We start from the raw sequence: 144179 nt of genomic DNA, 5'->3' as shown, positions 1-144179 counted from the left end.
TTCCTTGTGGCATGCTTAGTTTACATTAATACTAAACGCCACTTGTCTTTTGTAGGCAGATGGTGTAGTTAGGTCTATGTCCACGAACTAGCCACATTCCAATATGTTAAAAATAATCTGAACAGGGAAAATCTGGTAGTGTTGCCTTATTGTTGCTAGTTTCTACAGAGAAAGGGAAAGTTTCTCTTACTTATTTTTACAAGACACTGAGGTTTATGTTAAGATGTTTGGATTGAAGGAAGCTGAACATGATTTCTCATTGCTTTCTTACAAGAAATACTATGTATCCTCAACTCCTACTGAGTTAAAAAAAATCTTATTGTTTCTATAGCCTACCAAGGCTTACCTTCTTTTGGGGGTGTCATTTTCTGCTGATTATCCACTAACCATTACATTTTCCATTGGTAATTGTAAATCAGATGCTAGAGTTAAATGGTTATGATCAGCCACTATATTTTAAAGATATATAGGTAAATAAAAGTCTTGCTAAATATCTTCAGTAAAGTGTTGGCAAGGAAAGTTACACTCCTGAAATGAAGCAGTTTGCCTTTCAACGTACTGTCAAAATCACTTGGCTAGACAACAGATAAACAAAACCTTCCCAGATGTGCTTTGATGTTACATTTTAATGTTAAGATGACTTTTGTGTTGCTTTCTGAGTGTAATATTCATTCTATGTCAAGGAACAAGGTGCCTTATTACTCAAGTATAAATCTGGATTAATTTAAGGCTGCAGATAACCGAAGAAAATAATTATAAGAGTGAAACTGTAATTTAAATATCATGTCAATGCCCAGTAGGATGTAAAGTAAATGTTGGCTGAATGAGGGCAAAGAACTAGAGGGTTTGGCCCAACATGCATAGAAAAGGGATGGGATTTTTTTTTTAAATTTACTAATTAAAATTGTTTTATTTTCTCGTTTAAATATCCCTCTGCAACATCCCACACCAAACACAACAGTTTTGCAATAAGGCACAGAAAGAGAAAGACACAAGGGCTATGATCAAAACTGAAATTGATCAATCAGTTTCACAAGTGAAAGTGGAGGGGAGAACAATATAAAGCAAACAGCAAGAGTGGTGAAAAAAATCAGTTTTTTAAACAGGTTGTCAGAAGCTTTAAACACCCACTTACGCATCCGAGTAGCACACACACACACAAATACATTCCTATGTGCATTGCCAAATAATTTTCTTCAATATTCTATTTTAATCTTGATGTTAGTGGCTGTAGACAAGCAACTTATATCTGCGCAGTGAATCGTCTGCCTGAAGATTGTGCACTGCATTGCTACACTATCAAAAATAACTTTGAACAACATTTATCTTAAAGCCAGAGGCAAGCTTAGCACCCAAAGGAATTGAAGCCAGAAATGATTAGTGTGAAATGCAAATTGCAGGAGTGGAACCAAGACCCTGTTTGTATGACTGGTCCCTATAATGTGAAAAAATATGATGGAGCATTTGTCCTGTTATGAATGTTTTTGAAGTTCATTGGATAGAGCTAACTATAGAATCTAAAGGAACAGCAACTAAATATTTGGTCAAGTAACATTTCCTGTTCCATTTTTTATTTTAAACCGAGTTTGTTGTTGATAAATAGAGAAATAGAGAAGAGAGATTTAGAGAAAAGTACATTCATTTATTTTGTATTACATAAAAAAGCACACCAGAAAATTCAGTTACAGAAAAATAAAAATAAGGACAAGTATTTATTTTACCTACTCTGTAAATAAATTGTTTCTTTTTGACAAATCATTTAATCTTCAAACAATCATCCCCTCTTTCACTTCATGGAAGAGTCTACATCAGAGCCATTTTACAGCCATAAAAAGTGTCTAATGTTTTCTCTTGAGTCCTAAAATCATGACAAGCTTTTAATTAACCACTGTTTGTTGGAAATTTGTGAAGCCATTATGCCACAGTATAAGGTCGCACATTTTTTCAAGACTTGAGTGTGGTCTAATTAATTGAGATCACATGCAGCCCGTTAATTAACTTTAACATGATAATCATACAGCCAGAAATCCTGCTTGGTTAGCTCTTTATGCACCTAGGGGCAAATCATGCATCCACTGAAGATGCTACATTGCTACATTAATTAGAACATCACTATGTTGGAAGATGTGATATTCATGGGTTAATTTGGCAGAAGCTGCATAATAAGAGCGCACTCGTTTTTAAGTGAATTTAGCACCCATTAAAAATTAAATTGGCAATAATAGAAAGTTAATGGGTCACCCTTGTCATCATATCAGGTACAAGACAAGGTCAGTTTAGTCTTCTCTATAGCCCCATCCTAGGTCTTCAGTATCTGCCTGGAGTGTGAGAAGGTGACAATGTATATAAGGTGCAAAGTGTTGTAGCTATGCTGGTCTCAGGATGTAAGAGAAATAAGGTGAGTGAAGTAATATCTTTTATTGGACCAATGTCTGTTAGTGAGAGAAACAAGCTTTCACGCTTACATCAAGCTCCTCTTCACGTTTGACAAAGCCTGAGGGTGCGTTTACACTGCACCGTTATTTCGAGAGAACTAGCGTTATTTTGAAATACAGTAATTCCTCATTTAACACTATAGATATATTTCAGAAAATGATCGTGTTAAGTGAAAACGTGTTATGCGGGGTCAATTTTCTCATTGAAAATAATGGGAAAGGTGGGGTTTGCGTTTCAAGCGGTGGAGTCTGTTGGGACATAAGGTTGGGGGAGAAAGGGGACTGGATTACAGCAGGGAGGGGAAGGGAAGGAGAGGGGAGGGGGATTGGGTTGGGTGTATGCCCCTGTGACGGGTCTGCTGGGACCCACACTGCATCCGGCGAGGGGGGTTTGCCGGGGAACGGCGCGGCGAGCAGCGAACCCTCCGTCACTTTGCAGGGAGGTGTGGGAAGCCCCGCGCAGCCGCCGGTGACAGGTCGGCTGGGGAAATCCAGCCACCGGCCTGCAAGTGGGGGCGGAGGAGGGGGGCAAGGCATCTGGTGAGGGGGAGTCAGCGGGGAACGGCGCGGCAAGCAGCGAACCCTCTGCCGCTTTGCAGGGAGGCAGGGGAAGCCACGCACAGCTGCTGGCAATGGGTCATCTGGGAAAATCGTGTTATTCCGGGGACAGTCGTGTAATTCAAAAAACGTTCCCTACAAAAAAAATGGTGCTATTGCGAAAAAGTGGGCACCTGTTAAATGAGGAATTACTGTAACAATGTGACGGTCTACACAGCCATTCCGTTATTTCAAAATAATTTTGGAATAACGGATGGCTTATTCCGAAATCTGTAAACCACAATTTTGAGGATTCCCTGCTGTGTAGACGTGCTATTTTGAAATAAGTTATTTCAAAATAACTATTCCAGAATAGCTTATTTTGAAATAGCTATGCAGTGTAGATGTATCTTGCGTTTGCTTCCCAAACGTGTAGAGAAGCGCTGTGTAAGCTCAAAAGCTTTCTCTCCCCTTCCCCCCCCCCCACCGAAGTTGGTCCAATAAAAAAATATGACCTAGTTCCTTTAATGAGTGAGTCCTTCATTGCTTAATCTCCCTGCTGAAATGGATAACTTCAGTGTGAACAGCTGCTGTTTGCGACCATCAGCCTGGTCAAATAATAGCCACTGTCCCCTGAATAGCAGTACATTGGACAAACGTCTCAGACACTTCACCAAAGAATCAATGCACACGAAACAGATATTAGACAGGATCACAAAGAAAAAACAGTTTCTTGCCATTTGAACCAGAAAGGGCATTGTCTCAAGGACTTAACTACCTGCATCTTGCTTCAAAGACATTTTAACACCAGACTTGAAAGAGAATCCTCTGAACTGTCATTCATGCTTAAATTTGACACTTTACACCTAGGTCTCAACAAAGACGCTAATTATCTTACCCATTACAGAGATAGCTTCCCCAATTATCAGCTCTAATATCATTAGCTCACAGACATTTACCTCCCCCTCCCTCATCCCCCCCCTGTTCTGAAATTTGATTTGTCCTTTTCATATGTGTTCTTTTTTTGATTGTATCCTTTGGTATATATGGTCATGCCAATTTTTTTCCACTGTTTGATCTGAGGAAGTGGGTCTGGCCCACGAAAGCTCATCACCTAATAAACCATCTTGTTAGTCTTTAAAGTGTTGCATAGTCCTGTTTTTTGTTTCAGCTAGACCAGACTAACACGGCTACATTTCTATCACTATTCCCCTATCATGTGATTTGAATAAGTCATAAAAGCTGGTTCTCTCATATAAAAGTTTCAATATTCCAGTTCTGCTCTCAAACATTGGTGATGATGCATGGGGACCAGTCGGCCATAACATCTAGGGCAGGGATTTTACCCAGTCACATAGATTTTTATTCCGGAATGGATCATTATGATCATCTACTCTGACCTCTATGTACCAAAGGCCAGAAAACATCACCCAGTAATTCCTAGGTATAGAGAAAGCCATTCCAGCATGGCTGTGCATGCAAGGCCACGTCACATTTTAAGAGCCAGAGGAGGCACAGTGGCATCCCCATCTGATACCAGACAAAACTATGGGCAGTTTTGTTCCTGTACCAAATGACCTTTCAAAAAGGGCAAGGCAAACATTTCTACTTCCCTTTCCTGACTTTCCACTGCCTCTTCTTTCTCTCCCTGCTCCAATACACCCCATCATAAGTGGTTTTGTCCCATTATCAGTAATGTTCCATCAAAATGTATCCATCCATGTGCAGAATAAATGTTGGTGTGTGAACCGAGGCATGTGTAGAGGTGCACCACCAGTAGAAACCCATCTGGCTGTGGGCACTCTGCTAATAAGTTGGGCAGCATTTGAATTTCTCCTGGATGGCTACCCAAGCACTCAGGGAACACTGGTTACCAGTACCTTTCAAAAAGAGGACTGTCTGGTTTAATCATGAAGAAGTGGCTGCCTAAATTGAGATCAAGCTTTTTTTTGGGAGGGGGGGGGGGGAAGATATCTACTTTTGTTTTCATGACATAAAGTGACAGAAATGCACCACACCTGTGGGAAGTTGTTCCGATGATTAATTACATTTCAAGAAAGATGTAGAGAAATTCGAGAAGATCAAGAGAAGAGCAGCAAAAATGATTGAAGGTCTAGAAAATATGAGCGATGAGGCAAGGCTGAATGAATTGGGCTTGTTTAGTTTGGAAAAGAGCAGACAGAGGGGACGTGATAGTGGTTTTCAGGTATCTAAAAAGGTGTCACAGGGTTGGGGGGGGGGGGAATTGTTCTCCTTGGCCTCTGAAGATAGGAGAAGAAGCAATGGGCTTAAACTGTAGCAAGGGAGGTTTAGGTTGGACATGAGGGAAAAACTTCCTAACTGTCAGGGTGGTTAAACACTGGACTAAATTTCCTAGAGAGGTTGTGGAATTTCCATCACTGGAGATATTTAAGAGCAGGTTAGACAGACATCTATCAGGGATGATCTTGATAGTGCTTGGTCCTGCCATGAGTGCTGGGGCCTGGATTTGATGATCTCCTGAGGTCCCTTCCAGTTCTAGTGTTCTATGACTCCTTTGAGTCTGTCTGTTAAAAATTAATAATTTATATCTAACCTGATGTTATTTGGCATCAGCTTTCAGCCTTTGGGTCTTGTTCTGCTTTATCTGCTAGATTAATGAGTCTTCTATTGGCAATCTTCTCCCCAACATGTACACACTTGAAGGGCGTGATCAAGTCGCCACTTACATGTCTACTGCATGAGCAAAGTAGATTGTGCTTCTTTACTATCCCAAAATGGCAAGTTTTCCAGGCACCAAATTAACCTTTTGGCTCTTTTCTGAACCCATTTTAGTTTGTCAACATTTTGAAGTGGAGACCCTAGAACTAGACAAAGTATTTTCTACTATCAGTTCCACCAATTATAAAGATATCACTACTTCCCTACTCCAACCTGATATTTTCCTGCATAAACAGCCAAGCTTATCCCTCTTAGCTACAGCATTGCTCTGGGAATTCACATTCAAATGGATATCTACCATCACCCCTAAATCCTTTTCAGCAAGACCACTTTCAGGATATAATCCCCTAACCTTTAATTATGACCTACATTCTTTTTCTCCCCTCATGTATGACCTTGTTTGCTACATTAACATTCGTGTTGTTCAAAATGAGCCCAACTTAACTGAGCGTTCTGTAGAAAGAACATGAGCTTTTCATTATTTTCCACTCCACCCAATTATCGTCATTTGCCAATTCTATCAGTAAATCTTTAATAAAGATATTAACTAGCATGGGGACAGGAACAGATCCCTGTGGGAGTAGAAGCTCCCTTTCTAGATGATGATTCACCAGTACAATTTACCTTTGGAGAGCTTTCACGTAGGCAGTTTTAAATGAATGTAATATGTCCTCTATTGATTTTGTATTGTGATCATTTTTAAAATCAGAATGCATTACAGAACTCTACATATGTTTTGTCAACACAGTGACTTCAAATTCAGCAGACTTCCGAGGTGCAATAAGCATTTGTACTGTCAGTTTAGCAGGTAGCAATCTTCTCTGAGCAATGAGGGAATCAATATCTTCATTTGGTTCTGGATATGTTATCCTTCCAACGAGATTAAAAACCTGAAGTCCTTCCCAACTGCATATGATCATTAAAGACAGGCCTGGGGACCAGAGTTACAAGGGGACCCGAGGCTCCTAGCCACTGCCACTACAGTAGCAGCAGCGATGGTGCCCCGAGCTCGGGACCTTTAAATCACCATCAGAGTGCCATGCAGTGTGCTCCAGGTAGCTGTTAGGGCTGTCTGGGGAGGCGGGGACCTGGAAGGGAGTGCTCCAAGCCATGCTGGAGAGTGGCACACCATGTTCTGGAGGCACTGAGGGCTGGCTGCCCCCAACCACACCCCTTCTGCCTGAGACCCCGCCCCTTCCGAGAGCACAGGGCTGCCCCACCCCTCCCCCACCCGCCTACCCACCCACCCACCCACCCACCCACACACACACACACACACACAATGCTTAGGGGCCAGTGAGGTTGTCTTCTGTCCTGATTAAATATCTCAGGTCAGTTTTTCCTAAGAGTAGTGGTGTTAGCCATCAACTCGTGCCATCTGCCCCTCCACAGTTTTACAGCTAGTCATGCCTGGATTCAGTAGCTGGTCCATTTATTATTTATAAACATTGAAAAATTGCTCTGTACACACATACAGGGAAGAGGAAAGGGAGGGAAAGATAAAATACTGCATCGTGCCACTGGAAGTAACATACATCTCTGTACAAGGTATTCTCAGCCCTCATCTAATGTAAGGGGAGTTAGGGCAAAGTTTCCTTCAACCTGATGTTGGGGGGGGGGGGGGGAGAGGAGAAGAGAGGAAAATGGTTTGCTTCAGTTGGCAGAGGAGGATCAGGAACAACTAGGGCTTAATTACCACATTACACATAAGTGAACCTAGGTAACAAACTTTTACTGTTTATCTTACAAGCAGTAGAGTCCTTCAGTATCTCACTTTCTCCTGGGCTCCTAAATGCAGATCAGGGCAGGCATTTCTATTTCCCTTTTCTGAGCTCTCACTGCTTCTTCTATCACTTCTCAAATGAGCCTTCCTTTAATCTCTTCCCTCTCTATTTATATACCCTTCCTACGTAGTTTGTATTACATACATCTCAATTCCTCCTCTAAGTCCTGCCAAAAAACAAAACAAAAAAGCTAACCGAACAACAAAACACTACTCAACGGCATGTTTCCTCCATAAGGCTAGCAAAATAAAAGAAAGATGGAGTTTCTAGGCCAAGGCATTTTGGTGGTGAGCAGGATGAGATGTGCCAATAAAATCAGGTATGTTTTTCAAAGTTATAAATAGGAAACATCAAAAACCACCACCAAATCACTACAACTGGTATCTCTTTTCAGAGATTTCCTAATCATCTGGGCTGTGTCTAGACTGGCAAGTTTTTCCACAAAAGCAGCTGCTTTTGTGGAAAAATTTGTCAGCTGTCTACACTGGCCGCTTGAATTTCCGCAAGAACACTGACAATATCATGTAAGAAATCAGTGCTTCTTGCAGAAATACTATGCTGCTCCCGTTCGGGCAAAAGTCCTTTTGCGCGCCAGTGTAGACAGCTCAGATTTGTTTTGCGCAAAAGCGCGTCTAGATTGGCACGGACACTTTTCCGCAAAAAGTGCTTTTGCAGAAAAGCATCCATGCCAATCTAGACGCTCTTTTCCACAAATGCTTTTAACGGAAAACTTTTCCATTAAAAGCATTTGTGGAAAATCATGCCAGTCTAGACATAGCCCTGGAGTTCTGGAGATCTGTCTTGAATTGAGATGCCTCAGGTGAAATTTCAAGGGATTGGTTTCTCCTGAAGGACATGAAGAGTTAGCTGGGAAAATTGTAACTTAACTAGAATGTGGATTAACCACCATTCCAAAAATCCACATATGTGGTTATCGCTAACCTAGCAGAGCTAAAATGGGAAATGCTTTACTTGTTCTCCGTCATCTGCAAAATTGGAGCACCTAAAAACCAAAAAGGATGTATGATTATAGCTGCCACAGGACATCAATAAATTATACAGACACCTTCATTTGACATATTCCCTTCACATGGCGTATGCCTGTGTAGACACTGTCCTGGACATAGCAATGTGGGTAGTTAAATGTTTGCAACAGTGAAGGAATGACTACTGAATAATTATGTGGCCTAAGCAAATGAATTTCTTTCACATACCCATGCATGCTTTCAGAGGCATTAATATTTGTATCTAATAAAGGCTATTACTAACACTTGGCTACACTACAATTGTACTGAACTAGAAGTTAATTTTCCACAAACAAGTAATGAGTCAAGATACTTCCAAACTTAATATATTTACACAAATATTGTCTCCAGAGTAATACCTCACAAATGGACTATTAGTACACTCAGCCCAAACATACACATACATTACACACACACACGGGCCAACTCTCTGCCTTACTAGCTTTGGCTGTACATGGAGGAGGCCTGTATGTTCTGGAGAGAGGTTGAGGCTGCAATAGACTCAATAACTCTCCAAGCCAACCATTGGCAACAGAGCTCCTCTACAGTCACAAGTTCAGGCTCAAGGGCACAATGGTGCTCTAGTCAATCTATCCCAGTTTCTCTATAACGGAGCATAGAGGTGGTTTGGCATGTGGAGCTGTCAGTACTTGTCTCTTTGCCAGGACTAAGCCAATGCACTTCCATGAAGTATAATTAGAGACAGTTGGAAAATTTTTAACCAAACTTTTTTTTTGTCAGAAAATTACATTTAATTAATAAACTTTTCACTGGAAAGGATTGGTCCAGGTGGCTATTTCTGATAAAAAAAACTGGAGGGCAAGAAAGATGTGGGAAACCCAGATTCAGTTTTCTGATTCTTCCATATCATAGAGGAGAGAGATCTTTCTCTCTCTCGCTTTCTAAAAATGAATGGACAGTTCTCAGTTGCACCTCAATGCAGAATGGAAAAAAGTTTTGAAATCACGAATTGTTACCAAATGGAAAAAGCGTTTCACACTCTGCACTAGCTCTAGTCCGTGACACGTGTATCTGGGACTCAGACATACCACATCCTGCTCTGCATCTGGCCCTCTGTGTCTGGGAGGAGCAGACGGTTTTGCCTCATTGTGCAGAAATTAGTCCTAATGAAGGGTGTGTCTAGACTATACCTCTCTGTCGACAGAGGTATGTAGATTAGGCACATCAAAATTGCTAATGAAGCAAGGATTTAAATATCCCATGCTTCATTAGCATAAACGCAGTCGCTACTTTTTTTTCAAAACAGCTTTTTTGAAAAAACAGCAGTCTAGACGTGGATCTGTTGAAAATAAACTCTTTTTCTACAGATCCTGTAAACCTCATTTTTTGAGGAATACAGGATCTGTTGAAAAAGGGTTTATTTTCAACAGATCTTCCTCTAGACTGCAGTTTTTTTTCAAAAAAGTTCCATTTAAAAAAAAAGCGGCAGCCATGTTTATGCTAATGAAGCGTGGGATATTTAAATCCCTGCTTCATTAGCAATTTCGATGTGCTTGACTTGCATCCCTCTGTCGACAGAGGGATGCAGTCTAGACATAGCCGAAGAGTTTAACTGGCACTATTAAATTCAGCTCATATTTGCCCCAGCCTCCTTCATCCTCAGTCACAAACATTGCTTAAACAAATATATGTTGCTGGAAACAATGACAATGCACTGTGTGCAATAAGCAGTGCTGGCCCGAGCCATTCACACACCCCGGGAGCGCCGCGCTACCCTGTCAGCCGACGGTCAGGGCAGTGTGTGCGTGTGTGTTACACCCAAGTCTTCAACTGCTGAGACACAGAGTCTCGTTGCAGCGGGCAGCCTAGGAGGCTGGAGGGCACCCTGAAAAGTAGTTTAACGTCCGTGACTTTACTGCTAGGACCGAGGTCCCGTCGCAGAGGGTAGCCAAACAGGCTAACAGACGCCCCAGTGTGTACAGGAAGAGCTTATTACGCTTCAGATTTTAGCTGCTAGAATTTCATAATTCCTTCGCAGCGGGCAGCCTCGGGGAGACTGAGAAGCGCCCCAACTGAATTTTGCCACCTGGGTGTGACACAAATTCAAACGCCCAAGCTCTTCCTATACTATGTGTGTACTATACGCCTAAGACTTTAACTGCTGAGACCGGGGGTCCCTTGCAGTGGGCAACCTGGAAGAGGTTGAAAGGCGCCCCAATAAGTGTACAGGGAGAGCTTATTACGCTTCAGATTTCAGCTGCTAGAATTTCATAATTCCTTCGCAGCGGGCAGCCTCGGGGAGACTGAGAAGCGCCCCAACTGAATTTTGCCACCTGGGTGTGACACAAATTCAAACGCCCAAGCTCTCCCTATATCTGTCCCTTTATGACCGGCTGAAGTTCTTTTGTTTGTGTTCGGTTCGGGTACAGCAGCACGGGTTCAAGTCAGAAGCTTGACACGCACTGGCTTATTTATAGGAGAAAGAAAGAGAAAAGAAATAAAGAAACTTGGTTCAGTGTATATAGATATATATATTTTATAAGTGAATGAGGGCACCCCACTTGTTCCCAAAGTTTATAGCAAAATCACCTTACCAAAGGTGATTTACAATAGAAATGAAGCAGTTTGACTTTAAGAAAACTATAATAAAGTAACTAACTTACAACAGAGAGACAATTAGAGTGTACACATAAAGAAAACACATTGCAGGTACAATTCTCACCCCTGCGTTCCAGACTTGGCGTGGCCAGCGTCTTTCTCTCAATCCCTCGGGAAGAAGTAGGGCGAGGTTGGGCGTCCCACGGACCTCGGGAGACAATCAATACCTGCCAGCAGGTGTAGGTGATTGGAGCTCAAATTGGGTGGGCAACTCAACCCTCTTTATACCCCTTGGGTCACATGGGCTTCTTCCTGGTCTCAAGTGGCCAATCAGGAAAAATGGCTTTGAATGCCAAGTTTCCCACGAAGGGTGCAAAGCATAATTCACACCTGGGAAGATGCAGACAATGGGCACCTCTGGTATGTGATGGGCGAAGATTCCTCTCCCGAGACAGTGCAGGCGTGTCAATTACTGATACTAGCCATCACGGCGACGGGAGGCCTCCCAGTCGTCAGCTAGCCCATTTACTGTCTGGTTTCTGTTTATGGTAGAATAAGGGACAGGCACCACACCTGCGTTCCCAGGGCATCAAAGGCTGACTGCCTTTCTCTTGCTCTCTGGGGGGGGGGGGGGGAACAAGATGGGGTTTTGTGTCTGGCTACATACCCTCAGGAGTGAGACACATGCGCAGCCCTGCCCCTGGGCGCACGGCGCATGTGCAGCCCCGTCCCCCGGGCACGTGGAGCATGCGCGGTGCCGCCCCTGCCCGGCCCAGCATCCCCGTGCAACACCTCCTACAATGGGACACCCCGGGCGGTAACCCGGTTGGCCCATACCTTGGGCTGACTCTGGCAATGAGTTTGGAGCCTTTTTTCCTGTAGTGATGCAAAAGCACCCAAGTACCTAGGTAAAAATTCAGAGATTAAGCTCCCATGAGCCTCAATGCTGTCTTCCTTATTTTTCTGATGATTAAAGAGATGAGCCATGACCTGTACAGGTCATCTGGAGGGAAATGAATGACATACTTGTCAGCACAAACAATCAAAATATGGACCAAAAATGTAGGGATTTTTTACAATAAAGAAATAATTTAATGTAACACCAACAGCTTTAGCTCACATTAAGCTCATAGCCTAAGAGGTTATTATAAAGCTATATCTCCTGTTGAAAAAGAAAGACAGGAAAGCCAATTTAAACCTGCAGGTTTGGAAATTTAAAGTCAGCAACAGTTCAGATTACATGCCACATTTAGGAAAAAATCCTTAATTCTATTTTAAAGGCTCATTTTCCACAAATGGTTGAGCCGTTTGAGTTAAAGTGAATAAATACCTAATGAGCCATTAAAGTCTGTAAAACTGTATGCCCTGCAGGCACTAGTACCTGGATTCAGCCAATTATAGTTCCGTAAGATAAGACGAAGACATCAGGTTGTTATTGGAAAATATAAAGGTTGAAGACACTGTTAATAAGTCACCATAGGATGTGATAAAATTGTTTAAACTGTTGGAAAACTCTCAATGTGGTTTTGCGAGACATATTTTTACAGGTTTTTGACGGTTTTTTCTTTCTTGAAAGAGATAGAGAGTCTACATTTCCTTCTGAGCGACCTGAGTGTCACATACCAAAATATTACATTAACACCAACATGTGATTTGTGTCTACATTTCCATGTTTTTAGCACATACTCCAGGGGTTATGAAATATTAATGGTAGCATTTCCTCAACATTCCCAGACATTCTCTCCGAGGCAGAGGGGGGGAAAAATAAAGAAAATGCCAGGAAATATTTTTAAAATCAAAAGACACGGTATAGACAGAAGGTGGGGAGAAGAGCTATAAACAGTGAGAGCTATATTTTCCATTGAGCAGTACAAATCTTCAAGAAATTCTTCAGGCATTGCACCTGTGTGTGCATGCTCAACACTATCCCAAATTCTAAAACGCTGCCTTTTTAGGATTAGGATTTTTGAATATAGTTTGTTGATCTGTAATTTTATGTAAACAGTGCCAAACACATAGGATTTGCTCCTGTAAAAGTCAAAGAAATAATTAGAAATACAAGCAAAAACTCTCTATACATATATTATGGCTACGTCTACACTGGCATGATTTTCCGAAAATGCTTTTAACGGAAAAGTTTTCCGTTAAAAGCATTTTCAGAAAAGCACGTCTAGATTGGCAGGATACTTTTCCACAAAAAAGCACTTTTTGCGGAAAAGCGTCCGTGGACAATCTAGACGCGGTTTTGCGCAAAAAAGCCCCAATCGCCATTTTTGCAATAGGGGCTTTTTTGCAGAAAACAGTACTGTGCTGTTTACACTGGCCCTCTTGAGCAAATGATTTGCGCAAGAGGGCTTTTGCCCGAACGGGAGCAGCACGGTATTTCTGCAAGAACACTGACGATCTTACATGAGATCGTCAGTGTTCTTGCGGAAATTCAAACAGCCAGTATAGACAGTTGGCAAGTTTTTCCGCAAAATCATCTGATTTTGCAGAAAAACTTGCCAGTCTAGATGCAGCCTGTGGCTACGTCTAGACTGGCATGATTTTCCGGAAATGCTTTTAACAGAAAAGTTTTCCGTTAAAAGCATTTTCAGAAAAGCGCGTCTAGATTGGCAGGACACTTTTCCGCAAAAGCACTTTTTGAGGAAAAGTGCCTGTGGCCAATCTAGATGCACTTTTCCGCAAAAAAGCCCCAATCGCCATTTTCGCGATCAGGGCTTTTTTGCGGAAAACAAATCTCAGCTGTCTACACTGGCCCTTTTGCGCAAAAGGACTGTTGCTCGAATGGGAGCAGCATAGTATTTCCACAAAAACACTGACCATTTTACATGAGATCGTCAGTGCTTCTGCGGAAATTCAAGTGACTAGTGTAGACAGCTGGCAAGTTATTCCGGAAAAGCAGCCGCTTTTCCAGAAAAAGTGGCCAGTCTAGACACAGCCATATGCTCTGATTCTGGAAAATTGTACACTCCTGCTTAACTTTCATCCTTCATTATCCACTTCAAACAAACACCTTCCGGCTTTCTCCCACACCGCCTTTCAGTTGGGAAGAGTGAAACTCACCATGAAAATCTGCAAAAATAGTTCATGATCCTTTTCCAAACCCCTCTTAAAACTCTCCTCTGCTGCGAAATCTACAAAATTATTGACAACAGTTAGGCTGCTGACAGTGTGCTGGGATCACTTCTCATCACGCTGAACAATATTGTCTCGTTGTTTCTGTGTGTTCCCCCATCTCTTTGTATCCACTTGTTGTCTTTTGTGCTTTACTTAAACTTTAAGCTGCCAGGGAGCATCTTTTTATTCTGTGTTTATACAGTGCCTGGCATAAGGGGTTCTTGTCCATGACAAGGGGTCTGGGTGCCATGGAAATACTAATTAATTAGTAATGAGCACTGTGTCATGGGTGCAGTCAATGGTACTCACAGAGCCTGAATTAAGTCCCTGTGGAAATCTTTGTGTATGCAATTTGCAACCTGAAGCTGAGCCACTCCAGCATCTACACTGCAGGAGGCCAATGGGACCACACGTTTCTGTCGGCTTCCTCTACTCCTCACAGAATGAGTACAGGACACTGGCGGGGGCTGCTCTCAGCGTTCGATTTAGGGGTCTAAACTAGACTCACTAAATCGAATGCTAGCAGCTTTAGCATTCTAAATCTTCGACTTCTGGAGAGTCGATCTCTGTAGTGTAGACATGCCCCATAGCTGGCCACCTCTTTCAAGCCTTGCAATGGCCACCAAGAAAAGCACCTCAGCTTCTTTATTATTTGCTCTCTTATAATTTGAGAATTGGAGATTAAAGACAATCTAGGCCTGGCTACCACCTAAAGAAATATTTTGCCTCACTTTTTAATAGGAGTAATGAGGAACTTGAGAAAGGTATCAGGGTGGCTAATGGGAACAAGGATATGGAATTAGAAAATACCACATCCCAGGTGGAAGTCCAACTGAGCTTAATGGGACCAAATCAAGGTCCTGTATACTCTCTGTCCAAGAAGAATAGAGGAACTAGCACATGAAATTGCCTGCCCCAAAACAAAGATTTTTAATTAATCCGTAAATTCAGGAGGTGGTACACACTAATTGAAGAATTATAGTACCTATATTTAAGAAAGGAAACAAAGTGATCGGGGAAACCACAGACCCTTTAGTTGTTCTCAGTTGTCTGCAAAAGCTTAGAAGAAATGTTGAAAGAGAAAGTAATTTAGGGCACAGAGGTAAACAGTAACTAGGATAAAATAGAACATGGTTTTACAAAAGAAAGATCATGCCCGACCAACCTGATCGCTTTCTTTGGATTTTCAAAACAAAAGAAATGGAATAGATCTAAACTATGTGGATTTCAGTAAGGCACTTGATATAGTTCTGCACAGGATCATCATTACAAGTTGAACCTCTCTAGTCTGGCAACATCCGTGGTCCAGCATGATTAAAGTTAGCCACAAGTCCACTTATCATGGGCGTGGCCAAGTTTCTTGCAGTCCCATAAAGTTTGTTTACAGCCACCAGTCCTGGCTCTCAGTGTTCTATGCTGTTACTCAGCTCTAATTTATCCCAAATGTCTTCTAAAAGCCCAGTAAGCAGTGGAAGTGTTGGTAATGCTGCTAGAAATACTGACCTCCCATGGTTTGGGAAGTTATCTTTTCATAGACATAAAATTAAGGAACCATGTCCTCAGCTTGTGTAAGTCACCAAAACCAAAGTCAATTCAATGAAGCTAAGTCTATTGTTAGCTGAAGAGATGACCCAAGGATCTTCAAATACAATGCTCTGGTGAAAATCTCTGTGCATCGAATTATTTGTCCTTGTTTTCAAGGTGTAACATATAATCTTATTTTATGTTTGCCCACTCATGATTTGCTTATAGTTTCTTATTTATTCCTGTAAGAGGTTAATATCTTAGAACTTAACTCATTACTTGTGAAATACCAGTGTAAGCAGGGGCTAAACTACTGCTTGCAATCAGCCAGCTAAAAGAAGAGAGCAGCCCTAGGTGTGGGTATGCTCACTCGAATTGTTTAGCCCTGAAAGATAATTAACTGTTGATATGTAAATACAGTTCATGCCTGGAAGGGGAAGGAATCCCGGGTGTGGGTATGTAAATCCAATTCAGCCAGGGCTGAGAGAGGATCAGTTGTTAGAATGAAATGTGATGTATTGTAACTAATTTGGCTGTTGTGGGGTCACAAACGATGCTACCCCTATATGTAGGAAATGTAAAATATGACACCAGTGCTTGCAGGAGAGACACCATCATTGTAAGAGATCTGAGATAAACAAGCCTCCCCCTTCCAGAGCTGAGTGAACTGAGTTGGGGGGAAAGGGGCTTGAGCCAGCCTGCTTCATGCCTGCCAGGTATGAGCTGTAAGTCTGCTTCAACCTGCCTCTTCTCCCCCCTCACCCTTGTTCTAAGGATAGACCTAAAGCAGACTCCATCAGGAGTCTTTTTGCGGTTCCAGTGGAAACTGGAATCTTTTGCCAGCCTAGGTGGTGGCTAAAGAGTCGAAATCACTAAGAGCTGAAATCACTGGTTTGGCCTGGAGCCAGACCCTTTGTGGCCAGCAGAGTGACTGGCGGGAACAACCGGTGGGTGGCCATTAGGAGCAGCAGCAGGGGGCACACAGATGGCATCCCATCAGGCTCTATGAGAGAAGTCATCAGGCTGATGTGTCTGGGTCCACACTGACTGGATAGAGCTGTAAGTGGAGCATCTGAAGTGGGGTACAGAGAAAGTTTGAGTATGTGAATGGGACTCTTCCACTTCTGGACTGGTGACCCTGAGAGCCAAGGGACATCGCACAATCCATTTGAGCTGGGATGGTTACTCGTGGGTTGCTTATGAACTCTGGTGATGGTATTTTCCCAACCTAATGCCATGAGACTTCTCTCTCTCTCTTTCATTAAAAGTTCTTTTTTATGCTCAGACTCTGTGCTCGTGAGTGGGGAAGCATTGCCTCTCAGAGGCGCCCAGGGGTGTGTGAATTTCCCAGGCTACTGGGTGGGGCTCGAGCCGGTTGTGTGTGAGATGGATGAAAAAGAACCCCTAAATATTGAACCCAGCTCCGGCTGCTGCCGGCACTACCTGGCAGAAGGGTTACACCAGCAAACCAGTATAGCAATGTAAACTCCAGCCCATCATCAGAATGCTCTTCATGTCCCATCAGTATGTTCCCAATTATCTATTTTTTAATCCTACATGCTGGAACTTTCGGGATTCACTTCTGTATGTGCAACTTCCAACATACTGGCAAGCCAGGAGCTTGTCAGATAGAGACTTTGGGGGAAAAGTCATGATCTTAATATTCGTTAGGATATTTTGTTATTGATTCAAATTTCCCAATTTTCCATCTGAATGTATCATGACTGAGCTCCTGACATCACAATAGTTTTGTTCACAAGACTCCAATCCTCCCCCTAACAGCAACGTGTGAGTAATGAGTTTGTTGTAAACACCGAAAGAGAAGGAAAGTGGGGAAACCAGCAGCTGAAGGGACGGGAAAAAAAATCAAATGTAGACGCCAACACTACAAAAAGATACATTCCAAACTAGTGTGATCACAAATGGGAAAATATAAATAAGCTAAAACTTGAGAATTTGGAATACATTCAAATTACTTTTGCATGAGCCCTGTTGTGTTGTGTATTAAAGATCGCTCAGAGCAGCAAATTAAATAGTCAGAGTACTGTAGATAATGGAGCACTGATATCTTAATGGCACTTGTAGTCATGACTAGGCAATGCAATCTCCTTTTTTATTATGGGAGATTATTTTCTTGTTTCTTGATTATATTTCCCAGTTAGCTATTTGCCTTTATTTACTGTTACTGTTATATATTATAAGGATGATGCTAGCTACAGGCCAGGAACATAATTTAAAACCTGCTTTAAACAGCTGTGTACTCGTTGGTATAAAACATATGGTTTTATAAGTCTGAAAACGATTATATGTGTGCTAAACTATTAGCAAGGCAATAGCCAAAATATAGATCAAATGTAGCAATGTACATCGGTGACATGTGTAACTTTTTAGAAGACAATTATGAATTTTTTTTGTAATTTTGAAGAGAGATTACTGATAGCTGAAACCCAGGGAAACCAAGGAGAAATAACTTACTTTTTTAAAAGCAACCATTCTTTGTTTACATTGCCAATAGAACAAGTGGCTTTTAATATCAATACAGTAAAATGCATGTTTAATACTCACTGAGAAAAGAAAGAAAATCACTCCACAGCTGTGAAAAGAAATTTAAAAATAGAAGGATTATAAAACACAATAGTGAGCATATACAATGTCAATGCTATATATTATGTTTGCATTATCATGTACTGCTGGTTGAAATCTGTTCTGCAAGAAATGACAGGTGGGAGGAAATTATATTTTCAGTTGTAGATGGAAACACCACAAGAAATGCAATTGACCGGACTCATCAAATACTGTGGCGCAGATGAAGACCTCAAATCCCAGTATCCAAGGAGTGGCACCATTTCATTGCTGGACAAAATCTCAAAATGTTCTCAATTTCAAGTACAATAAGGCAGAGTTTTAAGAAATGTGATAGAGTCAGGTCAGATGGATACAAAAGAGTGATGGAAGGGAGGTATATTAGCCTCAGACTGAGCAAATCTGTGTTCCCAGGGTAAACGGGCTGAGCCTAGTCCAGAACCAGTGAAAACTTGCCAAAATCAATCAATCAGGGCAATAAAGCACCTGGAGCTAATAAGTGGGCTTACAGAGTCAAGTGATCCAAGGCTAGTTAGAACACCTGGGGCCAATTAGAGAACCAGTTGAGACTGGTTATAAAATGAGCTTCTCTGGAGTTAGTGTGTGAGGAGCTGAGAGGATGGAGGGAGTGCTACAGAGAGTCCAGGAGGAGCAAACACCAGTGGAGTCCAGTAGGATGAGCCTAAGAGAAGGAAGGTGTGAGGAAGTAGCCCTGGGATTTTGTAACTGTCTTGCAGCTGGTGCTGTAAAGTTTTATAGGGAGCTGCTATTACAAGACCCTGGAGTAGAGGGTAGGCCTGGGTTCCCCTTCAACATCCACTTCCCCATTTCCACTTGGGGAAAAGACTGGCTAGGGTAAAGAAAGGGGTCTACCCAGCCCTGTATCACTTTGGGGTCCACTGAGACTGTGGAATTTGGTTTCCCTCTATAACTCATGCTGGCCAATGATGAGAGTAGCCCAACAAACAGCAAGCTGTTTCCCTATGTGTGGTGCCTAAATTGAGGACTGCTGTGAGCCTCTGAGGCAAGTCATCCCCCTGAAAGTGCAGGATCCACTGGGTTTGGGTAGGAGCTTTGTTACAGAAGTGAATTATCCAGTCTGGACTACCATATTCAAAACCCTTTGATTTTTGGAGAAATCCACTTCTGAATAGGGATGTAAGGGATTAGTCGACTAGTCGACTATCTGATACGCAAAGCTTATCAGATAGTCAACACACTAATTGGCTAGTCGCTTCCTCCCCCTTGTTGCCACTATCACAAAGAGGGAGCAAGGGTGAAGAACATGATGGAGTGCTGGGGGCTCCAGCTCTGTGGGAGGGGGCAGGGATGCAGCGGTGGTGTTCCAACTTTGAAATGTACAAGAGTCCCTTCTGGGATTCCCCGCTGGCCCCAGGCTCCTTGTGGTGCTTTCACTTTGAAACGTACAAGAGCCCCAGCGGGAACTCTTGTACATTTCAAAGTTGGCATGCCACATGGAGCCCAGGGCCAGCGGGGAGTTCAAAAGCAGAATGTGCCTGTCCTTGTTCACTAATCGAATAGTCAATGGAAATTCCATTGACTATTCGACTAGTTAATTTATCAAAATTTAACATCTCTACTTCTGAAACTTAGCTCTATCCTGCATTATGTTTGTCCCTTCATAGTTTTCAGATAATAGTTGATAAGTGTTTTGCATTTACACAGAATCCTTCATTTCCAGATCTCTGAGAATCAGAATAGAAATACAATCCAGGATGCACAGTTTCTCCCTCCAGTTCATGCCACTAGAGGATTGAGTTCAATGGTCCTGACTCTCCCCCTTGCTCTGTGACTATATTTCTGCCCACAGTGATACAGCTCTGCTGGTGCCATTTTGCCAGAGGAGGCACACAAGCTGCTAATGTGTGTAAAAAAGATATCAAAAAGTGAACCTGCAACGACATCACAGGGAAAAAAACCAGCTCTTCAATTATTTGCCATATAAATCAAGAATTACACCTGTCTTCGAGTTCATTACCTTTGTGGAGCTAGCAGTTGTATATATTCAACAACCTGAAGGAGCAGGCAAAAAGAACCTTAGAGAATGATTATGGACATATATTGCTTCGATCTAAACCGACACTGACATGAACTTTTAAACAAAGCACAGTGGAAATGCCATAAACATATTGAATGGGAAGGATCTACAGGAAGTAATAGGAAAAACTTGTGACTGTAGCTTTCTTAAATAACTCTGAAGCAAAGAAGGCGCAGGTGGAACTGCTGTATAAATGCCATTTAGCCTTTCAATTTAATAAAGGAATGTATGGTTCAATTGTTGCTGTGGTGATTCATGTAACAATAATAATAAATTAGTAATAATTCCAAGTGACCTCTGGTAAACTCTTCGCATACAAAGAGACATGGGAAGTTGGGAAAGCTTCCACTTGGGAAGGCAGTAACTTCCCAGCCAAGGCCCCGCCCTCTTCCCAGCCCAGACCCCACCCCCTTCCCACTGTCTCCCTGCGCATCCTGTGTCCCTGCTCACTGACTGCTTGTCCCCTTTCAGTCAAATCTCTGAATCCGAACAAATTATTTTTGAAGAAAACTCTCCGCTTTTCTGCAATTTCTTTCTCAACAAAACAGAGCATGTTTTGTACCATGTGCCAGACATGCAGAAGGTACCTAATTAACAGCACTAAATTTGGGAATAAGAAATCAGTCACAGGTTTATTAAACATCCTCATAGATGACATGCAGGCAGCTTGCAAATGTTCCAAACTCCTCTCATTGATCCTGGGGGACGCAGAATGGCAAGCCCCAGTTAAAGCTAATTGAGAAATCTCTGTTCTTTCTTCATGCAATTAAACAAGGTGTCAGGCCTCACCCTCAGCCGGCATTTGCCCCCTGAGAGGAAGAAGATGACTAGAATCAGGCTGCAAAAGCTGCCACCCCACTTTCAACTTCTTCATACAAACAAGTGAGGGTTTCTTATGTTCATTGTTTCAACAGCAGTAAGCACTTCAGACAATAAATAAGAATCGACAAGGGACATGGCCGTAAAATACAGGCTGGCTGCTACTTTAACCCATTCAGCTCACAGATCCAAGAAGATAAAATGTCCCGCTGAGGCATCATGATGGTGATAGCTTTATAATCAGACTGGTAGACCCAATATCCCCAGGGGTGAAGGAACCAAATCACCAGCCCTGTTCTTACCAGGCAAACGTAATCTCCCAACCACTGAAAGACGTTTGACTGAAGATATCTGAGACCTATCCTATCAAAAACTTCTCTCTTCCTTGCCTCCACATCCCTCCTCCCTCTGCCCCCATTTTCTTCCCTCAACAGCCCCCACACTGCTCAAGCTCACTGCCCTCCCCAACCACGAGTTTCCCCTGCCCTGAACATCACAGAATTTGAACAAGTAAAACCAAACAAACAAACAAATTGGCCTGGTTCAGGCCACTGCTTACCTGAAGGAAAGCTCTGAAGGGCTCCTCTGCCCATGTGGAGAGGGATCCATTCCTCTTGGCCATGTATTGTTCTGCCCTGTTCCACTTAGCAGGCCAGCACAGGGTACCTGCTGCCATAAATGATCCAGCCTCCCTTCAGCTCTCACACTGCATAAGACTGGCTGGCCTACCTGCAGTTTTGTCTAGCCCTTTGAAAAGTGGTGATGGGGGCAGCCAGGTGAAGCCCTGTTCTCATTGCCCCTGACTCTTCTGGCAAATTGTCCCAGCATCACCCTATGGGAGGAGGAGTCATCCCATAAAGTCCCAAACTGAAATTCTCCTGCAATCCAGGAGCAGTGGCGACTGCTTGAATAATGCAGAAAGATTTTGAAACTGTAAAAAACACTTTGCAAAATATCAGAGAGGTAGCCGTGTTAGTCTGAATCTGCAAGAACAAGAAGTCCTGTGGCACCTTATAGACTAACAGATTCTTGCATGCATCTGATGAAGTGGGTCTGTGCCCATGAACGCTTATGCTCCCATAAATCTGATAGTCTATAAGATGCCTCAGGACTTTGCAAAATTGCACCTCTCAGCTCTTTCCATCTGATGACATCAAAATACCTCACTAAAACCAATGAATGTACACAAAGTCCTGTGAGCCCGACCAGTAGTATTTTTATCCCTTTTTTCGGAAGGAGAAACTGAGCAATGGGATATTTAAGTTCCTTATCCTCTGTTGTTTTTTTTAATCAGTGGAAAAACTCTCCGTGAGACCAAGCCTTAAAGGATGGGTCCAATATCGAGGGGAGGTGGGGCTTGGGGTGGGGTCCAGGTGCTGAGGAAGTGGGACTTCATAAGAGAGGGGGTCCAGGTGCAGCTTACTAGGGCTCAGTGGGCTGGGGAACTTGTTGGATGAGTCCAGGTTTAGAGGAGCAGGGCTTGTCAGGGAGGGGGTTAGATGGGCCTGTTTTACCAGGGAGCTGGTGCTGAGGGGACACTGCAAACTCCTCCCCCTCTTCTTTCTTTCTTTCTCCATCCGCCTCATTCTTTTCCCACAGCCTCTTCCCCCTACCTCCTCACCCCACTTTTCATTCCCCTCACTCCCTATTCCTTCCCCATGGCCTCACCCCCCACTTCTCTCATTTCCATCCACTCCCACCCAACTCCACTGCAGGGCACAGAAAACAGGAGGCCTGTGGGAAGAGGGCAAGAAGGGGAGGAATTGGGCAGCTATCTCTTCAGGGCTTATTGGGCTAGGCAACTCCCCCACCGCTCCACACACTAGCAAGGGGAGGGGGGAGGACTATGGGGAGCCCATGTGGTGAGAGGACAAGGGGAGAAGAGCCAGCAGCAGGCTCAGTAGCAACTGGGCTGGGAAAGTGAAACCAAACCTACACTCACTCCAGACACAAGCAAAAGGGAAGCCAAGGGAGCAGCAAGAGTGCAAAGGAGGGGAGTGGGGGGCATAAGGAGGAAGCCCACCCTGGATGGGGTGAGGGGCCAAGCAGGGAGAACCCATGTGACTGTGATTGGAGCCTTATGTCTGGGCCATGCAGGTTCAGGGGCAGGCTGCTGAGGAGGCTCCTGCTTCTCTGCCTTCCCAGCCGCTCTGGAACCTGCCTGAATCCCACAGCAACCCCACATGGCCATTGGAGGCAGGGAGAGAAAGGGCAGGACCAGCACAGCCCCAGCTTTGGAGATAGTCTGTGCCTCAGTGTGCCTTACAGACCAGACGCCCATGCAACTAGGAACTTTGGTTTATAGGTTTTCTTTGTAATGCTTCTACTTTAGGAATAAAGGTGCTAGAAAGAGTTGTGTGTGGTAATTTTTAGCTGTTGGGAGTGCACTCTTCACAGGCCTCGAAGAGAGAGCAAAGTACAGACACTGGTGGTTAGCAAACCAGCCTGCCTGAGGGTATCACAATGTAGGGAGCAGTACCGTTATAAAACCCCAAGTCAGAACAAGCAGACAGAGGTTCCTTGTCCAGAGACAGGTGATGACTAGCGACCTGACTGGTGCAATCGAGAGGGAGGGAGATCTGGCATGAGGCACAGAAAGTATAATGCCAAGATTTTGAGACGTAGCCATTGATTTGCAGGAGGAGGGGTTCAGCTTGTGAGACAATGAGCTTAATTTTTAGAGGAGCTGAGAACTTGCAGCTCTCACTACAGATGCTGAAGTTGCAGGCACCGATACTCCATCAAACAGTGTCCCTACTTGGCAACCTGAAACCTCAAACCAGTAGCCACTTTTGAAACCTCAGAACTACTTGAGGGTCACATAAGACAGTGGAGGAGACTCAAACCCCAAATCCCATTTCCCAGCTCTTATTAGACAAATTTTGGTTCCTAATATTCTAGAAGGAACTGAAAGGACCAGTAGGTAAAAGCACAACTACAGAAGGAGAAAAAGTAATAGGTTTCAAATAAGTTAAATGTGGCAACCAGAACTAAAAACAACAACAGACAATTTGTTATATACTATGGGCTCTGCAAAATAGTGTTACCTATTACTCCTTATTATTGCACTGGGAAAGAAATGCATTTTGAAGACAAGAAAATGAAGTTAGCAATGATTTTTCACTCATGAACGCTTCTCCAGGGATGAGCTATAAAGGGAAAAAAATGCAGCCTGAAAAAGAAGAGGTAGAAAGCAAGGATTATCTAACTTTATATGTTTACTGAGAGAGACACGGCTATGTCTACACTGCTTTTGGGACCGAACCCCACCTAAGGTGGATAGATTCAATGTAGCAGGGCTCATGCTAGTGCTCTAAAAATAGTTGTATAGACAGGGCTTTGAAGATGCAGCTTAGGCCCTGAAGCATATGGAGAGGGATGAGCTGTGTTCTGTCTTTGAAGAAAAACTTTGTAATGTTGTTAGTTTTGTGATGTGGTTTCTCTTGCAGGAAGCTGTGACAATAGTAAAAGAGTTTGCTTTCTGCTTAAAGTCTCTGTCTAGAGACACTTGGTTGGAGGTTCAGTGGTTTGAACATTGGTCTCCTAAGCCCAGCGTTGTGAGTTCAATCCTTGAACAGGCCATTTAGGGATCTGGGGCAAATCTATTAGGGATGGTGTTTGGTCCTGGCAGAGGACTGCACTTGATGACCTTTCAAGGTCCCTTCCAGCTCTATGAGATAGGTATATCTCTATATGTTATTAATTCTTGGGGAACAAGAACTGAACATGGGTGTTTGGGCTGACTATTGATAAGAGTGGGGAGGAGAATTGCCTATGTGCTGTTTTTGACCACCTCTGTTCCAGGACTGCTGTAAATAAAACAAGTTACCAGAAGATGATACCCAGACACAATGTTACTGATTTTTTTTTCCAATAGCAAACTGAGCTGGATGGCTTTCAGCTGCAGAGAAGGACAATACTATACAGACACACAAAGCCTATCACATATTATCCAAATAAACATGAATATGGAATGCAGAGGAATATAAAAAAAAACCCTACGTTCATTAAAGGGGGAGGGGATATCTTAGAGTGACGAAGATGTGCAACTACACTAAGAACAGAGGGAATTTAGAAGTGCGAATGGGAAAGGAAAAAGGTTACAAAAAGGTTAGAAAGACAAAGGGGGTGAGGCAATGTCTTTTACTGAACCAACTCCTTTTGAAGACCGAGAGAAGCTTTTGAGGTTGCACAGAATTCTTCTGCGGGTATGTCTACACTACAAGATGAAATCGAATTAAGCTGTGAGAAGTACAATTTTACAAAGTGTTTTTTTACAGTTTCAAAATCTTTCTGCATTATTCATGCAGTCGCCACTGCTCCTGGATTGCAGGAGAATTTCAGTTTGGGACTTTATGGGATGACTCCTCCTCCCATGGGGTGATGCTGGGACAATTTGCCAGACGAGGCAGGGGCAGTGAGAGCAAGGCTCCACCTAGCTGCCCCCATCACCACTTTTCAAAGGGCTAGACAAAAATGCAGGTAGGCCAGCCAGCCTTATGCAGTGTGTGTGCTGCAGGGAGGCTGGATCATTTATGGCAGCAGGTACCATGTGCTGGCCTGCTAAGTGGAACAGGGCAGAAGAATACATGGCCAAGAGGAATGGATCCCCCTCCACATGGGCAGAGGAGCTCTTCAGAGCTTTCCCTCAGGTAAGCAGTGGCCTGAGCCAGGCCAATTTGTTTGTTTGTACCTAACTCAGCTTTTGGCACTGTCTTCACTGCAGGAAGTCGAAGGAAGAACACTTTTCCTTCGTCTTCCCTTACTCCTCAGGGAAGCAGAGTTACCGGCATCAGCCACAGGGGCCCGTTCATTTCAAATTAGCCAATTCAAACTCTGGAAGTGAATGAAGCTTTGATCCTCCTCTGTAGGTAGATGTACCCTTAAACAGCCCAGAAATGTACCAGAGAAGGTGAGGAAAAACCAAGTGTGGGGGTGGAGCAATCAAAGGTAAAAGTAAATGAACGGATTCACTTAATCATAAGATTCATGTGGTTTAGTCAGTTAGAAAGGCATCAGGTAACTAGTGAAGTAAAGGTCAGCAGACAAGACCACAGAAGGTGCACGAGGCAAAATCTCTGAGATGGGAAGGAAGATAAGCCTAAAATAAGGTTGTCATTGTGTCTTGGAAGCTAGAGGGATGTCTACTGTTAAGTGCCAGCTTTTCAGTGTGTATATGTCTAGCGCCATAAGGGAGAAGAGCTAATGCATTTCAGAGACATTGGCATGAATACAGCATATTTCCTCTGGTTCCACACTCCGCGTATTTCAAAAAGCTCTTTACAAGGCGCCACATGGACCTTCAGAATATGGCTGGCATACCTGTGGGGGGAGGGGAGGGCAGCTCTGAAGTAATAATGATTTACAAGCTCTAACCCAAGCTTGGTCATTAGGACTTGTCCGTGTGTCTGACAGTAGCCTGGATGCTGAAGCTCTCCCTTTTTCCTCCAAAGCTCTAATTTACACCTGTGGATACGTCTAAACTACATCCCTCTGCCGACAGAGGGATGTAAATTAGATGTATCGAAAGTGCAAATGAAGCCGGGATTTAAATATCCTGTGCTTTATTTGCATTATGGTGGGCGCCGCTTTTTTTCGAAACAGGGCTTTTCGAAAAAAACCCAGCAGTTTAGAAGGGGCATTTTCGACAGAAATGCCCCATTTCGAAAGATCCTGTACTCTTCGCAATATCCTGTACTCCTCATTTTTTGAGTACAGGATCTTTCGAAGCGGGGCATTTCTGTTGAAAATGCCCCTTCTAAACTGCCGGGTTTTTTCAAAAAGCCCCGTTTCGAAAAAAAGCATCAGCTTCCATTATGCAAATGAAGCACCGGATATTTAAATCCCAGCTTCATTTTCACTTTCGATGCGTCTAATTTACATCCCTCTGCCGACACAGGGGTGTAGTTTAGACGTAACCTGTGTGTACTTGGTGTAACCGGTTCCTCAGAGAATTACAACATATCCTATGAGCCTAATACATAGGGCCGGCCCACAACATTTTGGCACCTGAGGCGGGGAGCTGAAATGACACCCCCATTTTTCTTCTGCCTGCCTGTTATGTCTCTTGTGTCCTCCTTCCTCCAGCACAGCACCCCACCATCTCTGTGCATCTAGAGCAGAGAGAATACAGACGCACCAGCAGCAGACACAATTTTCTACACTCTGGGACATAGTGGCGCTTCCCCCCTCTAACCCCCCACGCACACACACAGTCTGGCACCTGAGGCGGCTGCCTCAGATCACCTCATAGTAAGGCCAGCCCTGCTAATACAGGACTCCAATGACATCAGTATGGACAGGCCCATGAGCACACAAACGTCCTGACTTGGGGTTCATGGTGGAGTGGTGCTGCCTAGGGAAAGGAGAACCAGCAGGGCTGCATGGCAAGGCAGCTATCCAAGAAAGTTGACTCCAGCTTCATTTCCCGTCCTCTCCGATGCAAGGGAATTAAAGCCCCAATTTACCAAGCAGGTGCCTGCCTTTAAGCACAGCAGTAGAGCTAGACACTCACAAATCTTTCTGCGAGGTAGCCAGTAGTTCAGGAACATTTTTAAAAGTGGGAGGATGAGCCCCTTACCGCTGTCTAGCCCCATCCTCAGCTGAGGCCGGGAGCAAAGCCCCAACATGCAGGACCAACAGTCAGGACCATGGACATGGGTCTGGCAGCAGAGCCACTCACAATATAGGGCTCAAACCAGGATCCCAGTACACGGGGCTCACAGCAGAGCCCCTGGTGCATGGGGCGGCAGCCAGGAACCTAGATGCTAAGCTGGGAGCTTGGGGACTGTTCTAACGCTTCCCTCCCGCCCGAAAGCCCTAGTTCCCATGTCTATGATTGTAACCTATAGTTTGAGAATTCCAGGCCCCATTATGGAGTTTTTAGTTCCATTTATCCTCTGTTTGGGGGAACAGGATTTTAGCATGATATTATCATCCTGTGTAATTAGTGATCTTATGTGGGAAGCAAGACACACACACTGGGGATAGCCTTCCATAGTAGAAGCAAATAAACAAGCAAGAGAGGGAAATAAAGTGTAGCAAAGGTGATGTATAAAGTATACCCTATTACCTTATATTAATGGATTCCATGATTGAATAATATCATTATCCCTTCTGGCTCACGTTAATATGCTGGTTAAATCCCATAAGTAAATTAAAAAGAATTTGCTTTCTCTACAGCGAAAACAAACATGAACATGTGGCGTACACATTTATCTACAGATGGGTATAAACTTAACTCCACATCAGCAGAGACAGAAGCAGAAAGGGGACACACTTGGATTAGAGTGAACATGTGAGAGGAAATCTGTGATTACAGAGAAAGGAGGGTGTGAAAGCTGAAGGTTTCTTTTATGTTTTCTTGCTAGGCAATCATAGAATACTAGAACTGGAAGGGTCCAGTCCCCTGCATTCATGACATCAGTATGGACAGGCCCATGCCTACAGGAGTACACAAACGTTCTGACTTGGGGTTCATGGTGGAGTGGTGCTGCCTAGGAAAAGGAGAACCAGCAGGGCTGCATGGCAAGGCAGCAATCCAAGAAGGGTCCAGTACCCTGCATTCATGGCAGGATCATGTATTATCTATTCTAGACCATCCAGGAGAGGTGTTTGTCTAACCTGCTCTTAAAAATCTCCAATTATGGAGATTCCACAACCTCCCATGGCAATTTATTCCAGTGCTTAACCACCTGCACAGTTACAACATTTTTCCTAATGTCCAACCGAAACCTCCCTTGCTGCAATTTAAATTCATTGCTTCTTGTCCTAACTTCAGAGGTCAAGAAGAACAATTTATCCCCCTCCTTCTTGTAACATCCTTTTAGGTACTTGAAATCTGCTATCGAGTCATGCCTAGCTCATGGTCCCTTTTGAAGCATTTAGAACACATTCATTTCCCTCAGAATAAAATCCCTGGCTAGTTAGTTAAGCATTGCAAGAAAAACAATCCAATATCTACTAATATGTCAACATGTTTGGCTAATGATCAGGCTAGATCTTCAACTGGTATCAATTGGCAGAGCTCTGTAGACACCAATGACTGTTCACCAATTTGCAGGGAGAATCTATCATGATCCTTCTTGCTATAGGTTATATTTTGATAAAACAGGGCCTATTACATTCTTTTACCCTTTCTTCATAATGTAGACGCGCTTTTTCCGGAAATACTTATAACAGAAAACTGTTCTGTTTTAAGCATTTCAGGAAAAGGGTGCCAGTGTAGACGTAGCCATGCTGTTAACAGTGCAAAGGACAGCTTCAACAGGGCCAATTTGATTTTTCCCTCCAAACACCATTCAACACTCATTCCAGTTTGTTTCTGAGCAAATTCTACTTGTGGCAGCAATACCTCTAAATTGAGTAATTTGTAGTTAAAACAAATGCTTTGATTAAATGAAAAAAAAGGGGGGAGGACATTTCTCAAAGAAGCTCCTTGTTCATCATATGTAAACATTTGTAGCCTGCCAAGCTTTATCTGTCCTATCCTATCCTGTTTTTTCTTGATACAGCATAAGTTAAACAAGTTCTTGCTTTTCCTCATAAACCACCAGCCAACACGAATAGCTATTCCTACCCCCATTACTGTTGCTTTTACTTTGAATAGCAAATGTTTTTAAGGTCTCTTTGCTATTTCTTGAGGCTTCTGCCAATCCCACCTGGTTGAATAAAAGCTCAAGAACAAGAGCTCAAACCCCAGAGGAGAAAAAGCCAGACATCACTAAAAGTATGAATCATGATTTCCTTATTTATGAAAGTGTAACTATCCCCGGAGGCTGATTACACAGAGAAGCTAATTTCCCAGAAAATGACATTTTGTACCATTACATTGAAAGAATTTAATATGTAAAGTACTACATAAAACAATTATCTAAATCTGGGTAGAAAAAGTAGCAATTTAATACATTACTGTGCACAGCAGAAAATTGCAGGTATTAAGAAAGACGAAGGGCTACCATAGAGACTGTGGGGCTCTTTAACAAGCGGTGCCTATATGATCACATCTGCTGAGATAGCTCAATAAAGAGTTACAAGGTGGTCCTTGCTTCCATACTAAAACCATGATGCTTCAGCAGTGAAATTTTGCCTCATCTCAAAACCAGCAATTTGTAGAAGGCACATGGATAGCTGATGAATAAAAATAGCCTGTTTATAATTTAGGTTGGAGCTTGGATAGGCTAGATTCAGACTTGTATTGTACTGTTGAATGCAGTACCCAGAACACAGCAACATTTCCATTGTTTGCCTGAAAGGAATTTTGAAGGGGTTCTGTGTAATTATTTTTCTAAGCCACTTGAATTAGAATTTGTTTTGTCAATCTCCCACCAGCACCCTCAAATGCTTGCATGTAAGCATGACAGAATTTTTTTTATAATAATTTTGGCAGATAATATCCATGTTTCTTTTATTCATTTTTTTCCTATTATGGGTTTAAGCATTTTACTGAGGGTGGGGACTGGACAAGAATTAGTTAATGACAATGGACAATGAGATTCAAAGAGTTAAATTTTTGGAGCTGTTCAAACGTAAAGTGTTGAAATACACCAAGTAAATATCCCTAAATCAAACTCTAATGAGTTCTCAAGCAATATTTTTCCTATCTAAATTGAGACTATTGATGGAAGTATTTCTCTCCCCCCCCCCCCCCCCCCCCCCCCCGGTGTATGTGTGTACGATGAAATTGATATTTACCTAGATTCCTCAAGAAAACAGTAAAATTTCCAATCCTGCTTATATAGCTATTGTCATCTTAGAGTACTTCAGTATTGTGTGCAAGCAGCACACATCGCATTTCATGTGCACTTGCTGTACAGGCATGTCACTTTAGTAAGAACATTAGGAAAACAAACAACCCCCCCTTCTCCCTCCCTCCCGGATTGAAAATAGTGAAAATCTCTCAACCCTGCCTGTGGGCACCAGTTAACAAAATGTGTGGTGGGCCCCACACACAGAATCTTGATGGGCTCAGGCCACAGGATGCCTGCCATTGACCTAGATCCTACAACAAAGACTCCACGGTGGGTCCCCAAACCTCCTGATTGACTTCAATAGAGCATCAGGCAGGAGCCGGCATCCATTTGTATAGAGACAATGACAATGTCTTAGGTTGCCTTGCCTCAACTCTTCCCAGCCCTGATTCTCAGCTCTGGTCTGCCTGCATGGTATCTCTCCCTGGATACAAAAGGACTGAGGATTTCGCCTCCAGAAGTAGATCTTTCGGTGGCACAGAGCCGCCATGGCTAATACGGCTGTAGCTCCCCTGAGCGCTACAAGGACCTCACTGCCTTGGGCAACGGAGCGAGATGAAAGCCCCTCAGAGTGGTGGAGAGATCTCTTTGCAGGCAGAAAAGAGTCCAGCTTGATTTTTCAGACCCCAAGCTGAATTTACAGGGTGGCATCTTTTTGCTGGTAAGCTGAGCAAATGTGATCTGCATGAGCCGTGATGCCCTGGTCAGCACATCACGCACAGTTCACTGTAAAAGCCACATCTTTGGGACTGGCTATGTAATTCCAGCAAGGGGACTTGTCACTGTATCCCATTTCCTCATGAGGCAGAATTGCTACTGGTGGCGAGGCTGTGCAGACACCAGCTTTGCTGCTCTCCGAGTGGAGTAGCATGAGAAGTGCTTGAATGGGAAAAGGACTAAGCATGTTATTTCTCAAGAAACACCTATCAGGTAACTATTATAAATGTAAAGACTAACGAATGCTTATTGCCGTGCAAAGCTGTGACTGAAACCCTCGGTGACAAACCCTGTTAAATAGTATAATGAAATTAGTTACAAATCGATTGACTCAGGCAGGTCAAACTTTTTGTACATATTGAAAGATGGTTTCATTTACAGGATATGCCAAAAGTGGCCTTTTTTTTAAAAAAAAAATCAAGCCCAACTTAGCCACCTCCTACCTGAACTTGTATAAAAGCAAATTTCATTGAGGGAGAGGCATCAGGACCTGGGATCTGCTACAACTGAGTCAGTCTGGAAGCAGGCCCCAGCAAAGCAAATCTCTTGGCCCCCTAATGAGCACAGTTGGCCAATTATAGGCTGTTTGAGCAGCAGCAGGGCCTGACTGGGTGGAAAAATCAGCAGACTGGCACATAAGCCATAGTAGTTTGGTGGCTGTTCGAAGCACTTGCCCATGGCTGAGTATCATCTTAGAGTATCAGGGCCAGGAGCTTACTCTCCAGCCAAACAAAGCGCTACTGCAGTTCAGTCGGCACCCCCTGCCTAGGTACGCAAGTGTGGTTAGCAAAACTGCCCTATCCCGGGACAGCATCTTGGTTACAACCCGCTTGCAGCCAACAAGATGGAGAAGGGCCACTCCTGCGGCCCTTTCACAGGCCTAGGTTGCTCATCACTGTGCTGGGTCTTAAGGCTAAGGGCGGCAGGTGGCCAGCTCCCATTATTTCAGCAAGACTAGGGTGGCTAAAGCTTTGAAATCCTTTGAAAATTCCAACCTAAAACACTATCTCCTGAATTTTGTGTGTCTGACTTTGCAGCTCTAATACTCTTTTAATATGGAGGTGAGATGTTTTATGGGCTGCAGTCATTTTCATTTCTTTGCAATGAATCACAGAATCATACAATACTAGGACTGGAAGGGACCTTGAGAGGTCATCGAGTCCAGTCCTCTGCCTTCATGGCAGGACCAAATACTGTCTAGATCAACTCTGATAGACATTTATCTAACCTACTCTTAAATATCTCCAGAGATGGACAGTCCACAACCTCCCTGGGCAATTTAGTCCAGTGTTTGACTACCCTGACAGTTAGGAACTTTTTCCTAATGTCCAACCTAAACCTCCCTTGCTGAATTTTAAGCCCATTGCTTCTTGTTCTATCCTCAGAGGCCAAGATGAACAAGTTTTCTCCCTCCTCCTTATGACACCCTTTTAGATACCTGAAAACGGCTATCATGTCCCCCACTCAATCTTCTCTTTTCTAAACTAAACAAACCCAATTCTTTCAGCTTTCCTTCATAGGTCATGTTCTCTAGACCTTTAATCGTTCTTGTTGCTCTTCTCTGGACCCTCTCCAATTTCTCCACATCTTTCTTGAAATGCGGTGCCCAGAACTGGACACAATACTCCAACTGAGGCCTAACCAGTGCAGAGTAGAGCGGAAGAATGACTTCTCGTGTCTTGCTCACAACACACTTGTTAATGAAAATGGGTCTGATTTGGTCCACAGTCACACCACCAGGTAAGTCAGGAGTTATTCCACTGTAGCCAGTGGGTGAAATCCGGCCCTGTTAAAAATCAAACTCATAGCCTCCTTTGACTTCAGTAAAGCCAGGTTTTCACCTAATGGATTTACAAGGTGTGTGATCTGTTTCTGGCTATCTACAGCTGTCTGCTTTGTCATTGATGAAGCACAGACAGGCTTCACTTTTTGGGCCACGGGGTTCTTTTCTCCCATTAACAAATGCAAATGACACAAATCTAGATGTCCTTTTGGCTCTACTATCAGAGGTTAATTCTCTGTGAACAGGGATTTTCAGCTGTCAATAGGCATTTGTTTCTCCGTCCTTTTAAAGAAGAGAAGAGCAAGCAATGGTGGTGAGAGATTAAGGCTGGCATGGAAAAGGAGCACTTGAATGAAAATTAAAGCTATTTTTTAGTTTCATACAAAATACTGGATCAGAAATAAGGGACTCAGATATCTATGCTGGGAACATTTAGCTAAGACAGGTATGGGAAAGAGGCTGCCAGATCCAGCCCACTAAGTCACAGGATCCGGCCTGTGACTGCCTCGCCAGAACCCTTAGGCAGACAGCAGCTCACACTTTAAACAGAAGGCTGCTCTCTACTCTGGACTGCTGGGGGCAAAGGAGGGAGGCTTCACATGCTGCCCCCGTCCTACAGCAAAATCTTTCAGCTCCCATTGGCCAGTTTCCTGCCAATAGGAACTAAGGAATTTTGCTAGGGTCAGGGGCAGTATGGAAAGCCGTACTCCCTGCCCCCTTCCTTATACCCAGAGTGGAGCCATGTGGAGCAGTCAGCAGCCTAGGACTGCAGTAGACAGCGTGCCTCAGGTTTCTGCAGGGCTCCTGGTTGGGAGCTGCCTAAATAAGTGCCTCCCAGCCAGAGCCTACCTCTGGCACCCCCACCCCTTCTTTCCCCCAATTACCTGCCCCAGGCCACCAACTAAACCCTCTGGACTCCTTTCCCCCTTTCTTCCAGGTCACAACTCCCTCCCAGACCCTGCCCCACCCCTGCACCAAGCCAGAATCCTCTCCTGCAACCTATACCCCCTCTTGGATCCTGCACCCCAAATCTCTGCCCCAGAGCACACCCCCTCCTTCATCCAAACTTGTCCTCAGGTCCCATACACCCTCCTGCATCCCAGTCTCCTACACCAAGCTTCCTTCTGCACCCAGCCTCCATCGCAGACCCTGCGCTCCCTCTATAGAAATGTAGGCCTTGACCACTTGCCAAAATCTTGGAGTGCCCCCCGCCAAAAAAAATTATGGCCCTCCCCTGAGCTAACAGCAACATCTGTAAATCAGTGGGACAGTTTGTCAGCCTCCTATGAATTATTTTCACAGAGCTGAGTGCTTCTCTGTCTATTGTGGCCCAGTTTCAAACAACGTCACATGTTCAGTAAGTTGGCAGGCCCACCGACAGTGGGGGAGCAAAGAGGGCAGTTACCCTGGGGCCCGGCAAGTAGCAGCAGCTGGAGCGCTGGGTCCTTTAAATCATCACCAGAGTGCCGGGCCATGTGTTCTGGGTAGCACTAAGGGCTGAGGGGGAGAGGGGGAAAGAGCACCACACTCTGGGCAGAGCTGGGGCTGGCTGTCCTCTCCCCTGCCCCTTCCACCGTCAGCCCCACCTTTTCCAGGACCACGTAGCCATCCCCCACACCGCCTTGCCCAAGAGTCCATGAAGGCTGCGATTCATGCTGTTCACCAGTAGTGCCTGACAATTGTTGTTTTACCCTTCAGTGGCATTGTATTAAATAATTTACCCATAAGCCATTGCTCCCTTCCACACTGAGGCTCCAATCTAACAGACAGCTGTTTGATGGAGCACGGACTCCTGGGTCCAACCGTGAGTTCTCCACAGACCGAGAAGAGGAGATTGCATTCCTAAATGGGCTGCGCGGCGCACTGCATTAAGAATAATAAACACAGGAAGGGATGGCAAAAAGGAGACAGACCCAGAGAGCCACAGCAATCATGATGAAGATGACAGACAAACCATTATCTGCTGCAGGACTCATAGGCTGAAATCCTGATGCTATTAAAGTCAATGTCAAAGCTCCCATTGACTTCAGTGGAGCCAAGATTTCACAGCCATCGCAATGAATTTTGATCGGTGGGCAGAAAGAGGCTCTAATGGTTATTTTATTCCCACCTGACTTTTTAAGGATGCTCTGTGGGAAAGGACACTCGCTAGTAAATAAAGTCTGCAGACTTGGCAGAACTTAGCAGAGAATAAAAAGAGTGCAATATGCTAACACATGCCTTGAATTAGTCAAGGTGCAGCTCTTCCTTTTCTTACACAAAACTGTACTAAGCTTACAGTTTAGCTAGGCTTATTTACATACAAATCCCTTGTAAATCAGAAGTACAATGATGTGTTTTTTATGAGCTATCTCCATCACACATTTACCCCTCACTGGTTAATATTTCTGGATGTTCTTAGTAAGGACTTTTCTGCAAACAAGATAATACAAGTGTTTTCTCTCTCTTCAGCTCTATTATACATACATCAAAATCTACAAAGCACACGTTGATAGTCTGTATGTGTTCCTATTATACATACAGACCATCTGAGTGGATAAATGTCCTCTTGATGAATCCTATTACTTTAACAATGACCTAAAAAGTGTTGAAAAAGCCTGAAGTGCTCTCATTATATCCTATTTCAACATATTTTGCATTGCAGACTTGTTATTTCGATACTTCTAACTCAGCATCTTGTTTCAGCCTGAGTATCCACAAATACCTCTGTGCCATTTCCTTCTGGAAGAGCAAAGACAAATCTGTTTAAAAGTGAAACACCACTTGAAACACCTCCACTTTCTCATCATTCATTCTGTTCTTAATGCTCTTCTCTTAACCTCTCTGTCCTCCAATTGTTGTTCTACTTGAAACACCTCCTGTTGCCTGATCTTAGATTACTTATGAATTTCCAGTTAACACCGTTAGCATTGACAGGTTTTGTGTCCCAGGATCAAGCCCAAGATTTAGTTCTTCTATGGGTGGGAAACCGGATATGCAGTTGCAACATACACACAATAGGAACCCTTGTATAAATTACAAATATTGTTTATGAATACAATGAGCACAGTCACCAACACCCCAGCGTCATAAAATAGAGAATGTACATTAATATTTCATTATCATATACTCACACCATTCCTTATAGAACAATTCGAGGTGTTAGCCATCGTTGTCTTCAACACCTTCACCTTCCTCAGTGACCATAATTCTGGCACCTCCTAAAAACTACATCTTCTTCCTCTATCACCCCTAAGCTGGGATGCCACTTTTATAATACGTTGTGCTGATGTTTGATACATATTCAGTAATAGATGCTTCCTTTTCTCCTTATTTGAATTTCCTCACCTTACTGATGATGAATGTCTTTTTTCTATATGTCGGTATATCATAGATCTCAGTTTATCAGCATATACATCAAGTCGTTACCATGGGACTTTTGCAGTTGTCTTTCACATTTTTTATTTCTGCCCTACCTCAGTACTCAGTCTTAGAGGTTATTTCAGATTTTTCTAAGTAATGGTATACCTGCTACATTTGAGGGTATTCTTGGAAGCCACTGAAGGTGGCTTGATGTAGGTAAAAGATCTCAGATATGAGCATTAACATTGCTGAGTGAAAGATCCCAGGCAGGTGAATGCTAGCTTTGTCTTAGCTCAACATATAGGATGTGGCCTGTAAGTCTTTTGTGTTATAGCCAAACTGCAAATAAAAACCTACTGTAACTTATTATAACAAACATATAATCAAAACCATAAGGAAATAAAAATCACACACACACACACACACACACACACACACACACACACACACACACACACACACACAACCTCTGCAAGCAAGCAGGTTAACCCTATAGGCTACACTCCACTTTCTCATAATCTACTATATACGGGGCAGATGACCGTTTTGTGGGGCCCCCCTTTGCCACGGCGCATGCGCAGGGCTTTCTGAAGCACGGGGCCCGGGGCAGCCTCCCCGTTCGCCCTGCCCTATATCCGCCCCTGACTATATATTTGGATATTTGGTGGAGTTTGTATGTCTGTCTGTTCAAGAACGCCTCCCAAACGGTAAGAGCTAGGACCACCAAATTTGGTAGGCAGCTTCCTCTTATCACAACTTGACACAAAGTCAGGGTTTGGTTGTGCCGGGACAATTGGATGTGCCTTATGTGCAATTGTTTCTCATAAAATGGAAAGGGGGCGAGGTCTGTTAACAGAGACAATTACGTGGTATAATGACCACAATGACCCTGGCAACAAGGGGCCAGAGATGGGGATCAGGACAGCTATAACCCACTTGGGGCTAGCAGGAGACAGAGTGGTGAAAGGGACAGCTATCTACTATATATCTGAGAGAGTTTGTCAGTTTCTGGGTCTGTCTGTCTTTCCCCCAGTTGGGAGACATGCACCAATCCCCCAGTTGTGCCTCCAAGCTGCTGCAGTGAGAGGGGGCTGGGGTATTACTCTCTCCCTGTATACTGAACTCCTCATCTCCAGCCCCGCCCCAGAGCAATATTTTAAATGAAGAGAAAAACTTAATTGAATTAAGGGCCAGAGTCACACTGGGTAGGTCATCTAGTTCTTGATATTTTTAATGCTCTTCCCATCTTAATGTCTGCATCTCTTGATCAGTCCTACAGCAGCCATTTCAACTGGTTTTCTAACAACTCTCTTGCTTGATCAGATACATGCAGAAACATGCACGGAATTAAACATGTGCTGCTCTGACACACAAAATAAGCACTTGTCATAAATTACAGCTGTGTTTATACAGCTGTTAGACAGGTTGATATCAGTGACATACATAGTGATGCCCGTAGATAAGGTTGCCATCACTTTTCATTATAACCAATTGACAAAAGACTTATAATTTTAACCTACTTTACTGCACAGGCTGAAATTTTCTATGCCAGATGTCTGCCTCAGGTTTGTAATTTTTTGGTTTTAATTTTAGCAAAAAAGGTTTGGCTTTTTCTCAGAACAAGGTGGGGGGGGGGGGGGGGAAGGGGAAGAGGCAGCTTTTCCCATGTTCAAATTTCTTAAACCAATTCATTGAGAAACATTGATGCCTCCAGCTTTTGGAGCAAGCATCTCACTGTGTCAGAGAAGCACTTTTTGCTGTTTCCATCAAGCACCACATTTGGCTCAATTATAACCCTGTGAAAATCTCTTTCAGGAGGGATGTTAGATTTTTGGCAGCTAGTCTCTAAAGAGTGTGTCCATGCTCCAGCTGAGGGAGCTAAGACACATGAACTATCTACCCTTTGCTCTCAGTGAATCTGCTACTGGTGTCTAGGCAGCATGGAGAAGAAATAAGGAGTCAGGTTGGCTGGAATATAGAGAGGTCAAGAGCAAGGCCTAGCGCAGGGGTGGCCAATCTGTGGCTCGCAAGCCGCATGCGGCTCTTCACCCCTGAAAGTACAGCTCACAAAGCTTCCCCCGCGGCAATTGAAAGTGGTGTTGGCAAAACGGCATCGGCCGACAGGAGCCTGATATGACAAAAAAAATCCTAACCCATGATTTTTAAAGGGTCAGCATCTTTTTTTTGTTTGTTTGCTCTTTTTTGCTCAACAACTCTCGTTGGTGCGGCTCTTAGAATTTTTTCCGCCACTGTTTCGGCTCTCTTTGTTTAATGGGTTGGCCACGCCTGGCCTAGGGAATTAAAAGCAACGGACTGGGTCAAGAAGCATAAAGATTGGGATATGGAGCTGATGAAAGAAGGGCAGGATTGGCCACCCTTCAGAACTGGATTCTACCTGCCTCTGCCACAGAGTTCCAATGTGATGTCGGGCATCTCACTTAAACCAGACTTTTTTCAGGTGCCACTAACTCTGTGTTCCTCGTGTCCGAGTGCCTGACTTGAGGCAGCTGGGCTAGGATCTGCATAAGGGCAGAGTACTCACATCCTGTGCAATGAATGAAGTGGGGGTTCTGCCGAAACTTTAATCTGTGATCACGTAGTACAAGGCTGCATCAAAATCCACACATGGAAGGGAACAGACAAATGTTACAGGAACCACCTTAATTCTGGCAATGCTTAACTTCTAAGTGATTTATCTTACAGTATTACCCGTTTTAATGTTTTCTATATGTTGTGTATGTGGGGGGGGGGGGGGAAGAGTGTTATTTGCCATCATCTGAGAGCATAAACATTACAGCTAAATTATCCTATTGATTTTGAGATCTATAAAGTTGCATGTGGTGATCGAGAAGTCCCCGTTTTTTGAGAAAACCATGTACATTCAAGAATCTAGTACCAATTTGGATGTTCAGTATTTTGCTTTCTGTTTCTGAATGACATTCTATTTTAAGATATGGCACAACTCAGCACAAGAAGAAGAAATGTCCCCATTTTAGGAAACAGGCTGTTAGCTAATGGTATGAGATAATCAAGGGCCTAAGGTGCAATGTATGCTTTCAACATATAGCTATGTAGAAGTATACACAGTAGTATAATTCCATCTTTCTCCTTCCTCCAAACTCTCACCCCTTGAACAAAATATCCCGCAAGAATACTCAATAGCCCTTTTCTAATTCAAAGGAAAATTTCACATAAAAAAAAACTTCATGGGGAAAAAATAGTGGATTTAAAAAAGCAAATATCATTGATATTTTAATTACCTTTTAAAGATTTTCCTAGAACAAGAAGTCCATTTAAATATAATCTTAGATGCAGACTATAGGAGCCTAATGACTGTTTACTCACTATTTAAAGTTTCTGCATCATTTCCTTTTTCTGTAATTAAGCAGAAACAAGATAGGTCATTTTGATTCTCTCTCTCTCGAAAAACTCCATCTGTAATTAAGATTCTGTTCGAGTTTCTAATGTGATCCCAATAATCAGGGGTTCATGGAGTTCTCTGGTTTAAAGTCATGCTAGGTTGGAAGTTGGCGTACCTGTCTCAGCAAATCAGTTATCCTAATTTTCTCTTGTATTTGCAATGGTTTCAGCACATCATCGTATTCATTTGAACAGCTGCCGCTGAAAATAAACCCTGCAATTCAGGCATTTTTTAAAAATGGAAGGAGGTTTCTTTGATTTTTTTTATTTCATCATGTCAATTGGCATTGACAACGTAACGCTTCTGTTACGTCTTCTTGTTTTACTGTGACTTCATCTTGCCAGCATAGGCGTGACACTTTCTATTTCATCCACCCCTTGTGATCATTCTGACCCCTGGACTGTTCTTGCCCTTGGGCAAAGATTGTCTTTGCTACTTATCTGTACAGTGCTTAGCAGAAAGGTGCCCTGATGCTATTGTAGTATAACGAAGCTTTGCATTTCATTGATCTGCTAGTATGAAAATCATTGAATATCCGCAAGTGCTTAAAATAAGGATGGTAAGAGGAGGGACACTGGGTAATCGACCATTTGTATTGACCACACGATTAGTCAATAAGGGAAGATGCTGCCCTGAGGACAGGGGTTGCTGCCAGACTGGCTTCCACTGGTCCCCCCAGTACTGCTGCCTCAGAGAGGAGGGGGAGACAGTGCTGGGGAGAATCTGCTTTTAACCTAGCTTCCCCAGGGAGGGGGGGGGGAGAAGCAAGTAGTCGGTTTGACTACTCTTTTACATCCCTAGCTTCAACATAAGACCGTTGCACTTGTTTATATCAATGATAGCCCAGTCAGCATATGGCTCAACTCTCCATGTTCACTTGAATGCCAAACTCGTGTGCAATTTACAAAATAATCCATATCGGACCAAATCTTAGGATCTTTAATTCAGTACAACTCCCATCGACTCCCATGGCAGTGGGTTTATATATTACCCACAATATTTAGGCCTTAGTTACCATGGATTTACCAAGCAAAATTGCAAGACAGCATTTTAGCCCTCAAACTTTTGTCAGAGGAGGGAAGAGTTTGATGAAAGCTGGAAGCAAGGAGCAGCAGGCTCTAATAGTGACTGGTCAATACAAGACAAATGTACACCACGTCACATTGAAATAGGGCTATCAAGGACTGCTGTACGTGGAAGGGGGGATAAAATGGGGTCTAGCCATTTTTTCCCCTCAGCATGCATTCCCCACACCAAGAATAGAGTAGGAGAGACCACCTAGCCCATTCAGGCTAGGTCTACACTGGTGGCTTCTTGCGCAAGAACATCTGTTCTTGTGCAAAAACTTGCCGGGTGTCTACATTGCATGCATGTTCTTGCGCAAGTAAATTTACAGTACAGCATTAGAAAACAGGGCTTCTTCTGGAATGAGACATTTATCCTTGAAAAACGGCAGAGCATATTCAGCGGCTAGCTAGCTGCTTTTCTTTCAGGAGATGTCAGTGTGTTAGCAGCTGGGATTGCGTGTCTGGGGACTATTTGAGCCTACGGTCAGCCTCAATCAGCTGTGTGATCCCCTTCCCCGTGTGGTTTGCTTGGTGATCGGGCTGACCTAAGAGAGGCTTTTAAAACAGAGGCTAAGCAACTAGGGGTCCTAGTACAACCAGTATGGCTAGGAAGGGCCACATCACCTATACCAACACTCCTCCTGTCTCCTCTGCCTGCGCCTGTAGCCAGACAGACCACCTGACCATGGGTGCCTCTACCCAGATTCTGGTGTGTTTTTGCACAGATTGGGGCCTGCATTTCCCACTTAGAAAAATCCAGGCTGGAGGGACCATCCCATGTGACAGGTGCCTCTTGACAGAATGTCTCAGTATCAGGTGAGAGAGCTGCTGGAGGAGGTGGCTATCCTGAAGAGCATCCGTGCCCATGAGGAATTCTTTGAGAGTATTCCTGCAGAGGCATCTAAGGCTGAGGAAGCTAGCCAGCTACAAAGGACTGCTGGCACACCATTGCGGGAGCAGGAGATAGCTCTGTCTCAGGGAGGACACTGGCCGTAGGCAGTGCTCCACTCCTGCTCCTAACCCACCCACCATGGCTCTGGGGAACCATTAAGCTGCCCTGGTTATGACAGATGAGGAATCACCTCCTGAGGCAGAGAAGTCATGTACCCCTAAGTCTGCGAGGTCTGCAGCCACCCCTCTCTGGATCAAATGTAGTGGTGGTTGGAGACTCTCTTCTGAAGGGGATAGAGGCACCCAACTGTGACCCTGACATCCCGGGAGGTATGCTGCCTGCCAGGGGACTGTATCAAAGATGTTAGGTAGGGAGTGTTGAGGGTCATCTGGGCCTCTGACTACTCCTCCACATGGGCACTACAGATATTGGAGGTGTGACTTTTCAGCCCTCAAACCTTTGTCAGAGGAGGGAAGAGTCTGATGAAAGCTGGAAGCAAGGAATGGCAGCCTCTAATATTGATTGGTCAATACAAAACAAATTTATACCGTGTCACATTGAAATAGGGACTCTGGGAGTTCAGGGAGCAGGAGGTGTCCTCTTGGATCCTTCGAGGAAGGTAGGGGCCCAAACAGAGAGATGCATCCTGGAGGTAAATGTCTGGTGGCAAAGATGACGTCACCAGGAAGACTTTGGTTTCCTTGACCACTGGATGCTTTTCCAGGAAGGACGCTAAGCAGAGACAGGGTTTACCTATCAAGGAAGGGGAAATATTTAAACACAGACAAGCTAATCTAGCGAGGAGGGCTTTAAACTAGATTTGATAGGGGCAGGTGACCAAAGCCCACAGCTAAATCCCACATGGAGAGCTAGGAGATGGATCAGAATCAATTGCCTAGGAAGGCTGTGAAATCTCCATCAGTAGAGATTTGCAAAAGGTTAGACGAATATCTGACAAACATTTGTCAGGGATAAGGATGGTGCTTGGTTCTACCGTGAGGGCAGGGGACTGGACTCGATGACCTCTCAAGGTCTCTTCCAGTTCTATGATTAGTTTGATTATCAGCAGTGATGTTTCAATGGTGTCACTTCAGGCACTATTTCAATGCAAGTGCCCCACAGTACGGTTTTGAACTACTTGTAAGCGGATACCAGAACACCACTACTGGACACAAAGCAGCTGATGCCATGAGGGACAAATGCCCTGATTAGCAGCTCCTTCGATCAGGCACCAAGTGCCTCTCTTTCTGCACAGAACAGGTATAGCAATGACAGTGCGCACTCAGAGCTGTTCTGTCCATAGACTTCAGTCCCCAATCGCAAGGACACTCTGCTCTGGTTCGCCTTGCCTTTGTGGGCTTATTTCTTCATATTCGATGGCCCTTGTCTACATGGGAAAGTTGTATATCTGTTTAAGTTCACACCTTAGGATAACAGTCAGTGCTTAATTTATAATGAAAGAGGGACCAGGATTCAAGCACATTTTTTACATTGCGAACTACTGCAACAAGCCAGAGTTATGAACTGCCAAGCCGAGAGATGCGGGGGCTCAACCCTGGCACTGATTAAGCAGTGGATCTAGATATGTCAGTGAAAACTGCGTTCATACTATTTCTCTTTAAAAAAAAAAAAAGCCACTCAGACTACAATAAGTCAATTTGGAACAAGTTTAAGTTAAACCAAAATAAACCAGTCTAAGAATCAACCACGCTGGGGTTTGCATTACACTAGTGCAAATTTTGGTACTGATTAGTCCTTTGACTCAAGACATTTAGGTTCCTAAATTACACAGATTTCAAAGGAAGTGAGGCACCTTAGAAACTATAGGCCAGATCCTCAGATGGTATAAGGTGGCGTAGTTCCACTGAAATAAATGATGCTACACTGTTCTGTTCCAATAACTCCTTTTTTAAAATCAGGCTACGGCTACACTGCCGTTTTTTTTTTTCTGGAAGAAGATATGCAAATCGCTAAGCCCTCACACCAGGGAAGTTTCTTCATCCTGGGGTCTTTGGATCATCCTCTTGGACTTGTTACACACCCAAAGACAAAGACCTGGATAAACTTCCCATTGTTTTATAGATTCCCACTTTTACATGGGAAGTTACCTGACCAGTCCCAGTTAAGGAGGTCGCATGACTTCCTAGGACCAACCACTGCTAAGACTTACAGGACAAAAGGGGTTGTTTACATATGATTTCCCAGACATTAAGTTGTCCCAGCTTTGGAAACTCCCTTGATGGCTTTCCTTTGCACATTTAAAAACCATAAACGATTCCATACTCCATATATCTAACTTTACACACAAGAATGTTCCATACACCAAAATGAGACATACAGACCCAGCGGATGAAGACCTGAAGATTGGTAGGTTACATGAGGCAATTTGTCCAAAGCATCTTTTGAGTTATGCATATTTCTGTTCATAAGTCCATTTAATAAAGCATGGGGGAGGAGATCCATGGCATCTTCCCCCTGAAATTACCACCAGAGGGTTGGATAGTGTTCAATGAAAAGGCATTGTATCCAGAAGTTCACCTGCGCTTTGGTTACACAACCATCCCGTGTCACCAAGCCCAGTGCTGTCACGCCTGACACTTCCCCAAAATTCTGGGCTCCTGTCCCCCGATGGTCTGAAAACATGGTGGGGTGTAGCAGTGTCCTCAGAATGCCGAAAGCAGGATCTCCCCATGTCTTTGGTGTTTAGTCCCCATTACTATGAGGCAGATTCCCAACTGCAGTCTGCTCAGATGCCTGAAATCAGAGGAAATACCAAGCGTGACAGACTTACGTATGTGGGCTGCAGTAAATCTGACCTTTGGATGAATTTCTGTTCCCTGAGTGTCCAGGGCTTGGGGCCAGAGTATGACAGTGCACTGTGGAATAGCTGGGAGGATGAGTGTAGTCAGGTACTAGGAGGAAGGTGCTGGGAGGGGCCATTTATAGAAGTGGCCAAGAGAAGGCCGACAGCTCTAGTAGTGGAGGAAAGACTACCTGTTGTCTCTGACCTTAGGCTCCTCCAACACCACTCTGAGAAGGAAGCTGGAGACTAAGGAGGAGTCTAACCCCAAACCCATTGACTGGCCTATGACGAAGGTGGCTCAATAATGTGATCATTGCCTCCAGAAAGGGTGAGAGGCAATGTTCAGAGTCACAGTGAGCCTCTGACAAGTCCTAATGGCCTTGAAATGCAGGAGGCAAAGTTGGAGCTCTGTTGCCAAAGGTGGACTAATACACTTGAATCTATTTAATCCAGCAACCCTGGGAAACATGCTGGATTATAGCATTTGCTGGGCCAGAGAGGGCGCTGTGGGGTCTGGGTGCGAGGTGGGACTCTTACCTGGCACACTGCTTCTGAGAGCACGTGTGGCTCTGTGCCCTTTGCTGCTCCAGGCACCACCCTCCACTGCTATGGGTGTGATGGGGAAAAGTCTAGGGCAGAGGTCAGCAACCTTTCAGAAGTGGCATGCTGAGATTTAACTTATTCACTTCTACTTACTGGTCTGCGTGCCACTGGTACGTTTTAAAGTCCATAATAGTCCTACTTACACTTTAGCATCTTCATTCATAAATAAAGGTACCGTACAGTGTGATCTTTGGCCTAGCTTAGTTCTCCCATTTCAGATGGCCAGGGCCATGGGCCAGGACCATGGGCCCGGGCCACCCTGAGGAGCTGCTGTCATGGCTTCACTGTACCGGGCCGCCCTGAGGAGCCACTGTCATGGCCTCACCGTACTGGGCCACCATGAGGAGCCGCTGTCATGGCCTCACTGTACCGGGCCGCCCTGGAGAAGCTACTGTCTTGGCCACGCAGTCCTGGACCACGCTGGAGGAGCCACTGCAGTAGCCACATGGCCCTGGCCCAGCCCTGGAGGCGACACTCACACAGCCCCACCACTGCTGTCTCCTCCCACTGCCAGGCACGGTGCAGACTAACCTGGGAAGGGAGAGGGCTCCAGTGGCAGTCCACTGCATGGTGGTGGAGGGAGCTAAGCTTCCTGTGTGCCACTTATGGCACACGTGGTGTAGGTTGCTGACTCCTGATCTAGGGGAAGTGCGCTGCTGCACTGCTGTTTCCCCAGCTCGAGGGGAAGCAGCAGCAGCACACAGAGCAGCTTCCAGCTGCCCCTGCCCAGGACACCCAGCACAAGGAGGTTCAAGTGTACGCTTTGCCCTCTCCCTTCCCTTCCCCCCCCCCCCACACACCTGGTAACATCTGTGGCTCAGCATGATTTTAATTAGCTGGATGTCCATTTATCATGGGTGTGGCCAAGTTTCCCTAGGGCTCCATGATGTTTGTCTACAGCCCCCAATCCTGGCTCTCAGCGTTCTGTGCAGTGACTTCGCTCTAATTGACCCCTAACGGTTGTCTTAGAGTTCAGTAAGCAGTGGAAGTGTTGGTAATGCTACTAGATAGTATTCACCTCCTGTGGTTCGGCAAATTCTCCGGTTTGGCACCAGTCAGATCCCGAGGGTGCTGGAGTAGAGAAGTTTAACCGGTAACAACTAACCAAATGTAGCCCTTTGGTGCCTGTGTGTTATTCCCTAGATCATGTTGTGTCGTGTTCTGCAGTGAACACATTTATTTCATTTGTACAAGCGAAATGCTTGGGACACAAAATGCAGGAGTGCACTGCACAGCATCGGTTTAAGTCTATGGCCTTATCAGAGTTCTCTGATAACCAAGGACAGCACATGAAAACTCCTCAGCTGGGGACCAAAGGAGAAAGATGCCAGAGTGTTTTTTAATTACTTTTTATATTGAGGGGGAGGAGGTCTCAGTCATTGGTAGATGTTACAATAGCATTTTAATATCAACAGAAAATTGCCTTCACAAAGGCTACACAATACAATTTTCTACTTTGAATATTTTCTAGATTATCATTAAAAAATCATCATCGTTCAGCAGCTAGCTTAAACGACCAAAAGCAAATGGGAGTCATGCTGCGAAGGAGCTGTACTGCACAGTTACCTTTTACATTCTAACTGTGCCCTCCTCGGTGTCAGACAAACATTGGAAGACAATCCAAGTTTTGCTATGTTATTCCCGTCATCGCTTTGTTACACAAGTGCTTTTCAGAATACGCTTTGCCACTTCCCCAGACTGGGAGGAAAGGGGAGAGACGTTATCCTGGCAGCTTTGAGGAATAAAGCAGCATGTAAAAAGAATAGGATAATACCTCTCCAATGACATGCCTGTTGCCCCAGTCAATAGTACAAATGGTGAGCATTTCCTTTCCATTTTCAGCATTGTTCATTTTAAAGCAACCTTTACGGGCAAGCTGGATAGTTCGAGCACTGATGGGTATTTAAAGCCAACAACCAATGAAATAAATTGAGTAGGAATAAACAGACAGTGGCAGTAATGAGAGAAGACAGGCCCACTTCTGATCTCAACAATCCTTTCACAAAGGTTCTTTTTAAAATGAACTACATTTCTGATGCACAATTAAATGATGGCATATTTTGCCTAATTTGTTTGATTACCGGTGTAACAGATGAAGTGAATCAAGCAACTAACCACTGATGAGAGGGAAATATTTCTGCAGGTGCTTCAGGGCTGGTGGAGAACAGAGGTCCTATAGAAAATACAACCACACAATGCATCTCCAATGAAATGCTAAAAATCTTTGCTTATAATCTTCCAACAAACCATAGAGACATTGAAACTCTGTCTCAGTGGGAGAATCCACACTTTGCAAGTCTGATTTAGATAAGCCTGTTGCATCACACAAAATCTCTATCATCTTTAATAAAAGACTCTTATCTGACTTCCTCAAACCAGAAACAACAGAGAACACATGCAAGGCTTTTTCTTCACAAACAGTTGCATTTATTCACTCATAAAACCGACTTTTACCTTGAAATCAGGAGTATACAGATTACATAGAACTTTCTGAAGTTGGGAGAACGAAAAAGTAAATACATCTAACTTCTGATCACTGTTGAGAATGATAGTGGCACGTCCTGCTGTAAGGTGTTTGCTGAAAATGGTTTTTCCCTGAGTGAATATCATCCTGACAGGGTACCAGACTAAGCGCTTTTTTGACAGCAGCCATTCAAAGTTCAGCACCCACTCAACTGTTACCTACACGGGCTCACCCTCAGGGCTGAATGTGAAAGCAGTATTTAATGATGTTATACACAAAACAGGCTGCAGAGTTCTAGGAATACTAGGGAAAGCACAGGAGCAGGAAGGTACTCTTTGATTCTCTTTTCCTTGCTCGGGTCACAATTTTATGCAACAACTTTAGACCTGATACTTAGATCCTGGCAGGCAATAGTGAGCTTGCAGGTACTTTCTAATGCACTTTCCTACCACTACTGGCCATATGGGCAGGTATTACAGATAAGGCTAAGATTTTGTCACAGGTATTTTTAGCCAAACACAGAGACAGGTAACTGACAAAGAAAAATTAACAAAAGCCCACGACCTGTCCCTGACTTTTACTAACAAATCCATGACAAAATGGGGAGGGCTCAGCTGCGGGGGCCAATTGGAGGGAGGATAGGGGGGCTCCCACCACCTGTAGTGGTTCAGAGCTCTGAGATCCCATCCCTAAAGCAGCCAGGAGCTCAGGCCTCCCTCTGCCCACAGTGGCTGGGTGCTGCAAGGTCATCCGGCCACAGAGGCGCTCTGGGATACCACTGCCACCCAGGGCTTACTGAGGTCACTGGAAATCACGACTTCTGCAATCTCTATGAAAAAAAGTCATAGCCTTAATTATAAATATTAATGCCTGTACCCACCACAGTGTTTTATTCTACCAATTACAACTGGAGGTGTAAGCATTAGGAAAGCAAGGGGGTGAGTTAAAATCCTACTGATGACAAGATTCTTAATAAGGTCTTGTTCTTCATGTTATAAAAATAAACAGAAAATGACACAGTTTTTGTTTGCTTAGTCTTTAATTTAAAACAGCACCAGTCTACACACAGTATTAAAAAACAAAAACAAAAAAAAGGAGTCATACCAGGTCCGATCAGTCATCCATTTAGACTGTTGTTATGAACTGGGCCCTTCCATGAAACTTCCACCGTGTATCTATTTGAAAAGGAAGATTTCTTCCTCATCTCAGCGAATGATCAGCCAATTCCCTGACACTATCCTTTATAAACACTTGTCATTCTTATCTTACCAAGAGTAAATTCAGATGAACAAGTGCTCCCTCGGGAATATATGCTTGAAAAATTTCAGGTTCTTAAATTTAAGCTGATTGAAAAAAATAACTTTCAGGCATGAGAATGAACACACACACACACACACACACACAAATTTTCAGAAGGGTGAACATTAAAGAGTGCTACTAGAACTCCTAAAAAACTGAGGTATTAACATGAAAGAGCAATTGACTATTCACTATGGTTTGGTAACATTAACGGGTGCCACTCCAGTGTAAAGTCTGACTGAATTCATTTAGCCGGTTTTTACACTCTTATGTCCTTCAGAGTCTTTAAACATTGATACTATCCTCCCTGTAGGAAAAACTGACATTTAATATATAGGAAACACCGATATTTACTCCAAGAGCCATCAACAGCCAATTTTGAAAGGACTGAGTGGGCTCTGAACTGTGAAAATACATCAAGCAGCGCATGTGTTGTCATTCATATGAGATATTTGATGGGTTCTAGATGGACTATGTTTATCCTGTGAAGTACCATCCTGAACCTTGACATCCATGAGAGTTTTGCCAAGGCTTCCAATAACAGCAGGATTATACCCCTACTGCCAAAGCCTCTCAACTCCCCCTGATTTTAGGAAGGGGGTGGAAATCAAATTTTCAAAAGAAATTGGTACCCAACTGCCATTTTAGCCATATAAATAAATTACTAGACTTTCTAGACATGCTTAGCACCCGACAGTTCCCATTGTTCTTAATGGGCACTGGGCATGTCTGGAAAACCTAATCAACAGCAGGTTACTCTTACCAGTAACTAACTAAAAAAATTTTTCAGTGTGAAATGTTCCTGCCCCATTTGTATGGATTTGGAACCCTTTAGCTGGCAGCAACCATTGGGGCCATACATGGACTCTCATACCTGTGACCGCTCATCTGAGGGCATGGAGGCTAATGCAATCCCAAACACCAAAAAGGGCTTGTCCACATGGGGAGTTATTCCAGAATAGCTCTTCCAGATCACTTCATGTGCAGACTCTCTTTATCCAAAATAAGAGTGTCTTATTCCAAATTTGTTTAAAGTAGAGTAAGCAGATTTGGAATGAGGCACTTTTATTACGGAATACAAAAGTGTTCACACATGGAGTTAACAGGAATAGGCAATCCACTTTCAATTTACACACAAACTTACTCCATGTTAACCTTCATGTATGCACAAGCCCATCATTCACTCTCACGTGACTGAGTTGGTACACAGTGAGGTCTATCTGCTCTCAAGTATTAAAATAAACACAGTTCTCGTGCACCAGTTTTAAAATTAAAGTAACTGTTTTCTTGTCCCATTTGGCAGTTTCATTTACTCTAGGCCACTGACCGATTAAGCGGAGGCACTTTCCCCATTACTGGCCAAACAAAGGACAGTTTCCAATGGACACTACTCATGCCAAAAGGTTCCAGGAGTTTGCATACTTAATTCCACGAGTGGGAAATGAAGGGGCAAACTGAAAAATGTACTGATCTTGTCTTAAAAACTGTGTGCATGAGCCAAAAAAACAGTGTAATGAGCCAAGTTATTCAGAGGCAGTGAAAAAGCTATCTTTTGGCACATACTGTATTGCCCTCCAGCATATATGCAAAACTACAATTCAAGTTGAGCAAAGAGACTTAATTTTCCTTCAAAAATTTTGGCAAAACAAGATTCTTCCCTCTTCAAGAAGCTGGAAGTAATTTTTTTAAACTAGCATCTGACCAAAACTCATGGGTTTCCCTTAATTTGTTGACATATGAGATACCTGCTGACTAGATGTGATGGCTTTTGGAGCCATTCTTAGAAACATAATGAAAGCAGCATGGCATAGGCTAGTTGCCACTACTAATGTGAAGACCAGCTGCTCTATAAAAATGACTCTGTTCTGAGGGGAATAGTACATAGTGAATCCAGCCTTTCTGCATCATCACACTGAGAAATCTGCCATCAGCGGAAGCCAAGGAACATTTCATCTCTTTAGCAGATACTTAAAATAGGCCACACAGTAGGTGGGAAGTTCTTTGTTTAGTGAACACAAATAATTCTTCTGATTGTCATTTTTCCTGGAATAAAATAGCACATCTGGACAGTCTGACATCCCTTCACCTTTGCTTGCATAGGGGGAATAAAAATGTTCGTGTTAAGTCTGTCAGGAATTGTGTCCGAATTTCACCATACATCCAAGAAGCCAAAAATTCTGCATTCCAAATCTGCAGCTATCAGATGCATTGAAGGCAGTGATATCATTTCACTGGAGACACTAACATCAAGTGTGACTGTAATCTGAATATAGTACATTTTAAGAGATACATCATGTAACGTTTATAGAGCAAGACTTACTTTATTTTAATGTATTTCTTAACAGACCAAACCTGGCTTTTTATTATTAAAAATGCTTATGAACTTCTAAAATGCCCAATATTATTTATGGAGATTTAATATATATCGAGAGCATCATAATTGGGTCCTAAGCAACAGATTCTCTTCTCTTATTTAGAGCCACTGATTTTACTTATTAAACTATAAATTTGAGTGACAGCGATATTCAAATACAGTTACGTACACCTACTGTTTTAAGAAAAAGTCATAGAAACACAAGGTATCCTTGTTGCTCAATCACAGCAATGATTCAGTGTTGGTACTTTGTAATGCACGCTGAAAAAGCTGAAGAATGGACAAAACTACAGGTTATACAAAAGAATAAAATAAATACAACAAGGTACAAAAGAGAGAAAGACCTTAGTAAAGAAGTGCTGCGGATTGCTATTCTGCTTATATAGTTGAACAACAATTTCTATTACTTTTATCTAGTTATTTGATGCTGCGGAACCCCTCCTTCTGTGCTGTGTTGTTCTCAGGGTCAGTATAAGGTATCACAAGGGCAGAGTACAGACCACACAAGTCACAACTGTCTCAGTAAGGTTACTGAGATGAGTTTACATGCCCCTTTAATACACACTTCCAGCCCATCTGAATGTAAACCACGGCAATAATTCAACTACAGTGTGTCAGGCTTTGAGTATCTGGAAGGGCAAGTAAAGACAGTTATAATAATTTGGGCAGACTGTGAAATTTTGCATTCTGCTGTGACTAAGAACACAGCTCACTGTTTTATTATAAACATTCCCTTTTAAATATGGATACCCTAAGATATCATACCCTTTCATTCAAATGAGAAATGTTCACTCTTAAATTCTTCTTGAATATTTAAAGTTTGCTATTTTGCTGAAATTGAGACACCAAGGAAAGAACTTGTTCTGAAGCTTTGATATGTTTTGTCCCGAGGTATTCTGCACTGTTACTGGCTGTGTCCTCTAAGAAATAGCGATAGTTTACCATCATGCCACATGAAGCAGTGATTCCGCGTGGGCTAGTGTCTCCCATCCAATTTATCCGCCATATCACTGCACCATTCTGAAGGTGAAAGTTTGCTACTGGATTAAGGGCATAGCCACGGTGCTTCTCTCCATATAGGTACCATGCACAAAGCCTCATAAATGGTAAATGCAGTGCTGTGACCAATCTTTCCGATCTCACCCATTCATTGTTAGTTAACAGTCTCTTTAGCTTTTCAGAAACAGGGTCACCTGTGATTTTAGAGATTTCTAGGCATTCTGCATCTGTAAACAATTCATTTCTTCCTTGTTCCTTTGTTTGTGAAGAAAGAAGTCCAATGAGCCACTTGGTAAATCCTGGGATAGGTGACAGACTAGAAAACACTTTGATCTGAGGAAATTCCCCCTGTAGACCAAAAGAAAAACAAACAAACAAAAAATTATAAACCAAGCATGATACTTGCTTTTTTAAAACTAATGAGAACTCTGACAAAGAACAATTGCTAATTATTCTAAAAACTGTTCAGGATAAATTAATGACAGGAGGGACAAACAGTTATGAGAAAAGATTCTCTTCTTTAGTCAAAAGGATGATTTAGTACATTAGCTAATGGTGTGTACAAATACCACAAAAATCACCTGTCAACAACAGATTGGTTTCAAGTGTTTGCCATTTTGAGAATATTTTCTCCTTTACAATAATTATAATCTACACAATAAACCTTATCTAGGTCTATAGTAGGGGTGGGAAACCTTCTTTGAGGTCAGGGGCTGCTGACCTACAGGAAAAATCAGTGGGGGCTGCACACAAGTGAGAAATAAACAAACAAGAAAACACTCACTGACATGGCCCCCAACTGAGAAGAGAAAGACACTCCCCAGTGCCAAGGGGGGCCCAAGCTAGCAGATGATGTACACTTCTGCTCCGTGGGGTGAGGGGTGGTAGTGGGGGGCTGGAGCACCAGCATAGGCTCCCCACTGCTGGGGGAGGGAGGGCTCCAAGCCTCAGGGGCCAGATTCAGGCAAGCCAGGGGCTGCATCCAGCCCCCAGGCCTTAGGTTCCCCATCCCTTGTCTATCGGGATGTGATGTATCCTTCAACAACATAGTACTGGGATATACTCTGTTATGGCCAGATATCAATATACACAAACCACCACCCAACCCATAGGATTAAGTGAAAGGATTTGGCCACTATATAACTTTTTCCTGCATTTTTACAACTATTTTCTCACATAAGTACGTCTTCTGACAAAGAAATGTATGGATACTCAGGGGGGTATGGAATGAGGCTTAGACTAATTTTCTATAATAAACTCAAGAGGATTCTTTCTATTAGATACTTTAACTAGGCAGTGTGTCATTTTTAGATTTTAGGATGAATTGGTGCCACATATGCTAGAATTTTTCTGAATATAGCATTTACTGAAGTGTGAGAAGAGATTATATACCAAGGAACTACATTTCATATGTGGAGACCATTTTCATATTTAGCTAGAAGCCATCTTGTATAACAGAAACCATTTCAGCTTCTTGCTTTAGCATGTAGACCAGAGTGAACTTTCTGTCACCCCGTGAGAGAGGCCTACAGGATGGGCTACTGGAATGTGTTAATTGGGCTGGTTGGGACAGGAGATGCACTCCCTAGTACCTGCCCACCATCTTGCTGATAAGGCTTTGTTTTTCCAAGTTTAATTGATGATTTCTGTAATTGGATGCCCTGATGTCAGACTGTTTGGTTAAGGGTATAAAGATACCTCATCATCAATGATGTAGATATTGGGATAGAGAGTACGCTTATTAAGTTTGCAGATGATACCAAACTGGGTGGAGTTGCAACTTCTTTGGAGGATAGGGACATAATTCAAAATGACCTTAGCAAGTTAGAGAAATGGTCAGAGGTAAACAGGATGAGGTTTAATAAAGAGAAATGCAAAGTGCTCCACTTAGGAAGGAACAATCAGTTCCATACATACAATATGGGAAGCGACTGTCTAGGAAGGAGGATGGCGGAAAGGGATCTAGGGGTCATAGTGGACCACAAGTTGAATATGAGTCAACAGTGTGATGCTGTTGCAAAAAAAGCAAATATGATTCTAGGTTGTATCAACAGGTGTGTTGTAAGCAAAACTCGTGAAGTCATTCTGCCGCTCTACTCTGCACTAGTTAGGCCTCAGCTGGAGTACTGTGTCCAGTTCTGGGCTCCACAGTTCAAGAAAGATGTGGAGAAATTGGAAAGGGTACAGAGAAGAGCGACAAGAATGATTAAAGGTCTAGAGAACATGACCTATGAAGCCAGGCTTCATGAACTGGGCTTGTTTAGTTTGGAAAAAAGAAGATTAAGGGGGGACATGATAGCGGTTTTCAAATATCTAAAAGGGTGTCACAAGGAGGAAGGAGAAAATTTGTTCCTCTTGGTTTCTGAGGACAGGACAAGGAGTAATGGGCTTAAAGTGCAGCAGGGGAGATTTAGATTGGACATTAGGAAAAAATTCCTAACTGTCAGGGTGGTCAAATATTGGAATAAATTGCCAAGGGAGGTGGTGGAATCTCCCTCTGGAGATATTTAAGAACAGGTTAGATAGACATCTGTCAGGGATGGTGTAGGTGGAGCTTGGTCTTGCCTTGAGGACGGGGGGCTGGACTCGATGACCTCTTGAGGTCCCTTCCAGTCCTATTATTCTATGATTCTATGATACTAGGATTGATTGTATTAGCCAGCCTTACTGGGCCCGGCTCTGCTGGGACCATGTGTGGCTCACTTTGCTATATTAATCAATAAAGCTGTCTGTTTAGCCGCCTAAACTGAGTAAGGCTTTTGCTTCGACACATACTATCCATGTGAACTACAAATAATGCTGATGACACTTTAAGATAAAATATGTATGCTGAGAATAACAGACTTGATCCTATCAATCAACATTTACAGAATCAATGTAAGCATCTTTTAGGTACTAACAGACATATCAACAGAAAACATTTCCTTTGGTAATTACAAAAAATTGCATGCCAGTTTTGAGGTGCACTGACATCAGGATTAGATGATGTCACCAAATTCATTGTCATTTGCATTTAACACATCAGCAATTACTTTGGCGATCAAGCATGGTGGCTCAAGGAGAAAGGAAGAAGCCAAAATGCAATAGCTCAGAGAGCTTTTCTAATTACTTTTCACACTGAAGAGGTGGAGGTCTCAGATATTTGTAGACTTTACAACAACATCCTAATGTCAACACAAAATTGCCTTTACAGTACGTTTTTCTATTTTGAGTATTTTCTAGATTATCATTAAAAAACTCATCTTCATTCAGATGCAATCTTAAATTGACAAATGCCAATGGTGCTAATGCTAGCAAATTCACTCTGGGCATTCTAAACATAACAGTGCCTGACCAAGTGTCATGCACAAATATTGGAAGCAGAGCCCCTTTAAACTTATGGATGTCCAAAATTAGGACTAAAACCCCAGACCTCCTATGGATACCAAAAGACGTCAAAGAGGCACTTATGGGCTCCAGTCACATAGAACATCTTTCAGGACTGGAACCTAAGAAGCCTGAAATCAATTAATCTCTTCTCCCCCCCCAGTGCTACAGGATGCACTGCCCAAAACTGGCACTCTTTTATCTGGCAACCCTGATTTTCCAGGATCAGAGAGCCCCACGAGCCTAGCAGCAAGCGGGCCATTCAGGAGTGACATTGGAGCTGGCAGCAACCTGGCCAGCGCCCAGGAGCAGTGAGGACAGCAACCCAGGAGGCAGCTTGACAGAGGCTGGGGATAGTGGGGCCAGCTAGGGCAATGGTGTTGGCAGCACTGATGGTTGGCAGGATGGCGGGCTGGTGGCAAGGGACCTCCTCAGTACAGCAAGGGTGCTGAACCAGGAAGGTCCAACCTGTACTTTTGTCTGAGTCTCTATCATAGTCCCATTCTTGTTAGTCGCAGTCGAACGGGGGTGCAGAGTCTTCCCATTATACTTGGCAAAGTTAGCTGGTCTTGGCTGTCAAGGGGTCTAGACACCCTTTTGGTTCTCAAGTCTCTGAGGAATGGAAAGGGAAACCCAGGCATACCCAGCTAGGTTCCAGCTCAATGCTCTGAAATTAGAAAGATGTATCAAGACTCAGCAACTCCTCCTGCTCTGTCATGAGTTCTTTTCCTACCTGCCTTGGTTCTATAAACTTTCCCAGCCCGTAAATCTTTCTCTTTGCTTTAATGTTGTCTCTGGCTGACTTTTTGCCAACTTGAGGGCAGGACCTTTTTTTTTTTTAAACCAATTTGCTTGCTCCTGGGTATCTGCCCTGCCCCTCTGCTTCTCAACTCTTCTGTTCTCCCAGCTTGCTGTGAAGCTACTAATCAGCACTGACAAGTGGTTGTTGTATTAACTCTTCTGTCACCAGACCAGCAAGGGTCTATACATACCACATATACACATTTCTGTACATATTCCAAACAATCTGAATGTAACTTAAAAATGGATTCCTCACACCAAACATTTAGAAGCTTGTTTGGTGCTGAAAAAAGCCATAATGAAATAAAAATAAAACCCAACCTATACTTTGACCTCACATGATAGATCGTGATTTGGCGGAGAATATCTATCAACTGAAATAGTATATTTAGCAATCATCAGGAAAAATAAAGCAAGCCATTCATAACATTAGAATGTCCTGACCATGTTGCCATCTGTTAGATAATATCCTATTAGCGAGGAAAACAAATGTTTATTCTGCAGAAGTTTGAGAAAAATACTAAATACTTGTTAGCCAAAGGAAGTCTCTGCCTCCTATTTGTTTAATGGTATTGTAGCACTGCCATGAAATCCATGCCCCCCCCCCCCCACACACACACAAAATCAGAATAGTGGCAACTCTCCAAATTAAAAATAAATCAAATATACTAATACAATCCCTCTACTTCTAATTAATCTTTCCATTTAAAGCATTGCAGGACAACTGAATTCTGCAGATAAACATTTACTGTATTCTGTATTGCTGTAATTTGGTTAAATTTCTAGAAAATAGAAAGCATGTATACATCTGAAAATTCAACATTCTCTTCTTCCATGCATGACAACAAGTTTAAAAACCTTTGTTAAAATACAAGTCTATCATACAATTTACTAAAATACATCACTTACATGGTTTACTAATTGCTACAGTAAAGACTTACACTATACAATGATTTTCCATAACTTACAGTCCTAGAATGATCTCTCTCTTCATACCAAATCTCAGCATGCAATTCAATTTAAAGTAAGAATGAGGTGGCCAAAGAACAATACAGCATTGGTAGAATCAAAACCATGAAACACTGAGCTGCAGCACACTATGTACACACAATTTTAATATAAATATATCTAGTATAGATATAGATAGATATAGCTTGGACTGTCAAAGAGACCCAAAAGGAATGAAAAAAAAAAAATCAATGGAAACTGGAAGACTAAATTCCTCTGAAAATCCTGAAAACACGAGGTCTCTGAAGAACAAACAAACAAACAAACAAACAAATGGTCTGGTAGCACTTTATAGACTAACAAAACATGTAGATGGTACCATGAGCTTTTGTGGGCACTCCGGTCATCTGAAGAAGTGGGCTGTGCACATGAAAGCTCATGATACCATCCACATGTTTTGTTAGTCTATGAAGTACTACCAGATCGTTTATTGTTTTTTCCTGTACAGACTAACCCGGCTACCCTCTGAAGCTAACAAATAAACCTCCACCCAGAATAGACAGTGAATAGCGATCAAGTTACAGAAACCAGTGACCCTTCAGGGTAACATCTAGGGACGCATCTCTTGTTAAGGGTGCTTGAAACATCACACACAAAAATATACAAATCAAAGACATTTGTAGGCTGTAAGCCTCAAGTCTATGCTAAAATAAAGTTATTTTAACATTCTTAAATGTTAGGTTGTTACAAACTTGCCCATGTCTTTATTAAATTTGAAGAATTACTTAGAAGTGCTTTGATACATACGGTGCTTGGAGAACAGCTTATGTATTTGGTTTTAGTGTCTTGATTTATTAAATTTCCTTAAATGCTTACAAATAGCATAAGACTCTGAAATGTTTATTTGCAAATGTTTTGGAATTAAATGCAAGACTCATAGCTGCTTAATATTACTACCATATATATAGTAAGATGACTTATGCACAAATATAGCACCAAATAAGTTTGCTATTGCTATCATTATTTTCTGATACAGCCACTTAAATAAAAAAATATAGAAGCAATTCATTATCTGGCAATTTCCATAAAAACTCAGAAATAGTCGTCCCTTCTCCAAAGATTTGTAAGAAGGAGCAATATCTTCTATGAAGACTATTTAAGCTAAAAAGACTCTTCAAAAATCCTAAGTTTAAAAAAGATGGACAATTGTGAGAACTGGGAAACTTTTTATATAGAATATTTGTACTTATTTCAACCAGAATTTCAAGTCCTATTAAACCTTAACAATACTGGGACTATCTAAAAAAAATGGATTCAAGAGTGTTAAAATGCTAACCTATAATGTTCTGACAGTTCCCTTTTCAAGAATGACATAGTTATTATAGATTGCATATTCATGTTCTAAAGGCTATCAGGACCACATCACAAATGTCTTCAGCCACTGACCAGTTGATAGCAATGAACATTAAAATTCAAAGAAAGACCTAAAACAGGTGTGTCTTGAACCTCCACTCAAACAATGAAAGAATATTTTTTCTGAATTAAGCAAGAAACTTTGCTTCCATCTGTCAACTTCATTGGCAACCCTGTCACACTAATCTCTCATTGTGTTGATCTCATCTTTTTTGAGCAAGCAAAGAGCAGCAAGAAGACAACAAACAAAGACAACTCTATAGAGCACCAGGAAGGAGCAACTTTCCAATACAGCACCGTTTCTGGAATAGAATGAGATCACCAAGACTTCAAAATCAAGGGTGAAAGGCTGCCAACGAACTAGGGTTTTTTGTAATGATTTTAAATGGGATATTGACATGCTATTTTACTTTATGATACTAATGGTTTCTCCTGCTAAGCAGCAAAATGGTTTAGACTATATATTTCCAGGCGTGAGGTGTGTGATAACCTGGATAAATGGAAAGAAACAGTAGACTTAATCTGAATACTAGAATTCTTAATATGCCAGTTTCAATAGAACTCTTTGACTTCTCAAGTACTTTAAAAACCTTCTTTCTTTTCACAAGAGACTTAAGTTAAGATCAATTATTTTCATCCATCAATATACTTTTTATGTTATATGTTATCTTTCATAAACAAGAAAAGCACTCACCTACCATTAAACAAAAAATAATTTGCCCATCTACAAAACACAACTTAATATCACTACTGAAAATATATTTTGATCTTAAATTATTTAGATAGTGCCCCACCAGAGGCAGGACTATTCTCAAAGGTTAAATCTCTGTTAGAAATTTGTCACGGAGAAATATATAAAAAAGATTGTAACTGCACTAACGGCTGCATATTATTTGTATTTTGTTCTGTTTTTAATGTTTTCTTTGTTAATAGTGATTTTTTTTTTTATTTTTAACGGTTGTGTTCCCTAAATCATGGCAAATAACCCCAGGTGATTAAGATAATAGGAGTCACATCCCAGACTGGATCTTATGAGAAGCAATTTTATTTGGCTTACCATTTTTTGTTTATTGAGACTCATTTGGGGGATAAAATTACTTGGTGCTCAATATCTTGCCTCTACTTCTTATCAACAAGTATGAAAAATTCAATTGCAAGTTGAGGAAAGAAATTAAAAAGAAGCTTACAGGTTGAACCTCCCAAATATGTGACTCTCTGGTCCAGCAACACTGGGCCACGGATGTTGTTGGACCAAAGATCTCTGGAGGTGGGAGTGGGAGCCAGCCAAAGAATGGCCAGCTTGGGGAGCCCCTGACATCAGAGGGACCAGGCAGAGGTAGAAGCCCCTCCTTAGCTGGCGAACCCCTGGCATCAGCGGGACCAGGCAGTGAAAGGGAAGCCCCAACCCCAGGGGTTCCCAGGATGGTGTCAGCCAGGCCAGGCGGAGCCCTTGCCCTTGCTGGGGAGCTCCCTGCAGCAGTGGGGTCAGGTAGCCCCAGGTTGGGGAACCCCAGGAAAGGCCGAGTGGAAGCAGGACTGCCTCCGGCAGTGGAGCTGGTGGTGGCTAGAAAGCCCAAGCAGGGAACCCCAGAAAGTCCTAGAAGCAGCTGGCATAGTGGCCCTGGGCCAGGCAGGGCCAGGTAGCCCCAGCCAGAGAACCCAGGAAATCCCCAATGGTGGTGGGGTAGGGGTGGTCCGGCGGTCTTGGCCAGAGAACCCCTGGTAGCATTAGAGCCAGGCAGCATCAGGGGAGTCTTGGCTAGGGATCCCCGACAGCTTCTGAGCGGGGTTTGCAGTGGCTGGATGGCCCTGGAATAAAACCCGGTAACAGCAGGGCCGACAACAGCCAGGCAGTCCTTTCTGGAACCGGGGGAACTCTAGCAGCAATGGAATAGGAGCCCTACCAGGGGAGCACTGACCTCCCCTGGTCTGGCAAACTCCCTGGCTCAGGACCACACAGATCCCAAGGGTGCCAGACCACGTAGGTTCAACTTGTATGCATGTAGCCTAAAGATAAGCATCTATCACACTAGAATTAATGAAAATTAGCATTAATGTTCAGATCAATTATTCGAAACCTTTACAGAAGTGGTATCCACTAAGAATAGCCAATTATTGATTTATAAAAAGGATAACATTTTATAGAAAAATTTTCAGGTAATATTTACCTTTCAAATAAGCACTGAACTTAGAGAGAAATCACTCATGGAAGAATCCAGGTAGTCAAAATGTATAAAAAACAGTAAACTTCCGATAATCCGGAACCTTTAGGACCCAGGGGGTGCCGGATTATCAGATTTGCCGGACTTTCAGAAGGGGGGGCTATAAGGGGTCTGAGGTGGGGGGGATGCCACCCCAGACCCCTTATAGCCCCCCCTTCTGATAGCTCTGCCCCAGGCATTCTTGATTCAGCCGCTGCTGGTCAGTTTCAGCAGCGGCTGAATCAGGGACGCCTGCAGCAGAGCAACTGGAGTGCTGCCGGGTTGGTCCGGTAGCGCCGACCCTTGGTGAGGCGAGACCAACCCTGCAGCACCCCAGCTGCTCTTGGGGACGCCTGGGGCAGAGCAGCTGGGGGGCTGCCGGGTTGGTCCCACAGCGCCACTACTCGGCGCTACTGTACTAACCCGGCAGCCCCCCAGCTGCTCTGCTCCAGGCGTCCCCAAGTCAGCCGCTGCTGATACTGATCAGCGGCTGACTCCAGGAAGCCCGGGGAAGAGCAGCTCTGCCTCGGGCTTCCTGGAGTCAGCCGCTGGTCAGTTTCAGCAGCGGCTGAATCGGGGACAGCTGGGGTGCTGCCGGGTTGGGTCCCGCAGCCCCGAGGGGCAGCGCTACGGGACCTACCCGGCAGCCCCCCAGCGGCTCTGCCCCCGGCTTCCCCGATTCAGCCACTGGTCAGTTTTAGCAGCGGCTGAATCGGGGAAGCTGGGGGCAGAGCAGCTCCAATGGTCCGGCTGCCCGTAGCACTTCCGGGTTCCTGATGGTGCCGGACCATCAGGAGTACCAGACCATCGGAGTTTTACTGTAGCTAGTTGCTGACTGATGCTGACAGAAGTTTACACAAGAGTTGCTGACATATGTATTTTAGGTTTTGGGCATCTACATACATGTAAACAGATGCATTTCCCAGAAGGCCATTGAAAATGTTCATTCATAGCTGATCTGTGCTTGGCACAGGAGCTGAGAGAGTACCACTCCATGAATCCCTGATTCTAGGGCTGACTGGCCTACCTCATATAAGTTAGATCACACCTGAGCCCAGCTGCAGAGGGCTAGAGCCCTGAACAGATACAAAATTTGCATATGAAACTATAGTTAAGAATAGAGTTGTCAGACACAGAGATTAACATAATTTTGTTGGGGAAAGTCAACATGGTTTCTATAAAGCAAAATCATGCCTTACAAATCTACTAGGGTTCCTTGAAGGGGTCAACAAGCATGTGGACAAGTGGGAGTAAGTGGTTACAGTGCACTTCGATTTCCAGAAAGCCTTTGACAAGGTCCCTTACCAAAGGCTCTTAAGTAAAGTTAGTCGTCACGGGATAAGAGGGAAGGTCCTCTCATGGATTGATAACTGGTCAAAAAATAGGAAACAAAAGGTTCATGGATGTTAGGTCAAGCAATACTTATTAGCCAGAATGGGTAGGAATGCTGTCCCTAGCCTCTGTTTGTCAGGGGCTGCACATGCATGAAAGGAGAGGGATCACTTGATGATTATCTGTTCTGTTCATTCCCTCTGGGGCATCTGGTATTGGCCACTGTTGGCAGACAGGATACTAGGCAAGATGGACCTTTGGTCTGACCCAGTATGGCCTTTCTTATGTTCTTATAACTTTTAGAAGAAAAATCTGTTTATATATACTAATACAAGGGTGGGGGGTTAGGAATTTTCTGCATTTATATGCCAACTAAACTGGTTGAAAATTGCAATACAAGTTTCCATCCTCCCTGCAGTTCTGTGACAGAGATCTGCTTAATCTGATGATTAATGGGTAGGCACTTCAATTGTGCTGTGTAAACAGCAATGTCTCCACAAAAGTGATTTTACAAAAGTGGGTAGCACTAAATCCTTTATCAGCAAAACTACACAGAAAGGAGCAAGGCATGTTTAGTGTGGAATTTTTAGATAAATCACAAACATTGTTATTTCTAGGTGTTCAAATAAGACAACAATAAAGAAAAAATATCAGGGTGCCACGTATGTCAACACACAAAAGGACCAAATTCTGCAACTGCCATCCCTGAATTCCATGACATTGTCAAATTATTTTACTGTCATGAAATACCCTTCATTTCCATCCTCATGTGCCTACGTCTCACAGCTGAAAATCACTTTTGTCAAATTAATTGATCATTTCCAGGGACTATTTATTTCACCATGCCCTCTGGACAGCCTACATTCTCATTCTCCTGACCTCTGCTCCCACAATATTCTCTAGGTACCTCAACTCAGCACCTTCTTCCCTCCTAAGTAGCAGGAAATAAAGAAACTTGTAACCAGTTTCTGTGGCTCATCTCACCAGCTCTCCCTGTTCTGCAGCTCCATTGACCGGTGTAGGGAATGTGCACTATTATTCAATTAACTTCTCATAGTGAGGAAAGCCTGGCCAGAGAACAGATGAAGGATGGGCTAGAACATTAATAACATGTGATCAGTGTTCTCTCTGTGAGGAATGATGGATGGATCAATCAAGATGACAAGGTGGTGAAGAAAACTTTCGAGCAAGAAGCAGCTACAAGCAAAGTGAAAAAAGAACAAAACACACAGGCACTTGCTTGATGCAAAATGGTAAAATCCATAGCAAGAATCTATCTTCCATTTATGTTTTCAGCTTTTGGTACCAGGATATTAGAGAGACAAGGGTGGGATACCACCTTTTATTGGACCAACTTCTGTTGGTGAAAGATTCTGGAGATCTTTGTGAAGCTTGAAAGTTTGTTTTTTTCACCAACAGAAGTTGGTCTAATAAAAGGTATTACCTCACCCAGCTTGTATCTTTAATAGCAAAAATACTCAATTCCTTGGCATGGGAAAAATGCCAAATTCCAGCCACAGTATCAGAGCTTGAGATGAAGAGAACAAGTCATGCCTCTCAGAAGAACTCTTTCAGCTATTTCGAGACTCAGGAAGACAACACTCTGTCAGAGGGTGGCTTGATGCCTGTAAACGAATCAAAGCTCATGCTTCTATGCCAGAACAAGGTATTTCCATTTGGCCAATTAAAAGTATGGGACAGCAGCTGGGGGTTATAAAGGACCAGGAGAGAGAGTGTCCCAGTGAGTCTCACTGGACTGATTCAGTCAGCAATGGCAGGCAAGAGCTGGATATGAGAGAGAGAGAGAGAGAGAGAGAATCTGTAGACAGCAGAAAGGTCCACAGAGCATCCCTGGGAAGAGGGAGAAGTTGGCTAGTAAACAGTGCATGTTTGGGTCCTAGGAGAAAACTGAAGGCAGGAGATCAGCAAGAGAGACTTGCTGACTGGTATCCCCAAGTCAGAGGGCAGGAGAGGACTGAAGTGGGGAAGCTTTTAGACTAACTTTTAGAATTAGGTTGACAATTTACCCCCAAAGCAAAATATTCCGAAAAGAAGTTACTGGGTCTGAAATCTATTATGGGAAGGAAGAAAAAAAAAAGCTAATTTAAAAACTGGGGAACTGATTCAGTCTTTGCAGCACTAGTACTAAAATACATCTGATGACTAAATTTAGGAACTTATCTTATCTTAGGTGGTCACTTCTTGCAGAAAAAATAAATATATGCAGAAAAGCATATTCATTTATGCTGTTGCTAAACTGATTTGCTAGTTTCTAGGGCTACTGATGGGATATCCATTCATACTTATTTTCTTGAGAAGCTGGCGGTTTTATTTAATTTTTGCAGAAGGTTGCAGTTCCCATCCCCTTACTTCTCTGAAACTGCTGCACTCTTACACTAGGGATGTAAGCAACTAGTCAATTACCCAATAAGCCTAGGCTTATCGGGTATTCGAGTCACTTCTCAACTAGTCGCTTCCCCTACCCTGTCCCTTGTTGCCTCTATATCAAGAGGCAGCAAGGAGGAGGGAGCAGGAGTCGGTACTGGGACCCATCACCCATTCCTAGCCTCTGATAGAGGCTAGGAACACCATTCCTAATCATCCTGGCTAACAGCCACTGATGGACCTAACCTCCATGAATTTAACAGGGTTCAAGAAAGAACTAGATAAAAGTCATGGTCTTCACAACCTCTTCTGGCAAGGAGTTTCACAGGCCAACCACGCACTGTGTGAAGAAAAACTTCCTTTTGTTTGTTTTAAACCTGCTACCTATTAATTTCATTTGGTGACCCCTAGTTCTTATGTTATGGGAACAAGTACATAATTTTTCCTTATTCACTTTTCCACACCAGTCATGAGTTTATAGATCTCTATCATATTCCCCCTTAGTCTTCTCTTTTCTAAGATGAAAAGTCCCAGTCTTTTTAATCTCTCTTCATATGGGACCTGTTCCAAAGACCAAGTCATTTTTGTTGCCCTTTTCTGAACCTTTTCCAATGCCAATATATCTTTTTTGAGAAGAGGTGACCACATCTGTAAGCAGTATTCAAGATATGGGTGTACCATGGTTTTATATAGAGGCAATAAAATATTCTCAATCCCTTTTTTAATGATTCCTAACATTCTATTTGCTTTTTTCACTGTTGCTGCACATTTAGTGGATGTTTTCAGAGAACTATCCACAATGACTCCAAGATCTCTCTCGAGTAGTTATAGCTAAATTAGTCCCCATCATATTATGTCACCTTGAATAAAATAAGGTTGTAATTATGAATAACCCAACCAAAAAGTCAAATTCTGCTCTTGATCCTAGAAACTGTTAAACTGAGCATTCTGTCTACTCTCAGTTTGCAAGTGTAATATGTTGCTGCCTATAAACTTTTCACTAGAGATTATGGCAAGATCAGTCCCAATTTCGGGCCCCAGCCCCCTGTTCAGTTCACAATATCTCAGATAGTAAAGGGCAAGCAGGGCCTGTGCCACAATGCCTTGCTGGGGTTTAGACTTCTGTCCCTTGGCTAGAAGGGTGCTGGGGTAGGCACCCCCTGGTCTGCCTGGGCTAGGTAAACAGTTCTCCCACTGAACTCTCAGGCTTCCTGGGAGAAAGGGAGCCCAAACACTTCTTGTCCAAGTGCCTCACTTCCCCCTGCTGCCTTTGGCAATGCTGACATTCTCCTTATCAGCTGGCCCTAACTGATTTATAGCAGTCACATCTTTGCTGCTCCCATTCCACCATAACTCCAGGTCAGCTGCTCCTTGCAGCCCTGAAGTAATGCTCTCCTAATTAGCCAGGGCCAGTTCTGCTTTTTAGAGCTGCCTCTCTCCTCTTCTAATCTAGCTCTCTGACCTGACCCTGTTACAGGATGTTAGTATGCAGTCTTATCAGTTAATTTTAATGACTACACGCACTTCCCCCTTACTGCCTCTGTATCACATGCAGCAGTGGTGGGGGGAAAGAGCCATTGCTCGTGGGGAGCTGGCTCCCTGCATGTGCCAGCTCCCACAGAGCTGCCAGGGATGGGGCAGGTGGGAGCCAGTGCTTTGGAGGTGGGGGGGAAGGAGGGAGAGATGCTGGCTTGTTACTGTGAAGATTCACCAATGAGCCCAGGCTCATAGTTTAAACATATAAATATTTAACTGATCACATCCCTAGTGAGAAGTCATCTGGCTATATGCTTACCTATCTCCAGGCATTTTATTTTATTTTTTTTTACCACTGGTCTATAAATTACACAACTGTCGTGGGGATTTTAATCCCTGCATAGACATACTGTATCTTGAAAGCCCATTTGTCTAGTGATTTTGACTGAGCAGGAAGTATTTTAGTGGGCGCAGCCTTAATTTACATTGTACAACTCTATTCCAATTTGCAGGTGCACTCGATACACTGAGTTAGGTCCATTCTAGGAGAAACAAATATTAATGGAATGTTTAGTGCAGCGTACTTTCTCCTGTGACTCTCTTTGTGCACAGAAGAAACCAATCTCTGAAGCCACTGCTCTGATCTCCTGTAAATACCTCCTCAAGAACCATTTCTATCTTGATACCTATAGTAAAATATCAAACAATAATGGCTAATAATGGCTAGTTAGGACAATTAATACTCAAAGATGGTTCAAGCTGTTAATTGCTCAGTTACGAACATGTGTTCCCACAGGTCGTTACCGTTTTCATCAACGTTATAATCTCCATTTGTTTTAAAACAGACTAATTCTTTTGGGCAGGAGATATCTTCCTAGGTATTTATATAGTGCTTAGTGCAAGGAAGGGTGCGTGTGCGTGCGTGCACCACAAGCATGACTAGAGCCTCCAGGGCTGCAATAATACAAGCAATAGTAATAAAAATCCATAATTAGAAAAAGAAATCCTTACACTGTAAAAAGTGTGTGTGCGCGCACGCCACTCACACCTGACAACTGGACAGGGACTTGGCCCTATATGTCCTCACATTGCAGTATATAAAGCCAAGCCTATATTAGGAATGCTTTGTCAGTATAACTATATCAATATACTATACCAGCAAGGTGTTCCCATTGTGGAAACAACTTATACTAGCAAAACTGTGCTTTTGCTGATGTAGTTTAATCCAGCCAGCTTCCATCCCTGAAGGAAATAACCCATATCAATAAAAGTGCAATTTTGATTATATAAATGTGTCTATACCAGGGGCTTTTGCTGACATGGCTGTTGGTCAGCTATCACACCTCTTAATACCCCTGACTACTATAGCAATGACAACAGAAGTTTTAATACAGACATGGTCTCGGTCAACCTTTGTCCAAAGAGATTAGGAAGAACTTTCCCATATGGGAAGGTTATTTCCTAACTGCCCACTCTGAAGGTTACTTCACAACTTTCTCTAAAGCACTAAGCATCAGTCACTGCTCAAGACAGGATACTAGACTACACAGACAATTCCTACTTTCCTATAATGTTTCAAAAGGCCTTCTAAATAAAGAACTAAATGCAAAGAGTGGTTTTAAACATATTCCTGACCCAGTGGCTATATCTTTTCTGATTTAATGATATAACTTCATGACAGAATGTTTTGCAGCTTCCCTTATGAAAAATGACAGCAGAGGTTCCATTTCTGAAGTCATACTGGCATTTACAAGTAGATGTGTCACAGTGGGTTAAGTTAAGGCAAAATCAGAAAAAAAATGAAGTGTTTCACTGGAGGATGATTTAAAAAAAAATGTAATGCCTTGGGAAATCATGAATTGAATAACCTTCTGCTGCTCAAGCAGATGTCCACAAAGGTTAACTCAAAACACGGGAAGGGTTACAGAAATGCATTAAACATTAATTGTTTTTAAACTGTAAGTGGAAAATAGATAACATACTGCTAAGAGCTTTACTCGGCTCTTTCCTAATATTTCCTCCCCCAAATATTTATTCCCCCAAATATTTTACTAGCAGCAAAATTAAGACTTTCACCATTCCTAAATTGCATCTTTTAGCACATGGTGATTGAAAAGACCTTGTGTTTAATATTTAAATTTTGTCTCAGGTTTTGCTTCTCTACACATTGCTCCCAAATCTACCTTTTTTCACATACAAGTTTACATTTATGGCATGCAGTATCTTACACCAACAAAATTCTTGTTGTGCCACATCTCTCAAGATTTTCCCACCAATTCACAGCTGACTTAGCATTGCAATTATGTTGCTGGCCCTGTCAAAGTCACTGTGGATAGAACTATGCTCCAAACAAATGTCTGCAGTGAACTCAGGCAGCCTTGGAAAGTCCTTCACTTTTAGCTGACCCAAAACACAGAACAAACAAATGCACTGATGGAGTATTATGAAAATGCTGAGCTCTTCAGCCAAAATAAGGTTGCCAATAGTATTGATGATCAGATGTTCCTCTTTACCCTGGCTGCCACAGCTCTGCAGAAGAGGTTCCATAAAACAAGTATTTTGAGACTGTAATGCACTATGTTCCTTTCAACTGGCACATGCAGCTCATCTTGGGAGGGGAAACAAAACCTATTGTTATGGGAGTCATGATGAGGTTGTGAGCAAGGTAAACCCTTAAACATGCACATCCAAGCTCACCAAAGACTCACTGGGCGATATTACTTAGACAACATGATGAACATAGTATAAGAACTTGAAAGAGGAAGAGGAAAAAAGGGTTATTCCCCCTCAGATTGTCAGTCAATAGGCTGAGGTCACCAGATCCTGGTTCAGTGAAACTGAAATTAGTGAGAGGGTAATCATGTAATGTAAAAAATAAGTTTTCTTTGCAGGATTGTGAATAGCTTTTTAAGGACGTAAAATATGTAACGAGTGGTAGAGAACAGAGGTTTTTCTCTCCACGTGGAAAGAAAAATCAGTTCTCCTCAAAGAAAATAAATAATCCCATTTAACAATCTAAGAATCCTTGTCCAAAGTCTAACCAATTTCCAGGTAGCTGCACAGAGATTGTAAACAATGCTGTATGTGGTACTTCAGAATTCCAAGAAATAACACTCTTTCATTAAAAAAAAAAAATCATGTTAAACTATGTAGACTTTGCTATTTATTTTGTGTCAGCACAACTGCCTGTAATCAGTACTGAAAAGAGAAATTTCCAAATGTGCTTTAACTATGTACGAAGCTGTGAATTATCACATTTTAAACATAAATTGCTTCCTTAGATATAACGTACGACTTATTCTGACGTTAAGTTATGCTAGCATCAAGCCAGCATTTCAAAACCTTCCAGGCAAGCCATCAATTTTCCAGACCTACAGGCAAAGTCTGTTTCCCTGTTTTTTAAATCTTAACCACTTTCCAACAAAACTACAGGTTCATACAAGTTAGATATGACGCCAGAGTACCTGAAACAAATAATAAATACTTAAACATGTCAATTTATCTCCTTAGAATATAGGAGCATATTCATGTTTGGTAAATGATCACATAAATTAGAGTGTCACACAGACTCAGCATACTGCATTTTGACAACTCTCCCACATACCTTTCATTAGGCAGGATTGTGCCCTGGTCATATAATCCCAATCCAATTTCACACACATTTTATCCTCCCAGGCAGCACAAGGCCACAAATACCTGTAGTTTATAGGTACCATAGTCACTGCTAATAGAGAGGAGTACTGATGGGGAACACGTGTGAGAAGAAAGGCAAGGTGGAATTTAACAAGGGCAACGGGTAGAAAGATACGAGAAAAAAAACTATGAGCAATGGGAAGAAGTAACACAAAACGGGAGGAAGAAGGAAGAGGAATCAGCAAGAAAGAGGGGGAAGGAAAAGAGGAGAGAAAGAGGGTAGGAGGCATTAGGGGACAAAGAAAAAACAGACAACAAACATGCACAGACGTTAAAGATAAGCAGCACTGTCTCTAACTATCTATCCCATCTCCTTCCCACCATGTGGCCAGACAGCCTGCCTCCATATTATCCATCTTATTTGCCTCTCTGAAGCACAGGTCAGAGAAGGAGCAATAATATCAGCATAGTCTATGCTGGCTCATCTGATCCTGAGAAGCTGAAACACAGATATGTGGATAGAGAGTAGCTAAGTCAATAAGCTGGCCTCGAGGCTGCGGCTGGCATCTATGTTGATTCGAACACACACAGTCCCAGGAAGAGGAATTTCCCACTGAGAAAACAATGTCCTGTACTTCAAAATTTAATCATCTCAAATCTCTCTTACAAGTGTAAATTAAGTTCACAACTCCCTTGTAAGAACTGGTCTCACAGCAGACAGACCAGCATCAATTGGCAATTAAGATAAGAAAGAGAAATACGTGACCCCATGATTATAAAAGATGGGCCCAGCACACACTCACTTTGAGTGTCATTCTACCCTCTACCTGCTGGTCGGGTTAGGTGTTTGACCTCCCGAGGTTCTATGGGGACGCCCACCTCGTATTTTCATCTTTCCTAGGAATTGAGGGACCGGCCCTGGCCTGACATGCTGGAGTCGAGAGGCACAGAAGGGGGTAAAAATGGTACCTGGATGTGGTCCTCTGTCTTAAGTGTACACATAGCAAGAGTAAGCTGTTACTTGGTACCATTATTTCTATTTTTCTATCTTTATCTTCTTTGTAACCATTTTTTTAAGACCTATATTTTGCTAATAGTTAAGAAAGAGAGCAATAGCCATTGTAACCATATGATTTATAAGCTTCCTCAATAAACCTGTAACTGTTTAAGCTTTAACCTGACTCCTTCAGTTGCTGTAACAGAACCAAGCACAATTTAAAAGAACTTCAGCCGGTCATAAAGGGACAGATATAGGGAGAGCTTGGGCGTTTGGATCTGTGTCACTCCCAGGTGACAGGACCCACTGGGGCATCTTTCAGTCTTTCCTCAAGGCTGCCCGCTGCGAAGGAATTATGGAATTCTAGCAGCTGAAATCTAAGATGTAATAAGCTCTTCCTATATAACGGGGCGTCTGTTGGCCTGCTGGCCACCCTCTGCGATGGGACCCCGGTCCTAGCAGTAAAGGCACGGACGTTAAACCTTTTCTCGGAAACATACACACACACACTGCCCTGACCGTCGGCTGACACACCAACCAACCCAAATCACATATGCGAAAGGGGAGGAATGATGCGATATGGAAAAAAAAATCACAAAAGTGAAAAAAAATAAAATGAGAGCACAGCCCTTCATTTTAAAATGCTATTAAGATCCACCAATTCCAGCACTGAGCCCTTCTCTGCCTATTTATGCAGACACATTAATAACATTTTGCCTCAGTTTATTAATGCTACTTAAATGACCTTTGATTAAACATCATCTTTCCCCTCAATATTTTGCAGAGTTAAATTGGGGAGATCAGGGTCTTTGTCTAGGTATCGACATGCAAGGGGACTTCAGCAGTCCTAGTGGATATGAGGTTGACATAAAACAATCCTACTGCATACAAAGGAGTTGTTCTTTCCAAAAAATGTTCTGAAGCTGACAAACAACAATGTTCAATTAAGTAACGTCTATACGCTTTCAAAAAGATTTTCTGAAATCTTATATTTTTTTCTTATCCTTTCAATAGACATACCGATTCTTTGTGCACCTGAGTGTTTATATTGTCAGCATACCTTTTCCCACTGAAGTCAACGAAGCTATGTTTTGATCTTAAACAAGAAATGTTGCTGAAAATCCAGTAATCAAAAGCTTTTTCTTGTCCTGTGTCCCCTCCATTATTTTCATTGAATGTAGCCAATGTAACAGGCTGAGCTTTTGATTTTGTATGACTGAAGACACAATGCATCTGTTTAAAAACAAGTGATCCTACTCTACAAGAACTATTTGGAATTAGCCTGTTGGAAGTTGGTTAGAAATCAGATTGATTGGTGGGGCGCCATTTATTCAGATTGCCAGAACAAAAACTGGATTTAAAATAAGATATTATTTTGATTGTGATGATTAATAAATAATTTTATATAAATGTTACTGGTATTCTGCCGAGTAAGCACTTTCTCACATCCCATCCCAAAATTACCATATTTCAATTAAATCTTTTCAGAGTATTGGGTGCTATAAAGTCATAAAATAGGCTGTTCATTTAAAGCATGTATTCCTCCCAGGAAAAACAATATTCACCAAGAAATGTCATTATTGTGATAGTTTAAATATATATTATTCCTTCACCTGCATGTTTAATTTTCTTTTAGGAATATATTTTGTTTCTGCAGCTAACAGAAGAAGGAAACCGTAACTGGTATGGATGCACTTTTGGCACCGTTGACAAGATGATAACAATTGATAATTTTTGTTTTTCTAATGTTTTTTGATAAACGCCTACATTTTCTTGACTTCAATAAGTCATTTATAACTCTCTGGCCTAGCAGTAGTTCAGTAATACCTAGGTCTCTAATCAAGACAGAGGAGCCAGTGATACAGGTTGGACCTCTCTGGTCTGACACCCTTGGGGCCTGATGGGACCTGGGCAAGGGAGTTTGCTGGCCTACAGGAGGTAAGGACACTCTCAAGAGTGCTGCCTTCCCATATGGTTCCCCCCTCCTCGCTGTTGTCCTGCTCCCGGCCCCCCACTCCCTGGCAGCTTCCCGAGCTGCGCTCCCACCGTCACCGGCAGCTGCCCGGGTTGTGCACTTGCCCTCCTCAGCAGATGCCCAGGCTGCACTCTCAACAGCTGCCAGGTTGGCTTTGCTGCTAGCCACTTGCTGGACTCTCAGCTGACAGCTGCTGGGGCTCTCTGGCCCAGAGTTCTCTGGCCCAGCAACATCCATGGAGTTGCACCTTGTCTTTGTAAAAGACCATGTACAGAGGTTCAGAGGCAAGGGCTCAGAGCTCTGAAGCCTGTCTAGCTGAGATTATGGCCACTAGGAAGGCTGCCTTCCCAGAGAAGTAGGACAAGGGACAGGGGGCCTGGGGCTCAAAAGGGGAAAAACGTAAGATGAGACAGGACCAAATTAAGATCTCACTGAAGGACCAGGTGTTTAACCTGGGGGTATAACCTTTCCAGCCCTTTCAAGAAGCCCTTCAGTGGGGTTGGCAAAGAGGAATCTATTTCCCACCCCTAGTTAGTATGCCGAAATGGCAGACAAGTGGACCCTGATAGACAAAAGAGCCAGTCCCAGTGCTTTAGGTACACAAAATAATCTAGCACAACAGGCCTGGCTTCCTCCTGAGGTCAAGTGCTCTTCTGGAGAGACCAGAGTTAGAAGCACTTCCACTTGGCTAAGCACATTACCCTAGTAGAGGGTTTTCTATTGCCCAACAGGACCTCCCTAACTAAGTCAGAGCACCGAAGCTCCAGAGGGTACAGCCATGAAGTCTCCATGCCATGAAGTGGAAGGACTGGAGGCTGAGGTGTTGCAGCCAGCCATGGTACTTAGTGAGAAGGGATAGAGTGGGAGGTCTATAGATACATCCACTGAGAAGCTGAGCAGCGTTGTGAACCAACACTGTCGGATCACGCTGGAACGATGATGATGGTATCCACCTTGTCCTGCTGAATTTTGAGGATGTCCCTGGGAATTAGCAGGAAGGGAGTGAATGCATACTGCATGCGGTTTGTCCATGGAATGTGAAATGTGTCACTATGGAACCAGGCTATGGTTTCAGAATGAGCAGAACTTGTGGCACTTCCTTTTGCTCCTTTGCAAACAAGTCCATGTGGGGATGACCTTACTCTGGAAGATGGAGAGGGTAGTATTTGTCCTGAGGAACCACTTGTAGATGTTGAAATCTATGGAGCAGAGAACTGACATTGGGAGAGTGACCAGTGGCGGCTCTGCAAGAGCTGGTGTTCAAAGAGAACTAGCTTAAAAACTGGTTCCCCACAAGCACCAGCTCCTGTGTGCCCACCTCTGTGCTGCTGCCTCTGTATCAGTTGCCTTCCTGTCATGTGTAAATGTTTAATGGATGAAAAATTCCGCCGTTACATGTTTACAAAAAAGAATCTAAATGTTAACATCCCTAGTAGAAGTGTTATGTGAGGAAATAGAAAAGCGTGAAGGGAGGTTTCATGATCCAATCAATACCAGTAAAGTCGGCAAGTCAACTAGCATCTCAGCACTGCAGAAAAATAAAATAGCAAGAGCCAAATAAGGAAGAGTTTTTCTTACATACCTACATAGTCAGACATGGGATAAAAATTGTTTTTTCAAACAAGTTTGAAAGGCCAGAGTTTAAGGCCAGAAGAGACTATTAGATCACTCTGTATATCACAGCCTATCACGTTTCACCCAGTTACTTCTGTATTGAGTCCAATAAGTAACATTTGAAGAAAACATGCTTTCCAGAAAGGCATTTGGCCTTGAAAGACTTTAAGAAATGAAGAATCCAATATATTCCTTAGTTGTTTCTTCCAATGGTTGCTTCCGCTGTTAAGAGTGGATGCCTAATTTCTCATTTTAATTTGACTGGCTTCAGCTTTAAGATACTGCTTCTCTTTGCTACCAGTTATTTTTTAAATTGCTTTCATTCAAAATCATGGAGACAAACCAAAATATTGTTCTTCACAAAGAGTGAAAATATTCCTATGATGTTGGGAAAGAGGCAAACTGAACACATCAGACATTGTCACTGCTCGCCAACCACGTGGATAGAATAAGGTGCAATTAAGGAACCCTATAAAAAGGTGTATGATTGTGAATTCGATATTATAAGAAATTAATGAAGCTGTTGTATCATTCTTTTAATACCTTAAAAGTTTTTACTTTGTTTAATGTGAAAAAGCTGAACGATAACAAATTATAATAGCATATAATCTCTTTGCAGCTACACACTATTCTATTACATGGCAACTCTGCCAAAATTAGGTAATCTTTCTTACAAAAAATATTATGTACTGTGCATCACATTTATGTAATTTAACACTCTTTTTGGTAAAGTATGTTGAAAGGCGAACTGTAAATACATTCCTAAATTTGTCAATACCTTAATTCCAAACTTCTTAGGTAAATCTCCAACAAAATCATTTTTTCCCCAATAATTCTGCATAGCAGCATGTGGCTTTTTAATGATGGACACAGGAGGCCATCGTTCCAACCTCTATCAGAGAAGATAATATTGCCAAAGAACTCAAAATCAACTACAATTAATCATGTCATATGTAGTGATATGGAAGAATCTGTTATGATGTAGTAAGAATATCTGGGATAGTAAATTTTCTGCATGCTGACCTCTGGTAGTCTGGATTGCAAGGTACTGTTTTAGCACCTACATTATTGCGCCTCTGCACAAATGACCATCTAAACTATTCTGTCACATGATGCGTTCACAGATTATCTCTGCATTACCTCAAAGCCCAAAGTGTTTAGCGTGGGGATGTAAGGCAGTAGCCAACTACTCGCTTTCCCTGTCTTGATGCCTTTGAGTCAGAGGTAGTGGGGCAGAGGAGAAGCAGGAGCTGGTGCTGGGGGGAGTCAGGAAAGGGCAGAGCTGCTAAGTCCTGGAGTTTGCGTCAGCCAGGATTGCTTAGTCCAGGCTTGTGCCACCTCTGGGAACTAAACTTGCTGTGGTTCTGCATTTTAAATGTAACCAGCTCTACTGTAGGGGCTCTTACTACATTTAAAATGCAGAGCTGCAGCAGGGTTAGCTCCTGGGATTGGCACGAGGAGCTTATTCCCAGTTCACGCTGCCTCCGGGAGCTACGTGCCTGGATGCCACTACATTTAAACTGCAGAGTCGCAGCAGGGGTAGAGAGCACCCTCCCACCCGCATCAACTAATGGAGCAGTCGATGGAAATTCCATCAACTACTCAATTAGCTGATTAACAGCAATTTAACATCGTTAGTTTGGCATATTAGACAGTACTCTGATAAATATTCTTAACATCCTAGATAAGCACGATGTAGCAACCAAATGTGTGTAAAACCAGCAAAGACACAAGAAAGTGCATTCTATCTCAAAAAACAAGTAGCTAAAGGATAACTCAAAGGCAGCTGACATGGAACGCTGAGAAAACCAAAGTCAAAGTTAGTACATGAAACACCATTCTCAGTAAACTGGCTCCCAATAGTCAAGCACCTACCACTGTGCACAGATTAGCCCTGGACAATGGCCTTCCCTTAAATGACTCTACACTGGCGCTAGTTAGTCTTGACAGATGCAGGTATCAAGCAGGGCTACATTATTGGCCTCAATACATGTGACTGTGGCAGGGAGACTCAAAATATGAAGCATCTCTTGCAATGCTAGCTCTTGAGCACACATGCTCTTCCAGCAACCTGACAGACTGCAATGAGCAGGCAATCACCTGTGCACAGAAGTGATTAGAAGCAGTAGGAAGACACAATAAAAAATCTGAATTACTCAAATGAATCTAGCAAAGTCTCAATGGGTTTTTCCTAGAACACTTTTATTTATTTAAATAATTTAGTTTCCAGCATGACCAAACATTTTATGGAATGGACTGACCAGATTTTTAAGAGAATGCACATTCTAAAGTAAGTGAAATAATTCCACATTAAACAGTATTTGCAGAGGAGAGAATATTTTTGTTTAAACATCTGTTCTATAGGAATGCTTCCGTTAAAAGCATTTGCGGAAAAGAGCGTCTAGATTGGCAGGGACGCTTTTCCGCAAAAGCACTTTTTGCGGAAAAGCGTCCCTGCCAATCTAGACGCACTTTTGCACAAAAAAGCCCCGATCACCATTTTCGCGATTGGGGCTTTTTTGCACAAAACAAATCTGAGCTGTCTACACTGGCCCTTTTGCGCAAAAGCTTTTGCGCAAAAGGACTTTTGCCCAAACAGGAGCAGCATAGTATTTCCACAAGAAGCACTGATTTCTTACATGAGATTGTCAGTGTTCTTGCGGAAATTCAAAAGGCCAGTGTAGACAGCTGGCAAGTTTTTCCGCAAAAGCAAATGCTTTTGAGGAAAAACTTGCCAGTCTAGACACAGCCGTTAGGTATACCGAGTAATCATTAAATATATATTCATGCTTCTATTTTAATAAATTCTAATAAATGTATCTTTCATTAATTTCTTTCAGAGAAGGGGAGTTTACCAGTTTTGTAAATGTTAACTGAAAGATCTATGGGTCTCTCTGCAACTTAACTACCGTATATTCCGGCGTACAAGACGACCTCTGATGTTAAAAAACATCCCCCCAAAATCGGGGGTCGTCTTGTACGCCGGATGCACCGCCGCCGGAGCCCCTCCGCGGCTTTGAAAGCCTCGGGGGAAGCCGGCGGCGGGGCATCCCAGGCGCGCATGGGCTGCCCCCCCGCCGGAGCCCCTCCGCGGCTTTGAAAGCCTCGGGGGAAGCCGGCGGCGGGGCATCCCAGGCGCGCATGGGCTGCCCCCCCGCCGGAGCCCCTCCGCGGCTTTGAAAGCCTCGGGGGAAGCCGGCGGCGGGGCATCCCAGGCGCGCATGGGCTGCCCCCCCGCCGGAGCCCCTCCGCGGCTTTGAAAGCCTCGGGGGAAGCCGGCGGCGGGGCATCCCATGCGCGCCTGGGATGCCCCGCCGCCGGCTTCCCCCGAGGCTTTCAAAGCCGCGGAGGGGCTCCGGCGGGGGGGCAGCCCATGCGCGCCTGGGATGCCCCGCCGCCGGCTTCCCCCGAGGCTTTCAAAGCCGCGGAGGGGCTCCGGCGGGGGGGCAGCCCATGCGCGCCTGGGATGCCCCGCCGCCGGCTTCCCCCGCGGCTTTCAAAGCCGCGGAGGGGCTCCGGCGGGGGGGCAGCCCATGCGCGCCTGGGATGCCCCGCCGCCGGCTTCCCCCGAGGCTTTCAAAGCCGCGGAGGGGCTCCGGCGGGGGGGCAGCCCATGCGCGCCTGGGATGCCCCGCCGCCGGCTTCCCCCGAGGCTTTCAAAGCCGCGGAGGGGCTCCGGCGGGGGGGGGGGCAGCCCAGGCGCTCCTGGCGGCTTTGCTCCCGGTGCCTCTGGTGTGCTGGGGACCATCTCCAGCAGACCAGGGACACCGGGAGCAAAGGAGGCGGAGGGGCGCTGGAGTATAAGATGAAACCCTATCTTTTAATTAAAAAGATAGGGGGTCGTCTTATACACCCAGTCGCCCTATACGCCGGAAAATACGGTAGGTACAGACTGGCTCTAATGTAAGTGAACTGTAAAATTCCAGAAAATTTTAATCTATCCCTTTTGGAATATCCATAATTAAGATATTTGTTTCATTTGAATGAATAGCGCTTGCTACCTCTTCCTTCCTAATTTATGTAAGGTGGCACCTTGACTTGTCCACTTAGTCATACATTTTTCTTTTTAAGCAATCAGCATCATTTTGGCACTTCTGTTATTCATTACTTTAAATCTGAGCTGTGTAGTATCCAGTGGAGCTGCAACAAATGGAGATGTTTTACATTCAGTACAGTGCTGCTGTACCTATATTATTTTTTTCCTGAAGAAACAGCAATAATTTTCTTCTTGATTCTATTAAAGTCTGTGATTATCCAACCCATATAGAACTTGTTTGAATAAGACAGCATAAAACAGGTTATCGGGAAACTAAGTGCTCTACTGAAATACTTAGCCTTTCATATCTTACTAATAAAGAAAACTTTCTAGAAAACATAAGCTTTTCGGTCTGAAGTGATTAGGAAATTAGAATTTCACAAAAATTTCCCCAGACGAAGAACAAATGTTTCATAAATCATTCAGTTCTACACAATGTTCTGAACAAGTTTTCACCTCAGTTTGTAGTCTACTGAAAGGTTACTCTTATGATACTAGCCAATTAGCCCGTCATAAATTGGGATTTTCAAGTCTCTCCTCCGTGTCAGTCTTCTCTCCTGAGCCTCCGGTCTCTCTCCTTCTCCTACTGCCTCTCCCCCCCCTCCTCTCTCTCAGCTTTCCTACACCTCCTGCCTCTCTCTCGGTCTCTCTCTCTCTCTTCTCCTCTCCCTCCTGCCTCTTACTCAGGGGACCATGGAGCCCAAATGCCTTTTGGGCTCCGCGCTCCTCGTGCTGCATGGGGAGCGTGGAGCCCAAATGGTCGCTTGAGCCACTTGCTCCCACGCGGCGGCCTGGCTGAGCGGTGCAGAAGTCAGCCGAGCGCCATGGCGGGAGGCGAAGGGGGGGGGGGGTGACATTCACGGCCAGGGGGTGGGGCCTGGAGCCGCTGTCACGTCGCACATCACCGTCCCACCCCCCCTTTCCCCTCCCGCTGTGGCACTTGGCACAAGCAGCCGTTTAGGCCCCACACTCCCCATGCAACATAGGCCACCCAGAGGGAACAGCCAGCATTTCAGGTAACAGCACCACCCAGAGGGAACAGCCAGTATTTCAGGCAACAGAGCCACCCAGAAGGAACAGCCAGCATTTCAGCATTACAGACTCTCAGACATTGGGCTACTATATATATGATTAGAGCAGATGGAAACATGGTAAATTGATGGTGACCATGTGCCATTTAATTATAAAAATGCCAAATAAGCAAATAATCTCATTCACACATGCTTTTTCCATCAGTAGATTGCAAAGCACTTTAAAAAGAAAATAAACTGACAAATATTTATTTATTCATAAACTTTTGACAAATATTTATATAAACATCCTTAATCACATACGAATAAAAAGCATAATTATAGATGTATGCTGAGATGTCTAAAATTAATGTCAAACATTTTCCATTCTAATGATTTTCAGTTTCTCACAATTTTTTTAACTCATTCTTTTCACTTTTGGGCCACTTCTCAAAGCCACATTTGCTCTCAGTTTGAGAGTCTGTTTCACTATTTGGGTTTTTATTCTGTCATTTTTAAAGATTAAGTGAAAACGTTTCAATTGTCTGAAAACGAAGAAGATGGAAAAAAACATACAATTCATTCAAACCCCTGACATTATAAAAAATATTAGTGACCTTTTTCAGATAGCACTAGTATTTCCACGGTGGGGAATATGAGAATCTATAAAGTACTTGCTTCAAGAAATCTCTTATACTTATTCCATAATGCGTATCTATCAAAAGCATTTCTATTTCCAAATGCTTTGGCAAGAATTTACTTGAAATAATTCTCTTGCAACCTTCAAACATGAAAGGTATTTTTTAGAACAATTGTCCCTTTGCTCACTTATTTAGTTTTCCATCAAATATTTTCTCTATTACATTTGATCTAAAAAGTGGTCACAGAACACAGCAAGGTAACTGAAAATAGCTCATACTCCTCCACCAAAAGGGCTTTTAACAAATTACGATTGCACAATCAAAATCTTCAGTATACTGATATATCAAAGCACAGTGATTGTGTCCCAAATAAACACGTTGTTTGGACGCCCTATCTATAGATGAGCTATTTGTTCCTAAAATTTGCCAAATTCCAAATATACAGTTCAAATAGAGTTCCAGTACTTTACCAAAAGCTCAGAGAACAGGTTCCTCACTAATTTTTAAATTTAGACATTTTGAAGATGGCAACATCCAGAACATGGTCATTTCCTTAGGAAATTAAAAGTTAAAGAAGCTTGAAATTAAGTGATTTGGAATTAATCAAATATAGTGGAGTGTAAACAAACAAACAAAAACAAAGGTACATATTTTCCCCCATTGTCATTAGACTCTGTTTATTTTCCCCAAGGATTTTTTTTAAATCAAGGCAGGAGAATAATATTACAGCCTAACAATTTTAATATCTATAGGAATGATACCCAGCAACTCCAGCAAAACTCAGTACTTTAGTTTAGCATGTAAAATGAGCTAGCTAAACTTTTAATAAGACAACTTCCTAAGTGCCTGTCTAAAGCCAAAATTAAAATGTTAATGCCCAGAGTGCTTGGATTCCAAATTTCTCTACGTAACACCACTATGAATCCCAAATCATGACACTAAAGGATTTCTAACTCTGTAGGGTCTAATTCTCTTTCAATCTAATTCTGCTTCCAATGAGAGTAAAACTGGGCCCTAAATTTAATTTGGTGCATTTGCACTGAGATTTTTTCACCATCATTTTGGAAAAAGCAAATAGGGTACCATTTTAATATTTCAATTTTGTTGTACAAAACATTAATTTTAAGAAGTTTACAACTTTAGGTCTGACCTAACCCCAAGTTCATACAGTAGTCAACCTGTAACAAAAAGGCAAGAGTTTCTAAAATTCACAACAAATAGACAGCATGCCAAGCTTGCTTAAATATTAACCTAATAAAATGAGAAATCAAGATTTGCTAATGCCTCTCAGTAAGGATGTGTCTAGATTACAGGGTTTTTTCGGGGGGGGGGGAGGGAGGAGAAGAGACCTTTTTTCAAAAAAACTTCATCTGTGTCTAGACTGCTGCTGCGTTCTTTTGAAATTAAATCAAATGAACGCGGCAGGTTTTTCAACTGTGGAAAACCTCATTTTATGAGGAATAATGCCTTTTTTCGAAAGAGCACTTTCGAAAAAAGGCATTATTGAACACAAACAATGTTTTTTGAAAGAGAGCATCCAGACCGCCTGTGTGCTCTTTTTCGAAAAAGCGACTTTTTTCGAAAATACTGGTTGCTGTCTAAACAATCTTTCGAAAGACGCTTTACAAAAAAAAAAAAACCACACACCACACTTTCAAAAGAGGCTTGTAGTCTAGACGTAGCCTAAGAATAGTGTTTAATAGTAAACTTTTCTTATACTTTAATGCTTTTACAACCTTTAAATAAATATATAGTGTGTTGATTTAATTAAGAACACAAGAACAGCCATACTGGGTCAGACCAAAGGTCCATCTAGCCCAGTATCCTGTCTGCCGACAGTGGCCAATGCCAGGTGTCCCAGAGGGTGTCCCAGGTGTCCCACAAGGCTCTCATGAGGGAGCCAGATATGGCTCCTTTGGAACTCCAGCTCAGCCTCCCTCCCCACCCCGTTCCACCTGAAGGAGTGTGCCAGTGCTGGGTCCACAGCCTTATGGTTCCCTGGAAAATTGGGGCACCAGCACCAGCTTCCTGTGGAGGACAGTTGGGGGAGAAAGCCCCGAGCACTCCCCCTTCCCCGGATTTAGCATGTGTATAGAAAGTAGAGCCAAAACTGGCTTCCTTCCCCAATTGGGGGACCAGACTCGCAGGGACGCACTTCCAGAGGCTTCCCCTTTGTTCCCATTGGCCAGAATCCAGAAAATGAGAACAGCAAGAAGCCATGTTACATGGTGCCTGTGACAGCAGCGCAAAAGCAAGTGGTCCCCAACCCTCAAATGCCCAGACCCCGCATCTCCATCACTTTCCCCTCCACCAAGACCGTGCACCCCCAGGTCCTTCACTTACTCACATATACACACACCCCAGCCAGACACCTTGTCCCCAGCCCGCTCCTGCCCCTGCTCCCTCCCCCCCACGGTGGAACATCCTGCCCCCAGACTGCTTCTGCAACTTATGTCCCACCTAAACCCAGACCTCGCACCCTAACCCCCTCCTTCATCCCATCTTCCAGCCAGATCCTGTACCCCCATCCCTATCCCACTCACTGGCAGCCCTGTTCCACACATTTAACCCCTCATTTTTGGCCCCACCCCAGAGCCTAGGAGGACCCTCAAATTCCAATATCTTGGAACCCCACTCCTGCCATAAATGAAGACAATGTGGAAACCTTTTGTGTTGGACATCATGTTTTACTTTACAGGCAGTCCCTGGGTTACGTACAAGATAGGGACTGTAGGTTTGTTCTTAAGTTGAATCTGTATGTAAGTCAGAACTGGCGTCCAGATTCAGCCGCTGCTGAAACTGACTGCCAGTTCCGACTTACATACAGATTCAACTTAAGAACCCCAAGTCAGCTGCTGCTGAAACTGATCAGCAGCTGATTCCAGGAAGCCCGGGGCAGAGCAACTGTGCCTCGGGCTTCCTGTAGTCAGCGCTGGTCAGTTTCAGCAACGGCTGACTTGGGGACATCTGGGGCAGAGCAGCTGGGGTGCTGCTGGGTTGCTCCAGTAGCACCGCTCCTCGGCGCTACTGGACCAACCCAGCAGCACCCCAGCTGCTCTGCCCCAGGAGTCCTGATTCAGCCGCTGCTGAAACTAACCAGCAGCGGCTGAATCAGGACGCCTTGGCAGAGCAGTTGGGGTGCTGCCGGGTTGGTCCAGTAGTGCCCAGAGCAGCGCTGCGGGACCAACCGGCAGTGCCCCAGCTGCTCTGCCCCAGGGTCCACAACAAGAGCCTGGTCTGCTGGGGGGGGGGGGGGGCACACTAGCTGCGCCCCCCCAGCAGACCAGGGACAAAGGGAGCAAAGCGGCGGGGGGGGGGGGGGTGCCTCGCCTCTGAGGCTTTGCTCTGGCGCCGGACCGCTTTGTTCCTGGTGCCCCTGGTTTGCTGGAGACGGTCCCCAGCAGACCAGGGGCATCGGGAGCAAACCCGCAGCCACGGCGGGGTCCCCGCGCTTCTGAGGCTTTGCTCTGGCTGACCGCTGCCTGTGAGCTCCGGGGCGAGAAAGCCCTGTTCGTAAGTGCGGATCCGACATAAGTCGGATCCGCGTAAGTGGGGACTGCCTGTATTTAAAAATGAAGCCTGGCCAAAAAGCTCCTCATTGGGGCCCAGCCCCCATCTGGCCACAGCATCATAACACTCCTGCACCCTCTCACACCCTAACCCTGAACCCGTCATAAACCTGAACCCCTTGCCAAGCCCCTCATACCCCCAACATCCCCAAACTCCTGCAACCCCACATCCCCAGACTCCTGCATCCCCAAATCACCAGGCCGCTGCTGTAATACTGCCCCACACATCCCAGCCTTGTGCCCTGAGTCCATCATACACCCAAATCCCCAGCCTTGATCCCCCCTCATGCCCCAACCCAGACTCCTGCAGCTCCACATCCCCAGCCCCCGCCGCAAGACTGACAGAAAACAGCTTGAATGCATGCATGAAGCTGGATTTGACCAGTTTTGATATAAACTTAAAAGACACATGCAAAAAGATGCAGCAGCAGAAGTCCCTTTAAATAAAGTCTGAGTACAATATTTCATTTATGATATTATTAATATTATTGATAATTGGCATAATGATTAAGTTGTATATTTTCAGTCATGCAAATTGGCATTTTTATATGGCTCTTTGTTGACCATTTGTTCTGAATTTTAATGTAGTTAGGCTCTTTGGTCTGAAAAGGTTGCTGATCCCTAAACTAACTAGTAGCAAGACATTCCCAATGATAAATAAATAGCTGCAATTACTTTTATATTAATCTAGACTTAGCTGCAATATTTCATTCCACAATTTTTGTACTATACCAAAACCTTAAACTCTATACCAGTGTAGAAATTAAGTTACTTATAGAAAAAGTTCAACTTTGTTTAAAACGTAATCAGTTAAATAGAAAACATTTAGAATAATAAAAATTGTATCACAGATTTGGATTGCAAGATGTTTTATACAGCTTCAAAGCCCTTTTAAGCCCATTATAAATTGTCTAATCAAAATTTGAACCCCAAACATTCAACTTGTTGTCAAAAAGAAAGAGGTAAATATCTAGATCAGTAATAACACAAACTCTAATGAACTGAAAAAAAAAATCTGCATTCAGACATAAGAAATCCCTTGTAATTAGGTCAGCTAAGAGGTATTTTGTCAAAGAAGGCTACTAAACGAGTAGGAGATACACAAATTTCTTAAAAAAACAGATGATCAAGGAGCCAATATTAAATTCAATGCTGATTTACTAAGTACAGATGAAGAAAAAAGCTTTTTTAGCCCTAAGAAGATCTTCAAAGACTAATGGGTATCCATGTAAGCGCAACATCTTGGGCAATGAGCCAGTAACTATTGAAAAACAATATAAAAAAAGGACTTTGGCAGGAAAACAACCTGAAGTGTAAGTTACCTACCTGCAGTTCTTTAACAACTCGTTTGATGAGGTAAGTCCCCAGTTCTACACCTTGAAGTCCCTGATGAGTCAAACTGATTGAATAAAAAATTGCTGTTGTAATTTTGTTCATATCTTCTGTTTCTAGAGGGGGAACTTCTTTCACTATGGCCTGTGAACATAAGGAGTAAAAAAAAAAAAATCAGTAAAAGATACTAACGTCACCACCAGACTTCTGCGGTGTATGTTATTCTAGTGCTTTGCTTTATTAATAACAAGTAAGGCTGCAAGTTTGTCACAGAGGTCATGGATTCAGTGACCTTCCAAGACTTTTGCAGGAGACTGTACAGGATCATTAAACCAGCTTGAGAGGTTCCCTGCCCCCAGTCAGTCATACTGCCCGCTATTGGAGCACGTTTTGGGCCACTGCCCCAGCGCACCAGTCTTAGGCCATTAACCCCTGGCCCCAGAGAATACATGGTGCCCCTGGCCATTACCAGAGCACCCAAGATTTAGTCAGGGGTATATAGTACAAGTCATGGACACACCACAGACTGTGAATTTTTGTTTACGACCTGTGACATATCCATGAATTTCACTAAAAATACTCCTGATTAAATCTTAGCTTTAATAATGAAGACAGTTTTTCTATTATCTTACTGTATTCAATTTGAGACAAAGTTGAACTCGAGCACAGTAAAAAAAAGGCTACTCTAATCACTACATAGGGTTGCCAGGTGTCCAGTACTGTCCGGTATTTGCGGCTTCTGTTTGGTAAAAAACCCAGAAAATACTGGACATGTAAAATATCTGGTATCTTCTGTTTTTCTCGCAACATACGGCCGCTTAGGACATTCTTCCCCTGCCACGTCTGGTAGGGGTGGGTGGTGGGGAGGAGCGTGGGGTTTTAAAGGCACAGTAACTCTTTTTTGTGTGGTTTTTTGGCGGCGGGGGGGGGGAGAGGGTTTGGGTTTTGTTTTTTGTTTTTTGCTCAACCAATTTTTTTCCTGCCATTCTTAGTTTCACAAAAAATACCATCTGGAAACCCTATCACTGCATACAATTAAAAAGAATAATAAAACATAAACAAAGGGACTATTTGAAGTTTTTAGGCAAGACACAAAAATCTACTTTCTAATTAGTAACCATCAGGAATCAGAAAGTTTCAAAATATGTGCAAGAGATAGATCAGGAGTAATTTTTTTCAAAAGCATGCAAATAACTTAAGAATCCATTTACTGTCACTTTAAAAAAATGGTTCCTAAGTCATTTTGATATTTCCTGAACAATAACAACAAAATCACCAGATATTTTTAAGAGCTCAAACATTCTGAATCCCAACTGCTTTGAAAGCTAGCTTTCTCAACTGTACTAGGGCGGCTTGAGGGGAGAGACTGACCACTGATACTGGCAGGTATCATTAACACAACCAAAACAAACTTTTTTTTTCAATGAGCAAAGATTATGAAGTATCCCCTTATGAAGTATAATACAGGGTTTAAAATAGCAAATCACCCAAGTCATTAATTAAACTACATGAATTATTCTTGAAAAAGTAAGTACCGCCATTAATAGCACCAAGAATTTAACTTGGATTTTCAAAATTGAGAGTTTAACACAGAATTCTAATCCATTCTGAATCAACATTTTTAAACAAGCCTAATTAGCAATTTGAACATTGAAGTAGGTGCTGAATATATTGTTGACTGTACCTGGACGCTGCTGGAGATTTCATTGGTTAGTGCTACATGCAAGACTATCAGTGGTTCCCTGGGGATTGCACAGTGGGCAAAAAAGTAGCACCTTCTATATGACCCAACGCGATGTTTCATATCAAGCCAATTTCTGACAGGATGCACTGCTTCAAAGCTGAATAGAAGGTTAAAAATTTTAGGATTTACATCTGAGGAAAAAAAAAAAAAAAGAATTCACCCTACCCACTGTATCAACCAGCGCAGCTCCTATTGATGTCAATGGTAGTACTCTTATTGATATCAATGGGGAAGGATCAGGTTTTAAGGAGATGATGAAATTCCCCCCTCAACCTGCAACATAATAGATTTTATATAATATGTATCGCACTAAACATACTCGCTACTATTCTCATAGGCTTGCAGTTTGTGTTTTACCTAGGAGACCAGACTCAACTATGTCACTAATTCACTGAATCACCTTGGGTATATGACATCTCTTTAGGGATTAGTTTCCTCAATAGTACAATAAAGAATTGATTGCCCTTGTAAAGAACTTTGAAAGCTTTGGATGAAAAGCACAACGTGGCTCGGTGTAACATGACTATTATAATGGAATGCTATTTTCAAACACAAATTTTAAAAATCCAACCTTTGTATCCTATTTCTAATATTTTTGTTCCATGCACACAGAATTGTGTCTTTTTAAAAATGGAATACAGTAGAGTCCCTATCATCCGACCTAAACGGGACCAACAGGTGGTCGGATTACCAAAAATGTCGGAGGATAGGGACTCTACTGTAGCAGCGCCGCTTGGTCCCCATCCCTGCCTGGCCCTGGCCCCTTCCCTCCCTGCAGCTCCCGGGCGCTCGGCCCTGCTCGCTGCCCCGTTGCTCTCTTGGAGCCACTGATGCCGCTCCTGCCAGCGCCGCTTCGTCCCAGGGAGCTGCAGGCATCAGTGGCTCCAAGAAAGCAACGGGGCAGCGAGCAGGGCCATTGTCCCGGTCTGTGCTTTATCTGACCCTGCAGCTCCCAGGGACGAAGCGGCGCTGGCACAAGCGGCATCAGTGGCTCCAGGAGAGCGACCGGGCAGTGAGTGGGGCCATTCCCCCAGCCCGCGCCCTGAAGCCGCTGATGCCGCTCCTGCCGGCACCGCTTTATCCCCCGGAGCTGCAGGGTCAGATAAAGCAGAATGTCGGATTACTGAAGGTCGGATAATCCGGACTCTACTGTATAGATATTAGTGGAAGTTTTATAAATTAGTATTTCAAAAGGATTCATAGAATGTAGTGAATCAACAATGTGAAGTCTTCCTCAACTAATTTTAGTATTCTGTTCAAATACTTTATCTGTATCAGATTAATCACAGATAGTCTTGAAGTCTTGAACTAAATAACTTCTTAATAAACAATTCTGTAGATCACAAGTTCTTTTAGTTAGCTTTTTAAATATTCATTTAACGACAGTAAATATTCTCCTTTTTAAATATACATTAAGGCAGACTTTAGTCCGAAAATCCTTTGGCTCCAGTCTCTAGTTTGAAAAACTTCAATTTCTATTAGCAAGGCTCGACAAATCAGAGAATCTACCTGCCCATGGCGAGTAGATTTCAGCTGGTCGCCCCGTTCACCGGTGGTGCGTGCATGCGCTATGCAGGTCTGGCCCATGCGCAGTGCAGGGCTGGCGAGTAGATTTTGCCGCAGTTTGTCAACCCTTGTCTATTAGTTATTTTTGTTTTGTAAACCTAGCCTGTATTACCAGCTTGCTTGCTTTCTTTTAAAAAAAGCAAATGAAGTTGCCTGCCCTCACAACTCTTGCTTGAAGAGATATTGTTTTCTTCAAAGCTTTTCTTAAGTGTTCAAAAAAAATCAACAGAATAGAACTTTGATTCATATATTTCCAATTGAATCAATACAATTTTGAATACAGAACAAGAAGAAATGAATAGATTTTGATTGGCAAGGCACTTGTATACACTTGACCTTAATTTTTATATTTTACACTGGTTTCTGCACACTTTAAGTTACCATTTTAAACAACTGCTGAAAAATGACAATAATATTTTGATATATGGTCTTAATACACTATACTGACTCATTGCTATGTAGAATTCACCAGTTCAAAACAGAATGAATATCTTTTATGGCCATCCCACGTGATATTCGTCTTCACTCTAAGCATACTCAATCAGAGCCTATTGCTTTAATTTCTGTTAAGTAAGACCATAAACATGAATCATCTTGCGCCCCAAAGTTACTGTTTATGATTTATATAATTCCATTAAAGTCAATGTATGTGCTAAATAATATGCATAAGGCTGCAATTCCTTAATCATACTTCGCAGTATAACATAGGAATGGAATTTCTTAAGTTGAGATCTACACATGTGTCTGTAGAAGGGCCAACCTGTTATTCAAACTACATCAACAAGCATTAGAAATACTTGGCACTTACTCACTAATCTTCTGAAGCACTTCACAAGGTGACTGCCAGGTGACTCGCTCTAGGTTTAGGAAACCAGTAGAAAACCACTCTGAAAGCATATTCTTTAGCATGCCATTCATTTCCTGGAAATAAGACAAGACAAACTGATTTATTAATTTGAATAAACTGGACACAAGATAATAATCTGGGCCAAGGCCATCTACTTATTTCACTGAAGGTTTTTGTTATTTACTTTTTATCATTATATCACACTGAAAATGTTAAGCAAGTTATTGGGTCCATTTGAGAAAGGTGATTGCAAATCATCTAAAGCTGAAATAAATAGAAATCTTTTTGATTTAGGATTAAAATGATTACAAGATACTATGCATACATTCTATATGGTGCATTGAGAACCCAAGCAGTTAAACTGAAAAGAACAGCATCCGAGCAGTCTCTAACATGGATAAGAACTGAATCTCAAATACATGTTTGCTCAGATTCATTTGGATGCCAAGAACAAATTAAGAAGAATGAATATTCTCATGCAATATTCTATTTGAAAACTGTCTCAATCTCTGCTGAATACTAAGCAGCTTGCATATTTAGGGTGACCATATTTCCCCAATGTGGAATATAGGACACCTGGTAAAATTACTCATTTTCAAGAGAGTTCAATGGCAATCAATCAGAACTATACAGTACAAATGTTCAAATTAACATCAAGTTGACTGAATCCCTGTTGAAAACAAATACTGCATAGCTGGAGTCTTTATCTTCTTATCTTTAAGGTTTTCACAGGCAGAGGTGATACACACATCTGTGTACACCTCTCTCGTACAGGGATGGAGGTGACAGACTGACCTGACCCAGTCCTCCCTTCCCAGTGCTCTCCCTTCTCCATGCTGGCTGGCCCCCCCCAGGGCAGACCGGCCTCTCCTGATACCTTGAGAAGATGTGGTGCCAGGTAACGTGGGGTACATGCAGGGTCCAGGCTCCCTTCCCAGATTTGTATCAGGGTTCACACCAGAAAGTGGCAAGCAGCAGCCTTTTGGCACTATGGGGTAGGGAAGGCATGGGAACTGCTACCAGCTGAAAAGGAGTGAGGATACAGATGACCTTGCCCATGTTTTTCAAGAAGTAATTTCTTCTCTCCCACCCCCTGCTCACCGGGGCTAGAAGCAGTTTGTCCCTTACTACTTACAGTGTTGAAAGGCAGCTAACACCTCCAAGCTGATGCTGGCCACTGACATAACCCAGCCACCTCCTATCCCCTAGCTACAGCACAGGCAGGAAGGGGTTAAGCCTTAAGGTTGCACTGAGTGCCCCGGCACAAGGAACCTGACTGCAGAGACTTCACAGAACTCAACCAGAGAGATGGCTCAGCAGGGTAGGGCGCCTCAGAGAGGACAGAGCAGCTCCCGCTCTCCCTGGGAGCAGGACTTAGGGTGGGGGCAGCATGTGAAGAGGGTGCTAAGTACCCCTGCCAGGCGACCTGCAGGGTTGGAGACCAAACAAAATGGAAATGGCTGCCTCCTCACCATTCCGGAGCTTAGCTGAGGGGAGAAATTCCTCATGCCAGTGCCGCGAGGGGCTTTGGCACATGGAGGATTTGGATCCTCCTGGCCATCCCCCAGGCCAGAGGATCATGAGCTTTTTCAGCGTGCTGGCCCAGTCAGAGACAGTAGGGGGAAGGAGGAGCCTGCCAGATAGGCTGCTGGTGATCTGAATAATCAGACCAGGGCAGATTCACCGCATAGTGCCGAAACAGGGATGCACCATGTCAGGTGGGACATGGAAGAACAGAGGGATTGGGGAAGGGGGATGAATGGACACAGCAGGGGGAAGACAGTGAGACGGGACTCATAGGAAGGGACTAAGGATGTGAAGCAGAGGTGATACACCACATACCGCCTGCCTGCACTCACCAGCCCCAGTAGCAAGCAGCCAGTGGGGGCATAGGTGTGAGGGGAGCCTACAGACCAAGAGCTATAGGGACTGCACTGACACACCAGCAGGGGGAGCAGCCAATCCTGGCATGCTGCAGCTCTGCCCATTCACAAGCCTTGCACATTTCCCCGCCTCCCATAAGCCAGTGGATCATCCCAGTCACTGTGGGTGGACAGACAACTGATGAGCAAAGATCTGGCCAGCAATAGAATCCACCAGTATTAATGGGGGAGGGGGGGGGGGGGAGTGAGAGAGAGAAGAAGAGAAAGAAATATAGGAAAAAAAGTAGGGATGCCTGCAGGAGTATTTAAATATGGGACTAACCCTTTAAAAATGGGACATCCAGTCACCCTACACATAGTTCCGTCATACTATTAACTAAAAATAATGCATCACAATTAAAAAAATGAATCGCCATTAACTGCAATTCTAATCGCACTGTTAAATAATAAAACATCAATGGACATGTATTAAAATATTTTGGAACATTTTCAAATATATTTATTTTAATTATAATGTATAATACAAAGTGTACACTGCTCACTCTATATTATTTTAAATTAAAAATATTTGCCATGATTAAAAAATAGTATTTTTGATTCATCTAAAACAAATAATATAGTGAAATCATTGTATTTTGAAAATGCAACTTAAAAATATAGATTTTGTGTTACATAATTACACTCAAAAATAAAACAATGCAAAATTTTACAGCCTACCAATCCACTCAGTCCTACTTTTGTTCCGCCAATTGCTAAGACAAACAATTTTGCTTAAATTTGCAGGAGATAATACGGCCCATTTATTATTTACAATGTCACCAAGAAGTGAAAACGGGCATTCACATGCAACTTTTGCAGCCAAAATTGTAAGGCAGTGCTTCTTAAACTTTTTAAGACTGAGGAACACCAAACAATTTTTTGTTTTTTATGAGGAACACCAAGGATTTTTTGTTGAGAAAAAAGGGGAGGGGGGCAGGGAAAAGTTATTGACCCTCCCCCGCCCCAAAAGGGCTGGAGGGGAAGTTATTGATAAAAAAAAAAAGTTGCCTGTTGTTCTCCGCGGCACACCTCTGACTGCCTCGTGGCACACTAGTGTGCCATGGAAGACAGTTTAAGAAACACTGTTGTAAGGTATTTAACAAGCCACATATGCTAACCATTCGAATGCCCCTTCATGCTTCTGCCACCATCCCAAAGGACATGCTTCCATGCTTTCAAAGTCTTAAAAGAGCAACTCTACAACACAGAAGCCATAGAATCTGAGCCACTAAAAAGAAAATTTCTGTTTTACATCATGAAAATGAACATGTGTCTATTAGCACTGCTCCAATATTTAGTTTTGAGTTCATTTTGTGCATAATTCTACATTTTAAGTTCAATTTTCATGCTAGAGATTTCACTATAGTACTTGTATAGATGAATTTTAAAATACTACAGTATTACTTTTTCTTTTCTTTTTTTTTTAAAAAGTGCAACTATTTGTAATCAGAAATAAATATAAAGTGAGCACTGTACACTTTGTATTCTGTTTTATAACTGAAATCCATATATTTAAAAACATAGAAAATATACAATATATTTAAGTGTTATTCTATTATTTGTTAACAGTTTGATTAACTGCATAGTTAATCAGTATTATTTTTTTTAATTGCATGATCACCCTATTTATTATCATTAGATTAGTATTATGGTCAGCATTCATAGAGACCACATATCAACCAGATTTGAACAGAGTAAAATGCCAAGCAAACTACTAACAATTTTTAAGTCACTTCTATATTACTCTTTGTTCACTATTGTTTTGGGAACAGTTTAGAACACTTCTTCACTGCTGGATGAATAACAAATAAAATTGATATTATTTATTCTAGTCTTTCCTAAGCACTAACAAATTGGAAAGGACTTTTTTCTATACTGTTACTCCAAGGACCCAGATTACATAGGTTAAGTGAGAAAGCTTAGTCTGTAATTCTTGGCAACTGATTTCTCTACACTGGTATTTAGCCCAATTTACATATTGATGTGTCTGTTTTAGAAAGACACCCCTCAAAGCAATGATAGGAAACAGTTTTCACAGATAAACCAGTTGAGACATCAATCCTTGAATGTCACAGTGTATCAGCACACTGACTTCTAAGGAAACTGAATAAAACTCTCCCTCTGATGTTGCAAAACTTAAATTTGTTCCTATTTATTGCCATGCTCTGTCTGATCTTCAGAGGATTCTGTATTGCAGTATTCTCTGTCGCAATTAGTAACCAGGTTTCCAGAGAATCCCTTCCCTTCCTCCCCCAAGTTCCCACACATAATATTTCATTCTCTGGTGCGCTCCGTCATGTCTACAGGAACAATTTAAAACATAACAAAAACCATGAATATAAAAATCCCCATCACACCCCATTTTCTAGATCAGCAGCAAACATTTAAGTTACCAATCATCAGAAATCATTGAAATATAACAGATATGATGATACACATTAAACACAAATAACTTTGCATTCCAAGTTTACTACGAAAGATCTGGTATGTGCTATTTATTACTGTCCCTCTGTATCCTTACGAGAAGCTGAACATGATACAAAAAGTTATAAAAAGATTACACAACATAAAGAATAAACCTTATTAAGAAAAAAAGATATGAGTGGGTGGGTCTAATTTATTCAAACAACAAATGGAATCACACCTTGGCTGTGTTAGGTCTGCAGAGGCGTACAATGAAAATCACGATTCAAGTGACATGTATCTTCAGAAGGATACATTTAAGACACCTACATACTGGATCACAGGCAAGCATATTGCTGAGGAGCGAATGTAGTTATGCAACTGACTATTCCATGCAAAGTTTCATTGCACAGTAATGGAGGCAAATTCATCCATGGTATAGCTCCATTGACTTCAAGGGACTCACTATGGATGAATTTGTTCCACAGTCTCCTCCAAAAAGATCCAAAAACCACTTAAAACACAAGAAATGGTTTTAGAAATACCAGTGTATAGAGAAGGCATGTGTAGAATATTTGCATCTCAAATTTTTTATACACTTTGATTATATATTTATAATCACCAAGTGAATGTTTCCAACATCTAATTATTCCGTTATTTACATATGCGTATTATCATTGTCAAGAGATTTTAACCAGAACTTCACTGTACAAAACATTTTATAAACATAGTAACTGGCATAGTCCCTGACCCAAATTATTTGTTTTTAAAAATGGAAATAAACTTATCAAGGGTGTGGATTGAAGACCGAATTTCAATGTATATAAATATTAGTATTATTCTTCCCTAACTATACATCAGCCGCCTCTGAGCCTAGCAACAAACTGTTGGTAAGTTTCATGTGGGTACTGGTGCAAAATGGAGCTTGGAAATTGATATAAAGGAAAAACTAGCTGTTTTATAGACCAGTTCACGGAGGGGATTACAAACTGAACAAGAAGCACACCTCTTGTTCTTGTATCTTTTAGCTTTAATATCTCACATTACAGATCTTAGAATAGGGGTCAGTGAGTTTCCACCGAATGGTCTCCAAATTTGTTATTACTGTCTACAAACTATCAACTAACAATTTATTTAGCTAAAGGCTGGCACTTAGAAACTGTTTCCAGGGAGCTAGGTCTGAGACAGCCAGTATTTCTGTAGGGCTGCCAACTTTCTAACTGCACAAAACTGAACAACCTTGTCCTGCCACTGCCCTGAGGCCCCACTCCTTCTCCATGGCTCTGCCTCCCAATCACTCCATTCCCCCCTCCTTCTGTCATGTGCTCTCTCCCACCCTCACTCACCTGGCTGGGGCAGGAGATTGGAAGGCAGGAGGGGGTAAAAGCTCTGGCTAAGAGAGCATCAGTCTAGGGTCAAGCAATTCAGAGTGTGTGAGGGGGAAATAACCAAATAAATCAAACTAAATGTATCCCTACATACAAATGAAGATACCTAGTGATATTCTGTTCCACTAGTTAATAGTGAGTTAGTGAATAATACAAAGTATTGACAAATGTATGGCATGCTTAGAGCACAGTTTAATTAATTCTTATTTGGTAACGTCAATCATTCATTGTGTAATCTATCAGCTTTCCTTATGACTGGCAAAACAAATGTGATCCTTAAGAGAGAAACTTCTCAAGATCAACAAGGAGAATAAAGGTTTTTCAAAGAAATGAGAGTAAAAGTTGAACCTCTTTAATCCAGCACCCTCGGAACCTGACCAATTCCCTACCAGAGAATTTGCAGAACCAAGGGAGGTTAATATTATGAGGTTAACCAAAATGATTAGGGGGCTGGAGCATATGACCTACGAGGAGAGGCTGAGGGACTTGGGTCTGTTTAGTCTGCAGAAGCGAAGAGTGAGGGGGGACTTGATAGCAGCCTTTAACTTCCTGAAGGGAGGTTCCAAAGAGGATGGAGAGAGGCTGTTCTCAGTAGTAACAGATGGCAGAACAAGGAGCAATGGTCTCAAGTTGTGGTGGGAGGGGTCCAGATTGGATATTAGGAAAAATTATTTTACTAGGAGGGTAGTGAAGCATTGGAATGGGTTACGTAGGGAAGTAGTGGAGTCTCCATCCCTAGAGGTGTTTAAGTCTTGGCTTGACAAATCCCTGGCCGGGTTGATTTAGATGGGATTGGTCCTGCCCAGAGCGGAGGGCTGGACTTGACGACCTTCTGAGGTCTCTTCCAGTTCTATGATTCTATGATAAGGGGATGGTTGGATGAAATAACATGATCTTGGTAACTAATTGACCATTCATTATAGGGAACTTTCTGGGTGTCTGGCTGGTGAAACTTGCCCACATGCTCAGGGTTTAGCTGATCGCCATATTTGGGGTCAGGAAGGAATTTTCCTCCAGGGTAGATTGGCAGAGGCCCTGGAGGTTTTTCGCCTTCCTCTGTAGCATTGGGCACAGATCACAGCTGAAGGACTCTCTGCATGTTGGGGCCTTCAAAGTATTTGAAGGCTTCAATATCTGAGACATAAGTGAGAGGATTATTCTAAGAGGGGTGGGCGAGATTCTGTGGCCTGCACTGTGCAGGGGGTCAGACTAGATGATCATAATGGTCCCTTCTGACCTTAAAGTCTATGAGTCTATGAGTCTATGAATATTGTCAAGCCAAATTACCAACACTTCTACTGATTACTGGCTCTTAGAAGACATTTAGGGATATATTAGAGTTAAATAACAGCACAGAACACTGAGATCCAGGACTGGTGGCTGTAAACAAATTTTATGGGACTTGTGGGAATCTTGGTCACACCCATGATAAATGCACATCCAGTTAACTAAAATCATGCTGGATCACAGAAATTGCCGGACTAGAAAGTGCCTGACTAGAAAGATTCAATCTGAATCTTTTTTCTGAACTCTCTTTCCTGCTATAAGATTCACTCAGTATAAGTTATGGACTTTACATTTCATATCTATAACTTAGCCCTTCCAAAAACAATTCTAAGAGAACACTGAGATAAATACAATAGATCCTTGATTAAGGTCAGTATTAAGCTTAGCTTTCAGCAATAGTTTTTATTAAATATATAATTAACTTAAAAATGTAACCTCAAGGTTTTATCGCTTTTTTGGGGGGACGGACTAGACCAAAAGAAATAGATTTTTAAGGCTGCTGTGGGTCAAAATCCTCATAGCAAGTTGTTCTACAATATGCATTATATCCCATCACTAGAAGACCTCTGGACCTCAGGAGGGAAGATGTAAACTCTCGAATGGGATGTGATCACACAGAGGTTAACAAAAGTCATCTGCCTAAATCCCATGTAAATCGGATTTTTTTATTTAGTATAGAAGTGTGAAACAGCAGCATACTAATATAAAATTAAGCAAAGGGGTTAACCGCTATATAGCAATACACAAAGAAAAACTGTTGAATAAAATGATTTTAAAACATATTACATTGATTATTATAATTTTATCTTAATTTGTTTTGATTTATGTTACCAAAGTTTTGCACAATCTTCCAATTACCAAACTGAAATGATGAGTAGTACTGTGGCACCTTATAGACCAACAAAAATATTTATAGCAGGGATCTTAAATATTGGTTAATTGAATAGTCGATTAACCTCATGCATTCTTATCAATTACTCAAGTATTCTATAGTCCCTGAGGGTAAGGATGGCAGCCAGTGTTCTCCAGCCCCACTCCTGAGAAACCCTCTGCCACTTTGCTCTGTTGACTCAGAGGCAGAGGCAGGAGCACGTGGTGGTAGCAGTCTCAGTCCCAGGAAAGCTGAGCTCCCAGACCTGGCACAAGCCAGAACTGAGATGGACTGCCTGCCCGCCTGGCTCCTAATACCCCCACTGCAACTCTGTCTTTAAAGTGTAAGTCCCAGACCTGGCATGACCTGGACAACCTGCTAAAAATCTTTACCGGGGAGGGAGGGGGATCGCACATAGTTTATAGTATTAACCCAGTGGTCCCCAACGCAGTGCCCGCGGGAACCATGGCGCCCGCTGGGGCATTTATGGGCGCCCGCCCAAACATCTGGGCTGGCCCCACCACCGGCACGCAGCACATGCGTGGTGCCAGCCCTGGGCTCAGGGCGCGTAGGCAGCCCCTGCCCTGGGCGCACGGCACATGCGCAGTGTCAGCCCTGGGCTCAGGGTGCATGGGTGGCCCCTACCCCCGGCACGCGGCACATGTGCAGTGCCAGCCCCGGGCGCAGGATGCATGGGCGGACCCTGCCCTGAGTGCACGGCACATGCGAGGTGCCGGCCCCGGGCTCAGGGCGCGCGGGGCCCCACCCCCGGACACCCGGCACATGAGCGGCCCCGCCCCTGGACACCCGGCATCCACGAAAGGCTGTGGACCACTGTATTAACCTGTAAGCTTTTGCTTATCGGTTAATTGACTACACGGTTACATCCCTAATATATAGGATCAGAAGCTTTCATGGACAAAACCTACTTCATCAGACTGAAATTTACAGTAATTTATATTACACTGTATGCATATTTTAAAAGCCTCAAACTACTAGCTGCCTGATCAATGACTAGCATAAACAGGGTATTTTTTTACCGCTAACTACAGTTCAGTAACACACTTCTACAATGACTAACTGGTCTTTTTATCTTATGTTCAACACTCAGATAAAAATAATTATTCAGTGTTCCCTGGTTCACTAGAAGTTTTTCATAAACATCTATTTTTTAAACATTTTCCAAGTATGTGAAATTTTCCTATAATGCCCTAAGATAGATAGTAATGGAAATGTTTTTAAAAAGGCACACAAAGGAAAAAACACTTTTGGCCAAGGTAATTGCTCCAAATAATCCAAAATGAAGACAGCTTTTATCGCAAGTGGTATGTTTTATCCCTTAAAATGCCATGCTAGAAAATTGTGATTTTGCAACTCCAGACTCTGCTTGTAGCCAGTCTACACTAATCCACCTAAAGATTTAATTAAATTAGCTCTTCCCAGAAAAACCTCTAAAGCAAAGTTGTTGATTATGATCACAGTAAAGGAGTTTGCAAGGTAAATTCATGCCCAAATAATCTTTTTTTTGGTGTCAGATATCATTTATAGACTCCATCAAATTTGCCACATTTTCTTTACATGAAAAATCTGCACATACAAAAGTCTCCCCCCTTATTTCCTCACACACACAACTTTAACCTTCATTCATCTATGTGAGCCAATGCAGAAACTTCTCAAGTTGGTATGGTCCCACGACAAAACAGATGCAAGATACACTGTTCAAGGACACTAAAACAGTCTTTCACCCCCCAAAAAGATAAGTATTATGCTTCCTTTGCACTCATGGATTTTAAACTCTGTCCTTTCAGTGGTATCTTCCATACACATGCTGAAATGGAAAGCTGTTTTGGATTTTGAGGCACATGTTTTACAATACTACTTAAATCCTGCTATAAATCTAAAAATCTAAGGCCACATAGCTTTCATGACAGAGGGGGAAGAAGTCAAGTGTGAATCTTCATCTAGGAGTCAAAAATCTGAAAAGCCTGCTATACTTTGCTGGCCTTCTTTGCTAGATGAAATTTTCCATCAAAAAATTTTTAAGAGGTGTAGCAGTGTTAGTCTGTAACAGAGAGAGAAAAAAAAAACCCAGCACACAGTCCTTCAGCATCTTGGGCTACGTCTATACTGCAGAGTTTTTGTGCAAAAAAAAGAAAAAGTACAGTTGATTGTCAAAAGACAGGGTTTTTGTGCAAGAATTCTTCCTCTTTCTATGAGGAATAAGCCTTTTCGCACAAGAGCTCTTGCACAAAAAGGCCTGTGTGGATGGACAACAGGGGTTTCTCGGTCAAGAAACCCCTATTGGAAAAAGCACGGGTACTCTGATGGCCATTCACAGAATGGCCATCAGAGCTTTCTTGTGCAAGAGTGTCCATGGCAGTGTGGACGCTCTCTTGCGCAAAAGCACATCAAAGAACACATGGCAGTGTGGAAGATCTCTTCTGCAAAAAGTTCTTGCGTAAGAAGCCTTCGGTGTAGATGTAGCCTTAGAGACTAAGAGTACGTCTAGACTACAGGCTTTTGTCTACAGAAGTTTTTTCGACAGATACTGTTGACAAAGCTTCTGTCGACAAAGAGCATCTAGACTACATCCAGTTCGGTCGACAAAGCAATCTGCTTTGTCGACATAACAGTGTGGACGCAAAGGACAGGTTAGATGCAATAATGCCTTCTGTCAACAAAAGGCGTTATTCCTCGTAAAATGAGGTTTACCAGCGTCGACAAAACTGCCGAGTTCTATCTACGTTATGTTGACAGAACTCAGTGGTAGCATAGACGCAGATATAGTTTTGTTGACAAAAATCCACTTTTGTCGACAAAACCCTGTAGTCTAGACACACCCTAAGAAAAAATGTAGATGGTATCATGAGCTTTCATAGGCACAACTCACTTCTCTTGATGAATGGAGGTAAGCAGTCCAGGATGCAAATAAATAGCAGAGAAAGAGAGGGAATGGGAAGGGAAAGAGAAGGGGGGAAAAAGGGAGGGTAAAAATATTGTCAATTAGGGTGTCCATGCTAAATGAAACTACTAGAGTAGACTAAGTATTCTAAGTTCCCAGTGCTTAGCTTTTTTTGTCATGAGAATGTGGAAAGCAGAAGCCTATCCAGGTCAGGTCTTTGTTTAAATCTCTATTCAAGGTGTCAAACTTGCAAACGAAACCAAGTTCTGCAGTTTCTCTCTTCAGGTGATTTTTTAAATTGCTTGGAAATAATATAGAAACTTTTAGATCCATTAGTGAGTGCCCAAGCAAGTTGAAATGTTCCCCAGTGGGTTTCTGTATGTTACCATTTCGAATATCTGATTTATATTCATTAATCCTTTGTCATAGAGACTGTCCAGTTTGGCCAATATACGTGGCAGAGGGGCATTGCTAGCACTCGATGGCATAGATCACATTGATGGCTGTGCAGTTATATGAGCCTCTGATGTGGTGGCTTACGTGGTTACGTCCTGTGACGTCGCTTGTATAGATGGGTTGACAGAATTGGCTCTGAGGTTGCTAGTAGGTATGTGTTCCTGGATGAGTATGAGGGAGGTGTGCTGCATGGTTATTGGAAAGAATTTGTTTGAAGTTAGGGGTTGTCTGTAGCTGAGGATTGGCCTGTCCACCAAGGCCTGTGAGAATGAGGGATCATTTTCCAGGATAGGATGTAAATTGTTAATAATACACTGAAGGGGTTTAAGTTGGGGGCTTTACGCAATGACCAGTGGTGTTCTGATTTAATATCACATGTTAGAGATGCCATTTTCCATCAAAGTATCACTGCAGGTAGTTTTCTTTCAGTTGCACTTCCATCTGATCTGTGCTTTAATCAGCAGCAGTGCACAAAAAATATGTTAATAATTGTTAATAAAGTAAGCATAATATGACTGAGAAATAAATGTTCTCACAGAACAAACTATATGAAGTTTTTCCTCAAAAGTATATATGTTCTTACACAAGCATCTCCTTTAGAGAAATGCAATTCTCCACTAGTCACAATAGCTGAACTACTGAATTTCTGCCATTTTGTGAGGGGCAGGGCACAGACTCCTAGAGAATTGTAAATGCTATTATCTGTAAAGTGTGGGATTTCGGAGCTAACATTATTAAGGGTTCTATTAATTCTATGCAGAGGTTGAAATTTCAAATAAATATTTTCATACAACCTGAATGTAATGTAGTGAACAGGATTCTGACAAAAAATGAATAGATTCTGTTCCTTTATTAATCATCAGGCAGATTTTATATATTAGTGCAAAATGCGTAACCGAGAAAGAGATGCAAATGAAAACAGAATTAACTTTCAAGGTCCCAAATTGCATGAAAATCCTGCTATTAAAGAAAATTGCATAAATAGAATAAAAAAAACAGAATTGGCAAATCAGGCTTTTGTATGGCTACGTCTACACTGCAGGGTTTTTGTGCAAAGAAGTCTCTTGCAAAAGAGTTCTTGCGCAAAAGCAGGTTCACACCTCAAAGTGAATCGCTTTTGCACAAAACAGCGTCTACACTGCCTGGATGCTCTTGCGCAAGAACGCTCTGATGGCCATTCTTTTGGCCATTCTGATGTGACCGCTTTTGCGCAAAATCTTGCTGCCTGTCTACACTGGCCGCGAGTATTTGCGCAACACTGACTTTGTACTGTACAAAAATCAGTGCTTCTTGCGCAAATACTCTGATGCTCCCGCTCAGGGATAACACTAGCGCAAGTATTCTTGCGCAAGAGGGCCAGTGTAGACAGCCAAGCGCAAATGAGCGTCTACACTGGCACGGATGCTTTTGCGCAAAAGCATCCGTGCCAGTGTAGACGCTCTCTTGCGCAAATACTTTTAACGGAAAAACTTTTCCGTTAAAAGTATTTGCGCAAAATCTTGCCAGTCTAGACGTAGCCTTCCACTTTCCCTTCAGTCCCCCAAATACTCATTCTACTTTTATTCTGCAGCTAGTTTGAAACAGCATTCTCTTACCCAAATGACCAGTAAAAGATCTCAAAAAGTCAGGAAAGCAGCAAGTAAATGGGGCCTCCCAGTATGATAGGAGGAATCATAACACCATTTATGTCCACTTGGATCTTGAAAGCAAAAGTTTATAGAAAAAAAAGCCAGAGTTTCTAAAGATACTGGCAATATGGACCTTTACAGACTGCAGCACATTAACATACGGGAATGATCTATGTCAATGAAAAAGGTCTTTTGGCACTATGAAGACAGCCCTCGTGTGTTGATGAGGTATGTGTGACCCAGACCAGTAAGTTTGCCACCACTTGTCCTGTAACCTTACATCCTTCTGTGCTGTGTAGCAGTCTCCAAGGTTTAACACCAGCACCATGCTTACAACACATGCTTTGCCACCCTGGCTTCCACCTGCGGAGTTACCCCCTTACAGCAGGGATAGGGAACCGAGAAACCCATAGCTGGCAGCTTGCCCTGATCCAGCCAAGGGCCTGCCTTGAACTGGCTTGCAAGGCTCGAGGCTCCCCTTCCCCACTCCCTCTCTTCCCACAAAGGGGCGAGCTGCTCCAAGCCTTGGGACAGGATCGAGGTAAGCCACGAGGTGCATTCAGCCTGCAAGCTCTGCCTGGCAGGTGGGAGGAAGCTGCTCTGTACGATGCTGTTCCGCCTCCATCCCAGCTGGAGTAATGGTAGTGCAGGGAAGCTCTGTCCCTGCACTTGCTTGTAGGCTCCGCCCCTGTTGGTCCCACTGGTTGGGAATTGCAAGCCAATGGGAGGGGGCACTGTACCTGGAAGGTAGATGCACAATCCCGTCCCTCCCTTCACCCTACCTCCGGCCCAGACCCTACATCCCCAATCCACTCCTGTAGTCTCTCTCCTGTCCAGACCATTCACCTCCAGCCTGCTCCTGGCACCCTAACTCCTGTCTGGACAATCCAGCCCCCTCCCCAGCCTGCTCCCAGGCAGCTCTCCTGCACACTGAATCTCTCATTTCTGTCCCCACCTCAGAGCCTAGGGGGACTCACAAGATCACTAGACCTGAACCCCTAGAAGACTCAATCTAGCACTGGGAGTAAGCCTTCAAATATTGGGACATCCCTCTTCTCCCCATGCCCTCAGGGGGGCTGAAGCATGAAGGAGTGTTTCTTTGTTCTTGCATTTCTCTGTTGAGGTTAGTGGCCCCCAACCCAAAAATGGTCCCCATCCCGACCTTACACAGTGGTACCAACAGCCCTTCCAGTCCTGAATCTCACCAAAACCATCTTCTTCATATTGCAATCCTTCTCACTGGATACTCTTTGATCCCTGAATTACATGGATATTTGAAGAGCAAGTCAGAAATCCCTACGAGCCTCATCCCAAATATCTAGGTGTAACACTTGACCACATGCTCTCCTTCTGACGCCATCTGGAACAAAAAGGAAAAACTAAAGCCAAGGATCAACCTCCTAAGAAAACTTGCTGCAACCAGGTTGGGAGTAGAAGCACATATCTTGAGGGCCTCAGCAATAGCCCTGGTGTACTCTTGCTGAATATTGCTCTCCTGTGTGGTCAGAAAGTGCCCACACAAATCTAGTCAACATTCAACTGAACAGCGCCATGCGAGTGATAACTGGAACTTTAAAACCCCTGCTGCTTTGGTTACCACCGCAGGCAAACATCGCCCTACCAAGCATCCGTTAATGGGAGCAGGAATGCAGACTATACCAACATATCAACCACAGCAGCTAACCTCTTCTCATCCAGAAATACCCTGATCAGCCCCCAACATCGCGTCTAAAATCCTGCAAGCCCCCCTGGCAGCAAGTGGAGGAAGTCACAGCCAATGTTAAGGAACTATGGTGAGTTGAATGGCAGCAAGTAGACATCCCAAATAAACATCTTGTGTCGGATCCCACCACTGACCAGAAAGGTTCTGATCTTCCCTGGAGTCTGTGGTGTGCTCTAAAGCGGCTTAGGACTGGTCAGGGCAGGCGCGGTTATCTACTGCATAAGTGGAATTTGTTCCCATCTCCACTTTGTGATTGTGGCAGTCCGCAAACCATCCGACACATTGTTGCAGAATGCCCAACATGAAAATTTATTGGCTCACTAGAGGATATCCACAATCTAACTAGTGATGCTAGCTGGAGAGTTTGGATGTCCAACTTTGATGAAGAAATACAGCATTGAACACAACATTTGAAAGAAAGATTTACAAAATTTAAATATTGAGCAACTTCTGCCATGTCATGCTGTATTTAAATTCATTTTTATATACAAAATAGGTTGCTTGATTTGTCACAACTGTGTTATCTGTCAGGGGCATTTCTATTTGGTACCATCAGAAGATACCTCTCCTGGCTTCCATGATTGGAAAATAGTTTTTCATTGCTCCAAAGTGTCCTAATATTAGAATTATAATTAGCATTATTTTAGGTGTGTTTCACATGGGCCCACTGATCAATATTTACTCTGGTTTTGGCAGGTACTTTAAAACAAACAGAGTAGTTCTCATGTATGAGTATCAAATAAATAATCTGTAATTATTCTTTGTTCTAATTATGTATACATATCTAGTGTGACTGAGTCTGTATTTCTTTTTCTGCTGCAACTACTGTTAATTTAAACTACTACTGCAAACTGCAAAGTTCAAAATCCTGAACTGAGAGAGTCTGAACAAATAAAATATCCCTTAGCAGCCTGGGTCACCTACTTCCCCACAGTTACTATAAACTATATATTGTCCTTTCCCCCTGTCTTCCTGTGTCTTTTTTTCCTTCCAAATTAAGGCCATTACACAAGCATTGCAGATACAGTGCAATAGGAGCTCTGCTGATTCAGAAAAATATTTTCAAGTAATCCTATTGCTCTAGTCCACATTTATCTATGATATGATGTAACTTGGCCCATAAATCATGAGGCTAGTTTGTTGGTGGTGGTAGTGGTTTGGTGCCTTTAGATTTTGCTTATTTACTTTCCTGGCACTGCTTCTATATGTGCTCATTTTGTAAAATGGTCCCTTCTTTTGTATGGTCTTTCCTTACATCATTTTGCACTAAAGCACTGAATAATAACTACTTTTCCTTTAGTGCAACTCTGCAGCATGCAAAGGTTATGAACAGACAATGAACTATGATACAGAATGTAGACCAAAACCAAAATCCCAGCAGATTTAGGCAACATTCTACAGATTTCCTACGGCAATGAGGACAGCAATTTTTTTTTGTAACTACAGATCTCAAGACCTGAAAAATGCAACACGCAAATAGAAAGAATAGGTTCTTGTCTACCATTGTCCATGCCACATTAAAAGTGAAATCAAAACTACAATAAATGACTGCGTATTAATTATTAATAATTATTATTACACAGCTAGAAAGCTGATTGCCTTTTCTTAAAAGAGCTTAAGCTTTTTGTGGCTTCCAAAGTCAATGGGTTGGCTGCTTCGATAATGTGAACTGCTTAGTGTGAGGACTCTCCAGTCATCTTTATATCAATGAACAACTATTTTAGCTATAATGATACAACCTTTTGCAATTCAGGTACTATAAAGAGAACTTATCATGCGGATCTCTAATAATTTCATCTATATCGTTTCCCCTAACACCTCTTCCCAAAAAAAACAAAAACACTACCCTGTATCCAAAACTGGAAACTGTAAAGATTTTCAACAAGTCTTTAACCACCTTGATTAAAGAAGAAAAATTCTTCTCTCAAATACATCTAGGTCAGATAAATCTAGTCTGTGAGAAAGTGTTCAGACAAAGTTACTACAAAATAAATTTTACTCCAAATTTCAGCAGGCAATTACAAATGCAACCACCAGGAAAAGTGATTGATAGCCTTTAGCAGAAACTGCCAACCATTGCAGTTTTTTGTAGCCAATGTACAAAATGACAACTATATTAAGTTTTATTTTATTATGGACTAGAGCTGAGCTTCTCATTTGCAACATATAACTTGACCAGAATTTCACCTTTTTTTCTGTTTGTGAACTGTTCACCAGCAGCTGTGAAGACCTTTAGTGAATTATTATTAGTCTTTGCAAACAGTTTGGCAATATGTACCGGTACGTTTTTATTAGTTTGCTATTTTTCCAGTAACATGATAAACTCCGTGTAAGAGCCCGGGCACATCAAGTACCTGCCTTAACACTCCTGGAAATTTAACCTTCAGAGAAAAGTCTGTCACTGAGAAGGTGTGAAGAAGATTTGAACAGCAAAAAGTAAAGTCCAGCTCCAGAAACAGACTTTCAACAAGCTTCACTACGTGCATTACAGCCATCCATCAAGAAATGAACAACTTTATGAGCCACAGAAAAAGTTCATTTTCTGTTATAGCCAGATCCTATATAGCTATCATAGGAATGTGGAAAGAGGAAGAAACCGGTAGAAGGAAAGAAATTAGACCCTGTTAGTGTTAAAGAGCAGTTAAAATATATAAGCTTCTGTTACTTGCCATGAATTTCCATGATTTTTAGAATGCCTGCTTCAATCAAAACAATCCACTTACTGAGACACTGTGTCAGTACTACTTTCAAAAACAAGTGTTCAATTGTCCACAAGGCTTAGTTTTATTTTGACTACACTCTTGTTTAAAGCTTTAAAGTGATGACATGTACAAGACTTATAATGGAAGGAAACTCTGGGGCACATCTCCTGGAAGAAAAACTCCAGATGGCAAAACAGATTTACTTTCTTCTCTCAGAACACCAAAAACCATTCTTGTGTACCCACAAGGGAAGAGCTATATAGTTACCACTAACACAGTCTACAGCTGAACTTTTGTTGATAGATATGTCTAAACAAAAGTTCTGCATCTTGGTCAAAAGTATCCATCATTTTCTATGAGTCCACCAGGAAGACATTTACTGTTTCTTAGCAACTAGTCACTGAAGAGTATAGTCATTTTCTCTGGGCCATTAGTCATTATTCTGCTGACTGTTTAACCTTAGAATACTAACCCTGAATACAAATTCCTCCATATTTGCAGAGTGTTCTTTTTCTTAATACAATCCTCTATACAATGTATGTACAAAGCATTGTTCTATGTTTATGTTCAAATTCTTTGGTTTTACTTGCAATGAAAATTGGGACAATACTACTTAGTTTTACATTTTGTTAGCTATAAATAAAATAGAATTTCGAATTAAAATCATTTAGAAAAAAAATCAAGAACTTCACTGCAAATTATGTATATAAAAAAAGATAGTTCTGTCACATCAGGGCCTGGCATCTATCATCATCCATTAATCAATAATAGTGATACCTGGGAAGTGTGTGTTTATGGAACTGAATAAAATGAGATGAACGTAGATGGTGACTTACACTTTATTTTTTTTGTCAGATGTTAAAATACAGATTAATATGCGGAAAGGTATCAGTTATCTACTATACTAACCATATAAATACTCAGGTATAACTACAGAATGATACATGTTGCATCCATTTCACCAGCTACAATACAGCTATGGTAGAGGAATGATCACTAGACAGTCTGCATCTTTCTATTTCAGACAATATCTGTAAAGATTCAGCTAGAGAAATGATCACATATTTAGTTCTAGTATTGAAGAATCCGAGCTACCGGCCTTACCTTAAGTTCTGAGAAGAATCTTCTGTGCTGCTTTCTATAGTCTAGCACTTCTCCTCTAACTATAGGCAAGATAACACTGGAAGTAGGATTGTTTTCTGAATCATCTGCAGGAGCAGGATCACTGGTTACTGAACCATTCCAGTGTTGTATCCAATAGTAGGAATGAAGAAATGTTCTCGATACTCAAATGCAGCATATATTTTTAAACCTAGAATCCACCTGTTCTACCTGACTGCTTCCACTAATTTCAAATTCTTATTTGCTTACTCTGAGAACCATGGACGCTTACTACCTACATTTTTCAAAATGTTTTTGGAGGTTTGAGGATTTATTTATTTTTAAGTGACTTGGATGGAGCTGTAGCCATCACGAAAAGGTTGTAGTTACATTTTGGGCAGCTGGGTATGGGGGGGGCCAGACTTCCAGGAGATGTAGTTCTTCTAAGCAATCTTTCCTCCAGAACTGCCAATTATTCCAAGACTTTCATGGCTGCTAAGGCCATGTCTACACTATGGCTGTGTCTACACTAGCATCCCTTTTCCGGAAGGGATGCCAATGTAGCACTTTGGAATAGGCAAATCCACAGGGGATTTAAATATCCCCCGCGGTATTTGCATTAACATGGCTGCCGCTTTTTTCCGGCTTGGAGATAAGCCGGAGAAAAGCGCCAGTCTAGACGTGATTCTCTGGAAAAGGCTTTATTTTCCGGAGGATCTCTAATTCCTACTTTCAAGTACTTTTGAAAGTAGGAATAAGAGATCCTCCGGAAAAGGCTTTATTTTCCGGAAAATCACGTCTAGACTGGCACTTTTCTCCGGCTTATCTCCAAGCCGGAAAAAAGCGGCAGCCATGTTAATGCAAATACCGCGGGGGATATTTAAATCCCCCGTGGATTTGCCTATTCCAAAGTGCTACATTGGCATCCCTTCCGGAAAAGGGATGCTAGTGTAGAGACAGCCTATGAGAGAAGGTCAAATTTATTGAGGTTGATTTCTTACCAACCGATGTTGTAAAGTCGAAGGTCTGTGTCCTCACTGTGTGCAAGAATTCAATATAGTTCAAAGTAGCATGTCTCTAGAAGGGAGACTGATGTTGACTTTGTCAGTGCCGCACTGTGGGTAGCTATCCCACAGTGCCTGCACTGCTTTGCCATCTGGGTTTATGCTCCTGGTGCATGATGGGACCAAAACGATGCAGCAGGTGGTTATGGGTTCATGTAATCAATGTCCCATAAATAACTATCTACTCCCTCCCCCTTACTTGAGATCAATGGGAAACAATCTTCACACACCCTTTTTGGTCCTGGTTACTTATGCAGATGCAATAGCAGCGTGAGCATGCTCCCCCATGAACCCGTTGTGCATCAAAGTATTGTGATGTTGATGTACCTTGGTGCGCCTAATGGTAGAGTGTATGCTCGTTTCTCCAGGAAGAGGACAAGGAGGAATGTATTCAGGCAAACTCTTGAATTTAGCAAATTAGAAATGCAGCCGGCATTCAATCCTTCGGAAACAGTGAAACTCCCATTCTGGTTCTGTCAGACAAGCAGAGACTGGTGGGACTGCACAGTGCTACAGCTATCGGATGATCAGCAGTGGCTGCAAAACTTCCAAATGTGCATGGCCATTTTCATGGAACATTGTGAATAGCATTCTCTTGCCCTGAAGCGCAGGGACACTCAAATGAGACTCACCTGCCAATGTAGACGAGTGTGGCAATTGCCCTGTAGAAGCTGGCAATGCCAGACAGCTACCAGTCAGCTAGGAATCAAAGCGGAGTAGGAAAATCTACAGTGATGGCTGCTGTTATCCAAGTAGACAAAAGCAATCAATACCCTTCTGCCATAGAGTTTAGTGACTTTGGAAAACGTGGATGCCACAGTGGAGGATTTTGCCATGATGAGGTTCCCTAACTCTGGTGGTACGATAAAAGGCACATCCCCATCTTGGCACCTGACCACCTTGCCAAAGAGTATATAAACCACAAGGGTGGTACTTGATGGTGCTGCAGACTCTGGTGGATCACAAGGGCTGTTCAACATCAATGTGGGATGGTCAGGAAAGGTGCATGACGCACGCATCTTTAGGAACTTGTGCCTCATCAGAAAGCTGCAAGCTAGAACTTTTTCCCCCATACCGGAAAATTAAATTGGAGAGGTAGAAATGCCAATAGTCATCATTGGCGACCTAGCCTGCCCCTTGCTTCCATGGCTCATGAAGCCATTCATGAGCATCCTAGACAGCAGTAAGGCGTGGTTAGACTACAGACTGAACAAGTACAGAATGATGGTCGAATGTGCTTTTGGGAATTTAAAGGTAAGGTCTAAGAGTCTACTGACTAGATTAGACTTCAGCAAATGCAACATTTCCTTTGCAGTGTCAGCCTGCTCTGTGCTCCATAATATTTGTGAGAGCAGGGGGAAAAAGTTATTTGGCGGGATGGGGGGCTGAGACAGAGAGTCTAGCCAGAGATTATGAGCAGCCAGACATGAGGGCGACACGGAGAGCACAGCGTGGGGCAGTGCAAATCAGAGAGGCTTTGAAAGAAAGTTTTATGAAGGGCCAATTTTCATAGTCATGATGCACATTGCTCTCAATGAGGTGCCCCTGCACTCAATGGCTATGTCTACACTGGCAGGTTCTTGCGCAAGAACATCTTGTACAAGGGTTCTTGTGAAAAGTCTTGTGCAAGAACACGTCCACACTGCCATGTCCGAGATGTGCTTTTGTTCAAGAGCATCCATGGCAGTGCAGATGCTCTCTTGCGCAAGAAAGCTCCGATGGCCATTTTAGCCATAGGACTTTCTTGCGCAAGAAACCCCTGCGGCACGTCCACACTGCCCTCTTGAGCAACAGCTCTTGCGTAAGAGAGCTTACACTTGTAAGAAAAGAGTGTAAAGCTCTTGCGCAAGAAGCCCCCTCTTACCACGCTATACTGTAAATCTTCTTCCTCAAGAGAGGGTGGGCAGTGTGGACGCTCTGCAGGTTTTTGCGCAAGAACGGTTATACTTGCGCAAGAACCCACCAGTGTAGACATAGCCAATGTGTTTTTCCCATAATCCCCCACCGCACCACTGCAATAAAGAGACTGTTGTTCAGAAATCATTTGTTTTTATTTAGGGAGGACAGCAGGGAAAAAAAGAAATCCATGGTGGGACCCAAGGAGAGGTAGGGAATGAGAAATAAGAGAAGGACAGCCTTTTGCTTCACGATGCTTCCCTAGAGGTAGAGTGTGAGGCTGCCCTTGAGGGTCCCCCTCCTTTGTCATGGGGCTACTAGAGGGTACAGAACTGGGTGACAGGGCCGGCTTTACGAAGTGTGGGGTCCAATTCGAACCATTTTGGCAAGCTATCCAATTTTTTCAATAAAGTTAAAAGTTTGATTTTTAAAAAGTTACCAGAGAGCATTGCAGTTTTCTGTTACATTGATTTACTTTTTAAATAGCAAAAATTGAGTCTGTTAAAGTGTCAGTTCTGTGGTCAAATTCCAGTCCTTAGTGATTTCAGCACCAATTATTTCACTAGGTAATATGGTCCCTCACCACCATTGCCTCCTTTGCACTGCCCTTCAACACACTGCCTGCATGTTGAGTCCAAGGTCAGTCTACACAAGATTTTATCCATGATTTTTGCTCAAGCAATCATTGAGACAAGACAAGGACTCTCAATTGATTCTAGTCAGCTCTGCCTTTAAACACTGGATGTAAAGTGCCAGATATAACTGAGGACTCCCAAATAGATTCTACGCCACCAGAAATAAAACCTGTTTCCATCTTCTGTGACTTTCAGTTAGATGTGACTCACTAGCCTCTGCTTAGTGTTCAAGTAGACCCTAAGTCAGGTCATATTAAGTTCAGGTCTTTAACCTTTCAATCATACAATATGGATAACAACATTTCATTCTCCCAGCTCCAAGTCTTAAGTGAATTTCAACCCAAAAGAGCCAAAATTGATCACCTTGACACAGCAAGTGTATCTACTGATCTCTGTGGCAAAGTAGGTTGTCTAGCGAGCTGATGTTAACCGAATGTGGCCAGAAACCTGAGCCTTATACCATAATGCTTACTCCTGGCTTGGTGTGCAATGATGTCCTACTGTGGAGGATGGAATAAGGCTGGCCACTCCAGAAACCTTGTGAGAAGGATCAGAGCCACCATATGAGAGCTCCATGGAGACATGCAGGGAAGATTCCCACTCCATCTCCAGACACAGAGTGCACCACACCTCACCCCAACTGCAAGAAAAAAAAAAGTGTGAACTCACCAGAAGTCTCCTCCCTGGGATAAGTGCACAACTGTGAAACATCCTGGAGGATGGCATTATCTCCAAGGTTATAAAAAGTTCTTGGTGCTCACTGGCTAGCCATTCTCCTTGTCCTCCTCCTCCTCCTCCACCACCACACTGTCCTCCACACTATAGCATAGAGCATCTTGGGAGGATTCCGTGGTCTGGCTTGGGAAGCTGGTTGGGTCCCCACCCCAGGATCACATGCAGCTGGTCACAGAAGCAGCATGTTTGCAGCAATGCATCAAACCATCTATTTGCCTCCTTTGTCTTGTAGTAGGGCTGCCTCATCTCCTTTATTTTAACACTGCACTTAGGTGTCCTTGATGTATCCTATCTTCACTATACAATTTGCAATCTTCGCATAGATAGTGGCATTTTGCTGGTTCAGAGCTCTGACACAATGGATTCCTCTCCCTATGCCTCGGTGAAGATGATCTTGGACATTCAATGCTGGTACTCTTCTTTGCCCCTGGAAACTGGAGCTCATGAAATTCATGGTCACATGTGCTACTCAGATGTGCTGCCTGCTCTTAGCCATGTTCACAATGTTGGCCAAGCAGGAAATAAAATTTAAACTTTCACAGGGCTTTTCCTGTTTACCTGAAGAGCAGTAGCTTCACAAGTTCTGGCCAGAGAGGTCACAGGGGGCAGTGTGGGATGCTTCCCAGAGACCAAGAACATCATCTCTCAGAATGCTGGGTCTGCACTACCATAAATGTGACCATGCAAGATCGAATTTTGCATTACACCAAGAAATGCAGGAGTACCGAAATCTACTTCAGTAGCCATTAAAGTTGACGGAACAGGCTTGGTAGTGTGGACTCATCTTTTATGTGGCTAAATTCGACCTAAACTTCTAGTGGCGACCAGGCCTAAAACGTTAGATTAACTACTATGTTACAACCCTCACTGTGGATAGCTCCTGGCATATCCAAGACAAAGTTGACTGTATTTAGGCAATGAAATCTCTAGTCTAATTTCAAACTCATAATGTTTCACTGCCTGCAGATTCACTCACATGAAGAAAAAAACCAAGAGGCTACAAATAAGCATTTTAGCATATAACCTTTGCATGTCAATTCTTGGGAACAAGTTCAATGTAACTGGATGAGAAACTAAATAGATTTATGAAAAAATATTATCTTTGTCCAGTATCACTGAACACAAAATTGAATGCTGTTCTACATATCCACAATATACTCACTTTTAGATATGGAAAATACATAATGATTTTAAGTTTACAATGTCTCTTTTCTTAGCTATACTAGAAATACAAATTCTGAATCTTTTATTTGTATTTTTTAAAATGATATCTAATACTTTAATAGTTCAGTCACTCAAAGGACAAAGACTACACAGGGAGCCAAATGCAATGGCAGTTATGTTACAAGTACTATTTCATAACACAATATTTTCTCCATGTGCTTTTATTTCAGAAGATGGAATGTCAGATTGTACATTTCAGAATGTAGTTGTGTTGTTATATTCCAAAAGATTACAAAAGACAAAAATGCATCTTGTGAACATTTCCAAGAGAACTGTTTTTTCAAGATTTTTTTATCAAAATCAAGTCAAGATAATTTCAGTTTTAACAGATACCATAACAGTCTCAGTTAAGAAAACCCATTATATGAATCTTCTCTACTAAAATGAAGGAAACAATGCACAAACATGATGGCACCAAAATCATTTTCCTGAATAACATATACTTAAAAATAGTAGGAATCCTTTCAATACAAAACAAAAAACCATCACATCAAGAGACATTATCTGGTCTCCTGTTACCTTAATGAGATTACCTACATCAGATCTCTAATCAGAGAAGTTATCAAAGTTGGGGGGATGGGGCTGCACAAATAAGCATTAGAGTGCTGGCACATGAAATAAGATTGCATTAAACCTGGTTAGACATAAGGCCCCAAATGGAAAAAGAGAAAAGCCCTAAACTGAAGGAGCCAAGGAAATATGCATCATATGTTTCATCAATTTCATGCTGAGCCAACAGGAGTTGCAGAATTGCAAACAAAAGCCAACAGTTACTACACTATCTTTAAAATAATTATTCAGGCATTAAAACACCTTTTAGGGAATGAACGAAAGGGGCAGACTGATTGTCTGACAAGACACTGTTATGTAGTCACAAGTAAAGCCCTGTGTGGATATACATTTTTTTATTTGCGGAATCTACTTTACATCCATGGATATCCGCAGAACTCTACCAGGAACTGGAGCTGCAAGAACAGCAGCATGTTGGTTTATTTCTCACAAGAGCCAGTGCTCAGTGTGGGCAGATTCTTTGACATGGCTGTACCATCATCAGCCCTGCTCATTGAGGTGGGCATTAGGCTTGTCAGCAACCGTCACTGATCATGCTAGTTTGTGCAAGCAGCTCACATGCTCCCAGACAGGAGTTCTTTCCATGAAGTGATCTGCATCTCCTGTGATTTCAACACTATGGTTCCTGGTAGACCCCTGCAGTTCCATGGATATTTGCTTTATATCTGTGGATATCCATAAATTTTGTATCCAAGCATGGCTCTCTTCACAAATGTAAGAAACAAATCAAACAAAATATTGAAGTGCTTGTTTTAAAATTGCAACACTATATGAACATTCCAAAATTTGCATATATTTAAGAGTATTTCAAATTCCTCACAAACCTCCTAGTCACATTCACATGTTGCTGAACTGCATATACTGCCCCACATTTATAGCTCAAATACACAAACCTTGTCCAGCTTGTGACATCTAAGAGCAGTCATAAAAACAGAGCTCTAATCATAGCAGTTTTTTTTAATTAAAATTCTAGACAAGAAATCTTACTCAGGTATTGCCCTCCCTCTATTCTTTCTTTCCTGGGGAAGACTATTAATAAGTCAAAGAAGCAACTCCGGAGACATATGGAACCCTTGGATTTGCTTAACATTTAAGGAATTTTAAATGTGTGCATGTGACTCTTATGTAAAAGAAAACAGAATTCAGATCTGGTTTCCTGCAGTAAACAAGTGAGGACAGTCTAGACTAGAGATGTGAATGGTTAATGGGTAAGCATCACCCTTACCAGATAATGCTTACCGGTTATGGTTAATCAGTGGTCCAGCCCGAGCAGCCCTCACCCATGGGGGAAAGAGGGTGCTGGGCTTGACACGGGCACTTCAGCCCATCCACAGCAGTCCTCCACAGAGGCGGGCATGGTCTGACTGGAGCAGCCCTCTGTCCACACTCATTTAAGCTGTTAACCGAATAGATAAACAGCATTTTACGTCCCTAGACTAAACTAAAGCCTCAGATAAGAAACAGATAAGAAACAGAGCTAACACATACGGTAAAGCCTCAGAGTTATGAACACCTCAGGAATGGAGATTGTTTATAACTCTGAAATGTCAGTAATTCTGAACAAACCATTACAGTTATTCTTTCAAAAGTTTTACAACTGCATATTGACTTACTACAGCTTTTAAACTTTATTAGGCAGAAGAAAAGTGTTGTGTTCCCATTATTTTATTAGTAGTTTACATTTAACACAATACTGTACTTGCTTTGAGGGAGAGAGTCTCTGCTGCTGCCTGATTTTGTGTACTCCCAATCCCAAATGAGGTGCTTAATTGGTCAGTTCATAACTCTGAGGTTGTACTATAGTAGCTTAGGGTAGGTCTGCATTGGGAACATACCACCCAACTTTGGCAACAGACACACTATAGTGCCCCTTCAGATCACACTGTCTACAGCAGTGCCTATGTTGCTACCAACCTGCAGCTTGGGCTAGCCACCTGAGCTCAGATTCAGGCATTTTGGCTGGTCAGACACCTCCAAAGCACCTCAGAATACCACCTCCTCCCACCCTCTTGCTTCATTTGCATTACTGAGATCTCTCTACACAGCATTTTGGAATAGTAATAGATAGATATGTAGCCCTGTTAGTGTGGACTAGCTGAAACAAAAAACAGGACTATGTAGCACTTTAAAGACTAACAAGATGGTTTATTAGGTGATGAGCTTTGTTAGTCTTTAAAGTGCTACATAGTCCTGTTTTTTGTTACAGTGTTTTGGAGTGAGCCTTGGACCTAAAATCAACATAGTCGAGCAAACGGTTTTCACTCAACAAATAGCTCTATAGACTGCGCTTTGAAGTTGTGGTTTCAGGTCTGAAGAACACACCTGTTGCTACATACACTTCAGAGCCCAAGTAATACCCCTAGGCTCTGTCTATACATCTGTTTTTAGAGCACTAGCCTGAAACCTACTAACCCAAGTGTGTCAACCTAAGCTAGCAGGCTTTCTCCACAATGCTGATTAGCTATACCCCATGGCTACGTCTACACTGGCCCCTTTTCCGGAAGGGGCATGTAAATTTCATGAGTCGTAGTAGGGAAATGTGCGGGGGATTTAAATATCCCCCGCGGCATTTAAATAAAAACGTCCGCCGCTTTTTTCCGGCTTTTAAAAAAGCCGGAAAAGAGCATCTAGACTGGCCCCGATCCTCCGGAAAAAGCGCCCTTTTCCGGAGGCTCTTATTCCTACTTTGAAGGGCGCTTTTTCCGGAGGATCGGGGCCAGTGTAGACGCTCTTTTCCGGCTTTTTTAAAAGCCGGAAAAAAGCGGCGGACATTTTTATTTAAATGCCACGGGGGATATTTAAATCCCCCGCGCATTTCCCTACTACGACTCATGAAATTTACATGCCCCTTCCGGAAAAGGGGCCAGTGTAGACGAGCCCCATGTGTCCCACCAACACAGCTAAAGCACTTCCTTGGCACCAGAGTACACACACCTCACCACTTACATCCTACCAAGCTAACTTGAAGTGATGGATAGATCAGTGGTTTGAGCATTGGCCTATTAAACCCAGGGCTGTGAGCTCAATCCTTGAGGAGGCCATTTGAGGCAAATATTTGTCAGGAATGGTACTTGGTCCTGCTGTGAAGGCAGGGGACTGGACTCAATGACCTTTCAAGGTCCCTTCCAGTTCTAGGAGATAGGCAATCTCCATTTAAAAAAAAAACCACCTGGTTCCACCTGCCAAAATGCAATTTCTCACACACGTGGCAGGATGCCCTGCTGTGTTCTATTATCATTTTCCTACAGTTGTGCCAAAGGGCCAGTTGGGGTGTCCCCACGTGTATCAAAGCGACAGCTGCTCAGAGCCCTGGGTCAGCAGTGGAGTCCCCAGCTGACCCCAGGCTCCATGAGACGGATGCAGACGGGGACACCCCAACTGGCCCAGACGGGGACACCCCAACTGGCCTGGGCTGCCCTTGGCGCTGCCACTTTGAACAACCTGAGAGAGGCAGCGAATGGGGGGAGGGGGGAGGCGACACATCCCTGCTGCACAGCAGATCCCGCTCAGGGTGTGAGGACCTGCCCCGAGGAGCCCCAGCCCCACGACCCAGCGCGGCGCCCTCTCACCCTGACGTGCGGCCCCTCCGCGTGCCGCGCCGCCAGCGCCTCCAGCAGGTCGCCCCGCAGCTCCACCAGGAAGCGGAGCCCGCCCTCCAGCCGGCCCAGGTGCTGGAAGAGGCCCCGGTACCGGGGGCAGAGGTAGTAGCGCAGCCGGTCTTCGGCCTGCAGCAGGGCGCCGGGCTCCCGCTGCTGCTCCCGGGCCTGCAGCACCTTGGCGCTGAACTCGGCCACCCGGCCGTGGTCTACGCCGAAGTCCCGGGCCAGGCGGGCCAGCAGCTCCGCCCGCCGCGGCCCGGCCTCCAGGGCCCGGTAGGAGCGCATGAACTCCACGCTGCGGAGCTCGGCCGGCGGCGGCGCCTTCTCCCGGGTCTCGTAGGGAGGCAGCGGGGGCACGCAGCGGCCCAGCAGCTCCTCCATGGCCGGGCCCGAGGAAGCAGCGGCGGCGGCTAGGCCCGCGCAGGGCTCCGTCGCTATGGAGACGCGGCTAGGCCGCCGCGGCAGGCCCCAGGGCCGACGGAGCAGGCGCGGCGCGTGCAGCCAAAGGCCCATCCGGATCATGGCCGCACCGAGAGCCTCGGGCGCCTCGCCCCGCTAGGCCGCGTCGTTTTCGGAGGGGGGAGGGAGCTTGCCTAAACAAAGAAGCTGATTGGGCGGCACGGCAGATGGCAGGCGGCGGTAGCCAATCAGAGAGCGCGTGGGCGGGACTTTGGGGGGGTGGCCCCGTCTGAGCGTGGCCGCCATGTTGAGCGTGGCGCGGGAAAGCAAAAGGAGCGGCAAGGGGACGATGTAGCGGGCCCGCCGAGGCGGGGAAGGAATGGCTGCGCCCCGCCTGGCCGGAGCCGCGCACGCGTCTCTCCCCTGCTGCAGCAGTTCGGTCGGGCCCCGGCTGCCTTCTTCCCCTCACCCTGCTGCAGGGGCAGGTTCGGAGTGGGGGGGTGCCACGCTACCCCCCCCCCTCCCCCACACGTGTCTGTACCTGGAGCCGGGGCCTGGACCCTAGGGGCAGCCATGGAGCGTGAGGCACCGTGGCCAGCTGGGACCTGGAATGAAGAGGGGGGGTGACAAACCCCCCCCCCCCGTCTCCCCCCCCCCCCCCATGTATCTCTACTTCCCAGGGCTACACCTAGCTGTGTCCTTTACCCCCCGTAGTACGGACCCCAACTTCTCCTCCTGCCTGGCAGTGCTATCCCTTACAGACACACATCCCTGGCACTCCCCAACCTGCTTGCCTCCCTTCTAAGGGGACCCCTTTTATCAACATGAAAAACCAAGGACATATGCCAAAGGAGCCCCACACACTCTCTGGGGCTGTGCCCCCAGCACCTCCTCTTTCCTCAAGGCGCTGCCCCTTGGCCAAGCAAGATGTCTGAACCACACCTTGGTAAAAGCTACCAGGGAGGGCAGGCTGCTGTGGAAGGAGACTTCCACCTGTGATGCTCAGAGGGTCAGAGTGCTCAAGGATAGCTCCTGGGATGTGTTTCTCCTCCCTGGGATGTGCCACTCAGGACAGGTGGAAAGCCTGGGATTCCAGGTCTCCCCACAGTGGCCTGGGCTCTTTGGGCAGCTCTTACTGCTTCCCTCCACCAGTTTTTGGGCTACCCAGGGGCAGGGCTTTGGGTGGAAGAGACTGGCTCTATCCCTAAGCTTTGGCCAGGCAGCACTACATCGAATCCAGGACCAATGTCTCTGAGTAAATCAGCCTGGAGCTTGAACATTTTAAGACCATCTCACCCATTTGAACACAGATGGTCGTCTCTGGCACCAGACAACCCCTGCTCCTCTCTCCCCAGCTATGTTTCAGGTTGTCTTGGCCCCCATCCTGTTCCCTGAGTTACCTTTTGTTTTAGTCCTGCACTGCTTAGGCAAGAACCTCAGGGTGTAGCTCCACTGCAAGCACTGCACAGCACGTTCCTGACACTTTACTCCTCTAATGCTGTGGTAGAGGCATTTGGAAGGAGTCTTTCCTTTGATGTAGTATATGTACTCCATTGAGAGGCTGTAGCTAGGTTGACTGGTAGCTGCAGGGGCGGATATAGGGCAGGGCGAGTGCGGCGGCTGCCCCGAGTCCCGTGCTTCAAGAAGCCCCGGGCATGCACCATGTCAAAGGGGGGGCACCGTGAAATTGTGCTGCCCTGGGCCCTGCAAAATCATCATCTGCCCCTGGGCAGCTGTGTCTGCAGTGGGGCTTAATCCAGGTTAAGTACATCTCACAGGGGTGTGAATTTTGTATACCTCTGAGCTAGGTGACCTGTTTTAGGAATAGACCAAGTCTGAGGCAAAACTTGAGCCATACCCTAAAAATGAATTAATTTGTGCTTTGTCAGACCAGAGGGAGAACTAAATACCATTAGACTATATTCCTCTACTGAGGCTAACACACTACTGCCTCTTATATTGGAATCTGAGCACTGTAAGCCTATGTCTACACTGCGCTGGTTTTACAGAATAAATATGCAAATGAGGCTGTGTGGAATATCTCTATGCCTCATTTGTATACCTAATGAGCTGCCATTTTTTGCACAAGAAGGAAGTGTCTACACTGCCCCTTCTTGCACAAAAAACTCCTCAGTGCAAATCTGTTCCACTGCTTATTTTCAGGAAGAATGGCTTTGCTCAAGAAGGGATTCTTTTGCACAAGAAGGGGCAGTGTAGACAGCTCCTTCTTGTGCAAAAGCCTGTGCTGCAAAAATGGTGGCTCATTAGGTATGCAAATGAGGCATGGTGATATTCCACACTTAGCCTCATTTGCATATTTCTTCTGCAAAACCAGTGCAGTGTAGACATAGGCTAAGTGGTTTAGCAGTATGTGGGGATGGAGGCCATCACATAAATATCTAGGTTCCAACATATATATATTGATTTCATTAGGTGCAAGAGGCCAGCTTCACAGATGCAGGTGCAGAATCTGCATCCATGGAACCTCCATTGAAACTGGAATACTGTATAGCACAAACTGGGTCTTTCAACCTGCAAACACCTACAGTTGGTGCATAATGCAATTCATTTCTAATTGGGTCCAGAGGACAACTTGTGTGTAAAGGAAAGCATGTGTTAAGTACTTGCGTGTTTGTGGGACCAATTTTAATTCAATATCAATTGGCTATTAACATAACTGGGAGCAGGATTGGGCCCCACATGTCTGATTTTCAGAGGCTTGAGTGTCCTTGACTCCCATGTACTTCACTGGAAGTTGAGGATGCTTGTTCTCATATGAGATCAAGCCATCTATGCAAGTGAAAAGCACTACACGAGCAAATTATTGTCATTATTATATTATGAAATGTATTTAAATAGCTCTAAAACAACAGACTAGGATCACACTGGAAGAACAGAAAATAAGATAGTTACAGCAATCTCACACTTGTGCAATGTGGGTCATTAGACTCAGCTAATCTAAGAAAGAAAAAGCAGATTTGGGAGCATTAAAATATAGGAAATACACATTTCTATTAACTTTAGATTCTGTCTCTATGTACTTTGAATTAAGTTACATAAATTCCCAAAGCAATCTTATAACAGTATAACACCCTGCTAAAGTAAAAGCACTTTGGTGACAACAAAACTTTATCTGGGCTAAAGAACTGTTTTCTGGCTGATGAGTCTCTCTTGTGAAACCTTCAGACTAAATTCAGGGCTTCTCTACACTTGAAATGCTACAGCAGCACAGTTGCACTGCTATAGCACTTCAATGTAGATACTGCCTACACCAGAGGTAGGGAACCTCAGGCCTGAGGGTTGCACGCGGCCTTTGGCATGCCTGGATATGGCTCCTGAAGCTCATGGACCACCCCCGGCATTGGGGAGCCTGTGCTGGTGCTCCATTCCTCCAGCTGCTCCCCTGGGAGCTGGAGCACACAAAATCTACTAGGCTGGGCCCCCCTTGGCTCTGGTGTGCAAGGGGAATGTGGGGAGTATCTTTCTAAGTCAGGGGACACACTGAGGTTTTTTTTTCCACTTCTCACTTGAGTGTGGCCCTTGACTGATTTTTCTGTGGGTCAGTGCCCCCCCCCCACCCAAAAGAGATTCTTCACCCCTGGCCTACACTGATGGGGGGGTTCTCCTCTCAGCAGGGACAACTGAATGCTTCAGTCAATCTAGCACTCTTTACACTGGAGGTAAAATCAATTTAACTACACTGCTCAGTGGGTGGATTTCTCACATCCCTGAGTAATGTAGTTAAGCCAACTTAATTTTCTACTGGAGACCAGGCATCAACCTTTCAAGACAATAGCAAGCCTCTGTGACTCGGGTTCATGTGCTAAATTTAGTTGTAGCCTACCGATATATCATAAACCTGGAATAGGTTTCCATCTAACCCCAACTTCCCAACTTCCTCAGACCAGATTGATTCTTTTAAAGCTGGAGCAAGCTTTATAGCCCATGAACTATGTTCGTAGTAATTTCAGCCACTTAATGCATATCCTTAATAAAAACTTAAGCAAGGCAAACAGCAAAAATGTAATTGCCCATGTATACCTAGCGAAGTCTTGGTTCAGATATCATGATGTTGCACTGGTGTGTGACTTCCACAAAGTAACTCCTGATTTATTCTATCATGAGGAGAAAATCAGAGTCTGGCATCTGGCTCTGTAATTATATAGAAGTATATTTATTCCTCTAGGACAGTGTTTCTCAACCAGTGGTACGAGTACCCTCAGAGGTACTCAAGAGAAGTCTGGGGGGTATGTCGACACAACTGGAATTTGGAGAAAACTGAATTTTTGTTTTAAGTTTTACAGTGCTTTATTATTTTTGTTCTTTTTACACTAAAAATTTTCATTGCCTGCCTGGATATGATTAAGTTGTTTGAACAAACGTGTTGCAATGGTAGGGAAAATAAATTGTGTGTCTGAAAACTGTAGGTACGGGGGATACTTATAATTTTTTTAAAGGGGGGTACTTAAATTTTTTTTTTTAAAAAAAGGGGTTAGTTAGTTAATGCCTATTACGTCTGCTGGTGTGTAAGGCAGCAATGAAAGTTCTCCGTTTTTTGTCTGTTTTTGGCCATTTTCTCCAGTATGTCCCAGTTGTAGTTCATTCTCTTCCTGTTGTTGCACAAAAAAGCCTCCACCTGACCTTACTTGATTTACATACATGGATTTTCTGAAGCTACACCAAACTGTAAGGTCTAAGGTTTTAAACTGCAACTTATTGTGATCTTTGTCAAATTTTGTAATCTGTGTAACTCTCAGAAATTTACTGTAAGCCGCAACTTTATAATCTTTTTAACTCTCAGCCACCTTGCTTGTAACTTTCTCTAAGCTGCATTCCTCCCTGAGTGAATGGAGAGTGTGAGTGTTAGAGTGTGTTTGAAGAAGACTGGGAACAATGGAGCACATTTCAATGTGTCATCACAGTCTGGGCATGCTCTCTGCTGGATAAAGGGAAGTCTGGGCATGCTCCCTGATGATGAGGTGAATGAGTCACAGGAGCCATTCAGACACCATATAAAGAGAAGGAGCACATGTGAGACTCTCTCTTTTTTTCCTTCCCCTGCTCCTGAGAAGCTCCTCTCCAGTGTTTCTCCTCCTAACCAGCTTCCCTAGCCATGATGAGCAGACAGACCCTCCAGGGCCTACATGCCTTGGCTCCTTCTGCAACTCATGTCTGTGTGAGTGCCTGAGGGCAGGAGTGAATGTGTGTGTGTGTGTGTGTGTGTGCACGCGCGCGCGTGCACGCTCAGGAGTAAATGGGTGTGTGAGTGTGTGTGAGAGAGAGAGAGAGAGAGAGAGAGTTCTATCTTCTTTAGTTTAAACCTTTGGTGGCTGCTTACTCGTCTTTAGTTTTACCTAGTGGAAATAAACCCATACTAGTGTAACCCTGGGTGGTCTCCAGTGAGAATATTTTTGGGGTAACACATGTCTGCCTCAACAGTACACCAGCATATTGTCTTGGGCCTCCCACATTTCCGTTGTCCTTCAGGCGTCCAGTGAAGTACAGGCAGTCCCCGGGTTACACGGATCCGACTTACATCGGATCCCTACTTACAAACGGGGTGAGGCAACCCCGCACTAGCTGCTTCCCCCCAGCAGACCAGGGAAACGCGAAGCTAGCGCCCCTCCCCCCCCAGCAGACCAGGGAGACGCGGAGCGGCTTTTCTCAGCAGACACCTCAGCTTGAGAATAAAGGACTGATGGAAGTGAGGTGTGGGAGAATAAAACTGATCTCTGGAGAAATGTTTGGCTAGAGTTTCCCCTACAATATGTACCAGTTCCGACTTACATACAAATTCAACTTAAGAACAAACCTACAGTCCCTATCTTGTACGTAACCCGGGGACTGCCTGTACTATCTTTACAATGGCATCTGCCTCCCTTCTCATCACTGCCCTATCCATCTCCACTGTCTTCTCATAATAATAGTGGTCATGTTCTCCTTGTGGCATCGTAGGAGCAGGTTGTGGTTGGAGATTGTTTTTGGCCAAAAGATGCTAAGTATCTTACGAAGGCTGGTGGTATGAAAGGATGAAAGCTTGGCAAGGTCGCACTCTGTCATCCGCCAGCACTCTAAGCAATATAGTAGTGTTGATATGACACAGCTCTGGTACAGAGGTATACAATACCTGAAAAAGGGGTACTTTATTTAAAAAAAAAAGGTTGAGAAACAATGCTCGAGGACACAGTTTCCATTAGAACCTATGAGTTAATTTAAAAAGCACATGTAGCATTGTAAAAGTATACTGTAAGCTTTGTTTTCTGGCATTCTGTTAATCGGAAAACTTTGTTAAGCAGTATTGTCCCCAGCCACAATACTGCTGCAGGATGACAATAGTGAGGCAGTGCCAGCTGATGTCACCAGCAGGCAACTCCTTTCCCCTCAGCCTGTCTTGAGCTGCCAGGAGCGGATTTGCTGGTAGGGAGTGGGGGCAGAGCAATCAGCTTTGTTATCCGATACTATTTAAATAACCGGCAACCCCCATTCCTATAAGTGCTGGGCAACAAAGTTTTCTTTGTACTTTGCTCAGGTTTGAGTTTCAGAATATACTAAATGATTAGGTCCTAATATGGCAATGAGTATCCATTGTTCCAGGCACATCATTTCTCAGGGGTGCAGTTAACCCTCAACACCATTTTTATAGGTCAGTATGATACATTATGTCTTCCACTTCCTGCACCCAAACTTTGACCTTCACAAGCTTTGCTATGTCAGCAGGCATTCATTATACATCTATTTTTGCCATCCCCGGAAGTTTTCTGAAATGTTGTCCTGCTCTATGCTCACAATATGCCTCATGAGCCTCGGTGTGTCTCCACAAGGGGGATAGAGGAACCAGGTAACTGCACGGTGCTCACTGCTAGGTCTTTCTGCAAGACTGTGCTGTTGCATTGTGATTCCTTTCCCCCTTCTTTTTGAGAGTGGATTTTCAGTTTCATGAAGAAGGTAATATTGATCCCTTCAGATAAATTATTTCTTTAAAACTACAGTAAAATATGCACTGGAGGAATGTTTTGTTCAGACCTACTGCTACAAAGGCAGCTTTTTTGGTGTCACTATCCCAGCTCTGAAGTGCTTGGCAATTTTTTGTAATACTGTCGTCATCTAATTTTAATCAATTTCATCCTCCCCCCCCCCCCCCCGCAAATGCACAATGTTAATCAAAATCAATGCCTGTCTTCAAATATCATTTAATTGCAAATATAGGGACAAAATCCCAAATTGCTAAGTACTACCTTGGACAATTCAGTACTAATTAAATAGAGCAAGAGCTGTTAAGATATATTAACTTATTAAATATCTCTTTTATAAACATTGTAATAGTGTTCTGCTACAGAATTGAGTCTGAGGGCTCCTGATGCAGTCATTTTCCATTGCCAGGGGTTCAGATATGGAGTTTGTTAATCTTTAACATGCTTTACAATTGGCATTTCTGTTGGAGGTATCCATAGGCATGCTAAGGAATGGATGATCCTGGAGAACGAGCTGTCTTGTTGCCTTATATTTACTTTTTCTGCTTAATCACTGGCACATACAACATATTCATATTTGTATCTGCTCAGTTGATAGAGGTTTTGCAGCTTTAAATAGTCTGAGATAAAGTGGTACATTTCACAAGCACTGTTTTTTAAATCTGAATGGAAAACAAGAACATTAAATAGCAGTGTTCATTAAAAAACAATAGACACCAATTTTACTGACAAAAATGAAACCAAGAAGATGGAGTTTTTTTTAACACATTTTCTCCCAGTCCATTAGATCAGTTAGTTTAAAAACAAGTGTCATAAGATATGTAACTATGCTAGACAATGAGTGTCTTCAGCAAGCCATAGAAACCCTAACCCTACAAATATTTAGTCCTATGTTTCACTTAACTAGCAGGGGTAATTCCACAGAAATCAATGGATCTACTTATAGTAGTAAAGTTAAGTAGATACATAAATGTCTTCAGGATTGAGGCCTTAGGGTCTGGTTCTGCATCCATACTATTCAATGAAAAAATTCCCTAAGATTTCAAAAGTGTAGGTAGGATCAAGCCCTTAGTAAGCGCCACTTCCACTTCATCTTAGTATATACACAATGTGCCTGTGGTGGCACATGACCAGGGTTCATCAGCTAATCTGGTCCACAACAATCATTAGCTTTCCCATCGTTGGCTACATGTACACTACAGCGGAAATCAATGCTCTGAGATTGATCCACAAGCAGTCGATTTAGCAGATGTAGTGAAGACCCGCCAAATTGTCCACAGATCACTCTGCTATATTCTGCCCCCGATGAGACAGTAAAGTAAGTTGACGGGAGAGTTTCTCCTATTGATACTCTCCTCCCATGGGATAGACCCTGCAGTAATTCAACCAATGGTACTTCGACTCCAGCTACGGTATTCCCGTAGCTGGAGTTGCATACCTTAGGTCGACTTTCTGTGGTAAAGATACGCTTACGTCAGGTACTGAGGTACTGATAGGGAGTGCAATATGAAAGTTAATCCTCCTTGAAAGAGAGAATTGACTGCACATAGGCTCAGATCCTCAAAAGGATGTAGAAATTTACCTCTCTAATTTCAATGAGAGATAGGCACCTGAATACCTTTGAGAATCTGGGTCGCAATACTTCATAGGATCAATGTTTAAACCTAAATTTATATAGGCATAAAGTGCCTTTTCTTCCCTCTGCTAGCTATCTAGAGTGGACTTTTCCCTATTCTCACAACAACAATTTGTTTCTACATGAACTACCAGCTATTTAAATATGTGCCTAAATACTCACAAATACCATCATGAGGTATGTGAGAAAACTTTGGCTAAAAAAATTTGTTAGTTCATTGATTCATTTTTGTTTTGGGGAAAAAAACAATTACTTGAATTTTATTTTATTTTTATTTTAAAAATAAAAATATGTTCTGAGGGAAAACTGAGTATAGGTCCAAAAAGTAGGTAAGCAAGTGGTTCGGATCCAAAACTCAGTATAAGCAAATGTGTTTTCATGACATTTAAATGTGCAAAGAATTCTGCTTTCCTGAAAAACCTGAACATAGTAATGTGCTATTTTCTGAAAACCAGAAAGTGAAATAGAATGTAATTACACTTTTGTAACTGTAATTTGAACCAGTAAAGTATCACCATCCCAGGAAAAAAGCAAGCTAACAGTGTAACTGGTGAAAAGTCAGGTAGATCATTCAATTGCTCACATGCTTTTTACCAACCTTTAGATTTTTATTTTTTAAATTAATCTGTACAGATTTCAAAATAGATAAGGGAGAAACATTGTTTTGTGGAAAATAACTGCACCTATATGATACTGAGCTAAGTGCTCATATGCTAAATTTTATTGCCGTGTTGATTGAATGAGAACGCTATCATTTAAGAGCAAATTCAATCATCAAACTATGCAACCGTTTATTTGAAGAAACTATCCATTTATATATGAAAAATATTTCTGACATTATGGAGTATCTAAATTTGTAAATAAAAATGTGCCTCACAGTTCAAGTTCAGATTGAAATGCTTAAAGGAAACTTATTGGGGGATTTAGTTTTTATCTTGTTTAAGCCTCTTTTATCTGCAAGTTGTAGTCAATAGACAGTTCTAATTCTTGTAAAATCAATTTCACTATCTTATTCCTTCAATTCCCATTTTCTAAAGGAACCTCTAAAATTTTATATAGAAAGTTTATCATGAATATCCCTGAACCTGCATAGAATTATGCACATGCTTACCTTTGCTACACTGAGTAGTCTCATAGACTTGAGTGAGACTATTCATGATAATAAAATAAAGTACATGCATAAGCATTTTCAGAATTAGGTCCTAAATAGGGATAAAGGCCCCAATCCTGCCTAAATTACCCTCATTCTTAATTTTACTATCTCATTTTATATGTAAAATAATAGAAAAATTGTAGTCTAGATCAGAGTAGGCAATAAATTTAGAAGAGGGGCCACTTCACAAATTTTTGAAGTGGCCACAGGCCAACCCAGAAGAGGCGAGACCTTGGGCAGAAGGGCTGGGACCAGGACACTTCCATGCTCCCCTGCCCACAAACCCTGATTGGCCTGGGGGTGAGGGAGCACGTAAAATCTTCGCCCTTATCCCCCCCCCCCCCCCAGAGATAACCGCTAGTTCCGAAAATCTGGCAGTTCCCTCTAGGAGCCCGTGCCCCTGGCGACAGGAGACTTCACTCACTCCCCACACCGCCAGGCCAGTCGGGAAGGGGAGCGTGCAAAGTCTCTCGCTCCCTGTCCCCACAGTGCAAGGGGCGGGCAGAGCTTAGAGTGAACCCCCAGCTGAACAGTTGTTCACTCTAAGTGCTGCTCACCCCTTGCAGGGCTAGAGGAGACTTCACATGCTCCTTACGCCTCCAGGCCAATCAGGGTATGGGGGCAGGGAGCACAAAAAGTTTCTTGCTTGTTCCCTGCCCCCACCCTGCAGGGGCGCGTGGCGCATAGAGTGAACAGCCATTCACTCTAAGCGCCTTGCGCTCCTGTCAGGGGAGGAGACTTTGCATGTTCCTCCATTCCCAGTCCCTGATTGGCCTGGGAGCCAGGGAGCAGAAGGGCATCCATAGGCCAGATCAATCCGCTTGGCAGGCCGGATCTGGCCTGCAGAGGCTCGTTTGCTCATCCCTGGTGTAGATTCTCAACAGCTAGAAGTTTGCACAGTTCTGTTGAAATCAGTGAAATTAAGCTGATTGACATAATCTGAGAATCTGGTTCAACGCTTTATTTTTATTAAAGATTCCTTTTTAAATTTTCAGTCCAAACCATAGCACTGGATATCACAAGATGAAAACGAAACAAAAGTTTCACTTGAATTTTGTGGAAGAGAGTTGTGGTACATATCGAAAGACACCATCCATTTGAAAGAATGGTATTTACACTTATACATAAATTAAGTATTTGCATACATTTTTGTGGGAATGGGGCTAACATGAGGCCTAGATCATGGTGCCATTGAAGACAATAGCCAAGTTGCCATTAACTTCAATTGCAGCAAGACTAAACCCAAAGGACCCAGCAAAATGTCTAAGTAGGAGTAAAATGTCTGCCTTACTTTTACCACAGGTGTATAGCACTGTTTCTGATGTGCTCAATGAGGAAATATTAGTCCACATCTGAAAAAAGGGCACAGTGATTTTAAAATATTGTTATACATCATGAATTAGAAGCACACAAGAGTTTTCCATTTATTTCAGACTAAAAATGCTGGCATAAATGTTGAACATTTTAAAAAGGCCTAATGGCGTATTTAATTGAGAGCAGCATTTTTCATTTTAGAATGCGTAGCAAGGGTAAAAGGTAATAAAATACTTCCCTTTTAGTGCTTGGTAAATTACAAATGGAAGCAATAATTTCAGGTTCACAGCACAGTAGTAAGTTGTATTTTAAGCACATCTGTTGATGGATTTTGGGAAAGCCTTTAGGATAATTTTAAACAAGAAAGGACTTTGTTTTGAAGATTTCATAAATCTCATAATGCATTATGGAAAACAAACTGACACTGTAGTTATTTTATAGATAGCAGAACTTTTTCAGCTGTACTAATGGGCCTTCAATTATTAAACCCTTCAGTTAGGGTTGTTAAATCTGAAAGGATGAAGGACTGCTTAGTTAAAAATTCAAAAACTTTTTATTGTTTGCTAAAATTAAATGGAAAAGTTGTACTCACAACTGCAACCAATGCTTAATTTTAGACTTGATTTTAGATATGCACAGTTAAGGTCACTAGAATTATTTAGCTCTAAATTAGTCTCTGTAGATACCAAATTTTGCATAAACAGTTCTGCTACTTAAATAAGGTGAATGCACTATTTTTTACACTGGCATATGCTGGGTGAAAGGTTTAAATAATTATGTTTGTTTACTAAAATGATGACTATTATGATTAGAGTTCATACAAATATTTTTTAATGAAATTAAAATTGCGTTGCCTATTCTTCACCTGTCATTTTAGTGCAAAGAAAATTTTTACTGTTACAAATCACAAAATAATTCAAATTAGTTACGGAAAGAGTAATGAAAGCTTTACGAGTTTCCGATTCAAATTACTATATACAGTAAAAGCGACAAGGAGTCCTGTGGCACCTTATAGACTAACAGATGTATTGGAGCATAAGCTTTCATGAGCAAAGATCCACTTCGTCAGACGTGGATGCATCTGACGAAGTGGGTCTTTGCCCACGAAAGCTTATGCTCCAATACGTCTGTTAGTCCATAAGGTGCCACAGGACTCCTTGTTGCTTTTGCAGATCCAGACTAACACGGCTACCCCTCTGATACTATATACAGTAATTATTCAATAAAATGACTAATTTTGAAGTTGAAATCCTACAAATTTAAAACTGTTCTTTTACTTCCCTTTTGCAAGCACATTAATAAAAAATTCTATTGCCTATATTTAATTTCTTGAACTTTCCTATGTGTAATCTACGCAAAATGACTTTGCCCAGTCAATGATGGGCCTCACCTGCTAGTCAAAGTTAAAGCTCTTATATGTTTTCAGGCTATTGGCAAAATAGTTGAATATTGTGACTAAGATTCACAAGGGAGACAGCTGCAGGAACGCAGCTTAACTTTAAGATTCCCTGCTGTCTAGTGGACTTCACAATCCTGAGTCAGGTGGCCAGGCTCCTTATACAATACATGGGAAAAGTTAAGTGTCTGGGAATGAGATTCACAAAAGTAAGCATATAAAGCTGGGAGCCACTTAAAATAGCTAAACAAAAACTCTGCAAAGAGGGAGGAGCCAGAGGGAGGTGCCTCCTAGAGGGCTGCCTAAGTCTGGATAAAAGAGAGGCAGGGTTGGTAACAGACAGGGCTTGGCTCTGAGGCCCCAGGAAGGGGTGGGCCTCACATGGAAGTTGCAGGGCTAAGGGCAGCACATCTTGGACCATACTGGCCCCCAAGGCAATTGTCCACTTTTTCCTCCCTCATCAATGGCCCTGGAGAGAGATGCCTGTTTCCACTCAGGATTCAGAATAGTGAACCCTCTTCCAGAGTTAGGAGCTTAAGCCAAATTTCTAATTTTTCTTTCTTTCTTTCTTTCTTTCTTTCTTTCTTTCTTTCTTTCTTTCTTTCTTTCTTTCTTTCTTTCTTTCTTTCTTTCTTTCGCTATGTCTAGACTGCAGGCTTCTTTCGAAAGATCGCGTCTAGACTGCAGGCGGATCTTTCGAAAGAGAAATCCGCTTTTTCAAAAGAGAGCACCCAGCGAGTCTGGAATGCTCTCTTTCAAAGACGGTCTCTTTACATTGAAGAACGCCTTCTTTCGAAAGAGGAACTTTCGAAAGAAGGCGTTCTTCCTCGTAAATTGAGGTTTACCGCAATCGAAAGAAAAGCCGCGTTCTTTCGAAATAATTTCGAAAGAACGCGGCTTGAGTCTGGACGCAGGGGAAGTTCTTTCGAAAAAAGGCTACTTTTTTCGAAAGAACCCCTGAGTCTGGACACGGCCTTTCTTTCTTTCTTTCTTTCTTTCTTTCTTTCTTTCTTTCTTTCTTTCTTTCTTTCTTTCTTTCTTTCTTTCTTTCTTTCTTTCTTTCTTTCTTTCTTTCTGGAAAAGCAGTTGTGGTGTTATCAGGCACTGCAACACCTTTATAACTTTTAGCCCCTGGGTTAGAATAGAATGTGGGTTCAAATCCTCCCTCTGCTTGGTGCATAGCAAGGATTTGAAATTAGGCCTTCTACCTTTCAGGAAAATGCTCTTAAAAACTACTGGGCTGCGTCTAGACTGGCTTTTGCGGAAAAACTTGCCAGCTGTCTACACTGGCCGTTTGAATTTCCGCAAGAACACTGACTTCCTACTGTCTGAAATCAGTGCTTGCGGAAATACTATGCTGCTCCTGTTCAGGCAAAAGTCCTTTTGTGCAAAGCTTTTGCACAAAAGTGCCAGTGTAGACAGCTCAGATTTGTTTTGTGCAAAAAAGCCCTGATCGCAAAAATGGTGATCGGGGCTTTTTTACAGAAAAGCGCATCTAGATTGGCATGGATGCTTTTCCGCAAAAAGGGCTTTTGCGGAAAAGTGTCCGTGCCAATCTAGAGGCGCTTTTCCGCAAATGCTTTTAACGGAAAACTTTTCCGTTAAAAGCATTTGCAGAAAATCATGCCAGTCTAGACATAGCCTTGGAGTATTTGGGGATGTACCGAGCAGGAGCGGAGTCTCCTCCCAGATGCGGAAGAGTGGTTCACTGCACTACGGGAGGACATGCGGAGTCTGGCATGGCAGCCTTAGAGTAACTGTGACCTGGACAGCAGCATGCAGCTGGAACAGGGTACTCTGGAGTCAGTGGCTGGCACTGAAGGATAGTGGAGGGGTGGGGGGGCCTTAGCTGCAGCAGCCGCCTGCCACATGGCGACTGCTGGAGCTGAAGACGACTGTTCGCTGTGGCTCTGGAGGCTTTTGGCAGACCGGTAACATTTATTTGCATATTTGTATATTCATTATTTGCATAAAATAATAAAATGTTAACGGTCCACCAAAAGTTTGTGAATGGGTTTGCCGGTCCGTGGTATAAAAAAAGGTTGGGAACTACAGTACTACACTAGGATTGTCAACCCTCTAGGATTGGCCTGAAGTCTCCCAAAATCTGTATCAATCTCCCTGTGACTATTGAAAACAATCCTGGAGATTTTAATAGAATATTTTAAGAAAATGACATTATGCCATACGGGAAGGAGGGAGGGAAATGTCCCAAAATAGTTTGTCAGAGTTAGCAAACCTAGTATCCACTCTTCACATTTTTTATTCTTGATTGATTACTGAGCTAGCTGTTTTACAGTTGCAATCAGTTATGTTTCAAAGCACCAATTCTTAATTTGATTGAATGCTAGCATACAGTAACCAGACTGAATATTGTGGTGGCTGACTACCTTCACTTGGTTCCAGACCATAACCAGGATTATAAAAAATGGGGGAGGAGAAAGACAGAAGGAAACACAATTAAATCTCTGCATAAAAACTGAATATGGAAGAGAATTTACATTGTAGCCTTTTCACAGATAATTCATTACAGAAGCCAAATGGTGAATTTAATGAAAGCTCTTCTCTTAACACCCAGTCCAATCAAATAACTGCTCTTTCACTCTTCCCTTCCCAGTGTCCATGAACTGTTTATTGACACTCGACCAAATTCACCCCGTTGTGACACATCACATTTTAGAATTTTGCATTAATTCCTTGCAGTTCTCTTCACTTTTCTCTCTCTCTCAACCTAATAGAAGAGCAGTTAGATAAACAGTTCAATACAAACTGGACAAAACTGTTTGAGTATATTTTAGCATTTAGAGGATAAATGGCCTGCAGCGCTGAAAATCAAAGTCCTTTTTTAAAGCAGAGGGCAGCTGTGGTGTAATCTGTTTCAGGGCAAGCTGATGCATTGTCCACTAATAACCTCAACATTGACCCTGGGAGGACCAATCTCTTTCTTAGCCTCCTTGAGAGTAGGGTGATTTAGTTTCCATGATTCAGCCCTAGCCTTGCTTAGCAGACATTTTCAAGAACACAGAGCTTAGCAAATTTTATGAGGAGCAATTTTATGATGTACTATAGGCTTCTGTTTACTCCATAAACATTATTTCTCTGACAATTACTGTTTGGATCTAAGAGGCGAAGAATGCAAACTATTTCTTACAGTCCAGTATGGCTTTATTTTGGATAGAGATTTTCATGGATCCAAAACACTCTGTAGAATTAAATGAAGCAGAAAGAGAGAGAAATTAAAAAGTATTGTCTAATTTTATTATAAATTGTTCTTTGGAGCACATAATGCGATGTTTAGGAAGTAATGCGATTGGAAGCGTTTTGGTTTTTTACACTAAAGTAATGACTTTTGAGTATCTTCAGGTGATGTGTGTTCTACATTAATGGAGTGTATTAAAAGAAAACCAGTTTTGAATAAGGTCTGACTATGAAATTTTTCTATTGATTAGAGTAGCTTCTGTCCCTGATTTGCTGTGTGACTTTGACATACCTTTAGTGACTATGTCTACACTACAAAGTTTTTTTGGAAAAACGTCGACACCGCAATCGCGTTCTTCCAAAAGAAAATCGAAAGAACAGAGGGGTTTTTCCGACATTGGTAATCCTCGTTGCATGAGAAAGAAGGCTTTTTCTTCTGAAAGAGCTCTTTCGGAAAAAGGCGTGTGTGCACGGGGAAGAGGGAGTTCTTTCGAAAGAAGAGGATAGAGGAAAAAGCACAGGTGCCCTGGTGGCCACTCCATCCATAGAAATCATAGCTGAAATGCTAGATAGCATCCATTCATTGTGGATGCTGTCTTTTGAAAAAGCAGATCACTTTTTCAATGCGCTTTTGCAGTGTGGACGCACTCTTTTGGAAGACGTTTTTCTGGAAGATCTCTTCTGAAAGAAGCCTTCAGTCTAGACATAGCCTTAGGCTCTGATCCTGCAGCACTTAACCATATGAGAAGTTTTACATATGTGAGTAGTGCCACAGATATCTCTCATATATGGGAAGTTAAAGCAAAGCTTGTTAAGTCTTGGGTCTTCACTGTGGGGACTCAGTTTCCTCATATGAAAACTTAAGATATTACCCTACTCACAAGGATATTGAACTTTGATTACAATAAAAACTGCATTGTATATTCATCTGTCACCTGTTCTATTGACCAGTAAGATTTTAGTTCTCATGAAGGTTTCTCCATGATGATTCTACTGTTGCATGACCACCATCACTGATCAGGAAAACAGGAATCTCTCTAGAGGCCATTGACATTAGGTTTTACTGTATTTGATGCTTGTTAATTGCTTTGATTTTTCTCAGATGAAAGATGCAGTATAAGTGAAAAGACATTATTTGCTTAATGTAATTGCTTTGAGGATGACTTGTTTTGTCACCACTGAGCATTCATGCCTCATCCAATAGTGGGTAGATATTTATTTTACTATTGTTGTACTTGTACTACAGTAGTGCCTAGAGACTCCAATCAAAATCCAGGCTACATTGTTCTCGGCAGGGAGCAAGCATAAAATCAGGTATGATCCAGGCCCAAGATGGAAAGGGATATAACATATACATTTATGAAATTAGTGAGATTCATATTCAAAAGAATAGTTGCAAATTAATTTGTGGAATAAAATGTACTTTAGCTCTCCATTATAATAGCTCAGAAGACGCAAGTATGCCTCTTCTCCAGTATCTTCCTTTTTTACAGTTTTCAGAAAATGAGTTATAAGTTATGCTTTTGCTTTCCTGGGGACTATGTATAGTTGCAGATGTCATATTTGCTTTAAGCCATTTCAGGCCACCCAATTGAACTGAAGGAGACATGAAGCATGTGTATGTATCAAGGAAGGGGATTTGAAAGATCTGTCTGAACTATCATGTGAGTGGTTAATTCACTGGTTAACAAAGTACTGGTATTATCGGTGGGTCGGTGCTTGTGCCTTACATTTACAGGCATATAGATTTCAATTTCAGTTTTTTGTTGCACTGTCTTTGAAATACAAACAGTCCCTGGGTTACGTACAAGATAGGGACTGTAGGTTTGTTCTTAAGTTGAATTTGTATGTAAGTCGGAACTGGTACATATTGTAGGGGAAACTCTAGCCAAACATTTCTCCAGAGCTCAGTTTTATTCTCCCACACCTCACTTCCCTCAGTCCTTTATTCTCAAGCTGAGGTGTCTGCTGAGAAAAGCCGCTCTATGTCTCCCTGGTCTGCTGGGGGAGAGGGGGGGCGCTAGCTTCGCGTCTCCCTGGTCTGCTGGGGGGAAGCAGCTAGTGCGGGGTTGCCTCACCCCGTTTGTAAGTAGGGATCTGATGTAAGTCGGATCCATGTAACCCGGGGACTGCCTGTACACGGGCAAACCACAAGCTACCGTATGAATGGATTCAAGGCTCGAAGAATCAGATGCAATACATGATCATTGTAAAAGTTTTCCAGAACAAAATTTCAGCCCTGATGCTAATTTTTTTCAGCAAAACTATAAACAGTTGATATGACCAGTGTATGCCCATGAGGTCTGCAAACAGAAATTGCAATGTAAATGTTTGAGTCCAATTTAAGAAGGAAAAAACGTTGTGAATTTTACACTAAAGTGTCAAGATGTTAGGATGTGTTATTACTCTAGAAATCTAAATATAACCCTAGCCCAGTTTATAGTTCTCATTTAAACTCTCATTGATTACTGACTGGGAAAAAAGTACCAGCTGAACGGAGCATCAAAGAATAAATGTATGAGATGAGGAGATTTACTTTGGTTAATACGGCAGTATACATAGCAACTCATAGGTAGAATAATCCTGGGAGGCCTTCTTGTTGGTTTCTTGCAAATATGGCACTGGCAGCTGATAAAATTTAAAAAATATGTAAGGAAATTATAAAGATATGGGTACAATATCAGTAGTGTATAGCACAAAAGTGTTGTATAGAAGATATACTGAATTTCTGGATTGTCAGTTAGAACTGATAGAGGATAGAGCAGTTATGGTTCATCCACACGTTTTATATTGCAATTACGGAACAGATTGTTAAGTTTTGTGCCCAAAAGCATGCAAATAACTGCACACATCTACATGATGTACACATAGGGTTGCCAGGTGTTCATTTTTTAACCATACAGTCCAGTATTTGAGCTTTCTGTTTGGTAAACAAATTGAGAAAATATAGATGAGAAAATATAAATGTCTGGTATTTTCTAAATAAGACGTAATGTAGATTGTGATGTAATGTCAAGTGTGTCCAGTATTTTTGTTGAAACCATCTGGCAACCCTATGTGCACATGGCTGGTTAGGTGCTCAATGGTCACGTGTACATATCAGGTATTTGCATAGGTAATTTAGGTATCCACAGTTTTGTATGTGCAATTGCATACACCTACATTTGAAAATGTAGCTCTGTGCACATTTTAATGCAATAATACATTATTATTACAAAGACAGACTAATGATACAGGCATAAAAGGTTGAAGCAATTAAATAATCTTCTTTTAAACATTGATTGCAGTACCACTTGGTTTTAAAATCAGAGACTTTTTATTTCCAGATGTCCTTTCAATTGCATTTTGTATGCCTTAATAAAGACTAGTCTAGGAGTTTAAAAATTGAATAGTTTGATGAGATACAGTGCTTTGTATTTCATTTTACGTCCAGAATCTCAACAGACTAATAATTCAGTTGTAAAATATTAGTGTGTTAAATATGTATTTTATAATAAAACTAATGCACCATTTTACATCTTTGAAACATTTTGCACACAATTGTCTATCTTACAGAAGGATAGCAAAAGAGACACACATTAAATTTGTTCAGGACTGCACAGTTACTTGTTAGCAAGGCTGACAGTAGAACTTAGGAGCTTAGCAGAACTGTTCACTAAATGGTGCACAACAGATAATTTGTGATTCCCAAAGAATACAGTATGCAACCTGTGAACTTTGGAAACAGTTGCATTCTTTGTTGGTTCTCATTAATTTAAAGTGAAATGAACAAAAGCAAGACGTTTTTCATGTTGTGACTTTTGAAAGGATGTTTGAGGACTTCTCTGGCTGCAGATTCCTTTAGAAAATAAGACATCTGTTTTCTTAGCTCCAATTGTGTTTTTGAGACTAATTAGATATGCAGTTTGTTCCATAGCTGTCCACATTTTATTGTGAATACTAAAAAAAGAGATGGAGATGTAGCAATAGTCACAAAGTCACAACATGAAAAATTTCTTGCTGCTGTAGTACAGTTCTTAGTTTGGACACTTTGTTACTTTGTCATACAGAGAGGATGTGAATAAATGTAAATGTCACTTCCTATCCAGGGAAAGTAGCTAGATTTTCAGTGGAAACTACTTAATCAAGTGCTGAACTTAGCCAATTGGCTCAAACATCTCTAATTTGAAGACTCATCCAACTTTGCTTTTGTGTTTGGCATATCAACAAGATATAGAATGGGGTGGCCAGATGAAGAAGCAAGGTCTTTATATAAAAGAGCTATTCCATTGTATTAAACTTGTATAAAATATTGAGGGAGAATAGTTTCATATGTGATGGTATTGTGTTTTTTACAGCAAGCAAGGGAAGTTTTGATAACAACATTTAGAATTCAGTTTGTGTTTTGCTGTGCCAGCAATAGTCCCATAGTATTTCCATTCCTGTGGGTTTGTCACTTTCTCTTTTAAAAAACACTTAAGGTTTTTTTCTCTTTTTAATTATTCAACCAATTAAGATGTTTAAAATGGGCTTGTCTCTAAGCCTCAAATTAAGCTTTTTTAAAATTTCTTTCTTTCAATTATTCCTGTAATTAAACCTATCGTGGAGGATGAAGAAAGTAAGTAAAAGTGGCACCCATGCTATTTGGCTGCCTTAATAATAAATGGCTACAACTCTTTCTGAACCAGTCACTACAAAGGAATTGATTAAGGAATTTGACATCCAGTGAGTAGTTTTGAAGAGAATACAAAGTTTTTAGTACAATAGCCTCATCAGGCATCACAATTGTAATCAGTCAGCAGTATAGCCACTTAATTATGAAAATCTGGCATGGCACTCCTGGGAAGAACTTAAAAATGCTAAACCCACACACCACATCTAACTGCACTGTTCAATCAAGTCAAAGCTTCAGTGTGCCCTATAGCAAGCCAACATAAATTTAAGCTTTTAAATATTTTATTAGTGTTGATGTTCATTCTAGCTAATAAATCAGATCCTGGAAACAACAACTGAAGTATTTGTTTCACACGGAGAATGTAGGACTAATACCAGGACTATGATATGTAATTTTCTGACACTTAGAATGGCTACTACAGACAGTGCCCTCAAGGAAATCTGTGCAACAGGGCAACAGTGGGATCATGAAGCACTGGAATGGGTTACCTAGGGAAGTAGTGGAGTCTCCATCCCTAGAGGTGTTTAAGTCTCAGCTTGACAAAGCCCTGGCTGGGTTGATTTAATTGGGATTGGTCCTGCCTTGGGTGGGAGGCTGTACTTGATGACCTTCCGAGGTCTCTTCCAGTTCTATGGTTCTATGACTATGCAGTTAAAGGATAGCTCTCTGCTCTCTAAAATAGTTTTCACTTTTGAATGTAGTATGTGTTAAACATTTCCAGACACTGATGAAAACCACCATTCCCTTCAGCATTTTAATACAGACATTTTAAACTTCATGTATTAGAAAATTAATAGCTCTCAGTAAAATTAATGCCTAGTTTATAAAGCACTTTAGGAGCCAAATTTACCACTCTGCTATAAGCAGATTTTTCCACTAACTTTTAGCAGAATTGAGCTCATTTACACCAGCAAAGAATTTTGTGCCAAAATATTCAAACTCTTTTGAAAACACTAGCTAATTCGTTCAATGTACAATAAAGCGTAAGCAGAAGGTCTCAATTCTGTAACTGCATATTGTTTGCACTGTGCATGCATGACTCAAATGAAGGTTCAGGACCTGAGACTGCCATTAGCCTAGTTTTGGGATGTTGGCCCATTCTCTACTTTTTAATCCAGGGCCTAGTTGGCTTTCTAAAAAAGCGATATAATTATGGATCATAATATTATCTGCCTTACATTTAAAATCCTGTACCCCGGATATTGCTGATCAGAGCATTCCGGCACCCAGTGAATTGGCAGGGAGCCCTGTTCCCGGGGAGTCCCGGCCTGTGGGACCGGCGAGCCCTGTCCTCGGGGCGCCCTGGCCGGGCAGGGCAGCAGCAGGATAAGTGTGCTACATCTCCAGGGAGCCCTGGCTGGGCGGGGCAGCCAACGGCAAAAGCAGGACAACCAGCAAGCCCTAACTCCAGGGATCCCAAGCGGAATGCGGCAAAAGCGGGGCAACCAGTAAGCCCCATACCCAGGGATTCCCAGTCAGGGAGGGGAGAAGCAGGGCGGCTGGGGAGCCCCAGCAGGCTGGAACGCAAGTCTAAGCCTTGCAGGCTGGAACCCAGTGGCAGTGGGGCTGGAGCAGAACCAGCCACAAGGAGGGGGAGTGTCATGGGAGGCTGGTGACAGAGGACCTCCTCTGATCTGGCGAATTCCCTCATGTGGGTTGGGTTAGGTCCGGAGAATGCCAGACAAGGGAAGTCCAACCTGTAGTGTACAGTGCATTGCTCCATTCTGCAATGGTGAATTCTATAAGATGGTTACATGGTGTGTGAGAAGAATTTTGTTTTGAATGTACCTGCCACTCACTTGATTCCTTGTTTTTAGATCTACTTAATGGGACATCATAAAAAAGAAATGTCTGGTCATTTGTTGCATATGTAATAAGAAAGAAGGGCTCCATTTTTACATTTAAACAGACTCAGAACTCATTTGCATCTTTTTGTTTAAGCCTAGTGCATTCCTCATCAGCTCTTCTTTGTCTTGTCCTAAGTAAATGAGCATTGAGAAATGTTCTTTTCCAAGTAGAGTTTTAACTCTGTGTTTGCTGTGTGTAATCATTTGCCGGAAGTGTAGTTTATTTTATCTATTCCACAGTGCCTCGTTGAGAAAATTCCTAACTAGAATTTGAGAGGGTCGAGTTGGCTATTACTGGTATTTACCTAGGCATACTTTTTGTGTCTCTTCCTCTAATTAATTTTCATATCTTCTGTCGTGGATTCTGACACGTTTCCACAGTACTTTTCTGATTCATTCTTTTGCCTGAACAGCACTTAGAAAGTTAAAAATTGTCCATTATGCTTGGTATTGGAAAAATAGTAGGACTCAAAGTAAAATCTTTATCTGTTTCTTGTGAAAAACATCAGAATCTTGGTGGTTTATTGAGTATCCAGGTCTCACAAGAGCACATGTTCCCTATCTCCTTTCTGATGGAATTCTATTTGCTAAAAACACTCCTAAAATGCACATGGAAGAACAGAAAGCAGAACAGGATGACAATTACTGATATAAAAGCAGTGTTTATGGTGTACCTTGAAGACATGACTGTAGTTGGTTCTTTAGTGTAGGATAATAGGATACTAAGTACAGGCAGTCCCCGACTTACGCGGATCCGACTTATGTCGGATCCGCAGTTACGAACGGGGCTCGCCCCGGAGGACACGGACTGCGGGACCTCGCGGTCCTGCCGCCCGTGTACTCCGGGGCTTTCTCCGCGTCTCCCTGGTCTGCAGACCAGGAAGACGCGGAGCAAAGACGCGGAGGGGCTCGGGCAGCGGGGCAGCCCAGGCGCGCCTGGGCTGCCCCGCTGCCCGAGCCCCTCCATGGTTTTGCAAAGCCTCGGGGAAGCCGGCAGCGGAGCAGCCCAGGCGCGCCTGGGCTGCCTCGCTGCCCGAGCCCCACCGCGGCTTTGCAAAGCCTCGGGGGAAGCCAGCAGCGGGACAGCCCGGACGCCCCGCGGCTGTCCCGCTGCTGGCGTCCTCAGAGGCTTTGCTCCCCGTCTCCCTGGTCTGCTGGTCTCCAGCAGACCAGGGAGATGGGGAGCAAAGCCGCGGAGGACCCAGGCGGCGGGACTGCGGTGCGTCTCGGTCCGCCACCCGCGTCTTCCTGGTCTGCTAGGGTGGGGGGGGGCGCAGCTAGTACGCCCCCCCCCCCCAGCAGACTAGGCTTTTCTCCAGACGCCTGTGGCAGAGCAGCTGGGGCGCTGCCGGTTGGTCCCGCAGCGCCGCTCTAGGCACTACTGGACCAACCCGGCAGCACCCCAGCTGCTCTGCCCCAAGCATCCTGATTCAGCTGCTGCTGGTCAGTTTCAGCAGCGGCTGAATCAGGACGCCTGGGGCAGAGCAGATGGGGTGCTGCTGGGTTGGTCCAGTAGCGCCGAGGAGCGGTGCTACTGGAGCAACCCAGCAGCACCCCAGCTGCTCTGCCCCAGGCGTCCCCAAGTCAGCTGCTGCTGAAACTGACCAGCGCTGACTACAGGAAGCCCGAGGCAGAGTTGCTCTGCCCCGGGCTTCCTGGAATCAGCTGCTGATCAGTTTCAGCAGCAGCTGACTTGGGGACGCTTGGGGTTCTTAAGTTGATTCTGTATGTAAGTCAGAACTGGCGGTCAGTTTCAGCAGTGTCTGAATCTGGACGCCAGTTCCGACTTACATACAGATTCAACTTAAGAACAAACCTACAGTCCCTATCTTGTACATAACCCGGCGACTGCCTGTATTATGAACCACCATCAAACATAAAAAGACAATACGTGCTTCAAATATGTATCAGAAGAACATAAGTAACTTACTTATACAGAAATCCAATCTGTGTTAAGATATTTTATCAGCAAGACCACATTGTTCACTGGTATCTTACAACTGGAGGATAATTTTTGGGCATCAATAATTTTATGTTTTGATAGCCCCTAGAGACTCCAACTAAAATCAGTGTATGATTGAACTAGGCACTGTACAAAATTATGACAAGAGACAGTCCTTGTCTTGAAGAACTTAGTCTAAATGGTTAAAGAGTGGAGGGGATGTAACTTGTCTATGGTTGTGCAATAAAAGATCCCAGGTCTCCTCACTGTTATTTCTTGTCCATTAAACGATGCAACCTTTCCATAATGTTTCCCAGCTTCATCTCTGAGTTTGGCTTTCATACTTCTACAGTTTTTTTTTAAAAGGTAGTGACTTCTTTTCACTTCCATTTCCTGAGGAATTTCCCTCACCTTACGGATTAATTTATCTCCTTTCTATTAGGGTGCGTCTAAACTACATTCCTCTTTCGAAAGAGGAATGCAAATGAGAGCAATCGAAAATGCAAATGAAGTGCAGATTTACAAATCTCGTGCTTCATTTGCATCATCGTGTCCAATCGCTTTTTCAAAAAAGGTTTTTTCGGGAAAAAAAAGCAGTCTAGTCACAGTTGTTTTGGGGAAAAAAAACTTTTTTGAAAGAACCCTTATTCCTGAAAAAATGAGGTTTACAGGGTTCTTTTGAAAAAGGTTTTTTTTTTTAAAGAACCACATCTAGACTGCTTTTAAAAAAAACACTTTTTCGAAAAAGCAATCAGATGCAATTATGCAAATGAAGTGTAACATTTGTAAATCTGCACTTCATTTGCATTTTTGATTTCCCTCATTTGCATTCCTCTTTCAAAAGAGGAATGTAGTCTAGATGCACCCCAAGTGGTACTTGTGTAGTTAGATAATTTTCAGGTAAGACATCTAACCTAGTTATTATCTGTTTAAATCAGTGGTCTCAAACCTTTTTAACCACAAGATCACTTTTTCAATTTAAGTGCAATGTAAGATCTACCTCAAACCCAAATACACTTGCCCTGCTTCCTTCCCACCCCTTCTCTGAGGCCCCAGCCCTGTTCCACCCCTTCTCCTAGGCCTCACCCTGCTCACTCCATCCTCCTTCCTCCTGCATCCTCACTCACTTTCGCCAGACTAGGGTGGAGGTTTGGATTGAAGGTTCTGATCTTGGGCCAAGGAGTTTGGAGTGTGGGAAGGAGTTTGGAGTGTGGGTAGGGGGTTGGGGTCCAGGAGGGGATTCAGGGTGCAAGCTCTGGGAAGGAGTTTGGGTGCAGGGGGATCCATATCTGGGGCAGGAGGTTGGGTGCAGAAAGAGGTTCAGAGCTCGGACAGGGATTCAGGAAGCAGGTTCTGGCTGGGCACCGTTTAACTGAGATGACTTTCGGGTCGTGGAGCAGTGGAGTTAAGGCAGGCTTGCCCCTGCCCTGGCCCAGCACCACTCCTGAAAGCATTTGGCATGTACAGCAATGGCTCCATGTGCTGGCTCTCATCTAGAGGCACTGGGCCCACAGCTTCTACTGGGGAGCTTCCACAGCTCCCCATTACTGATCAATGGGAGCTGCAGGAGTGGTATCTGTAGGCAAGGACAGCATGTGGAGACCCCCTGCTCTGCAGGGACATGCCAGCCACTTCCAGCAGCAGATGAACAGAAGAATAATTACTCCAGCCACGACAGTTAGGCATTTTAGAACTCGCTACACAAAGAATTAAAAACGTAAGAGTGAAATGAAAATGATGAAATGCACAGACCAGTCAAAAAGCAAAAATAACCCACTTTGCAAACAGTAACAGAAGTAACAACAACCCCCCACATATGTGTTGTGTCAGGAGATGAGAGGGAAGGACAGTGTGTGTTTGTGAGAATGACAGACACAGTGTGTGAGAGTGACATAGATTTGCTTTGCCAAGCTCCCTCCATCCCCTTCTCTCTATGTGGCAATTGGGTACAGGAGTGGGGGGAGGAGGGACATGCTGACATCAGCATCCCCCCTCTTCTCCCTCCCACACTCTGCACAG

The 144179-nt window shown here is 43.0% G+C and overlaps 1 protein-coding gene across 1 annotated transcript; it reads right to left on the bottom strand.

Annotated features, from left to right (window-relative positions):
* Positions 1–46907: 46907 nt before the first annotated feature.
* On the bottom strand, positions 46908–118223 carry MLYCD (malonyl-CoA decarboxylase). Its single transcript, XM_075939987.1, has 5 exons — positions 117621–118223; positions 89506–89618; positions 87072–87228; positions 85382–85531; positions 46908–53006 (listed from the first exon to the last, which is right to left on the bottom strand). Exons 1-5 carry the CDS (start codon positions 118170–118172, stop codon positions 52473–52475), a joined length of 1506 nt encoding a protein of 501 aa, XP_075796102.1. The 5' UTR covers positions 118173–118223; the 3' UTR covers positions 46908–52472.
* Between the last annotated feature and the right edge of the window lie 25956 nt (positions 118224–144179).

The sequence above is a fragment of the Pelodiscus sinensis genome, chromosome 12, assembly GCF_049634645.1.
Source record: "Pelodiscus sinensis isolate JC-2024 chromosome 12, ASM4963464v1, whole genome shotgun sequence".
NCBI classification, from domain to species: Eukaryota; Metazoa; Chordata; order Testudines; family Trionychidae; genus Pelodiscus; species Pelodiscus sinensis.
This window is presented reverse-complemented; position numbering and strand designations above follow the sequence as displayed.

What these genes read in the sequence shown, in the direction of transcription:
- MLYCD (XM_075939987.1), bottom strand. Translation starts at nt 118,172, where the DNA reads ATGATCCGGATGGGCCTTTGGCTGCACGCGCCGCGCCTGCTCCGTCGG. An exon ending in CGGAGGGGCCGCACGTCAGG is followed by an intron (nt 89,619 to 117,620) that starts GTGAGAGGGCGC and finishes TCTTATTTCCAG; the next exon opens with GAAATGAATGGCATGCTAAA. An exon ending in GTGCTTCAGAAGATTAGTGA is followed by an intron (nt 87,229 to 89,505) that starts GTAAGTGCCAAG and finishes CCTTCTATTCAG; the next exon opens with CTTTGAAGCAGTGCATCCTG.